Here is a 138,528-nt window from a genome sequence, read left to right on the forward strand (position 1 = left end):
CCAGATCACAACAACTCCCCGTATGAAACAATGGTCCCTTATGTCGCCTCTGGTTCTATTGCCAATCAGATTCAATTAGTGGTTTCTGGTTACCTGCCCTTCTGCCGCTGGGAAGAGTTTCTCCTTATTTACGATGTCAAAACCGTTCATGATTTTGAACACCTCAGTCAAATCTCCTCTTAGCCGTCTCTGCTGTAAACAACCCCATCTTCTCCAGTCTCTCCACGTAACGGAAGTCCCTCATCCCTGGTACCATTCCAGTACATCTCCTCTGTTCATGTCTTCCCTCTCATAAATAATCACAATGAAATGTTTACAAAGAAAAGCACGAACATAATAAAAAGGAAAGCGAAATAAATCCTGAGCAAAATGGATGTGAAAGTTCAGAAGGTGAAAAGAGCAGAACATCTGAGTTTTACTATCGATCAGTGAGAGGAATCCATCGCTCTCTTGTGCTTGTGTGTGTCGGTTTACTGACAAAGCCTGTAATTGAGAAGAAGAAGAAGTTTGGTTTGCAGAACAAGACGGGCCCCTGGGGTGGAGCCAACAGCTGTTGCTCTGCAATAACAGACAGAGAGTGCGCGGTGCGGTGGGTCCCGTTAGCTCAGTCGGTAGATCATAAAACTCTTAATTTCAGCGTCGTAGGTTCGAGCCCCACCTTAAGCAGTTGTATTATTTTATTTTAAGTCTTGTTTCACAGGCGGTCCCCAGCTCTGAATTCCTGCAGTGCTTCAGTGAGTGTTTGATATAAATGTAATTCAACAGCGGTTTCAGGAAATCTCTCCCTGATTCGGGACTCTTATCTCTCCAGCATCTCGCTGCTGAACATTGAACTTCATATAATTTCCCCTGCAGCTCGGGGTTAGTGTGCTCTGTAAATGTTACAACAAAAACCTTCAGTATATTTCGCTCCGTGTCCAAACCAATGAGGTCTCCCCTGGTGTGTCAGCTTTCTGTGTTTATAAACACTTCAACAGATCATTAACATAACCTGAGCTCCGAGATCTGGTCGGGTCCCATTCCCACGGAGTGAGGAATGAGCGGAGTCCACCCGGGGTTAGATTTTCTTCCAAAAGAGAGACACGAAGCATCATTAACGGGAGGCCAGAATAGCTCAGTTGGGAGAGCGCTCGACTGAAGATCAGAAGGTCCCTGGCTTCGGCCGTTTTAAGTTATTTTGTGTCTCTTTCTTTGGTCCGATTCTCGAACAGAACGATGTACACTGAAGTTATTTATCCGTCACTGAATTATTGGGTTGGAATCGAGAGAAATCAAGGATAGGAAATATTTATATTTTCTGTATTTAGATTTGTTTCCCTACCTCCTTCTACACTTTTCTCTGTTTTTCCTTTCTGTCTCTCGGGTGAACATTTGATTTGATGCATTTGTCCTAAACTGATGCTATAGAGCTATAAAGTGGTGATATTGGGGGGATTTAATTACCCAAATATCGATTGGGATAATGCTAGGGCAAAGGGAAACGAGGGGGAGGAATTTCTGAAATGCGATCAGGAGGATTTTCATGCCCAATATGTTCTTGGCTCAACTAGGAAGGAAGTGTTTCTGAATCTGGTGCTGGGGAATGAGTTGGGGCAGTTCGACCAGGTGTCTGTGGGAGAACACTTGGGTGTGAGTGATCATCGTATCATAAGATTTAGATTAGCAATGGATAGGAGCAAGGAACAATCTGGAGTGGAGCATCTAAAGTGGAATAGGGCTAAATTCAAGGGGATATGAAAGGATCCAGCCAGGATATAATGGTACCAAACACATACAGGAGAAACAGTAACAGAACAATGGGTGATCTTTAAGGAGGAGATGTTCCAAGTACAGGCTAGATACATTCTAACAAGTGGGAAAATTAATGGAACCAAAGCAAGGGCTCCAGGGATGATGAGGCAGATAGAGAAGATGATGAAACAAAAAGGTTAATGATGAATGACAGGTGAATACTTCAAGGGAGAACCAGAACAAATACAATAAGTTGAGAGGGGAAGTGAAGATGAAAATAAGATTGGCACAGAGAATATAAGAGTAGAATTGTGGTTAACATAAAAGGGAACTCAAAAATCTTCCACCGGCATGTAAACAGTAAGCGGGTTGTAAGAGGCGGGGTGGGGCCTGATAGGGGAAAATAAGGTGATATATGCTTAGAGGTGCAGGGCAAGGCTAGAATACTCAGTGAGCACTTTGTATCGGTGTTTACTAAGGAGGTGGATGCTGACAACATGTCGGTAGAAGCGGAAAACTTTTTTACACAGCGAGTGGTGATGGCCTGGAATTTGCTTCCGATGCAAGTGGTGGAAGCGGAGACACTCAATGTTTTCAAGGTGAGACTGGATAGGCACTTGAAGTGAAATAAACTTGCAGGGCTACGTAGATAGAGAGGGGGAAAGGGACTGACTGGATTGCTCTACACAGAGAGCCGGCATCAACTCGATGGGCCGAATGGCCTCCTGCTGTGCCGATGTCCTAGGGGAAGTGTTTGCTAGTGCTGTTGGGGAGGGTTTAAATTAAAAATGTAGAGGGTTGGGAACCTGTGCAGGGAGGCAGAGGAAAGGGAAGCAAGGATAGAAGCAAAAGACAGGAAGGAGAAAAGCAAAAGTGGCAGGCAGAGAAATCAAGGGTTTAAATCAATCATGGCCACAGTAAGTAATAATTCTAAAAGGTCTAAGAGTCTTAAAAAAATAAGCCTGAAAGCTTTGTGTCTTAATGCGAGGAGCATTCGTAGTAAGCTGAATGATTAAGCTGTGCAAATAGATGCAAACGGATATAATATGATTGGGATTATGGAGATATGGCTCCAGGGTGACCAAGCCTAGGAATTCAACATCCAGGGGTATTCAATATTCAGGAAAGACAGGCAAAAAGGAAATGGAGGTGGGGTAGCATTGCTGGTTAAAGTGGAGATGAACGCAATAGTAAGGAAGGATATTAGCTCTGATGATGTGGAGTCTGTATGGGTAGAGCTGAGAAATGCCAAGGGGCAGAAACCATTAGTGGGAGTTGTATACAGACCTTCAAATCAGTAATGCTGACATTGGGGATGGCATTAAATGGGAAATTATAGATGCGTGCAATAAGGGCACAGCAGGAATCATGGCTGACTATAATCTACATATAGATTGGGCTAATCAAATTAGTAACAATACTGTGGAGGAGGAATTCCTGGAGTGTATACGGGATGGTTTACTGGACCAGTAAGTCGAGGAACCAACTAGAGATCAGGCAATTTTAGACTGGGTATTGTTAAGGAGAATTTCAGTATTAAGGACTTTGCAAAGACTGTCGGGATACTTGACATTAAAACTGGCTAACAAGGGGCCCCCGAGCTTGCACGTAGGCAGGGGTGAGGTAATTGTCAGCTGCAGTTTTATTACTGAACATTTGTGGTCACCTTGCAACGATGAACAGTCTGGAACCATTGTTTACTTCTGCTTGTCTCGTCTGTGGCCAGAGATCCCAAAAGGTTTTAACCTATGGCCATCGCTTGCTTAAGAATAGATAACCGTTTGCTCAAGAATAGATAACCGTTTTAGATGTCACGGGGGATCGCTGTGATTATGTAATCAACCGTCTAAGTTGTTTTGACTCCTGTATAAAGGTAGGAGCCTTGTGTGTGTAAAACGAGAGACTTGGTGATCACACAAGGCGTGTGTAACGGTTTCTCCCAGAGCTCTGCAATAAAGCATTCTTTTACTTTGCTATCCAACTCGTAGTCGGAGTTTTATTGACTCTAAAAAGCTTCTGTTGGGTATCGCGTCGACCTCGAATATCACCTGGCCCGCGTAGCCCCAAATTAGCTGCAACAAATTGGCGCTGCGAGCAGGGTCACCGCGTGACTGGCCGCCCTAATCAAGCGGACACACGCTCGAGTGATTCAAAAAGAACAAGAGAGAGGTGAGATGGCATTTGTAAAATTGTGCTAGGATACTAACAACTGTGAGACTGCATTAATTTATGTGATTCCAGGGAACCTAGGTATAGCCTAGGAGGAGAACTGGAGGAGAAGTAAAGGAGCTGGACCAACCTTTACATTACACGTGACGGGACCCCGAGAGAAAGGTATTTGTGTTCTCAGATTTACGGGGACCGGAGATAGTGACCAAGGGACATAATGTCGAGTAAGGCTCTGAAGCGGGGGCCCCCGAGCTCCCTTATCGATACTTATGTGACAGATAGATGTTCCCTAATTGAGAAAATGCAGAAAGATGGGTGGGATGTATCAAAAAGTTTGGACCAACAGCGGTCATGGTGGGGCACACAGAAAAAGGAAAGGACTAAGATAGCAGGTGCACTATTGGTTCATCAATTGGCAGGATTGATAGAACAGGCAGAAAAGGTGGCGGTAAGCCTTAAGGGAAAACAATTCCAGATAGATAACCTCCGGACGGAGTGTGAGGGATGTAAGTGGGAAAACCCAAGGGGGACGAATATATGTGTCTGCACTAATAGGGGGCCGACAGTGTGAGATGTTAGTGGACACTGGAGCAGCAATATCTATAACCGACCTCCCCCTTCCCACCACAAAGAAAAGTGCAGTAATAATAGGGGTTGGCGGTGAAAACTTCACCGCCTTCCGTAGTATTCCACAAATTGTAGAAATAAATGGACGATATATTCCCATGAGACTTTATGTATGTAAGAACAATGAAGGTCAGCCCCAAAAAGGCACAGATAGGAAAAACCCAAGTCTTATATTTATTTAGGGCACCTTATCTCACAAGGGGTAAAAGAGATGCCCGCAGATAGAAAAGGGGCAATACAAACTATGCCAAGACCTGTAACAGTAAGAGGAGTACGGAAAGTACTGGGGCTTTTTAATTACAGCCAAAACTTCATCCCGGGGTTCGCTAAAACAGCGGAACCCATACAGCGATTGGTAAAAGGGGTAAGCCCGCCCTGGAACCCATCGGATGGGGTCCTGAGCAGGAACAAGCTTATACCCAACTTAAATGAGATCTGATTTCAGCCCCAGGACTAGGACTCCCGGATATGAATAAACCCTTCCACATACACTGTGATAATGAGGAAGGATTTTATTCAGCCGTAGTCACCCAGGAGCATGGAGATAAATGTAGACCCAAAGCATACTATTCCACTGCAGAAGGGCCAGTAGTATCGGGACTCTCACGCTGCATAGCCGCTCTAGATTGTGCAGCTTGGGCCGTAAAAATTAGCGAGCCCGTTGTAATGACAGGAGATATCGTTCTCCACACAAAGCATACTCTAGTAGAAATGTTAAACACTAGAAAATTGCGATCAGTCTCACACTTGAGACGAGCGAAATGGGAGGCTGTTCTCCTCCCTCCCAGTAAAGCAGTAGCAATAGTCAGAGACGCAGGGGAAAACCCAGCTGAAGGAGTATTGGGCTCGGGAGTGTCCCATGATTGTGGAGATGTAGATGCTGGCTTAGAGGGAGACAAAATAAAAGACACTCCGTTACCAGGGGCTGAAGAGACACTGTACGTGGATGGGTCCCGAAAATATATAGACGGACAGCCTCGTATGGGCTGGGCTGTGGTAAATTATCAGATGAGGACTGTACGATCAGGGAGGCTTGAAGGAGGCTTGTCAGCCCAAGTGGCAGAACTAGTGGCACTGACAGTAGCACTAGAAGAGTCCGAGAACAAAATGGTAAATATATATACGGACAGCCGATATGCGTTCGGAGTAGTCCATGACTACATGACTGCATGGGGCAGATGGGGATTTGTAACTACTGGGGGAACCCCCATAAGACATCAGGAAAGAATCGAAGCCCTCCTGGAAGCTAGTAATAAGCCTAAACAGGTCGCAGTAATAAAGATTAAAGCGCACCAAAAAGAACCAGCCAGAGACAGTCCGGAATGGAAGGGTTATATGGGCAACCAGGCAGCTGACAGGGCAGCTCAGGCAGCCCTGGTCTTGGAACGGAAAGAAGCAAACCTGGAACGGAAGGAGGGAAAGCAGATAGCGAAACAATCCGCGGAGTTAGCCTTAGAATGGGAACCCGAGGAACCTGTAGCCAGTGTAGTTAGCCTTAGAATGGGAACCCGAGGAACCTGTAGCCAGTGTAGATAGGCCAGGAAATGAAATTAGTATTGCCGAGCTACATGAGGATATATTACGTAGTGAAAGGCAGAGATGGAAAGCACAAGGAGCCAGACCAAAAGCTGACGGAGTATGGCGAGTAAGTAATAAGGTAATGGCCCCCGAGTGTATACAGAATACCCTACTCGAATTACACCATGGATTAAGCCACTCTGGAAAGGAGGCGATGCAACAGACTTTAGGTAAGGAGTGGTGGTGGAAGGGTATGGGACGGGATATTGCTAAGCATTGTCAACGATGCATCGTGTGCGCTCAGCATAATCCAGGAAGACCAGTTAAAATTAGACTCGGGCACCAACCCAGGCCTCGAGGGACATGGGAGCACTTGCAAATTGATTTTACGGGGCCCCTACCCATGTCAAAGGGTAAGACGTATTGCTTGGTAATTATTGACCAGTTTGCAAGATGGGTGGAGGCATTTCCCACCAGTAATTGTACTGCTACTACAGTCGCTAGAATCTTGGCAGAAGAGGTATTCCCCCGTTTGGGAATGCCACTTCAGATAGATTCCGATCAAGGGACCCACTTTACAGGAGGTGTGGTCAAACATATGTGCCAGTTAATGGGAATTAAGCAAAAGTTTCATATACCCTACCATCCCCAGAGCTCGGGAATGGTAGAAAGAATGAACCGAACATTAAAAAATGCGTTGGCTAAGGCCATGCAGGAATCGGGAAAAACATGGGTGGAAGTGTTACCTATCATTCTGATGAAATTACGAGCCACCTGTAATCGCACTACAGGCCTTGCCCCGTATGAACTTATGACAGGACGAGCAATGCAATTGCCAGAAGGCATAATTACGGGAGGGGCGGATGTAGGCCCCTTAAAGGACAAGCTACGGTGATATGTCCAAGAAATGAGTAAACAATTAAAAGAAATGCGGAAGCAAGTAAGGTACCACCAGAAGGAGCAGGACGAGAAGGAACTCCCCTTCCCGTTACAAGAAGTCCCTACAGCGGGAACTAGGGTAATGCGAGAGGTATTACCAATCAAATCAGGCTTTGCTCCCAGATGGACCGGGCCTTATGAAGTTATTATTAGTGGAGATACTTGCACCTGTCTAGACATACGGGGAAAGGGAGTGTGGAAACATTGGACACAGCTAAAGATATATGAGCCCAAGTCATCCCTGGAGCCCCCTGAGAAGGAGACTACCGGGGAGAGTGTAACCACGAAAGAAAAGACTGACTAAATGAATGTAACTAGCATAAAATTAAGATTAAAGTTGTTAAGTTATTGTGTTAAGGACTCAATCTGTAGGGGCGTAAAACGCAGATTGAGAATTGATAATGTTTAGTTAAAGCATAAGGATTACGCCTCGAGGTCACAGAACTCGTGCTCGGCCTTGGAAAGGTGACTGCAGTTTTACGAGGTCTGGTATGGTGTTTGGATTGTTCTGGCCTCCTGAAATCCTACACCCATTGTACTCTCAGCCTGTGCTGGCCTTGATTCTGTTAAATTTTTAAGTTTTAAGTTTAATCTAGTGTGAGGAAAAACAAACAAATAAACCTCCAAAAGAGTGTGCATAGAAGTTACTAATGATACACCCCTTGTATTATTTTCCAGGTCAACATCAGCTGATTAATGCCTGATACTTTGATCTGTTTGCCTGTGGGCATTTGTTTTGTGGCTTATTGCATCGGTTGTGCTTATATGCTTTTATCTTAACGCGTTAGTACAAGAGTGGTATCGGGAGGGCCAGAGAAAGAATAAGCCAGCTTCAGACAGGCAGTACCTACTTAAAATTGAAGATGAAGACCGTAATATGTTTAGTTGCGATAATATGCATTGTTACGGTAACCCGGGGCAGGCCGCGATGTAAGCGTGATTTACACGTAAAAAGCTTTGTTTATAGAGTATGCTAAGTAAAGGGGGCAGTCCAGCTGTTGGGTCTGTAGCCACATCCCGATACATAGTAGGGGTGGAATACCCATTCGTCCGGTGGCCTTTAATGTGACTCAAATGCTAACATGGATGCACCACCAGAACCAGACTAACGTACCGTGTGAGGAGGCAGTTGGGAACAGTACTGCCACCAGGGGTGCGATCCATCAGAACCCTTTTACTGGAATGAATTGTTCCGCCCTCAGGACAGCGGGTTATGAAATGACTGAGTTTGAGGGATGGTACTTTCCATCCTATAATAACAGTGTAAACCCCCCTTATCTGGTACTAACCAATACCAGTGGAATGGGAAACTCAAAGACGGGAATATGTATTATGCGTAACATAAAGAAAGGTGGTGTCCCGGTAGGAAACAGTAGCTGCTGTAAGATCATTAACTGTAGCACCGGGCCCAATGGGACGAACCAAGCGAACAGGATTCTGATTCCCCCCCCCCGACCAGGGTACCAGGAATCCGTTATCGTAACGGGACCAGGCACATACAATTGGGAGCAGGATCCTGGTAACCCAAGCCCTGGGTTAGATAATTTAAAGGCATACAACGGCACATACTTTATATGTGGCCACAAAGCCTACCCGTGGCTGCCCCGGTCTTGGACCGGGTCTTGCTATTTGGGGTACGCGTGCTCACATATGTCTACCATCTGTCCTCCCTAAATGGACCACCATCAATACCGAGCCAAGCATGACATTACAGAGACCGAGAGGTATTTCGCCATTTTATTCCCTGGTTATGGGGTAGGCAGAGTCATAAACGAAATCCAGCTTGTGGCATCATTATTAGAGTCAGTAACTAATGACACCGAGGAGGCATTCACATTTATAAGTGATGAGATGACAGCAATATGAACCGTTGCCTTACAGAACCGAATGGCAGTGGATTACTTGCTAGCAGGGAGGGGTGGTACATGTGCCCTGATAGGGCAGGAGTGTTGTACTTACATCCCAGATAGTTCAGAGAATATCACAAACTTGGTAAACCATATGAGGGAGGAAGTGAAGAAACTCAATACTGATCCTGGAACAGGATGGTTGGAATGGCTAGGACTAACAGGATGGGGTCCATGGATAATGCATACAATGGTAATTATAGTCGCGATATGCGTTGCTATATGCTGCCTGTTAACCATTGTAAACGCTTGTTGCAAAATGGCAATGACTGAACTATCGCTTATGGAAGAGGACAAGGCGGATGAACCTGAGCCGCCTGACGTCCCCGGGATGAGGCAGTGGTTGTAAGAACAACACTGTGAAGAAAGAAGATTGATGGTCAGCTGGAACAAGAAGATCGTAATCCAGGACCAAAAGGAGGGATTGTTAAGGAGAATTTCCGTATTAAGGACTTTGCAAAGACTGTCGGGATACTTGACATTAAAACTGGCTAACAAGGGGCCCCCGAGCTCGCACGTGGGCAGGGGTGAGGTAATTGTCAGCTGCAGTTTTATTACTGAACATTTGTGGTCACCTTGCAACGATGAACAGTCTGGAACCATGGTTTACTTCTGCTTATCTCGTCTGCGGCCAGAGGTCCCAAAAGGTTTTAACCTATGGCCATCGCTTGCTTAAGAATAGATAACCGTTTGCTCAAGAATAGATAACCGTTTTAGATGTCACAGGGGATCGCTGTGATTATGTAATCAACCGTCTAAGTTGTTTTGACTCCTGTATAAAGGTAGGAGCCTTGTGTGTGTAAAACGAGAGACTTGGGGATCACACAAGGCGTGTGTAACGGTTTCTCCCAGAGCTCTGCAATAAAGCATTCTTTTACTATGCCATCCAAATCGTAGTCGGAGTTTTATTGACTCTAAAAAGCTTCTGTTGGGTATCGCGTCGACCTCGACTATCACCTGGCCCGCTTAGCCCCAAATTAGCTACAACAGTATTATGTAATGAGAAAGGATTAATTAGCAATCTTGTTGTGCGAGGTCCCTTGGGGCGGAGTGATCATAATATGATAGATTTCTTCAGTAAGATGGAGAGTGAAGTATTTGACTCAGAGACTAGGGTCCTGAATTTAAATAAATGAAACTACGATGGTATGAAGTGCGAGTTGGCTAGGATGGATTGGGGAATGTTACTTAAAGGGTCGACGGTGGATAGGCAATGGCAAACATTTAAACATCGCATGGATGAACTACAGAATTTGTTAATCCTGTTTGGCAAACAAATAAAACAAAAAAGGTGACTCAACCATGGCTAACTAGGGAAATTAGGGATAGCATAATATCCAAGCAGGGGCCATATAAACTGGCTAGAAAAGGCAGCTAACCTGAGGATTGGGATCTCTTTAGGATTCAGCAAAGGAGGACAAAGGGATTAATTAAGAGGGGGGAAATAGAGTATGAGAGTAAGCTTCAGGGAACATTATAACTGACTTTAATAGCTTCTATAGATATGTGAAGAGAATAAGATTGCTGACGTCAAGCGTGTGTCGCTTGCAGTCAGAATCAGCGGAATTTAAAATGGGGAGCAAAGAAATTGCAGACCATTTAAATACATACTTTGATTCTGTCTTCACAAAGGAGGCCACAGATAACCTCCCAGAGATGTCGGGGAACATAGGCTCTAATGAGAGGGAGGAACTGAATGAAATCAGTATTTGTAGGGAGATGGTGTTAGGAAAAATGACGTGATTGAAGGCCGATAAATCCCCAAGGCCTGATAATCTACATCCGAGGGTACTTAAGGAAGTGGCCCTAGAAATAGCAGATGCATTGCTGATCATCTTGCAAAATTATTTATAGACGCTGGAACAATTTCCATGGATTGGAGTGTATCTAATATAAACCCACTATTTAAAAACGGTGGTAGAGAGAAAACGGGGAACTTTAGACAAATGAGGCTGACATCGGTAATGGGGAAAATGCTGGAGTCCATTATAAAAGATGCAAAAGCAGAGCACGTGGAAAACAGTGACAGGATCGGACAAACTCATCATGGATTTACAAAAGGTAAATCGTGCATGACTAATCCACTGGAATATTTTGAGGATGTAACTGGTAGAATACATAAGGGAGAAACAGTGGGTGTGGTGTATTTGGCCCTTCAGAAGGCTTTCGATAAGGTCCCACATAAGTGATTATTGTGTAAAGTTAAAGCACATGGGATGGGGGTAAGGTACTGAATTGGATAGATAACAGATTGACAGACAGGAAGCAAAGTGTTGGATTAAACGTGTCTTTTTCTGTGTGGCAGGCAGTGACAAGTGGGCTACCGCAGGGATCAGTCCTAGGACCCCAGCTAATCACAATATATATTAATGATCTAGACAAGGGAACTTGATGTAATATCTCCAAGTTTGCAGACGACACAAAGCTGGGTGGGCGGGTGTGCTGTGAGGAGGATGCAGAGCAACTCCAGGTTGATTTGGACAGGTTGGGTGATTGGTCAGTAGCATGGCAGATGCACATTAACGTGGATAAATGCGAGGTTATCCACTTTGGTGTCAAAAACAGGAAGGCAGATTATTATCTGAATGGCAATAGACTGGGAGAAGGGGAAGTGCAGCGAGACCTGGGTTTCAGTGTGCACCAGTCGCTGAAGGTATGCAAGCAGGTGCAGCAGGTGGTTAAGAAGGCAAATGGTATGTTGGCCTTCGTAGCGAGAGGGTTTGAGTAGAGGAACAAGAATTTGTTGCTGCAGTTGTACAGGGCCTTGGTGAGACCTCATCTTCTGTATTGTGTGCAGTTTTGGTCGCCTTATCTGAGGAAGGATGTCATTGCCATGGAGGGAGTTCAGCGAAGATTCAACAGGCTGATACCTGGATGGCAGGAATGACGTAAGAGGAGAGATTGGGTCGATTGGGCTTATACTCGCTGGAGTTTAGAAGAATTAGAGGGGGTCTCATTGAAACTTATAACATTCTGACAGGACTGGACAGACTAGATGCAGGAAGGATGTTCCCGATGGTCGGGGAGTCCATAACCAGGGGTCACAGTCTAAGGATAAGGGGTAAGCCATTTAGGACAGAAATGCGGAGGAATTTCTTCACCCAGAGAGTGGTGAACCTGTGAAATTCTCTTCCACAGAAGGCAGTGGATGCCAATTAATTAAATATATTCAAGAAGGAGTTGGATATATTTCTTAAGCCTAAAGGCATCAAGTAATATGGTGAGAAAGCAGTGACAGGGTACTGAATTTGGATGATCAGCCATGGTCGCATTGAATGGCGGAGCAGACTCGACGGGCCGAATGGCCTACTCCTATCTTCTATGTTTCGATGTAAAAATCTGTTCCATTTCCTGCTTTTTTCCAGTTCTCACAAAAGATCAGTGACCTGAAATTTTAACTCTGTTTCTCTGTTCACAGATGCTGCCTGACCTGTTGAGTATTTGCAGCATTTTCTGTTTTTATTCCTGCAACATTATCCAGTGATTTCCTCACTGAGGCAAGAAAAACGTTTCATTTCATTCGGTCCTCGCCAACTGTTGCTGGAAGGACGAGTGACCTGGATTCAATCTCCACGGATTTTACTGTCGCTGTGCTCGGTGTATGAGGAGGCTTCGCCGGGCCATATTGTATCTTGCTTCCTAAGGATGGAGAGTAATGCGCTGCATTCACTGCACTGGGGTCCCCCAGGGGTGGGTATTGTCACCATCGCTTGTCATCATTTTATATAACTGACCTGGACTTGGGGATTGGGATTAAATTCCAAAGTGTGCTGATGGTTTGGCAACGTCGTAAATATTGAGCAGGACAGTATTCAGCTTCGGGATCTTTGATTTTATTAATAGGGAAATAGAGTACACAAGCAAGGGATCTACGCTCAAACTTCATAAAACACCATTTAGGCACAAGCTGGTGTATTTAAAACAGAAATACACAGTTTCCTAGAAGTAAAGGGAGTTAGGGGTTACGGGGAGCGGGCAGTGAATTGGACATGAGTCTAGGTTCAGATCGGTCAAGGCATTGTGGGTAGTGGAGCGGGCCCAGGGGCCGTGTAGCCTGGTCCTGCTCCTACTTCTTGTGTTCTAATTCTGTGTTAGATTTCAGGAGGTGGTTCTATTCACAGGCATTAGTGGAGACTTCGGGAACTGGCTGCCAGCTAGGAGTCCTTCAAGAGTAAATTGGGCCTTATCCTGGCTGGAGTGGAGATCACCTTTTACAGAAGGTAAGTACTAAGAACATAAGAACAGAAGAAATAGGAGCAGGAGTAGGCAAATCGGCCCCTCGAGCCTGCTCCGCCATTCAATAAGATCATAGCTGATCTGATCCTAACCGCCAATCCACTATCACAGAACCATCTCCTGAATCTAACAGAATTAGACACATGAAATAGGAGCAGGATCAGGCTACACGGCCCTGGGCCCGCTCCGCTACCCGCAGGGCCATGACCGATCCGAACCTAGACTCATGTCCAAATTCCTGCCCGCTCCCCGTAACCCTTAATTCCCTTTACTTCTAGGAAACTGTCTATTTCTGTTTTAAATTTATGTAATGATGTAGCTTCTACAGCTTTTTGGGGCAGCATATTCCATGGACCTACCACCATCTGAGTGAAGAAGTTCCTCCTCATCTCAGATTTGAAAGAGCAGTCCCTTATTCTAAGACTATGCCCCCTAGTTCTAGTTGCACCCAGCATCGGGAACATCTTCCCCACATCCACCCGATCCAACCCCTTCACAATCTTATATGTTTCAATAAGATCGCCTCTCATTCTTCTGAACTCCAATGAGTCGAGTCCCAATCTACTTAACCTCTCCTCATATGTCCATCCCCTCATCCCCGGGATTAACCGAGTGAACCTTCTGATATACCTATCAATTCGTCCAATAAAAAGCGACGAGTTAGGAACGTAACTAAAGGTTTTTATTAACTAAATAACAGAGCCCACCCTCGTGGGTGATCGGGTCCAACAAGGAGAAATACGAGCCAGTCGACTACCTTTATACCTGGGCAGGTAGGTGGAGCCATGGGCGGAGTCGGAGGTGGTCAGCCCAGGTATAACAGCGCGACAAGAGGCGACATCGTATCGTGATACAACAGGATAACGGTGATAACAATACAACAGTGATAACTATAGTGTAACGATAAAAGTGGTTTACCACATTCACCCCTTGTTTAGATTTGAGTCCGGCGGGGTGAAGTGTACTACCAGTTCTGGTATGTCAGTCTGTCCGGAGGCCTCGTAAGCCTCTCCGATCGTCGCAGCGGTGGTGCTGCATTATCCGGTGTTAGTGCTGGTGTCTGCGTGGTCGGCGAAGGCTCGTGGGGTTCCGGCATGCCGTCTACCTGGGCTGGAATTGGGGGGGTGGTGGGGGGGGTTAAAGGTGGTGTCTCCGGAGTGCCCGAGGGTGCGAGGTCTCGTAAGGAGACAGTGTCCTCCCGCCCGTCTGGGTAAGCCACGTAGGCGTACTGGGGGTTGGCGTGCAGGAGGTCCACCCTCTCAGCCAGGGGGTCTGTTTTATGGGCCCTCACGTGCTTTCGCAGCAAGACGGGCCCCGGAGAGGTCAGCCAGGTTGGTAGAGTGGTTCCCGTAGTCGACTTCCTGGGGAAAACAAACATTCATTCATGGGGGGTGGCGTTAACGGCAGTGCAAAGTAGTGACCGGATGGAGTGCAGCGCTGTCGGGTGAACTTCCTGCCAGCGGGAGGTTGGGAGGCCCTTAGACTTTAAGGCTAAGAGGACGGCCTTCCATACCGTCGCGTTCTCTCTTTCCACCTGGCCGTTCCCTCGGGGGTTGTAGCTGGTGGTCCTACTTGCTGCAATACCTCTCGCTAGTAGGAACTGACGGAGTTCCTCGCTCATGAAAGAGGAGCCCCGGTCACTATGTATATAGTTTGGGAACCCGAACAAGGTGAAGAGGTCGTCCAGGCATTTAATGACCGTGGTACTGGTCATGTCTGGGCAGGGGAAGGCAAAGGGGAAACGGGAGTACTCATCAACAATGTTGAGGAAGTACACGTTACGGTCAGAGGACGGGAGGGGCCCCTTAAAGTCGATGCTCAGGCGCTCGAAGGGGCGGGTGGCCTTGATCAGGCTTGCTCTGTCCGGCCTAAAGAAGTGCGGTTTGCACTCGGCACAGGTCTGGCAGTTCCTGGTTATGGTCCTGACCTCCTCGATGGAGTCGGGCAGGTTGCGGGCCTTAATGAAGTGGTAAAGTCTGGTGACCCCGGGGTGGCAGAGGTCGTTGTGGAGGGTCTGAAGTCTATCACTTTGCGCGCTGGCGCATGTAATTCGTGACAGAGCATCGGGGGGTTCGTTCAGCTTACCTGGCCGGTACAAGATATCATAATCGTAGGTGGAGAGCTCGATTCTCCACCTCAAGATCTTGTCATTCTTGATTTTGCCCCTCAGCTTGTTATTAAACATAAAAGCGACCGAACGTTGGTCGGTAAGGAGGGTAAATCGTTTGCCTGCCAGGTAGTGCCTCCAGCGTCGTACCGCCTCCACAATCGCCTGGGCCTCTTTCTCGACCGACGAGTGTTGGATCTCAGGGCCCTGTAGGGTCCTTGAGAAGAAGGCCACCGGTCTCCCCTCCTGGTTAAGGGTGGCGGCTAGGGCGAAGTCGGATGCATCGCTCTCGACTTGGAAGGGGATGTCCGCATAATTGGGCACCCATTGGGCATAGTAGGCGAAGAGCCCCAGGGTTCTCTTAAGTGCCTTAGGGCAGTGGGGGAGGGGTAGCTCCATGAGGGGGCGCATTCTTTCGGGGTCAGGGCCGATGAGTCCGTTCTCTACTACACAGCCAAGGCTGGCAAGGCGCGAGGTGTTAAACACACATTTCTCCTTATTGTAGGTGAGGTTCAGCCGTTGGGCTGTACGGAGGAATTTCTCCAGATTCACGTCGTGGTCCTGCCGGTCGCGGCCGCAGATGGTGACGTTATCTAGGGAGGGGAATGTGGCCTGCAGTCTGTTCTGGTCAACCATCCGGTCCATCTCACTTTGGAAGACCGAGACCCCGTTGGTGACACCGAAGGGGACCCTAAGGAAGTGGTATAGGCGCCCATTCGCCTCGAAGGCGGTGTACTGGCGGTCCTCGGGGTGGATAGGGAGTTGGTGGTAGGCCGACTTAAGGTCGATGGTCGAGAATACGCGGTATTGTGCAATCTGATTGACCATGTCAGATATGCGGGGAAGGGGGTATGCGTCCAGCTGGGTGTATCTGTTTATGGTCTGGCTGTAGTCGATGACCAGGTGATTTTTATCGCCGGTCTTAACGACCATGACCTGGGCACGCCAGGGGCTGTTGCTCCCCTGTATGATGCCCTCCTTCAGGAGACGCTGCACCTCAGAGCTAATGAAAGCTCTGTCCCCAGCGCTGTACCGCCTGCTCTTGGTAGCGACGGGTTTGCAGTCGGGGGTGAGGTTAGCCAACAGGGAAGGTGGCGGCACCTTGAGGGTGGATAGGCTGCAGGTGTTACGCGGTGGGCGGTTTAACCTTCGCTGGTTGTCGACTGTGAGTGGGGGGAGGGGTCCACCGTACGCTAGGGTTACACTTTGGAGGTGGGATTGGAAGTCCAGCCCTAGTAGGACGGCAGCGCGGAGCTGGGGGAGGACGAGGAGTTTAACGTTTTTATACTCTGTACCCTTAACCGACAAGATCACAGCACAGTAGCCGCTAATGTCCGTGGCGTGGGACCTCGATGCCATCGAGATTCGGTTGCGCGTTGGCAGGACAGGGACGGAGTAGTGGCTCACCGTTTCTGGGTGGATGAAGCTCTCCGTGCTTCCGCTGTCGAACAGGCAGGTCATGGCGTGGCCGTTTACTTTGATGTCCATCATCGACTTGGACAGGTGGTGTGGGCGGGCTTGATCCGGAGTGACGGAGGCTAGCGTGTAGGTAAGTGAGTCGTTGTCGTCTGCGGGCGAGGCGGTCGTCGGGTCCGGGGGCCCGGTGGCAGTCGGGCGTGGTGGGTAAAATGGCGTCTCCCACGAGGTAGGACAAAATGGCGGAGAAGATGGCTGCCCCCATAACTCACATGAGGCACTATTGGGGTCGGTTGCCTTGATCAAAGATGGCCGCCCCATGACTCACGTGTGGGGATACTGGCCTCAGTTGCCGTGAAAGAAGATGGCCGCCCCCACAGTTCGCATGAGGCACTGCTGGCCTCTGAAGATCCGCTCCTGCAGGCCTTCGAGAAGTGGCCTTTCTTCCTGCAGGTTGCGCAGGTAGAGTTCCTGGCTGGGCAGCGCGACCTCGGGTGCTTCTCCTGGCCGCAAAAGAAGCAGCCGGCGGCCCGATCGCGGGTGCCCGATGGCGGAGCCGGTACCGGGGGTGGCGGGCCCGGTCGGGTCCGGGACGCCGACGCTGAGGTAGGTCCCGGGGGCGGCGCTGCCAAAGGTATTGCGGTAGGGGTCGGGCCCGAGTCCCAGGGTCACGAGCAGTACCTGGAAAACGCCTCCTGGTCCTGATGGGCCACCTCCAGGGAGAGAGCGAGGGCTTCAGCTTTGTCCAGGTCGAGGTCTTTAGCTTCAAGCAGTCTTTGCCGTGAGTAGTCGGACCGTAGGCCTTTCACAAAGGCATCGCGGATATTATCTTCCGTATTTTCAACAGCCGTCACCGCTTTAAAGTCACAGTTCCTGCCGAGTGCTCTTAGCGCCCGTAAAAATTCAGCTACAGACTCTCCTGGCTGTTGCGGGCGGGATCTTAGGAGGTGCCTGGTGTACATGTAATTTACCGGGCTGCGGTACTGCTGTTTCAGTAGGTTGATAGCGGCCTTGTACATAGTCGTGTCCTGGATGAGTGCGTATACTCTCGGGCTCGCTTGGGCGTTCAGAAGTCTTAGTTTGGATCTCTGCGGGGCGCCGGATTCTTCCAGGTAGGATTCGAAGCAGTCCAGCCAGTGTTTGAAGTTGAGGGCTGCGTTTGCTGCCTATGGGTTTAGATCCAGGTACGGTGGTTTGAGGGCTTGCAGCCAAGCCGGCTGGTGTGGCTATGCTTCTGGGAGGGCTTCTGGCTGGCAAGTAGTAGACATCTTTAAAATTTAGTTAATAAAATTGATATACCTATCAATTCGTCCAATAAAAAGCGACGAGTTAGGAACGTAACTAAAGGTTTTTATTAACTAAATAACAGAGCCCACCCTCGTGGGTGATCGGGTCCAACAAGGAGGAATACCAGCCAGTCGACTACCTTTATACCTGGGCAGGTAGGTGGAGCCATGGGCGGAGTCAGAGGTGGTCAGCCCAGGTATAACAGCGCGACAAGAGGCGACCTCGTATCGTGATACAACAGTGATAACGGTGATAACAATACAACAGTGATAACTATAGTGTAACGATAAAAGTGGTTTACCACACCTTCTTTGTACTGACTCGAGAGCAAGTATGTCCTTTCTTAAGTATGGACACCAAAACTGTACGCAGTATTCCAGGTGCGGTCTCCCCAATACCTTGTACAACTGAAGCAATACCTCCCTATTTTTATATTCTATCCCCCTAGCAATGAAATCCAACATTCCATTGGCCTTCTTAACCACTTGCTGCACCTGCATACTAAACTTTTGAGTTTCGTGCACCAGGGCCCCCAGATCCCTTTATACTTCAGTACTTTCAAGTTTCTTGCCATTAAGATAATAACTTGCTCTGCGATTTTTCCTGCCAAACTGCATAACCTGACACTTTCCAGTATTGTATTCCATCTGCCAAATCTCTGCCCACTTACTTAGCCTGTCGATGTCCCCTTGCAAGTTTTTTATGTCCTCCTCACTCACTACTTTCCCTCCCATCTTAGTATCATCTGCAAACTTTGATATGTTACACTCGGTCCCCTCGCCCAAATCGTTAATATAGATTGTAAAGAGTTGGGGACCCAGCACTGACCCCTGTGGAACACCACTAGTTACTGTTTGCCAGTCTGAGAATGAACCATTTATCCCAACTCTCTGCCTTCTGTTAGATAGCCAATCCTCTATCCATGCCAGAATATTACCCCCAATCCGGTGATATTTTATCTTAAGCAATAATCTTTTGTGTGGCCCCTTGTCAAATGCCTTTTGGAAGCCTAAATATACTACGTCCACTGGTTCCCCTTTATCCACCCTATACGTTACTTCCTCAAAGAACTCCAGCAAATTTGTCAAACATGACTTCCCCTTCATAAAACCATGCTGACTTTGTCCTATTAAATTATAATTATCCAAATGTCCTGTTACTGTCTCCTTAATAATGGACTCCAAACTTTTACCTACCACAGATGTTAAGCTAACCGGTCTATAGTTTCCAGCCTTCTGTCTACTGCCCTTTTTAAATAAGGGTGTTACATTAGCAGTTTTCCAGTCTGCCGGGATCTTTGCTGAGTCCAGGGAGTTTTGGAGAATTATTACCAATGCATCCACAATCCCTACCGCCACTTCCCTCAAGACCCTTGGATGTACGCCATCAGGTCCAGGTGATTTATCCACCTTGATTCCCATTATTTTACCGAGTACCACTTCCTTAGTGATTTTGATCGTGTTAGCTCCTCCCCCCCTTTAGCCCCCTGTTTGTCCAGTGTTGGGATATTCTTAGTGTCTTTTACTGTAAAGACTGATGTAAAATATTCATTCAGTGTTTTTGCCATCTCCATATTTCCCACCATTAATTTCCCGGTCTCATCCTCTAAGGGACCAAAATTTACTTTAGCCACCCTTTTTCTTTTTATATAACTATAAAAACTCTTACTATCTGTTTTTATATTTTTTGCTAATTTACTTTCATAATCCATCTTCCCTTTCTTAATCAATCTTTTTGTTATTTTTTGCTGTCTTTTAAAATTTTCCCAATCCTCTATCCTCCCACTAGATTTGGCTACCTTATATGCCCTTGTTTTTAGTCGAATAATATCCTTAATTTCTTTACTTAGCCACGGATGGCTGTCTTTTCTTTTACACCCTTTTCTTCTCAGTGGAATATATATTTTTTGGAAGTTGTAAAATAACTCCTTAAATGTACACCACTGATCATGTATCGTCTTACCCTTTAATCTATTTTCCCAATCCACTCCACTCAATTCCGCTCTCATACCTTCATAGTCTCCTTTATTCAAGCTTAGCACGCTTGTTTGAGATCCAACCTTCTCACCCTCTAATTGAATATGGAATTCAACCATGTTATGGTCACTCATTCCAAGAGGATCCTTTACTAGAACATTTTTAATTAATCCCATCTCGTTACACAGGACCAGATCTAAGGTTGCTTGCCCCCTGGTCGGTTCAGTTACATACTGCTCAAGAAACCCATCCCTAATAAACTCAATGAACTCATCCTCAAGGCTGCCCTGCCCAATTTGATTTGTCCAATTAATATGATAGTTAAAATCCCCCATAATTATAGGTGTTCCCTTATTGCAAGCCTCAACTATTTCCTGATTGATACTCCGTCCAACAGAGTTGCCACTGTTCGGAGGCCTATAGACTACGCCCACTATTGTTTTTTTCCCCTTATTATTCCTTACCTCCACCCAAACTGTTTCATTATACTGATCTTTTGACCCAATATCATTTCTCTGTATTACAGTGATTCCTTCCTTTATTAACATAGCCACCCCACCTCCCCTTCCTTCCTGCCTGTCCTTCCTGATCGTTAAATAACCTGGTATGTTTAATTCCCAGGCATTGTCACCCTGCAGCCATGTTTCTGTAATGGCCACAAGATCATACCCATATGTAGTTATTTGTGCCATTAACTCATCTATTTTGTTATGAATGCTACGTGCATTCAGATAGAGAACTTTCAAAGATGTTTTGTGACACTTAGTTCCTGCTTTTGCCCTTTTTATTACTTTACCTTTTACTCCATACCTTCTGCCCCTTCCTGACACGCTCTGGTTTTTAATTTCCCCACTGCTACCTCAGTCTATGACCTTCTCTGTTGTCATTTTTATTATTTGCTCTCTAGGAACCTCCCCCCCCCCACTAGTTAGTTTAAAGCCCTCTCTACAGCCCTAGTTATATGATCCGCCAGGACTCTAGTCCCAGCACTGGCCGAGTGTAGCCCGTCCCAACGGAACAGCTCCCTCCTGCCCCAGTACTGGTGCCATTGTCCCAGGAAGCAAAACCCATTTCTCCCACACCAGTCTTTGAGCCATGCATTTAACTCACTAATTTTATTTGTCCTAGCCAAATTGGCTCGTGGCTCAGGTAATAGTCCAGAGATTATTACCCTTGTGGTTCTGCTTTTTAATTTGGCCCCTAGCTGCTCAAACTCCCGCAGCAGAACCTCCTTCCTTGCCCTATCAATGTCGTTGGTACCAACATGGACCACGACAACTGGATCCTCCCCCTCCCACTCCAAGTTTCTCTCCAGTCCAGAGGAGATGTCCTTAACCCTGGCACCGGGCATGCAACACAGCCTTCGGGACTCTTGCTCTCGGCTGCAAAGTACTCTATCTATCCCCCTAATGACACTATCCCCTACCACTACAACATTTCTTTTAACTACCCCAACTTGAATGGCCCCCTGCTCCACGGTACTGTGGCCAGGTTGCTCATCCTCCCTGCAGTCCCTGCTCCTGTCCCCAAAGGGAGTAAGAGCCTCGAACCTGTTGGACAAGTGCAAGGGCTGCGGCTCCTCCAACACTACCTCCTGGATCCCCGTACCTGCCTCAATTCTAGTCACACCATCCTGACCCTGGCCACGGACTACATCTGAATTAATTAATCTAATTGGTGTGACCAGCTCGTGATACACAGAGTCCAGGTAACTCTCCCACTCGATCTGTTCAGTACTTTATTTAAACAGATACTCTGAGCTCTGCTTCACAGGGTGCCGAATGTTTAAGTCATTCTCAGTCCCACTACTCCTATTAATAACACTTTTTGCTGTTAACTGCTGCTTGATACAAACTGACCGGGAAATAGGGAATTTCTCCTCGATGCTGGGGATCCGACTTGGATTCGGCTGTACCCGATAAATCCACAATGTTATTGTCACTGCCGCTGCACTGGATTAAAGGAAGGGACCGGACCAGAAATGATTTTAAATTGTTACTGACAAATCAGGGTAAAAAGGTAAAGGATACAACCTGCTTCTCTGCGGGGTTGACTCACAGCCAGCTCCAGTCTCTGTCTCTCACTTTGTCTCCCGCTTTATCCGTCTGATTGAGAGTCTGTCTTATTCCCCAGCCCTTCATTTGCTGAGTGCAGACCTTCCGACCCGCCTGACTGACTAACTACTGTGAATCAGGGTCAGCCTATTTATTGGGCCTGAATGGCCACATTTGTGAGTTGCTGCCACCGCTCTGTGTCACGGGGCTGTCGCTGTCTCTCAGGATGTCAATACACCCACACCCTCGACACACCGCCTTTGATGGTCGGACGCAGGTTTGGTCAGTTTGTACTCGCAACTCCCTCGGCAGTTTAATGAGGACTTTTTCCCTGTGTGACTTGTGTAGTTTTGATCAGTGAAATGTTTGTGAAAGGGGTCGGAGGAGAAGGATTGAGATTTTCAGTGTGGGACACAAGTGATGGTGTTTAATGGAGAAGTAACACAATCTCTGTCAGTGCAGAGAGAGGTGACTCAGCGATTCACCTTTTCCCTGAACACATCCTCTGACTTGCGGCTATTAAACCGGGCAGAGCTTTCCGTGGTGTAGTGGTTATCACGTTCACCACACACCAGAAATGTCCCTCGTTCTAATCCCGGGCATGAAACATTATCTGGGACTTGCTCTCGATGAATTTCCAGCAGCGAAGAATGAAGCCTTTGAATTCATCCCCACCACGAACTCTGTTCCTTAACACTAATTCCATCCCTCTCCCTAACATTTTTTGAGGCTGAACCACACTTTTCGCAACCTTTGTGTCATACTTGACCCTGAAATGAGCTGCCGACCACATATCCGCTGCATAACAGCGACTGCCTACTTCCACCTCCGTAACATTGCCCGTCTCCACCCTTGCCTCGGCTCATCTACTGCATGAAACCCTCATCCATGACTTTGTTACCTCTAGACATGTCTATGTCAATGCACTCCTGGCTGGCCTCCCACATTCCACCCTATGACACTTGAGGACATCCAAAACTAGGCTGTCCGTGTTCTAATTCGCACCAAGTCCCATTCGCCCATCAACCCTTTGCTCGCTGACCTACATTGGCTCCCGGTTAAACAGCGCCTCGATTTCAAAAGTCTCATCCTCGTTTTCAAATCCCACCATGACATCGCCTCTTCCTATCTCTGTAATCACCTCCAGCCCCATAAATCCCCGCAATATCTGCGTTCCTCTAATTCTGCCCTCTTGAGTATCCCTGATCATAATCGCTCTGCCTTTAGTGGCCGTGCCTTCTGTTGCCTAGGCCCTAAGTGATGGAATTCCCTGTCTGAACCTGTTCACCTCGGTACCTCTCTTTCCCACTTGAAGACGATCCTTAAAACCTATCGCTTTGTGCATTCTATGGGGCATGTGAACTAATTTACCCTTATGTGGATCGGTGTCAAATGTTTTGACTTAAAATACTCCTGTGCAGCGCCTTGGGACATTTAACTACGTCAAAGGCGCTGTATAAATACAAGTTGTTGTTGTTATTGTTGTTGAGAGCCACCGAGACCCGGATGTACTCTCCAGATAACGAAGCCCCTCGGTCCTGCTCCGAAATTTAGCTGATATTTTGTTGGAGGTTTGACGACAAGAATATGTGTGATACTGTCCATCAGGGCAATAGTAATTGAACATCCTTTATGGAAGGTCTCACTCCTGCAGTGTTGAAGTTCGGCGGTTATATTATTCTATATCTTTGTGTGCTCGGTCAGGATTTGGTCAGTGTGCCAATTGCTGTGCGATCAGTAAGGTTTTGGTCAATGGATCAGTTTCGTTGTGTTCGGTCAGGTTGTGGTCAGTGGGTCAGTTTCAGTGTGTTCAGTCAGTTTGTGGTCAGTGGACCTGTTTCTATAATTGTGGATATGATTGTCTGTACGTAATTCCCAACAACGTGTTCAGGTGCTTCCTTGTTTGTGTTCAATAATGTAGGAAGCATGTGAGATTACACATCTTCTCGTTTGTGCCAAAGGCTTAGTCACTGCCTTGAAATCGAATCTATTTCCTGCACATTATTCTTTGCCTGATAGTTGCTGGTTTAACAGTTAAAACTGGACCCAACATCCCTCCTCTCAATAAGTAATACTGTAAAGGCTCTTTTAAAACTCTCACCTGTTCTTGCAACACGATGGCCCTGAGTGCCCACAGGTAACAGATATTTAGAAGAAAACACCAATTATACCTTCTGCTTCGGTCGAAATATCACACTGCAAAGGCATTGGCTGTTTTAGGGGAGGTTGGAACTCACAACCTCGGCATTTCTCAAGCCTGCACTGTCATATAAGTACCTCATACTGACCGATTGCGCCACTGGAGTCGCACAAGTGCTCATTTACGTGCACATCTCCAGTTGTTTAATAGTGCGGGGGGCAGGAGCCCTGGTTAATGTTGTTTATTGGAGGAGCATTGGCTGGGGTTATATGATAGCGTGCAGCAGAAGTTACTATCATGCATTCGCGAGCTTGTGAACGTACCAAAGGCTGCACCAGATTTCTGGCGCCATAAGCACAGAACATTTTTACCCAACTTCTGAAATACAGTCGGTAAAATGAGAACCGATGAAAATTTATCACATGCAAAACACAAAAAGCTTTTTAAAGATTTGCCTGTGACTCGGAGTATTTCGGTCAGTCCGAAACAGAAAGTTATCGCTTCATTAATGGCGGTTACAACAAACTATTGCACGGTTTAATGAGCTTTGCGTATTTAATAGAATAAACAGTGTTCTAAAAGTTAATGGAACCAATGTCGCACGAATAAGAACATTTATAGATGACAGTTCTCTTCTGAGCTGTTTCTCTCCTTATTTAGAGAGCAACGGTTTCCGAAGTGAAGCGGTTATCACTTCCGTCTAAAGTACATCAGGTCCCCGGTTCAATCATTTCTTGCAGGCAGAGATCAATAAAATATATTAACAGCCGCGCGGTATTCTCCTTTTCTCTATACAGTTCTGTCCACACTCAAACCTTACAGAGACACCGAGAGTGTGAGAGATCATTGCAGGATCCTGCAGCGCTACCTCTGTTAATAGCAACAGTTTGGAGCCTCATTTCAGACGCGGCCACAATCCCATGATTTTGTTTGCTGTTCCCCAACTGCCGGAGTGACTGAGGCCGCGACAGCAGCGAAGTTCAGGCCGCCTGTCCGGCCCCGCTCTCACCCAGCGCCCGCTGCCAGCGAAAAGCAGCGATTGCAGCCTCAGAGAGCATAAACTGCCCATCGCTGCGAAACAAGATATCACTGAAGCAGAGGAGAGCAGAGATTTGCATCTGTAGCGTGTAGGTGAGGATGGTCGAGGTTGATATCGATCGACTCATTGGCCCAGAAATTCGGGTCAGGGGCTTCCCGCGGGTGTAAGCCCCCGACCTGCACTTACCTTGCACGCCGGCCGTGAAGCTGTGGGCCCCCGTGGAATTCCGATCCGGGGCCTGCTCCAGCTTCCGGCGCGCAGTGCTTGTGTATCCCATGGGCGCAGTTAGTTCGAAGCATCCCCTGGGATCACGTGGGCCATGGGGAGCAAATGGGAGCAGGGAATGCTCCATTCATAAGATTGACAGGAAGACCTGTCAAAAGTTATAAATACTATGGCCCCAAAACAGCACTAAATCGTCAAATAAATTTGAAAAATCTTCACATTTTTTAAATAAACTATAATTTACATGAAATAACTATTTTATACACTAATTTAAATTTTTGAAAAAAATAATTTCATTTTCTAACGGGGCTAAAAATAAACTTACCTTGCTTTAAAGTATTTAAAAAATAATAAACCTGTGGAAAATATGTTTCAATTTTAATTAGTTCACCACTTCCCTTGTAAAAAGCAGGCCTTGTGACTGCTTTTTAAATGTCTAACTTCTGCAGGCTTCCCCTCCCGGGAAAACCTGCAAAAAAACGTAACTTCGCTGCGCACGCGCAGCCGCTCCTGCGCACGCGTTCGACCACTGAACCTCTTCGTTCAGGGGAACGGAAGTGCCGGTTTCCCGGGCATGCAGGAAACCGGCACTTCCATTGGGCTTACAGGTGAGTGCCCCGTGCATACTCACCCGTGGAGACCCGAATTTCTGGGCCACTGTTGTTGGAACCGATGAAATTGAATCTCTTTCTCCGGCAGTTGTTGCAGGTTTACGTATGCAAAGTGTCCTCGAGGTGCAATCGACAAATTTGAAGATGCCGTGTAGGGCAACAAGTTGAAGCATCAGCACAGTAAATGCCGAGAACAAATTAAACAGTAGCTCAAGCTGATGAGCCTTGCACTGACGGAAATCCTGGACGGAGATTTAGAGGAAGCGACAGTATGAAGGGCTGTACTGCGATTCTAATACTTCTCCAAACACATTCCGGCAAGTCATCGACAGTCAAAAGAGGGCTTGGAACGGGAATGGAACTGCGGCCACATGTGACAGAGCATTGGGAATGTAAAACTGCTGTCTCCAATCGTCTGTTTACCTGAATCAGACAAAATGTAATGGACAATACATGACAAATCCATTTGAATTTATGTTTGATAACCAGTTGATTGGATCTGTATTCTAGACAGAGTGACACTTAAGTCTACGGGTATGAATCTCGCTTTGGGGATTGTAGATGGAAATTTGCGCAAGGTCCCGCGTGAGCCCCTTTTTAACGTCGCCTTCTAAAATTTGACTTGTGCCCAAACCTTGTTCTAATCCGCCTAAGAAATAATCGGTCAGGACACAAATCATTCTCCAACAATCTCCAGCGTCTTTGGTGGAAGTACAATGCAAGCTGCCATGGAAATATCATGGCTTTAAAGACAATCAATTAAAGTATTTTTTAGCAAACAATCACCTGTGATGGTTGTAGGTATATTGGTGTGTGATGATATTAGATACCAATGTATTTGTGAGTTTATATTGTGTTAGATGTAAATGGTTTTGCACCTCTGTTCGTTATAAATATATTTAGATGTATCTGTATTATTTATTAATGTATTGGGTGGGGGAATCTGTGTCAGTTATGAATTTATTTTTGAGCGCTGCAAATGTCCCGTCCGGCCCCATTCTACCTTCTCATTGCCCCAAGTGGGACACGGCAGAACATCTGTTAGATTCGGATTAAACTTTTCATTTTATTGATACTTAGAAAATTTGAGGTTTTGAAAGTAATAACTCTGCATCCATCAGCCTCTCGGATACCTCTGGAGCGTCCTTTATTCTGTCTGATAGGCCCTGAGCATCCCTAAACCGCTCTAGAAACTCCTAAGCATCCCTTACACTGTCTGTTACTTCCGGAGTGTCCCTTACCCTGCCTGGTACTTCCGGAGCGTCCCTTAACCTATCTGATATATCCGGAACGTCCATTAAACTCTCTGGTACTACTGGAGCGTACCTTACCCTGTCTGGTACATCCGGAGTGTTGCTTAGATATCTGATACATCCGGAGCCTCCCTTACCCTGTCTGGTACAACAGGAGAGTCCGTTACCCTCTCTGGTAAATCCGGAGTGTCCCTTAAACTGTCTGGTACATCCGGAGCGTCGCTTAGATATCTGATACACCCGGAGCGTCCCTTAGCCTGTCTGGTACAACTGCAGCGTACCTTACCCTGTCTGGTGATTCCGGAGCGTCCCTTAAACTGTCTGTTATATTCAGAGTCCCCCTTACCCTGTCTGTTACATCCGGAGCGTCCCTTACTCTCCTTCATAACTCCTGAGTTTCCATTATCCTTTTTGATAACTAGTTTGAAAACATTGCATATTTCACCCTTCATCCGCAGCTATGTAATGCTTCCCGTCGCTCATGCTCCTCAACTGTTTAGGGAAAAGCGCCGACTACCAGGTAAACAACCCGAGTTCTTCAGATAGCCTCCCCAGTGCACTTCATTTCCTTAGGAATTTTCTTGTATAATCGGGCTGCGTTGAATCCAAAGGCAGGCCCTGCTTTCGCAGAGCTTGACTGTCGAGCGGTCCCGCGGGTCTAAATGTATCGACTGGCTTCAAGGCACCAACTCAGGTTGGGGCGAATGGAACATGTGCCCCCTGGAACAGCGGTGGCAGCAGAGCACACTTGGCAGTGTAAGTTGGTGAAAGTGAATGTTAGATGCAGGTAATACCGCAGGAAACTTTCAATGAAATTGAAGGAGGAAAGTAAAGGAGAGGCTATTGATTGAGGAAGGAAGAAAAATCTGTGCCGTGTCTAGCAATCGAGCTGAAGTTGCTGCGGCCACAACGCAGAGTACTAACCAACTAAACGATCATTGCGCCACACATCAACCACTGCAACTCTGACCACAACAATGTAATGCACGGCACTGCTGAAAAAAGATGGATTGTTGGTGAAGACCAAAATCAGCACCACCAGAAATTAGGACAGCGGTGAAATTCGACCCAGGCCCCGCAGCGACTGGAGCCTTCATCCAGATGGGAACTAGTGCAGACGCAGTGGCATTTAAAAGGATTTTAGCTTTTTCACACGAGCGTCTTAAATAAAACAAAGGCCCCGTTGGGAGTCGAACCCAGGGTTTCCTGTTTATTAGACAGACGCTTTGACCAGCTAAGCCACGTGACCGAATCCCGAGACCATGTCTCGCCTCCACTCACTGATGTTAATCAGCTACCGGTCACTGTCTTCTGGAGTCTCAGGCCGTTTTTGTATTTCACCAGCTCTCTTGTCTATTTGCCATGTCTCCCGATGCTGTCTGTATCTCCCGCTTTGTTTATCTCAGTGTCAATCTGTGAATTGATTCTGAATGAATACCTGTATTTCCGTCTTACATGAAATAAATGAGGGCATCAGTCAATTCCTCCTCTTACACTGGGGAACTAATGAGCCAACATTTATAACATGATATTGCTTATTGTGATGCAGCAAATAGAATATTCCAACGTGAAAGATTCAGGTTCAATTCTGTGCAAAAAGAAACTTTGACCCCAACGTGTTTGCAAAATGCCGCCTTTTAGTTTGACGTCACAAACGCCACCATTGCACCTCAAGGTGATTCATAACTAATAAACAGAGAAGTCAAGCAGTGAAACGGTATTTGTAAACAGGGTTGTGAGACTGTGGAAAGCACTGGCTCAGAGCAGCAGTTTTAAAACAAGGTTTAAAAACCGGCAGCGTGTGGGCGGAAGGGGAGAGAGAGGCAAGAGAGCCACAAGTGTGATCACCTTGGAAACCATTGGCCCCGAATCTGCTTTAAATCCCCCCTCTGGATTTAAACACATTTAATGTCATATTCACAAATTGATGCATTTGAACAATATATGAGATTTAACACTGTCTCTGATGTAAAATAACTGCTTTATGCATGTGAAATTATCATTGCCGAGATTAAACACTCATTGCAGGGTTAGCGGCTCTTTGTTCTGGGGTGAGATTCTTGTTTTGGGAATTTACAAAAATTTTAAATGCAAAAGATCCCGGGTTCCAATCCCGGGCAGCGCCCTAACATTTTAATAGAACCAGTTCCCCCGGCCTGGAAACATTCCACAAGTCTTCAAATAATACCGGCCAGAAAATCAGCCTGTGTTCAGTACATCACAAGAAAACGGCAATATTATTCTTTAAAGCAGGAATTCAGTCCCAGAAGTGCCGAAACTGTGAGGTAAATATGTAAATCCGTTTATTTACAGAAGCCTAATCCGCATTTTCCACATTGTCAATCTGGGAGCTCGGCAGGACGTGCGGTAAAGGGGACTTTATTCAAGATTGGTTCTGCCGTTTGCAAACAGAAATACTGAAATAAAAGGGATTTTTGGATGACTCCTTTTGGATAATAATGTTAGATCGAGGTTGGTGAGTGGTTATATTCGCAGGACTGTTAATCTGTTTGGAAGATACGTGGCCTGAAAATATTACTTTCCCCAAATAAAAATCTTTTCTCTCCCTGTTTGTTAAAATTCCCCCACTTTCTCAAACTAATATATCACCCAGCTCTAATGGAACAAAGATCGAATCGAGAGCTAATTCCTCCTTCCTCCCTTCCTTCCCTCTGTCCTTCATTCCCTTCCTCCTTGTTCGCGGTTTCCTGCCTCATTGGAAAATGAGCCTGACTTTGATGTTAACTCTGTGATCTATATCTTATCATGGTGTGGAGATGCTGGAGTTGGACTGGGGTGGACAAACGTAAGAAGTCACACAACACCAGGTTATAGTCCAACAGCTTTATTTGAAGTCACAAGCTTTCAGAGCGCTGCTCCTTCGTCAGGTGAAGTGGAGAGACGCATAAAGACACAGCTTATATAGTCAGAGACTAATGTCAGATGTTTATAGGTAATCTTTCTAACTGCCATTTATCACAAGGTGATCACCAGCAGCAGCAACCAAACCACCCCCGGTACCACGGTTGAAACCACAGGGAGGTCCATCGTCAACCTATCGGACCTCACCCTTCAACCAGACGAAATTGAAGCTCTCAGCCGAGGGCTCAATTTCTGCCCCATCACCAAAATGGACTCTCACTTCCTCCTTCTGAGATTGGAACCGAATGCGGGAACAGGGGCAAATGATTAGGGAGCAGAAACATAAATTTCTCCTTTAGGAGGCAATGCAATTTCAAAAATATTTATCAACGTTAATGACGAGATTTTCTCTTTTAGTTTCTTTGGTTGAGAGGTAAATTATGGGCGAGAAATCCTCGTTCTTTTCGGCATACTCTCATGGGATCTGAGACCCCGGTTTAGCATCCTACCAGAAAGACGGCACTACCTCAGTACTACACTGGAGTGTCAGCCTGGATTATGTGCTCAATTCTCTGGAGAGGGGCTTGAGTTTGCTACCGTTGAGCGAGGGCTGACACCTACACTCAGTTCATTTGGCTGGAGTGAAATGTCGGAGATAAAGGGAATAATTATAATGGAGTAAACCTTCAACTTGGCGTCCAGGAAAAACCGGGCATCGTAATCGGCCGCTCGGTAAAGAAACAGCCCGACTTATGTTGCCATCGATTTCATAAGCATTGAAAATCAGGCCTGTCTATAATGGGCGGGGTCGTGGTCAGTTGCGAATCATTCTGGGTCTGTTCGAACCGGGAGTACTCACAGTCCCGGATCATTCTGTGTCTGTTAAAAACGGCAGAGCTCCCAGTCCCGGATCATTCCGGTTTTTTTTAAAGAAGAGCGATTTCAGATTTGATGACCGAGTTGTTGAGTTTAACAAAACGTGCGAATCCAGCTCACAGAGGACCTGTTTATTCAGTTGAAATATTTTTATCTTTTACTCAACCCACTTCTTTTTTCGAGCAGTTTCCTTGAACCTGCTCACAATTCGCCCCGTAAAAAGAGTTTCACCGGCATCAGCGGAGGCACAGATTAATGGATAAGACGTTTGACTTCCGTTCCAAATGCTTTAGTTATCAGAAGATTGAAGGTTCGAGTCCAACCACGGTCGTTTAGTTATCTGGGTGACACTTTTTATATTCTGAATCTGGCGTTAAACCGACCATTTTTGACAGTCCCTCACCTGAAGTTGAATTTCTTTCAGGGTAGTTCTACTTAGATGCAAAATGCAAGAAATGGAATGTCTGAGAGCAGTGTATCGGTGAGAAAAGGTGGCCGAGAGGTTAAGGCGATGGACTGCTAATCCATTGTGCTTTACAAGCGTGGGTTAGAATCCAATCCTCGTCGCTGTTATATTACACGTTTGATGCTGATGCACTTTCTAAGCATTTTACTGAATCTTACTTGAAATACAATTTCCTGAAAATTGCACTTGTGTTGCTAGTCTGTGCCTCTGCATTGCTCATATCTTGTTAAAATTAAAATATTCCAAAAAATTTCTCAACCCACCTTGAATGAAAGTGGAGATGAGATCGCGAATCGGAGACTGAGAACCCTCTCTTCCTTCTTCCGTCCTCTGCGATTGGCACCGAATGAAAGACTAGCGGCAACACAGGCAAATGATTAGGGAGCAGAAACATAAATTTCTCCTTTGCGGCCAATTTAATTTCAAAAATATTTATCAAACTTAATGACGATTTTTCTGTTTTTGGGACTTTGGTTGAGAGATAAATAATGCGCGAGAAATCCTCGTTCTTTTCAGCATTCTCTCATGGTATCTGAAGCCCCAGTTTAACATCTTACTAGAAAGACGGCACTCTCGACAGTGCAGCACTACCTCAGCACTGCCCTGGAGTGGCAGCCTGGATTATGTGCTCAAGTCTCTGGAGTGAGGCTTGAGTTTGCTACCGCTGAGCCACGGCTGACACCTAAACTCAGTTCATTTGGCTGGAGTAAAATGACGGAGATAAAGGGAAAAATGATAATGGAGTAAACTTTCAACTTGGCGTCCAAGATTAAACCGGGCATCGTTTTAGAAACAGCCCGATTTATGTTGCCATAGATTTCATAAGCTTTGAAAATCAGGCCTGTCTATAATGGGCGGGGTCGCGGTCAGTTGCGAATCATTCTGGGTCTGTTTGAAGCGGGAGTGCTCACAGTCCCGGATCATTCTGTGTCTGTTTGAAATGGCAGAGCTCACAATCTCGGATCATGCCGTTTTTTCAGAAGCAGAGCGATTTCAGCTTTTATGACCGAGTTGTTGAGTTTAACAAAATGTGTCAGGGCTCGTCCGGGATTTAGAACCCGGGACTTCTCCCATTTCAATCGTGAAATGCCCAAAGCGAGAATCATACCCCGAGACCAACGAGCCGCCGATGTCATTTCCCATTTGCATTGAGTTTCACTGCGCTGGTGCGAATCCAGCTCACAGAGGACCTGTTAATTCAGTTGAAATATTTTTATCTTTTCCTCAATCCACTTCTTTTTTCGAGCAGTTTCCTTGAACCTGCTCACAATTCGCCCCATAAAAAGAGATTCAGCGGCATCAGCGGCCGCATAGACTAATGGATTAGGCATCTTACTTCTGTTGCAAATTTTTCATTTATCAGAAGATTGAAGGTTCAAGTCTTACAAAGGTCCTTTAATTATCTGGGCGACACTTTTTATATTCTGAATCTGGCGTGAAACCGGCCATTTTTGACAGCCCCTCATCTGAAGTAACGGAAGGCCTGTTGCTTACATTAAGCTGATTGTACATTATCAACATTTTAGATCTTTGTGCACGGGCAGGATAAGCGGTGAACTTGAATTTCTTTCAGGGTAGTTCTAATTAGATGCAAAGAGCAAGAAATGGAATGTCTGAAAGCAGTATACTGGTGAGACGAGGTGGTCGAGCGGTTAAGGCGATGGACTACTAATCCATTGTGCTCTGCAGGCGTGGAGTTCGAATCCCATCCTCGTCGTTACTGTATTACACGTTTGATGCTGATGCACTTTCCAAGCATTTCACTGAATCTTACTTGAAATACAATTTCGTGAAAATTGCACTGGTGTTGCTGGTCTGTGCCCCTGCATTGCTCTTTTCTTGTTAAAATTAAAATATTCCAAGAAATTTCTCAACCCACCTTGAATGAAAGTGGAGATGAGATCGTGAATCGAAGATTGAGAACCCTCTCTTCCTTCTTCCTTCCTTTGAGATTGGCACCGAATGAAAAGACTAGCGGCAACAGAGGCAAATGATTAGGGAACAGGAACATAAATTTCTCCTTTGGAATTTCAAAAATATTTATCAAACTTAAAGACGAGATTTTCTGTTTTTGGGTCTTTGGTTGAGAGATAAATAATGCGCGAGAAATCCTCGTTCTTTTCAGCATTCTCTCATGGGATCTGAAGCCCCAGTTTAACATCTTACTAGAAGGACGGCACTGCCGACAGTGCAGCACTACCTCAGTACTGCCCTGGAGTGTCAGCCTGGATTATGCACTCAAGTCTCTGGAGTGAGGCTTGAGTATGCTGCCGCTGAGCCACGGCTGACACCTAAACTCAGTTCATTTGGCTGGAGTAAAATGACGGAGATAATGGGAAAAATGATGATGGAGTGAATTTTCAACTTGGTGTCCAAGATTAAACCGGGCATCGTTTTAGAAACAGCCCGATTTATGTTGCCATAGATTTCATAAGCTTTGAAAATCAGGCCTGTCGAAAATGGGCGGGGTCGCGGTCAGTTGCGAATCATTCTGGGTCTGTTTAAACCGCGAGTGCTCACAGCCCCGGATCATTCAGTGTCTGTTTGAAATGGCAGAGCTCACAATCTCGGATCATGCCGTTTTTTTAGAAGCAGAGCGATTTCAGCTTTGATGACCGAGTTGTTGAGTTTAACAAAATGTGCCAGGGCTCGTCCGGGATTTGAACCCGGGACCTCTCGCATTTTAATCGTGAAATGCCCAAAGCGAGAATCATACCCCTAGACCAACGAGCCGCCGATGTCATTTCCCATTTGCATTGAGTTTCACTGCGCTGGTGCGAATCCAGCTCACAGAGGACCTGTTAATACAGTTGAAATATTTTTATCTTTTCCTCAATCCACTTCTTTTTTCGAACAGTTTCCTTGAACCTGCTCACAATTCGCCCCATAAAAAGAGATTCAGCGGCATCAGCGGCCGCATAGACTAATGGATTAGGCATCTGACTTCTGTTGCAAATTCTTCAGTTATCAGAAGATTGAAGGTTCAAGTCCTACAAAGGTCTTTTAATTATCTGGGCGACACTTTTTATATTCTGAATCTGGCGTGAAACCGGCCATTTTTGACAGTCCCTCATCTGAAGTAACGGAAGGCCTGTTGCTTACATTAAGCTGATTGTACATTTTCAACATTGTAGATCTGTGTGCACGGGCAGGATAAGCGGTGAAGTTGAATTTCTTTCAGGGTAGTCCTAATTAGATGTAAAAAGCAAGAAATGGAATATCTGAAAGCAATATATTGGTGAGACGAGGTGGCCGAGAGGTTAAGGCGATGGACTGCTAATTCATTGTGCTCTGCACGCGTGGGTTCAAATCCCATCCTCGTCGTTACTGTATTACACGTTTAATGCTGATGCACTTTCCAAGCATTTCACTGAATCTTACTTGAAATACAATTTCGTGAAAATTGCAATGGTGTTGCTGGTCTGTTCCCCTGCATTGCTCATAACTTGGTAAAATTAAAATATTCCAAGAAATTTCTCAACCCACCTTGAATGAAAGTGGAGATGAGATCGTGAATCGGAGATTGAAAACCCTCTCTTCCTTCTTCCTTCCTTTGAGATTGGCACCGAATGAAAAGACCAGAGGCAAATGATTAGGGAACAGGAACATAAATTTCTCCTTTGGAATTTCAAAAATATTTATCAAACTTAAAGACGAGATTTTCTGTTTTTGGGTCTTTGGTTGAGAGATAAATAATGCGCGAGAAATCCTCGTTCTTTTCAGCATTCTCTCATGGGATCTGAAGCCCCAGTTTAACATCTTACTAGAAGGACGGCACTGCCGACAGTGCAGCACTACCTCAGTATAGCCCTGGAGTGTCAGCCTGGATTATGCACTCAAGTCTCTGGAGTGAGGCTTGAGTATGCTGCCGCTGAGCCACGGCTGACACCTAAACTCAGTTCATTTGGCTGGAGTAAAATGACGGAGATAATGGGAAAAATGATGATGGAGTGAATTTTCAACTTGGTGTCCAAGATTAAACCGGGCATCGTTTTAGAAACAGCCCGATTTATGTTGCCATAGATTTCATAAGCTTTGAAAATCAGGCCTGTCGAAAATGGGCGGGGTCGCGGTCAGTTGCGAATCATTCTGGGTCTGTTTAAACCGCGAGTGCTCACAGCCCCGGATCATTCTGTGTCTGTTTGAAATGGCAGAGCTCACAATCTCGGATCATGCCGTTTTTTTAGAAGCAGAGCGATTTCAGCTTTGATGACCGAGTTGTTGAGTTTAACAAAATGTGCCAGGGCTCGTCCGGGATTTGAACCCGGGACCTCTCGCATTTTAATCGTGAAATGCCCAAAGCGAGAATCATACCCCTAGACCAACGAGCCGCCGATGTCATTTCCCATTTGCATTGAGTTTCACTGCGCTGGTGCGAATCCAGCTCACAGAGGACCTGTTAATACAGTTGAAATATTTTTATCTTTTCCTCAATCCACTTCTTTTTTCGAACAGTTTCCTTGAACCTGCTCACAATTCGCCCCATAAAAAGAGATTCAGCGGCATCAGCGGCCGCATAGACTAATGGATTAGGCATCTGACTTCTGTTGCAAATTCTTCAGTTATCAGAAGATTGAAGGTTCAAGTCCTACAAAGGTCTTTTAATTATCTGGGCGACACTTTTTATATTCTGAATCTGGCGTGAAACCGGCCATTTTTGACAGTCCCTCATCTGAAGTAACGGAAGGCCTGTTGCTTACATTAAGCTGATTGTACATTTTCAACATTGTAGATCTGTGTGCACGGGCAGGATAAGCGGTGAAGTTGAATTTCTTTCAGGGTAGTTCTAATTAGATGTAAAAAGCAAGAAATGGAATATCTGAAAGCAATATATTGGTGAGACGAGGTGGCCGAGAGGTTAAGGCGATGGACTGCTAATTCATTGTGCTCTGCACGCGTGGGTTCGAATCCCATCCTCGTCGTTACTGTATTACACGTTTGATGCTGATGCACTTTCCAAGCATTTCACTGAATCTTACTTGAAATACAATTCCGTGAAAATTGCACTGGTGTTGCTGGTCTGCGCCCCTGCATTGCTCATATCTTGGTAAATTAAATTTTTCCAAGAAATTTCTCAACCCACCTTGAATGAAAGTGGAGATGAGACCGTGAATCGGAGATTGAGAACCCTTTCTTCCTTCTTCCTTCCTTTGAGATTGGCACCGAATGAAAAGACTAGCGGCAACAGAGGCAAATGATTAGGGAACAGGAACATAAATTTCTCCTTTGGAATTTCAAAAATATTTATCAAACTTAAAGACGAGATTTTCTGTTTTTGGGTCTTTGGTTGAGAGATAAATAATGCGCGAGAAATCCTCGTTCTTTTCACCATTCTCTCATGGGATCTGAAGCCCCAGTTTAACATCTTACTAGAAGGACGGCACTGCCGACAGTGCAGCACTACCTCAGTACTGCCCTGGAGTGTCAGCCTGGATTATGCACTCAAGTCTCTGGAGTGAGGCTTGAGTATGCTGCCGCTGAGCCACGGCTGACACCTAAACTCAGTTCATTTGGCTGGAGTAAAATGACGGAGATAATGGGAAAAATGATGATGGAGTGAATTTTCAACTTGGTGTCCAAGATTAAACCGGGCATCGTTTTAGAAACAGCCCGATTTATGTTGCCATAGATTTCATAAGCTTTGAAAATCAGGCCTGTCGAAAATGGGCGGGGTCGCGGTCAGTTGCGAATCATTCTGGGTCTGTTTAAACCGCGAGTGCTCACAGCCCCGGATCATTCAGTGTCTGTTTGAAATGGCAGAGCTCACAATCTCGGATCATGCCGTTTTTTTAGAAGCAGAGCGATTTCAGCTTTGATGACCGAGTTGTTGAGTTTAACAAAATGTGCCAGGGCTCGTCCGGGATTTGAACCCGGGACCTCTCGCATTTTAATCGTGAAATGCCCAAAGCGAGAATCATACCCCTAGACCAACGAGCCGCCGATGTCATTTCCCATTTGCATTGAGTTTCACTGCGCTGGTGCGAATCCAGCTCACAGAGGACCTGTTAATACAGTTGAAATATTTTTATCTTTTCCTCAATCCACTTCTTTTTTCGAACAGTTTCCTTGAACCTGCTCACAATTCGCCCCATAAAAAGAGATTCAGCGGCATCAGCGGCCCCATAGACTAATGGATTAGGCATCTGACTTCTGTTGCAAATTCTTCAGTTATCAGAAGATTGAAGGTTCAAGTCCTACAAAGGTCTTTTAATTATCTGGGCGACACTTTTTATATTCTGAATCTGGCGTGAAACCGGCCATTTTTGACAGTCCCTCATCTGAAGTAACGGAAGGCCTGTTGCTTACATTAAGCTGATTGTACATTTTCAACATTGTAGATCTGTGTGCACGGGCAGGATAAGCGGCGAAGTTGAATTTCTTTCAGGGTAGTTCGAATTAGATGTAAAAAGCAAGAAATGGAATATCTGAAAGCAATATATTGGTGAGACGAGGTGGCCGAGAGGTTAAGGCGATGGACTGCTAATTCATTGTGCTCTGCACGCGTGGGTTCGAATCCCATCCTCGTCGTTACTGTATTACACGTTTGATGCTGATGCACTTTCCAAGCATTTCACTGAATCTTACTTGAAATACAATTCCGTGAAAATTGCACTGGTGTTGCTGGTCTGTGCCCCTGCATTGCTCATATCTTGGTAAATTAAATTTTTCCAAGAAATTTCTCAACCCACCTTGAATGAAAGTGGAGTATGAGATCGTGAATCGGAGATTGAGAACCCTTTCTTCCTTCTTCCTTCCTTTGAGATTGGCACCGAATGAAAAGACTAGCGGCAACAGAGGCAAATGATTAGGGAACAGGAACATAAATTTCTCCTTTGGAATTTCAAAAATATTTATCAAACTTAAAGACGAGATTTTCTGTTTTTGGGTCTTTGGTTGAGAGATAAATAATGCGCGAGAAATCCTCGTTCTTTTCAGCATTCTCTCATGGGATCTGAAGCCCCAGTTTAACATCTTACTAGAAGGACGGCACTGCCGACAGTGCAGCACTACCTCATTACTGCCCTGGAGTGTCAGCCTGGATTATGCATTCAAGTCTCTGGAGTGAGGCTTGAGTATGCTGCCGCTGAGCCACGGCTGACACCTAAACTCAGTTCATTTGGCTGGAGTAAAATGACGGAGATAATGGGAAAAATGATGATGGAGTGAATTTTCAACTTGGTGTCCAAGATTAAACCGGGCATCGTTTTAGAAACAGCCCGATTTATGTTGCCATAGATTTCATAAGCTTTGAAAATCAGGCCTGTCTATAATGGGCGGGGTCGCGGTCAGTTGCGAATCATTCTGGGTCTGTTTAAACCGCGAGTGCTCACAGCCCCGGATCATTCTGTGTCTGTTTGAAATGGCAGAGCTCACAATCTCGGATCATGCCGTTTTTTTAGAAGCAGAGCGATTTCAGCTTTGATGACCGAGTTGTTGAGTTTAACAAAATGTGCCAGGGCTCGTCCGGGATTTGAACCCGGGACCTCTCGCATTTTAATCGTGAAATGCCCAAAGCGAGAATCATACCCCTAGACCAACGAGCCGCCGATGTCATTTCCCATTTGCATTGAGTTTCACTGCGCTGGTGCGAATCCAGCTCACAGAGGACCTGTTAATACAGTTGAAATATTTTTATCTTTTCCTCAATCCACTTCTTTTTTCGAACAGTTTCCTTGAACCTGCTCACAATTCGCCCCATAAAAAGAGATTCAGCGGCATCAGCGGCCGCATAGACTAATGGATTAGGCATCTGACTTCTGTTGCAAATTCTTCAGTTATCAGAAGATTGAAGGTTCAAGTCCTACAAAGGTCTTTTAATTATCTGGGCGACACTTTTTATATTCTGAATCTGGCGTGAAACCGGCCATTTTTGACAGTCCCTCATCTGAAGTAACGGAAGGCCTGTTGCTTACATTAAGCTGATTGTACATTTTCAACATTGTAGATCTGTGTGCACGGGCAGGATAAGCGGTGAAGTTGAATTTCTTTCAGGGTAGTTCTAATTAGATGTAAAAAGCAAGAAATGGAATATCTGAAAGCAATATATTGGTGAGACGAGGTGGCCGAGAGGTTAAGGCGATGGACTGCTAATTCATTGTGCTCTGCACGCGTGGGTTCGAATCCCATCCTCGTCGTTACTGTATTACACGTTTGATGCTGATGCACTTTCCAAGCATTTCACTGAATCTTACTTGAAATACAATTCCGTGAAAATTGCACTGGTGTTGCTGGTCTGCGCCCCTGCATTGCTCATATCTTGGTAAATTAAATTTTTCCAAGAAATTTCTCAACCCACCTTGAATGAAAGTGGAGATGAGATCGTGAATCGGAGATTGAGAACCCTTTCTTCCTTCTTCCTTCCTTTGAGATTGGCACCGAATGAAAAGACTAGCGGCAACAGAGGCAAATGATTAGGGAACAGGAACATAAATTTCTCCTTTGGAATTTCAAAAATATTTATCAAACTTAAAGACGAGATTTTCTGTTTTTGGGTCTTTGGTTGAGAGATAAATAATGCGCGAGAAATCCTCGTTCTTTTCACCATTCTCTCATGGGATCTGAAGCCCCAGTTTAACATCTTACTAGAAGGACGGCACTGCCGACAGTGCAGCACTACCTCAGTACTGCCCTGGAGTGTCAGCCTGGATTATGCACTCAAGTCTCTGGAGTGAGGCTTGAGTATGCTGCCGCTGAGCCACGGCTGACACCTAAACTCAGTTCATTTGGCTGGAGTAAAATGACGGAGATAATGGGAAAAATGATGATGGAGTGAATTTTCAACTTGGTGTCCAAGATTAAACCGGGCATCGTTTTAGAAACAGCCCGATTTATGTTGCCATAGATTTCATAAGCTTTGAAAATCAGGCCTGTCGAAAATGGGCGGGGTCGCGGTCAGTTGCGAATCATTCTGGGTCTGTTTAAACCGCGAGTGCTCACAGCCCCGGATCATTCAGTGTCTGTTTGAAATGGCAGAGCTCACAATCTCGGATCATGCCGTTTTTTTAGAAGCAGAGCGATTTCAGCTTTGATGACCGAGTTGTTGAGTTTAACAAAATGTGCCAGGGCTCGTCCGGGATTTGAACCCGGGACCTCTCGCATTTTAATCGTGAAATGCCCAAAGCGAGAATCATACCCCTAGACCAACGAGCCGCCGATGTCATTTCCCATTTGCATTGAGTTTCACTGCGCTGGTGCGAATCCAGCTCACAGAGGACCTGTTAATACAGTTGAAATATTTTTATCTTTTCCTCAATCCACTTCTTTTTTCGAACAGTTTCCTTGAACCTGCTCACAATTCGCCCCATAAAAAGAGATTCAGCGGCATCAGCGGCCCCATAGACTAATGGATTAGGCATCTGACTTCTGTTGCAAATTCTTCAGTTATCAGAAGATTGAAGGTTCAAGTCCTACAAAGGTCTTTTAATTATCTGGGCGACACTTTTTATATTCTGAATCTGGCGTGAAACCGGCCATTTTTGACAGTCCCTCATCTGAAGTAACGGAAGGCCTGTTGCTTACATTAAGCTGATTGTACATTTTCAACATTGTAGATCTGTGTGCACGGGCAGGATAAGCGGCGAAGTTGAATTTCTTTCAGGGTAGTTCGAATTAGATTTAAAAAGCAAGAAATGGAATATCTGAAAGCAATATATTGGTGAGACGAGGTGGCCGAGAGGTTAAGGCGATGGACTGCTAATTCATTGTGCTCTGCACGCGTGGGTTCGAATCCCATCCTCGTCGTTACTGTATTACACGTTTGATGCTGATGCACTTTCCAAGCATTTCACTGAATCTTACTTGAAATACAATTCCGTGAAAATTGCACTGGTGTTGCTGGTCTGTGCCCCTGCATTGCTCATATCTTGGTAAATTAAATTTTTCCAAGAAATTTCTCAACCCACCTTGAATGAAAGTGGAGTATGAGATCGTGAATCGGAGATTGAGAACCCTTTCTTCCTTCTTCCTTCCTTTGAGATTGGCACCGAATGAAAAGACTAGCGGCAACAGAGGCAAATGATTAGGGAACAGGAACATAAATTTCTCCTTTGGAATTTCAAAAATATTTATCAAACTTAAAGACGAGATTTTCTGTTTTTGGGTCTTTGGTTGAGAGATAAATAATGCGCGAGAAATCCTCGTTCTTTTCAGCATTCTCTCATGGGATCTGAAGCCCCAGTTTAACATCTTACTAGAAGGACGGCACTGCCGACAGTGCAGCACTACCTCATTACTGCCCTGGAGTGTCAGCCTGGATTATGCATTCAAGTCTCTGGAGTGAGGCTTGAGTATGCTGCCGCTGAGCCACGGCTGACACCTAAACTCAGTTCATTTGGCTGGAGTAAAATGACGGAGATAATGGGAAAAATGATGATGGAGTGAATTTTCAACTTGGTGTCCAAGATTAAACCGGGCATCGTTTTAGAAACAGCCCGATTTATGTTGCCATAGATTTCATAAGCTTTGAAAATCAGGCCTGTCGAAAATGGGCGGGGTCGCGGTCAGTTGCGAATCATTCTGGGTCTGTTTAAACCGCGAGTGCTCACAGCCCCGGATCATTCTGTGTCTGTTTGAAATGGCAGAGCTCACAATCTCGGATCATGCCGTTTTTTTAGAAGCAGAGCGATTTCAGCTTTGATGACCGAGTTGTTGAGTTTAACAAAATGTGCCAGGGCTCGTCCGGGATTTGAACCCGGGACCTCTCGCATTTTAATCGTGAAATGCCCAAAGCGAGAATCATACCCCTAGACCAACGAGCCGCCGATGTCATTTCCCATTTGCATTGAGTTTCACTGCGCTGGTGCGAATCCAGCTCACAGAGGACCTGTTAATACAGTTGAAATATTTTTATCTTTTCCTCAATCTACTTCTTTTTTCGAACAGTTTCCTTGAACCTGCTCACAATTCGCCCCATAAAAAGAGATTCAGCGGCATCAGCGGCCGCATAGACTAATGGATTAGGCATCTGACTTCTGTTGCAAATTCTTCAGTTATCAGAAGATTGAAGGTTCAAGTCCTACAAAGGTCTTTTAATTATCTGGGCGACACTTTTTATATTCTGAATCTGGCGTGAAACCGGCCATTTTTGACAGTCCCTCATCTGAAGTAACGGAAGGCCTGTTGCTTACATTAAGCTGATTGTACATTTTCAACATTGTAGATCTGTGTGCACGGGCAGGATAAGCGGTGAAGTTGAATTTCTTTCAGGGTAGTTCTAATTAGATGTAAAAAGCAAGAAAAGGAATATCTGAAAGCAATATATTGGTGAGACGAGGTGGCCGAGAGGTTAAGGCGATGGACTGCTAATTCATTGTGCTCTGCACGCGTGGGTTCGAATCCCATCCTCGTCGTTACTGTATTACACGTTTGATGCTGATGCACTTTCCAAGCATTTCACTGAATCTTACTTGAAATACAATTCCGTGAAAATTGCACTGGTGTTGCTGGTCTGCGCCCCTGCATTGCTCATATCTTGGTAAATTAAATTTTTCCAAGAAATTTATCAACCCACCTTGAATGAAAGTGGAGATGAGATCGTGAATCGGAGATTGAGAACCCTTTCTTCCTTCTTCCTTCCTTTGAGATTGGCACCGAATGAAAAGACTAGCGGCAACAGAGGCAAATGATTAGGGAACAGGAACATAAATTTCTCCTTTGGAATTTCAAAAATATTTATCAAACTTAAAGACGAGATTTTCTGTTTTTGGGTCTTTGGTTGAGAGATAAATAATGCGCGAGAAATCCTCGTTCTTTTCAGCATTCTCTCATGGGATCTGAAGCCCCAGTTTAACATCTTACTAGAAGGACGGCACTGCCGACAGTGCAGCACTACCTCAGTACTGCCCTGGAGTGTCAGCCTGGATTATGCACTCAAGTCTCTGGAGTGAGGCTTGAGTATGCTGCCGCTGAGCCACGGCTGACACCTAAACTCAGTTCATTTGGCTGGAGTAAAATGACGGAGATAATGGGAAAAATGATGATGGAGTGAATTTTCAACTTGGTGTCCAAGATTAAACCGGGCATCGTTTTAGAAACAGCCCGATTTATGTTGCCATAGATTTCATAAGGTTTGAAAATCAGGCCTGTCGAAAATGGGCGGGGTCGCGGTCAGTTGCGAATCATTCTGGGTCTGTTTAAACCGCGAGTGCTCACAGCCCCGGATCATTCTGTGTCTGTTTGAAATGGCAGAGCTCACAATCTCGGATCATGCCGTTTTTTTAGAAGCAGAGCGATTTCAGCTTTGATGACCGAGTTGTTGAGTTTAACAAAATGTGCCAGGGCTCGTCCGGGATTTGAACCCGGGACCTCTCGCATTTTAATCGTGAAATGCCCAAAGCGAGAATCATACCCCTAGACCAACGAGCCGCCGATGTCATTTCCCATTTGCATTGAGTTTCACTGCGCTGGTGCGAATCCAGCTCACAGAGGACCTGTTAATACAGTTGAAATATTTTTATCTTTTCCTCAATCCACTTCTTTTTTCGAACAGTTTCCTTGAACCTGCTCACAATTCGCCCCATAAAAAGAGATTCAGCGGCATCAGCGGCCGCATAGACTAATGGATTAGGCATCTGACTTCTGTTGCAAATTCTTCAGTTATCAGAAGATTGAAGGTTCAAGTCCTACAAAGGTCTTTTAATTATCTGGGCGACACTTTTTATATTCTGAATCTGGCGTGAAACCGGCCATTTTTGACAGTCCCTCATCTGAAGTAACGGAAGGCCTGTTGCTTACATTAAGCTGATTGTACATTTTCAACATTGTAGATCTGTGTGCACGGGCAGGATAAGCGGTGAAGTTGAATTTCTTTCAGGGTAGTTCTAATTAGATGTAAAAAGCAAGAAATGGAATATCTGAAAGCAATATATTGGTGAGACGAGGTGGCCGAGAGGTTAAGGCGATGGACTGCTAATTCATTGTGCTCTGCACGCGTGGGTTCGAATCCCATCCTCGTCGTTACTGTATTACACGTTTGATGCTGATGCACTTTCCAAGCATTTCACTGAATCTTACTTGAAATACAATTCCGTGAAAATTGCACTGGTGTTGCTGGTCTGCGCCCCTGCATTGCTCATATCTTGGTAAATTAAATTTTTCCAAGAAATTTCTCAACCCACCTTGAATGAAAGTGGAGATGAGATCGTGAATCGGAGATTGAGAACCCTTTCTTCCTTCTTCCTTCCTTTGAGATTGGCACCGAATGAAAAGACTAGCGGCAACAGAGGCAAATGATTAGGGAACAGGAACATAAATTTCTCCTTTGGAATTTCAAAAATATTTATCAAACTTAAAGACGAGATTTTCTGTTTTTGGGTCTTTGGTTGAGAGATAAATAATGCGCGAGAAATCCTCGTTCTTTTCACCATTCTCTCATGGGATCTGAAGCCCCAGTTTAACATCTTACTAGAAGGACGGCACTGCCGACAGTGCAGCACTACCTCAGTACTGCCCTGGAGTGTCAGCCTGGATTATGCACTCAAGTCTCTGGAGTGAGGCTTGAGTATGCTGCCGCTGAGCCACGGCTGACACCTAAACTCAGTTCATTTGGCTGGAGTAAAATGACGGAGATAATGGGAAAAATGATGATGGAGTGAATTTTCAACTTGGTGTCCAAGATTAAACCGGGCATCGTTTTAGAAACAGCCCGATTTATGTTGCCATAGATTTCATAAGCTTTGAAAATCAGGCCTGTCGAAAATGGGCGGGGTCGCGGTCAGTTGCGAATCATTCTGGGTCTGTTTAAACCGCGAGTGCTCACAGCCCCGGATCATTCAGTGTCTGTTTGAAATGGCAGAGCTCACAATCTCGGATCATGCCGTTTTTTTAGAAGCAGAGCGATTTCAGCTTTGATGACCGAGTTGTTGAGTTTAACAAAATGTGCCAGGGCTCGTCCGGGATTTGAACCCGGGACCTCTCGCATTTTAATCGTGAAATGCCCAAAGCGAGAATCATACCCCTAGACCAACGAGCCGCCGATGTCATTTCCCATTTGCATTGAGTTTCACTGCGCTGGTGCGAATCCAGCTCACAGAGGACCTGTTAATACAGTTGAAATATTTTTATCTTTTCCTCAATCCACTTCTTTTTTCGAACAGTTTCCTTGAACCTGCTCACAATTCGCCCCATAAAAAGAGATTCAGCGGCATCAGCGGCCCCATAGACTAATGGATTAGGCATCTGACTTCTGTTGCAAATTCTTCAGTTATCAGAAGATTGAAGGTTCAAGTCCTACAAAGGTCTTTTAATTATCTGGGCGACACTTTTTATATTCTGAATCTGGCGTGAAACCGGCCATTTTTGACAGTCCCTCATCTGAAGTAACGGAAGGCCTGTTGCTTACATTAAGCTGATTGTACATTTTCAACATTGTAGATCTGTGTGCACGGGCAGGATAAGCGGCGAAGTTGAATTTCTTTCAGGGTAGTTCTAATTAGATGTAAAAAGCAAGAAATGGAATATCTGAAAGCAATATATTGGTGAGACGAGGTGGCCGAGAGGTTAAGGCGATGGACTGCTAATTCATTGTGCTCTGCACGCGTGGGTTCGAATCCCATCCTCGTCGTTACTGTATTACACGTTTGATGCTGATGCACTTTCCAAGCATTTCACTGAATCTTACTTGAAATACAATTCCGTGAAAATTGCACTGGTGTTGCTGGTCTGTGCCCCTGCATTGCTCATATCTTGGTAAATTAAATTTTTCCAAGAAATTTCTCAACCCACCTTGAATGAAAGTGGAGTATGAGATCGTGAATCGGAGATTGAGAACCCTTTCTTCCTTCTTCCTTCCTTTGAGATTGGCACCGAATGAAAAGACTAGCGGCAACAGAGGCAAATGATTAGGGAACAGGAACATAAATTTCTCCTTTGGAATTTCAAAAATATTTATCAAACTTAAAGACGAGATTTTCTGTTTTTGGGTCTTTGGTTGAGAGATAAATAATGCGCGAGAAATCCTCGTTCTTTTCAGCATTCTCTCATGGGATCTGAAGCCCCAGTTTAACATCTTACTAGAAGGACGGCACTGCCGACAGTGCAGCACTACCTCATTACTGCCCTGGAGTGTCAGCCTGGATTATGCATTCAAGTCTCTGGAGTGAGGCTTGAGTATGCTGCCGCTGAGCCACGGCTGACACCTAAACTCAGTTCATTTGGCTGGAGTAAAATGACGGAGATAATGGGAAAAATGATGATGGAGTGAATTTTCAACTTGGTGTCCAAGATTAAACCGGGCATCGTTTTAGAAACAGCCCGATTTATGTTGCCATAGATTTCATAAGCTTTGAAAATCAGGCCTGTCGAAAATGGGCGGGGTCGCGGTCAGTTGCGAATCATTCTGGGTCTGTTTAAACCGCGAGTGCTCACAGCCCCGGATCATTCTGTGTCTGTTTGAAATGGCAGAGCTCACAATCTCGGATCATGCCGTTTTTTTAGAAGCAGAGCGATTTCAGCTTTGATGACCGAGTTGTTGAGTTTAACAAAATGTGCCAGGGCTCGTCCGGGATTTGAACCCGGGACCTCTCGCATTTTAATCGTGAAATGCCCAAAGCGAGAATCATACCCCTAGACCAACGAGCCGCCGATGTCATTTCCCATTTGCATTGAGTTTCACTGCGCTGGTGCGAATCCAGCTCACAGAGGACCTGTTAATACAGTTGAAATATTTTTATCTTTTCCTCAATCTACTTCTTTTTTCGAACAGTTTCCTTGAACCTGCTCACAATTCGCCCCATAAAAAGAGATTCAGCGGCATCAGCGGCCGCATAGACTAATGGATTAGGCATCTGACTTCTGTTGCAAATTCTTCAGTTATCAGAAGATTGAAGGTTCAAGTCCTACAAAGGTCTTTTAATTATCTGGGCGACACTTTTTATATTCTGAATCTGGCGTGAAACCGGCCATTTTTGACAGTCCCTCATCTGAAGTAACGGAAGGCCTGTTGCTTACATTAAGCTGATTGTACATTTTCAACATTGTAGATCTGTGTGCACGGGCAGGATAAGCGGTGAAGTTGAATTTCTTTCAGGGTAGTTCTAATTAGATGTAAAAAGCAAGAAAAGGAATATCTGAAAGCAATATATTGGTGAGACGAGGTGGCCGAGAGGTTAAGGCGATGGACTGCTAATTCATTGTGCTCTGCACGCGTGGGTTCGAATCCCATCCTCGTCGTTACTGTATTACACGTTTGATGCTGATGCACTTTCCAAGCATTTCACTGAATCTTACTTGAAATACAATTCCGTGAAAATTGCACTGGTGTTGCTGGTCTGCGCCCCTGCATTGCTCATATCTTGGTAAATTAAATTTTTCCAAGAAATTTCTCAACCCACCTTGAATGAAAGTGGAGATGAGATCGTGAATCGGAGATTGAGAACCCTTTCTTCCTTCTTCCTTCCTTTGAGATTGGCACCGAATGAAAAGACTAGCGGCAACAGAGGCAAATGATTAGGGAACAGGAACATAAATTTCTCCTTTGGAATTTCAAAAATATTTATCAAACTTAAAGACGAGATTTTCTGTTTTTGGGTCTTTGGTTGAGAGATAAATAATGCGCGAGAAATCCTCGTTCTTTTCAGCATTCTCTCATGGGATCTGAAGCCCCAGTTTAACATCTTACTAGAAGGACGGCACTGCCGACAGTGCAGCACTACCTCAGTACTGCCCTGGAGTGTCAGCCTGGATTATGCACTCAAGTCTCTGGAGTGAGGCTTGAGTTTGCTGCCGCTGAGCCACGGCTGACACCTAAACTCAGTTCATTTGGCTGGAGTAAAATGACGGAGATAATGGGAAAAATGATGATGGAGTGAATTTTCAACTTGGTGTCCAAGATTAAACCGGGCATCGTTTTAGAAACAGCCCGATTTATGTTGCCATAGATTTCATAAGCTTTGAAAATCAGGCCTGTCGAAAATGGGCGGGGTCGCGGTCAGTTGCGAATCATTCTGGGTCTGTTTAAACCGCGAGTGCTCACAGCCCCGGATCATTCTGTGTCTGTTTGAAATGGCAGAGCTCACAATCTCGGATCATGCCGTTTTTTTAGAAGCAGAGCGATTTCAGCTTTGATGACCGAGTTGTTGAGTTTAACAAAATGTGCCAGGGCTCGTCCGGGATTTGAACCCGGGACCTCGCGCATTTTAATCGTGAAATGCCCAAAGCGAGAATCATACCCCTAGACCAACGAGCCGCCGATGTCATTTCCCATTTGCATTGAGTTTCACTGCGCTGGTGCGAATCCAGCTCACAGAGGACCTGTTAATACAGTTGAAATATTTTTATCTTTTCCTCAATCCACTTCTTTTTTCGAACAGTTTCCTTGAACCTGCTCACAATTCGCCCCATAAAAAGAGATTCAGCGGCATCAGCGGCCGCATAGACTAATGGATTAGGCATCTGACTTCTGTTGCAAATTCTTCAGTTATCAGAAGATTGAAGGTTCAAGTCCTACAAAGGTCTTTTAATTATCTGGGCGACACTTTTTATATTCTGAATCTGGCGTGAAACCGGCCATTTTTGACAGTCCCTCATCTGAAGTAACGGAAGGCCTGTTGCTTACATTAAGCTGATTGTACATTTTCAACATTGTAGATCTGTGTGCACGGGCAGGATAAGCGGTGAAGTTGAATTTCTTTCAGGGTAGTTCTAATTAGATGTAAAAAGCAAGAAATGGAATATCTGAAAGCAATATATTGGTGAGACGAGGTGGCCGAGAGGTTAAGGCGATGGACTGCTAATTCATTGTGCTCTGCACGCGTGGGTTCGAATCCCATCCTCGTCGTTACTGTATTACACGTTTGATGCTGATGCACTTTCCAAGCATTTCACTGAATCTTACTTGAAATACAATTCCGTGAAAATTGCACTGGTGTTGCTGGTCTGTGCCCCTGCATTGCTCATATCTTGGTAAATTAAATTTTTCCAAGAAATTTCTCAACCCACCTTGAATGAAAGTGGAGATGAGATCGTGAATCGGAGATTGAGAACCCTTTCTTCCTTCTTCCTTCCTTTGAGATTGGCACCGAATGAAAAGACTAGCGGCAACAGAGGCAAATGATTAGGGAACAGGAACATAAATTTCTCCTTTGGAATTTCAAAAATATTTATCAAACTTAAAGACGAGATTTTCTGTTTTTGGGTCTTTGGTTGAGAGATAAATAATGCGCGAGAAATCCTCGTTCTTTTCAGCATTCTCTCATGGGATCTGAAGCCCCAGTTTAACATCTTACTAGAAGGACGGCACTGCCGACAGTGCAGCACTACCTCATTACTGCCCTGGAGTGTCAGCCTGGATTATGCATTCAAGTCTCTGGAGTGAGGCTTGAGTATGCTGCCGCTGAGCCACGGCTGACACCTAAACTCAGTTCATTTGGCTGGAGTAAAATGACGGAGATAATGGGAAAAATGATGATGGAGTGAATTTTCAACTTGGTGTCCAAGATTAAACCGGGCATCGTTTTAGAAACAGCCCGATTTATGTTGCCATAGATTTCATAAGCTTTGAAAATCAGGCCTGTCGAAAATGGGCGGGGTCGCGGTCAGTTGCGAATCATTCTGGGTCTGTTTAAACCGCGAGTGCTCACAGCCCCGGATCATTCTGTGTCTGTTTGAAATGGCAGAGCTCACAATCTCGGATCATGCCGTTTTTTTAGAAGCAGAGCGATTTCAGCTTTGATGACCGAGTTGTTGAGTTTAACAAAATGTGCCAGGGCTCGTCCGGGATTTGAACCCGGGACCTCTCGCATTTTAATCGTGAAATGCCCAAAGCGAGAATCATACCCCTAGACCAACGAGCCGCCGATGTCATTTCCCATTTGCATTGAGTTTCACTGCGCTGGTGCGAATCCAGCTCACAGAGGACCTGTTAATACAGTTGAAATATTTTTATCTTTTCCTCAATCCACTTCTTTTTTCGAGCAGTTTCCTTGAACCTGCTCACAATTCGCCCCATAAAAAGAGATTCAGCGGCATCAGCGGCCGCATAGACTAATGGATTAGGCATCTGACTTCTTTTGCAAATTCTTCAGTTATCAGAAGATTGAAGGTTCAAGTCCTACAAAGGTCTTTTAATTATCTGGGCGACACTTTTTATATTCTGAATCTGGCGTGAAACCGGCCATTTTTGACAGTCCCTCATCTGAAGTAACGGAAGGCCTGTTGCTTACATTAAGCTGATTGTACATTTTCAACATTGTAGATCTGTGTGCACGGGCAGGATAAGCGGTGAAGTTGAATTTCTTTCAGGGTAGTTCTAATTAGATGTAAAAAGCAAGAAATGGAATGTCTGAAAGCAGTATATCGGTGAGACGAGATGGTCGAGCGGTTAAGGCGATGGACTGCTAATCCATTGTGCTCTGCACGCGTGGGTTCGAATCCCATCCTCGTCGTTAATGTATTACACGTTTGATGCTGATGCACTTTCCATGCATTTCACTGAATCTTACTTGAAATACAATTTCGTGAAAATTGCACTGGTGTTGCTGGTCTGTGCCCCTGCATTGCTCATATCTTGGTAAATTAAATTTTTCCAAGAAATTTCTCAACCCACCTTGAATGAAAGTGGAGATGAGATCGTGAATCGGAGATTGAGAACCCTTTCTTCCTTCTTCCTTCCTTTGAGATTGGCACCGAATGAAAAGACTAGCGGCAACAGAGGCAAATGATTAGGGAACAGGAACATAAATTTCTCCTTTGGAATTTCAAAAATATTTATCAAACTTAAAGACGAGATTTTCTGTTTTTGGGTCTTTGGTTGAGAGATAAATAATGCGCGAGAAATCCTCGTTCTTTTCAGCATTCTCTCATGGGATCTGAAGCCCCAGTTTAACATCTTACTAGAAGGACGGCACTGCCGACAGTGCAGCACTACCTCAGTACTGCCCTGGAGTGTCAGCCTGGATTATGCACTCAAGTCTCTGGAGTGAGGCTTGAGTATGCTGCCGCTGAGCCACGGCTGACACCTAAACTCAGTTCATTTGGCTGGAGTAAAATGACGGAGATAATGGGAAAAATGATAATGGAGTGAATTTTCAACTTGGTGTCCAAGATTAAACCGGGCATCGTTTTAGAAACAGCCCGATTTATGTTGCCATAGATTTCATAAGCTTTGAAAATCAGGCCTGTCGAAAATGGGCGGGGTCCCGGTCAGTTGCGAATCATTCTGGGTCTGTTTAAACCGCGAGTGCTCACAGCCCCGGATCATTCTGTGTCTGTTTGAAATGGCAGAGCTCACAATCTCGGATCATGCCGTTTTTTTAGAAGCAGAGCGATTTCAGCTTTGATGACCGAGTTGTTGAGTTTAACAAAATGTGCCAGGGCTCGTCCGGGATTTGAACCCGGGACCTCTCGCATTTTAATCGTGAAATGCCCAAAGCGAGAATCATACCCCTAGACCAACGAGCCGCCGATGTCATTTCCCATTTGCATTGAGTTTCACTGCGCTGGTGCGAATCCAGCTCACAGAGGACCTGTTAATACAGTTGAAATATTTTTATCTTTTCCTCAATCCACTTCTTTTTTCGAACAGTTTCCTTGAACCTGCTCACAATTCGCCCCATAAAAAGAGATTCAGCGGCATCAGCGGCCGCATAGACTAATGGATTAGGCATCTGACTTCTGTTGCAAATTCTTCAGTTATCAGAAGATTGAAGGTTCAAGTCCTACAAAGGTCTTTTAATTATCTGGGCGACACTTTTTATATTCTGAATCTGGCGTGAAACCGGCCATTTTTGACAGTACCTCATCTGAAGTAACGGAAGGCCTGTTGCTTACATTAAGCTGATTGTACATTTTCAACATTGTAGATCTGTGTGCACGGGCAGGATAAGCGGTGAAGTTGAATTTCTTTCAGGGTAGTTCTAATTAGATGTAAAAAGCAAGAAATGGAATATCTGAAAGCAGTATATTGGTGAGACGAGGTGGCCGAGAGGTTAAGGCGATGGACTGCTAATTCATTGTGCTCTGCACGCGTGGGTTCGAATCCCATCCTCGTCGTTACTGTATTACACGTTTGATGCTGATGCACTTTCCAAGCATTTCACTGAATCTTACTTGAAATACAATTTCGTGAAAATTGCACTGGTGTTGCTGGTCTGTGCCCCTGCATTGCTCATATCTTGTTAAAATTAAAATATTCCGAGAAATTTCTCAACCCACCTTGAATGAAAGTGGAGATGAGATCGTGAATCGGAGATTGAGAACCCTCTCTTCCTTCTTCCTTCCTTTGAGATTGGCACCGAATGAAAAGACTAGCGGCAACAGAGCCAAATGATTAGGGAACAGGAACATAAATTTCTCCTCTGGAATTTCAAAAATATTTATCAAACTTAAAGACGAGATTTTCTGTTTTTGGGTCTTTGGTTGAGAGATAAATAATGCGCGAGAAATCCTCGTTCTTTTCAGCATTCTCTCATGGGATCTGAAGCCCCAGTTTAACATCTTACTAGAAGGACGGCACTGCCGACAGTGCAGCACTACCTCAGTACTGCCCTGGAGTGTCAGCCTGGATTATGCACTCAAGTCTCTGGAGTGAGGCTTGAGTATGCTGCCGCTGAGCCACGGCTGACACCTAAACTCAGTTCATTTGGCTGGAGTAAAATGACGGAGATAATGGGAAAAATGATAATGGAGTAAATTTTCAACTTGGTGTCCAAGATTAAACCGGGCATCGTTTTAGAAACAGCCCGATTTATGTTGCCATAGATTTCATAAGCTTTGAAAATCAGGCCTGTCGAAAATGGGCGGGGTCGCGGTCAGTTGCGAATCATTCTGGGTCTGTTTAAACCGCGAGTGCTCACAGCCCCGGATCATTCTGTGTCTGTTTGAAATGGCAGAGCTCACAATCTCGGATCATGCCGTTTTTTTAGAAGCAGAGCGATTTCAGCTTTGATGACCGAGTTGTTGAGTTTAACAAAATGTGCCAGGGCTCGTCCGGGATTTGAACCCGGGACCTCTCGCATTTTAATCGTAAAATGCCCAAAGCGAGAATCATACCCCTAGACCAACGAGCCGCCGATGTCATTTCCCATTTGCATTGAGTTTCACTGCGCTGGTGCGAATCCAGCTCACAGAGGACCTGTTAATACAGTTGAAATATTTTTATCTTTTCCTCAATCCACTTCTTTTTTCGAGCAGTTTCCTTGAACCTGCTCACAATTCGCCCCATAAAAAGAGATTCAGCGGCATCAGCGGCCGCATAGACTAATGGATTAGGCATCTGACTTCTTTTGCAAATTCTTCAGTTATCAGAAGATTGAAGGTTCAAGTCCTACAAAGGTCTTTTAATTATCTGGGCGACACTTTTTATATTCTGAATCTGGCGTGAAACCGGCCATTTTTGACAGTCCCTCATCTGAAGTAACGGAAGGCCTGTTGCTTACATTAAGCTGATTGTACATTTTCAACATTGTAGATCTGTGTGCACGGGCAGGATAAGCGGTGAAGTTGAATTTCTTTCAGGGTAGTTCTAATTAGATGTAAAAAGCAAGAAATGGAATGTCTGAAAGCAGTATATTGGTGAGACGAGATGGTCGAGCGGTTAAGGCGATGGACTGCTAATCCATTGTGCTCTGCACGCGTGGGTTCGTATCCCATCCTCGTCGTTAATGTATTACACGTTTGATGCTGATGCACTTTCCATGCATTTCACTGAATCTTACTTGAAATACAATTTCGTGAAAATTGCACTGGTGTTGCTGGTCTGTGCCCCTGCATTGCTCATATCTTGGTAAATTAAATTTTTCCAAGAAATTTCTCAACCCACCTTGAATGAAAGTGGAGATGAGATCGTGAATCGGAGATTGAGAACCCTTTCTTCCTTCTTCCTTCCTTTGAGATTGGCACCGAATGAAAAGACTAGCGGCAACAGAGGCAAATGATTAGGGAACAGGAACATAAATTTCTCCTTTGGAATTTCAAAAATATTTATCAAACTTAAAGACGAGATTTTCTGTTTTTGGGTCTTTGGTTGAGAGATAAATAGTGCGCGAGAAATCCTCGTTCTTTTCAGCATTCTCTCATGGGATCTGAAGCCCCAGTTTAACATCTTACTAGAAGGACGGCACTGCCGACAGTGCAGCACTACCTCAGTACTGCCCTGGAGTGTCAGCCTGGATTATGCACTCAAGTCTCTGGAGTGAGGCTTGAGTATGCTGCCGCTGAGCCACGGCTGACACCTAAACTCAGTTCATTTGGATGGAGTAAAATGACGGAGATAATGAGAAAAATGATAATGGGGTAAATTTTCAACTTGGTGTCCAAGATTAAACCGGGCATCGTTTTAGAAACAGCCCGATTTATGTTGCCATAGATTTCATAAGCTTTGAAAAGCAGGCCTGTCTATAATAGGCGGGGTCGCGGTCAGTTGCGAAACATTCTGGGTCTGTTTAAACCGCGAGTGCTCACAGCCCCGGATCATTCTGTGTCTGTTTGAAATGGCAGAGCTCACAATCTCGGATCATGCCGTTTTTTTAGAAGCAGAGCGATTTCAGCTTTGATGACCGAGTTGTTGAGTTTAACAAAATGTGCCAGGGCTCGTGCGGGATTTGAACCCGGGACCTCTCGCATTTTAATCGTGAAATGCCCAAAGCGAGAATCATACCACTAGACCAACGAGCCGCCGATGTCATTTCCCATTTGCATTGAGTTTCACTGCGCTGGTGCGAATCCAGCTCACAGAGGTCCTGTTAATACAGTTGAAATATTTTTATCTTTTCCTCAATCCACTTCTTTTTTCGAACAGTTTCCTTGAACCTGCTCACAATTCGCCCCATAAAAAGAGATTCAGCGGCATCAGCGGCCGCATAGACTAATGGATTAGGCATCTGACTTCTGTTGCAAATTCTTCAGTTATCAGAAGATTGAAGGTTCAAGTCCTACAAAGGTCTTTTAATTATCTGGGCGACACTTTTTATATTCTGAATCTGGCGTGAAACCGGCCATTTTTGACAGTCCCTCATCTGAAGGAACGGAAGGCCTGTTGCTTACATTAAGCTGATTGTACATTTTCAACATTGTAGATCTGTGTGCATGGGCAGGATAAGCGGTGAAGTTGAATTTCTTTCAGGGTAGTTCTAATTAGATGTAAAAAGCAAGAAATGGAATATCTGAAAGCAGTATATTGGTGAGACGAGGTGGCCGAGAGGTTAAGGCGATGGACTGCTAATTCATTGTGCTCTGCACGCCTGGGTTCGAATCCCATTCTACGTCGTTACTGTATTACACGTTTGATGCTGATGCACTTTCCAAGCATTTCACTGAATCTTACTTGAAATACAGTTTCGTGAAAATTGCACTGGTGTTGCTGGTCTGTGCCCCTGCATTGCTGATATCTTGTTAAAATTAAATATTCCAAGAAATTTCTCAACCCACCTTGAATGAAAGTGGAGATGAGATTGAGAACCCTCTCTTACTTCTTCCTTCCTTTGAGATTGGCACCGAATGAAAAGATTAGCGGCAACAGAGGCAAATGATTAGGGAACAGGAACATAAGTTTCTCCTTTGGAATTTCAAAAATATTTATCAAACTTAAAGACGAGATTTTCTGTTTTTGGGTCTTTGGTTGAGAGATAAATAATGCGCGAGAAATCCTCGTTCTTTTCAGCATTCTCTCATGGGATCTGAAGCCCCAGTTTAACATCTTACTAGAAGGACGGCACTGCCGACAGTGCAGCACTACCTCAGTACTGCCCTGGAGTGTCAGCCTGGATTATGCACTCAAGTCTCTGGAGTGAGGCTTGAGTATGCTGCCGCTGAGCCACGGCTGACACCTAAACTCAGTTCATTTGGCTGGAGTAAAATGACGGAGATAATGGGAAAAATGATAATGGAGTAAATTTTCAACTTGGTGTCCAAGATTAAACCGGGCATCGTTTTAGAAACAGCCCGATTTATGTTGCCATAGATTTCATAAGCTTTGAAAATCAGGCCTGTCGAAAATGGGCGGGGTCGCGGTCAGTTGCGAATCATTCTGGGTCTGTTTAAACCGCGAGTGCTCACAGCCCCGGATCATTCTGTGTCTGTTTGAAATGGCAGAGCTCACAATCTCGGATCATGCCGTTTTTTTAGAAGCAGAGCGATTTCAGCTTTGATGACCGAGTTGTTGAGTTTAACAAAATGCGCCAGGGCTCGTCCGGGATTTGAACCCGGGACCTCTCGCATTTTAATCGTGAAATGCCCAAAGCGAGAATCATACTCCTAGACCAACGAGCCGCCGATGTCATTTCCCATTTGCATTGAGTTTCACTGCGCTGGTGCGAATCCAGCTCACAGAGGACCTGTTAATACAGTTGAAATATTTTTATCTTTTCCTCAATCCACTTCTTTTTTCGAACAGTTTCCTTGAACCTGCTCACAATTCGCCCCATAAAAAGAGATTCAGCGGCATCAGCGGCCGCATAGACTAATGGATTAGGTATCTGACTTCTGTTGCAAATTCTACAGTTATCAGAAGATTGAAGGTTCAAGTCCTACAAAGGTCTTTTAATTATCTGGGCGACACTTTTTATATTCTGAATCTGGCGTGAAACCGGCCATTTTTGACAGTCCCTCATCTGAAGTAACGGAAGGCCTGTTGCTTACATTAAGCTGATTGTACATTTTCAACATTGTAGATCTGTGTGCACGGGCAGGATAAGCGGTGAAGTTGAATTTCTTTCAGGGTAGTTCTAATTAGATGTAAAAAGCAAGAAATGAAATATCTGAAAACAATATATTGGTGAGACGAGGTGGCCGAGAGGTTAAGGCGATGGACTGCTAATCCATTGTGCTCTGCACGCGAGAGTTCGAATCCCATCCTCGTCGTTACTGTATTACACGTTTGATGCTGATGCACTTTCCAAGCATTTCACTGAATCTTACTTGAAATACAATTTCGTGAAAATTGCACTGGTGTTGCTGGTCTGTGCCCCTGCATTGCTGATATCTTGTTAAAATTAAAATATTCCAAGAAATTTCTCAACCCACCTTGAATGAAAGTGGAGATGAGATCGTGAATCGGAGATTGAGAACCCTCTCTTCCTTCTTCCTTCCTTTGAGATTGGCACCGAATGAAAAGACCAGAGGCAAATGATTAGGGAACAGGAACATAAATTTCTCCTTTGGAATTTCAAAAATATTTATCAAACTTAAAGACGAGATTTTCTGTTTTTGGGTCTTTTGTTGAGAGATAAATAATGCGCGAGAAATCCTCGTTCTTTTCAGCATTCTCTCATGGGATCTGAAGCCCCAGTTTAACATCTTACTAGAAGGACGGCACTGCCGACAGTGCAGCACTACCTCAGTACTGCCCTGGAGTGTCAGCCTGGATTATGCACTCAAGTCTCTGGAGTGAGGCTTGAGTATGCTGCCGCTGAGCCACGGCTGACACCTAAACTCAGTTCATTTGGCTGGAGTAAAATGACGGAGATAATGGGAAAAAGGATAATGGAGTAAATTTTCAACTTGGTGTCCAAGATTAAACCGGGCATCGTTTTAGAAACAGCCCGATTTATGTTGCCATAGATTTCATAAGCTTTGAAAATCAGGCCTGTCGAAAATGGGCGGGGTCGCGGTCAGTTGCGAATCATTCTGGGTCTGTTTAAACCGCGAGTGCTCACAGCCCCGGATCATTCTGTGTCTGTTTGAAATGGCAGAGCTCACAATCTCGGATCATGCCGTTTTTTTAGAAGCAGAGCGATTTCAGCTTTGATGACCGAGTTGTTGAGTTTAACAAAATGTGCCAGGGCTCGTCCGGGATTTGACCCCGGGACCTCTCGCATTTTAATCGTGAAATGCCCAAAGCGAGAATCATACCCCTAGACCAACGAGCCGCCGATGTCATTTCCCATTTGCATTGAGCTTCACTGCGCTGGTGCGAATCCAGCTCACAGAGGACCTGTTAATACAGTTGAAATATTTTTATCTTTTCCTCAATCCACTTCTTTTTTCGAGCAGTTTCCTTGAACCTGCTCACAATTCGCCCCATAAAAAGAGATTCAGCGGCATCAGCGGCCGCATAGACTAATGGATTAGGCATCTGACTTCTGTTGCAAATTCTTCAGTTATCAGAAGATTGAAGGTTCAAGTCCTACAAAGGTCTTTTAATTATCTAGGCGACACTTTTTATATTCTGAATCTGGCGTGAAACCGGCCATTTTTGACAGTCCCTCATCTGAAGTAACGGAAGGCCTGTTGCTTACATTAAGCTGATTGTACATTTTCAACATTGTAGATCTGTGTGCACGGGCAGGATAAGCGGTGAAGTTGAATTTCTTTCAGGGTAGTTCTAATTAGATGTAAAAAGCAAGAAATGGAATATCTGAAAGCAATATATTGGTGAGACGAGGTGGCCGAGAGGTTAAGGCGATGGACTGCTAATTCATTGTGCTCTGCACGCGTGGGTTCGAATCCCATCCTCGTCGTTACTGTATTACACGTTTGATGCTGATGCACTTTCCAAGCATTTCACTGAATCTTACTTCAAATACAATTTCGTGAAAATTGCACTGGTGTTGCTGGTCTGTGCCCCTGCATTGCTCATATCTTGGTAAAATTAAAATATTCCAAGAAATTTCTCAACCCACCTTGAATGAAAGTGGAGATGAGATCGTGAATCGGAGATTGAGAACCCTCTCTTCCTTCTTCCTTCCTTTGAGATTGGCACCGAATGAAAAGACCAGAGGCAAATGATTAGGGAACAGGAACATAAGTTTCTCCTTTGGAATTTCAAAAATATTTATCAAACTTAAAGACGAGATTTTCTGTTTTTGGGTCTTTGGTTGAGAGATAAATAATGCGCGAGAAATCCTCGTTCTTTTCAGCATTCTCTCATGGGATCTGAAGCCCCAGTTTAACATCTTACTAGAAGGACGGCACTGCCGACAGTGCAGCACTACCTCAGTACTGCCCTGGAGTGTCAGCCTGGATTATGCACTCAAGTCTCTGGAGTGAGGCTTGAGTATGCTGCCGCTGAGCCACGGCTGACACCTAAACTCAGTTCATTTGGATGGAGTAAAATGACGGAGATAATGAGAAAAATGATAATGGGGTAAATTTTCAACTTGGTGTCCAAGATTAAACCGGGCATCGTTTTGGAAACAGCCCGATTTATGTTGCCATAGATTTCATAAGCTTTGAAAATCAGGCCTGTCGAAAATGGGCGGGGTCGCGGTCAGTTGCGAATCATTCTGGGTCTGTTTAAACCGCGAGTGCTCACAGCCCCGGATCATTCTGTGTCTGTTTGAAATGGCAGAGCTCACAATCTCGGATCATGCCGTTTTTTTAGAAGCAGAGCGATTTCAGCTTTGATGACCGAGTTGTTGAGTTTAACAAAATGTGCCAGGGCTCGTCCGGGATTTGAACCCGGGACCTCTCGCATTTTAATCGTGAAATGCCCAAAGCGAGAATCATACCCCTAGACCAACGAGCCGCCGATGTCATTTCCCATTTGCATTGAGTTTCACTGCGCTGGTGCGAATCCAGCTCACAGAGGACCTGTTAATACAGTTGAAATATTTTTATCTTTTCCTCAATCCACTTCTTTTTTCGAACAGTTTCCTTGAACCTGCTCACAATTCGCCCCATAAAAAGAGATTCAGCGGCATCAGCGGCCGCATAGATTAATGGATTAGGCATCTGACTTCTGTTGCAAATTCTTCAGTTATCAGAAGATTGAAGGTTCAAGTCCTACAAAGGTCTTTTAATTATCTGGGCGACACTTTTTATATTCTGAATCTGGCGTGAAACCGGCCATTTTTGACAGTCCCTCATCTGAAGTAACGGAAGGCCTGTTGCTTACATTAAGCTGATTGTACATTTTCAACATTGTAGATCTGTGTGCACGGGCAGGATAAGCGGTGAAGTTGAATTTCTTTCAGGGTAGTTCTAATTAGATGTAAAAAGCAAGAAATGGAATATCTGAAAGCAGAATATAGGTGAGACGAGGTGGCCGAGAGGTTAAGGTGATGGACTGCTAATCCATTGTGCTCTGCACGCGTGGGTTCGAATCCCATCCTCGTCGTTACTGTATTACACGTTTGATGCTGATGCACTTTCCAAGCATTTCACTGAATCTTACTTGAAATACAATTTCGTGAAAATTGCACTGGTGTTGCTGGTCTGTGCCCCTGCATTGCTCATATCTTGGTAAAATTAAAATATTCCAAGAAATTTCTCAACCCACCTTGAATGAAAGTGGAGATGAGATCGTGAATCGGAGATTGAGAACCCTCTCTTCCTTCTTCCTTCCTTTGAGATTGGCACCGAATGAAAAGACCAGAGGCAAATGATTAGGGAACAGGAACATAAATTTCTCCTTTGGAATTTCAAAAATATTTATCAAACTTAAAGACGAGATTTTCTGTTTTTGGGTCTTTGGTTGAGAGATAAATAATGCGCGAGAAATCCTCGTTCTTTTCAGCATTCTCTCATGGGATCTGAAGCCCCAGTTTAACATCTTACTAGAAGGACGGCACTGCCGACAGTGCAGCACTACCTCAGTACTGCCCTGGAGTGTCAGCCTGGATTATGCACTCAAGTCTCTGGAGTGAGGCTTGAGTATGCTGCCGCTGAGCCACGGCTGACACCTAAACTCAGTTCATTTGGATGGAGTAAAATGACGGAGATAATGAGAAAAATGATAATGGGGTAAATTTTCAACTTGGTGTCCAAGATTAAACCGGGCATCGTTTTAGAAACAGCCCGATTTATGTTGCCATAGATTTCATAAGCTTTGAAAATCAGGCCTGTCGAAAATGGGCGGGGTCGCGGTCAGTTGCGAATCATTCTGGGTCTGTTTAAACCGCGAGTGCTCACAGCCCCGGATCATTCTGTGTCTGTTTGAAATGGCAGAGCTCACAATCTCGGATCATGCCGTTTTTTTAGAAGCAGAGCGATTTCAGCTTTGTTGACCGAGTTGTTGAGTTTAACAAAATGTGCCAGGGCTCGTCCGGGATTTGAACCCGGGACCTCTCGCATTTTAATCGTGAAATGCCAAAAGCGAGAATCATACCCCTAGACCAACGAGCCGCCGATGTCATTTCCCATTTGCATTGAGTTTCACTGCGCTGGTGCGAATCCAGCTCACAGAGGACCTGTTAATACAGTTGAAATATTTTTATCTTTTCCTCAATCCACTTCTTTTTTCGAACAGTTTCCTTGAACCTGCTCACAATTCGCCCCATCAAAAGAGATTCAGCGGCATCATCGGCCGCATAGACTAATGGATTAGGCATCTGACTTCTGTTGCAAATTCTTCAGTTATCAGAAGATTGAAGGTTCAAGTCCTACAAAGGTCTTTTAATTATCTGGGCGACACTTTTTATATTCTGAATCTGGCGTGAAACCGGCCATTTTTGACAGTCCCTCATCTGAAGTAACGGAAGGCCTGTTGCTTACATTAAGCTGATTATACATTTTCAACATTGTAGATCTGTGTGCACGGGCAGGATAAGCGGTGAAGTTGAATTTCTTTCAGGGTAGTTCTAATTAGATGTAAAAAGCAAGAAATGGAATATCTGAAAGCAATATATTGGTGAGACGAGGTGGCCGAGAGGTTAAGGCGATGGACTGCTAATCCATTGTGCTCTGCACGCGTGGGTTCGAATCCCATCCTCGTCGTTACTGTATTACACGTTTGATGCTGATGCACTTTCCAAGCATTTCACTGAATCTTACTTCAAATACAATTTCGTGAAAATTGCACTGGTGTTGCTGGTCTGTGCCCCTGCATTGCTGATATCTTGTTAAAATTAAAATATTCCAAGAAATTTCTCAACCCACCTTGAATGAAAGTGGAGATGAGATCGTGAATCGGAGATTGAGAACCCTCTCTTCCTTCTTCCTTCCTTTGAGATTGGCACCGAATGAAAAGACCAGAGGCAAATGATTAGGGAACAGGAACATAAATTTCTCCTTTGGAATTTCAAAAATATTTATCAAACTTAAAGACGAGATTTTCTGTTTTTGGGTCTTTGGTTGAGAGATAAATAATGCGCGAGAAATCCTCGTTCTTTTCAGCATTCTCTCATGGGATCTGAAGCCCCAGTTTAACATCTTACTAGAAGGACGGCACTGCCGACAGTGCAGCACTACCTCAGTACTGCCCTGGAGTGTCAGCCTGGATTATGCACTCAAGTCTCTGGAGTGAGGCTTGAGTATGCTGCCGCTGAGCCACGGCTGACACCTAAACTCAGTTCATTTGGCTGGAGTAAAATGACGGAGATAATGGGAAAAAGGATAATGGAGTAAATTTTCAACTTGGTGTCCAAGATTAAACCGGGCATCGTTTTAGAAACAGCCCGATTTATGTTGCCATAGATTTCATAAGCTTTGAAAATCAGGCCTGTCGAAAATGGGCGGGGTCGCGGTCAGTTGCGAATCATTCTGGGTCTGTTTAAACCGCGAGTGCTCACAGCCCCGGATCATTCTGTGTCTGTTTGAAATGGCAGAGCTCACAATCTCGGATCATGCCGTTTTTTTAGAAGCAGAGCGATTTCAGCTTTGATGACCGAGTTGTTGAGTTTAACAAAATGTGCCAGGGCTCGTCCGGGATTTGACCCCGGGACCTCTCGCATTTTAATCGTGAAATGCCCAAAGCGAGAATCATACCCCTAGACCAACGAGCCGCCGATGTCATTTCCCATTTGCATTGAGCTTCACTGCGCTGGTGCGAATCCAGCTCACAGAGGACCTGTTAATACAGTTGAAATATTTTTATCTTTTCCTCAATCCACTTCTTTTTTCGAGCAGTTTCCTTGAACCTGCTCACAATTCGCCCCATAAAAAGAGATTCAGCGGCATCAGCGGCCGCATAGACTAATGGATTAGGCATCTGACTTCTGTTGCAAATTCTTCAGTTATCAGAAGATTGAAGGTTCAAGTCCTACAAAGGTCTTTTAATTATCTAGGCGACACTTTTTATATTCTGAATCTGGCGTGAAACCGGCCATTTTTGACAGTCCCTCATCTGAAGTAACGGAAGGCCTGTTGCTTACATTAAGCTGATTGTACATTTTCAACATTGTAGATCTGTGTGCACGGGCAGGATAAGCGGTGAAGTTGAATTTCTTTCAGGGTAGTTCTAATTAGATGTAAAAAGCAAGAAATGGAATATCTGAAAGCAATATATTGGTGAGACGAAGTGGCCGAGAGGTTAAGGCGATGGACTGCTAATTCATTGTGCTCTGCACGCGTGGGTTCGAATCCCATCCTCGTCGTTACTGTATTACACGTTTGATGCTGATGCACTTTCCAAGCATTTCACTGAATCTTACTTCAAATACAATTTCGTGAAAATTGCACTGGTGTTGCTGGTCTGTGCCCCTGCATTGCTCATATCTTGGTAAAATTAAAATATTCCAAGAAATTTCTCAACCCACCTTGAATGAAAGTGGAGATGAGATCGTGAATCGGAGATTGAGAACCCTCTCTTCCTTCTTCCTTCCTTTGAGATTGGCACCGAATGAAAAGACCAGAGGCAAATGATTAGGGAACAGGAACATAAGTTTCTCCTTTGGAATTTCAAAAATATTTATCAAACTTAAAGACGAGATTTTCTGTTTTTGGGTCTTTGGTTGAGAGATAAATAATGCGCGAGAAATCCTCGTTCTTTTCAGCATTCTCTCATGGGATCTGAAGCCCCAGTTTAACATCTTACTAGAAGGACGGCACTGCCGACAGTGCAGCACTACCTCAGTACTGCCCTGGAGTGTCAGCCTGGATTATGCACTCAAGTCTCTGGAGTGAGGCTTGAGTATGCTGCCGCTGAGCCACGGCTGACACCTAAACTCAGTTCATTTGGATGGAGTAAAATGACGGAGATAATGAGAAAAATGATAATGGGGTAAATTTTCAACTTGGTGTCCAAGATTAAACCGGGCATCGTTTTGGAAACAGCCCGATTTATGTTGCCATAGATTTCATAAGCTTTGAAAATCAGGCCTGTCGAAAATGGGCGGGGTCGCGGTCAGTTGCGAATCATTCTGGGTCTGTTTAAACCGCGAGTGCTCACAGCCCCGGATCATTCTGTGTCTGTTTGAAATGGCAGAGCTCACAATCTCGGATCATGCCGTTTTTTTAGAAGCAGAGCGATTTCAGCTTTGATGACCGAGTTGTTGAGTTTAACAAAATGTGCCAGGGCTCGTCCGGGATTTGAACCCGGGACCTCTCGCATTTTAATCGTGAAATGCCCAAAGCGAGAATCATACCCCTAGACCAACGAGCCGCCGATGTCATTTCCCATTTGCATTGAGTTTCACTGCGCTGGTGCGAATCCAGCTCACAGAGGACCTGTTAATACAGTTGAAATATTTTTATCTTTTCCTCAATCCACTTCTTTTTTCGAACAGTTTCCTTGAACCTGCTCACAATTCGCCCCATAAAAAGAGATTCAGCGGCATCAGCGGCCGCATAGATTAATGGATTAGGCATCTGACTTCTGTTGCAAATTCTTCAGTTATCAGAAGATTGAAGGTTCAAGTCCTACAAAGGTCTTTTAATTATCTGGGCGACACTTTTTATATTCTGAATCTGGCGTGAAACCGGCCATTTTTGACAGTCCCTCATCTGAAGTAACGGAAGGCCTGTTGCTTACATTAAGCTGATTGTACATTTTCAACATTGTAGATCTGTGTGCACGGGCAGGATAAGCGGTGAAGTTGAATTTCTTTCAGGGTAGTTCTAATTAGATGTAAAAAGCAAGAAATGGAATATCTGAAAGCAGAATATTGGTGAGACGAGGTGGCCGAGTGGTTAAGGTGATGGACTGCTAATCCATTGTGCTCTGCACGCGTGGGTTCGAATCCCATCCTCGTCGTTACTGTATTACACGTTTGATGCTGATGCACTTTCCAAGCATTTCACTGAATCTTACTTGAAATACAATTTCGTGAAAATTGCACTGGTGTTGCTGGTCTGTGCCCCTGCATTGCTCATATCTTGGTAAAATTAAAATATTCCAAGAAATTTCTCAACCCACCTTGAATGAAAGTGGAGATGAGATCGTGAATCGGAGATTGAGAACCCTCTCTTCCTTCTTCCTTCCTTTGAGATTGGCACCGAATGAAAAGACCAGAGGCAAATGATTAGGGAACAGGAACATAAATTTCTCCTTTGGAATTTCAAAAATATTTATCAAACTTAAAGACGAGATTTTCTGTTTTTGGGTCTTTGGTTGAGAGATAAATAATGCGCGAGAAATCCTCGTTCTTTTCAGCATTCTCTCATGGGATCTGAAGCCCCAGTTTAACATCTTACTAGAAGGACGGCACTGCCGACAGTGCAGCACTACCTCAGTACTGCCCTGGAGTGTCAGCCTGGATTATGCACTCAAGTCTCTGGAGTGAGGCTTGAGTATGCTGCCGCTGAGCCACGGCTGACACCTAAACTCAGTTCATTTGGATGGAGTAAAATGACGGAGATAATGAGAAAAATGATAATGGGGTAAATTTTCAACTTGGTGTCCAAGATTAAACCGGGCATCGTTTTAGAAACAGCCCGATTTATGTTGCCATAGATTTCATAAGCTTTGAAAATCAGGCCTGTCGAAAATGGGCGGGGTCGCGGTCAGTTGCGAATCATTCTGGGTCTGTTTAAACCGCGAGTGCTCACAGCCCCGGATCATTCTGTGTCTGTTTGAAATGGCAGAGCTCACAATCTCGGATCATGCCGTTTTTTTAGAAGCAGAGCGATTTCAGCTTTGATGACCGAGTTGTTGAGTTTAACAAAATGTGCCAGGGCTCGTCCGGGATTTGAACCCGGGACCTCTCGCATTTTAATCGTGAAATGCCAAAAGCGAGAATCATACCCCTAGACCAACGAGCCGCCGATGTCATTTCCCATTTGCATTGAGTTTCACTGCGCTGGTGCGAATCCAGCTCACAGAGGACCTGTTAATACAGTTGAAATATTTTTATCTTTTCCTCAATCCACTTCTTTTTTCGAACAGTTTCCTTGAACCTGCTCACAATTCGCCCCATAAAAAGAGATTCAGCGGCATCATCGGCCGCATAGACTAATGGATTAGGCATCTGACTTCTGTTGCAAATTCTTCAGTTATCAGAAGATTGAAGGTTCAAGTCCTACAAAGGTCTTTTAATTATCTGGGCGACACTTTTTATATTCTGAATCTGGCGTGAAACCGGCCATTTTTGACAGTCCCTCATCTGAAGTAACGGAAGGCCTGTTGCTTACATTAAGCTGATTATACATTTTCAACATTGTAGATCTGTGTGCACGGGCAGGATAAGCGGTGAAGTTGAATTTCTTTCAGGGTAGTTCTAATTAGATGTAAAAAGCAAGAAATGGAATATCTGAAAGCAATATATTGGTGAGACGAGGTGGCCGAGAGGTTAAGGCGATGGACTGCTAATCCATTGTGCTCTGCACGCGTGGGTTCGAATCCCATCCTCGTCGTTACTGTATTACACGTTTGATGCTGATGCACTTTCCAAGCATTTCACTGAATCTTACTTCAAATACAATTTCGTGAAAATTGCACTGGTGTTGCTGGTCTGTGCCCCTGCATTGCTCATATCTTGGTAAAATTAAAATATTCCAAGAAATTTCTCAACCCACCTTGAATTGAAAGTGGAGATGAGATCGTGAATCGGAGATTGAGAACCCTCTCTTCCTTTGAGATTGGCACCGAATGAAAAGACCAGAGGCAAATGATTAGGGAACAGGAACATAAGTTTCTCCTTTGGAATTTCAAAAATATTTATCAAACTTAAAGACGAGATTTTCTGTTTTTGGGTCTTTGGTTGAGAGATAAATAATGCGCGAGAAATCCTCGTTCTTTTCAGCATTCTCTCATGGGATCTGAAGCCCCAGTTTAACATCTTACTAGAAGGACGGCACTGCCGACAGTGCAGCACTACCTCAGTACTGCCCTGGAGTGTCAGCCTGGATTATGCACTCAAGTCTCTGGAGTGAGGCTTGAGTATGCTGCCGCTGAGCCACGGCTGACACCTAAACTCAGTTCAGTTGGATGGAGTAAAATGACGGAGATAATGAGAAAAATGATAATGGGGTAAATTTTCAACTTGGTGTCCAAGATTAAACCGGGCATCGTTTTAGAAACAGCCCGATTTATGTTGCCATAGATTTCATAAGCTTTGAAAATCAGGCCTGTCGAAAATGGGCGGGGTCGCGGTCAGTTGCGAATCATTCTGGGTCTGTTTAAACCGCGAGTGCTCACAGCCCCGGATCATTCTGTGTCTGTTTGAAATGGCAGAGCTCACAATCTCGGATCATGCCGTTTTTTTAGAAGCAGAGCGATTTCAGCTTTGATGACCGAGTTGTTGAGTTTAACAAAATGTGCCAGGGCTCGTCCGGGATTTGAACCCGGGACCTCTCGCATTTTAATCGTGAAATGCCCAAAGCGAGAATCATACCCCTAGACCAACGAGCCGCCGATGTCATTTCCCATTTGCATTGAGTTTCACTGCGCTGGTGCGAATCCAGCTCACAGAGGACCTGTTAATACAGTTGAAATATTTTTATCTTTTCCTCAATCCACTTCTTTTTTCGAGCAGTTTCCTTGAACCTGCTCACAATTCGCCCCATAAAAAGAGATTCAGCGGCATCAGCGGCCGCATAGACTAATGGATTAGGCATCTGACTTCTGTTGCAAATTCTTCAGTTATCAGAAGATTGAAGGTTCAAGTCCTACAAAGGTCTTTTAATTATCTGGGCGACACTTTTTATATTCTGAATCTGGCGTGAAACCGGCCATTTTTGACAGTCCCTCATCTGAAGTAACGGAAGGCCTGTTGCTTACATTAAGCTGATTGTACATTTTCAACATTGTAGATCTGTGTGCACGGGAAGGATAAGCGGTGAAGTTGAATTTCTTTCAGGGTAGTTCTAATTAGATGTAAAAAGCAAGAAATGGAATATCTGAAAGCAATATATTGGTGAGATGAGGTGGCCGAGAGGTTAAGGCGATGGACTGCTAATCCATTGTGCTCTGCACGCGTGGGTTCGAATCCCATCCTCGTCGTTACTGTATTACACGTTTGATGCTGATGCACTTTCCAAGCATTTCACTGAATCTTACTTCAAATACAATTTCGTGAAAATTGCACTGGTGTTGCTGGTCTGTGCCCCTGCATTGCTCATATCTTGGTAAAATTAAAATATTCCAAGAAATTTCTCAACCCACCTTGAATGAAAGTGGAGATGAGATCGTGAATCGGAGATTGAGAACCCTCTCTTCCTTTGAGATTGGCACCGAATGAAAAGACCAGAGGCAAATGATTAGGGAACAGGAACATAAGTTTCTCCTTTGGAATTTCAAAAATATTTATCAAACTTAAAGACGAGATTTTCTGTTTTTGGGTCTTTGGTTGAGAGATAAATAATGCGCGAGAAATCCTCGTTCTTTTCAGCATTCTCTCATGGGATCTGAAGCCCCAGTTTAACATCTTACTAGAAGGACGGCACTGCCGACAGTGCAGCACTACCTCAGTACTGCCCTGGAGTGTCAGCCTGGATTATGCACTCAAGTCTCTGGAGTGAGGCTTGAGTATGCTGCCGCTGAGCCACGGCTGACACCTAAACTCAGTTCATTTGGCTGGAGTAAAATGACGGAGATAATGGGAAAAAGGATAATGGAGTAAATTTTCAACTTGGTGTCCAAGATTAAACCGGGCATCGTTTTAGAAACAGCCCGATTTATGTTGCCATAGATTTCATAAGCTTTGAAAATCAGGCCTGTCGAAAATGGGCGGGGTCGCGGTCAGTTGCGAATCATTCTGGGTCTGTTTAAACCGCGAGTGCTCACAGCCCCGGATCATTCTGTGTCTGTTTGAAATGGCAGAGCTCACAATCTCGGATCATGCCGTTTTTTTAGAAGCAGAGCGATTTCAGCTTTGATGACCGAGTTGTTGAGTTTAACAAAATGTGCCAGGGCTCGTCCGGGATTTGACCCCGGGACCTCTCGCATTTTAATCGTGACATGCCCAAAGCGAGAATCATACCCCTAGACCAACGAGCCGCCGATGTCATTTCCCATTTGCATTGAGCTTCACTGCGCTGGTGCGAATCCAGCTCACAGAGGACCTGTTAATACAGTTGAAATATTTTTATCTTTTCCTCAATCCACTTCTTTTTTCGAGCAGTTTCCTTGAACCTGCTCACAATTCGCCCCATAAAAAGAGATTCAGCGGCATCAGCGGCCGCATAGACTAATGGATTAGGCATCTGACTTCTGTTGCAAATTCTTCAGTTATCAGAAGATTGAAGGTTCAAGTCCTACAAAGGTCTTTTAATTATCTAGGCGACACTTTTTATATTCTGAATCTGGCGTGAAACCGGCCATTTTTGACAGTCCCTCATCTGAAGTAACGGAAGGCCTGTTGCTTACATTAAGCTGATTGTACATTTTCAACATTGTAGATCTGTGTGCACGGGCAGGATAAGCGGTGAAGTTGAATTTCTTTCAGGGTAGTTCTAATTAGATGTAAAAAGCAAGAAATGGAATATCTGAAAGCAGAATATTGGTGAGACGAGGTGGCCGAGAGGTTAAGGCGATGGACTGCTAATCCATTGTGCTCTGCACGCGTGGGTTCGAATCCCATCCTCGTCGTTACTGTATTACACGTTTGATGCTGATGCACTTTCCAAGCATTTCACTGAATCTTACTTGAAATACAATTTCGTGAAAATTGTACTGGTGTTGCTGGTCTGTGCCCCTGCATTGCTCATATCTTGGTAAAATTAAAATATTCCAAGAAATTTCTCAACCCACCTTGAATGAAAGTGGAGATGAGATCGTGAATCGGAGATTGAGAACCCTCTCTTCCTTCTTCCTTCCTTTGAGATTGGCACCGAATGAAAAGACCAGAGGCAAATGATTAGGGAACAGGTACATAAATTTCTCCTTTGGAATTTCAAAAATATTTATCAAACTTAAAGACGAGATTTTCTGTTTTTGGGTCTTTGGTTGAGAGATAAATAATGCGCGAGAAATCCTCGTTCTTTTCAGCATTCTCTCATGGGATCTGAAGCCCCAGTTTAACATCTTACTAGAAGGACGGCACTGCCGACAGTGCAGCACTACCTCAGTACTGCCCTGGAGTGTAAGCCTGGATTATGCACTCAAGTCTCTGGAGTGAGGCTTGAGTATGCTGCCGCTGAGCCACGGCTGACACCTAAACTCAGTTCATTTGGATGGAGTAAAATGACGGAGATAATGAGAAAAATGATAATGGGGTAAATTTTCAACTTGGTGTCCAAGATTAAACCGGGCATCGTTTTAGAAACAGCCCGATTTATGTTGCCATAGATTTCATAAGCTTTGAAAATCATGCCTGTCGAAAATGGGCGGGGTCGCGGTCAGTTGCGAATCATTCTGGGTCTGTTTAAACCGCGAGTGCTCACAGCCCCGGATCATTCTGTGTCTGTTTGAAATGGCAGAGCTCACAATCTCGGATCATGCCGTTTTTTTAGAAGCAGAGCGATTTCAGCTTTGATGACCGAGTTGTTGAGTTTAACAAAATGTGCCAGGGCTCGTCCGGGATTTGAACCCGGGACCTCTCGCATTTTAATCGTGAAATGCCCAAAGCGAGAATCATACCCCTAGACCAACGAGCCGCCGATGTCATTTCCCATTTGCATTGAGTTTCACTGCGCTGGTGCGAATCCAGCTCACAGAGGACCTGTTAATACAGTTGAAATATTTTTATCTTTTCCTCAATCCACTTCTTTTTTCGAACAGTTTCCTTGAACCTGCTCACAATTCGCCCCATAAAAAGAGATTCAGCGGCATCAGCGGCCGCATAGACTAATGGATTAGGCATCTGACTTCTGTTGCAAATTCTTCAGTTATCAGAAGATTGAAGGTTCAAGTCCTACAAAGGTCTTTTAATTATCTGGGCGACACTTTTTATATTCTGAATCTGGCGTGAAACCGGCCATTTTTGACAGTCCCTCATCTGAAGTAACGGAAGGCCTGTTGCTTACATTAAGCTGATTGTACATTTTCAACATTGTAGATCTGTGTGCACGGGCAGGATAAGCGGTGAAGTTGAATTTCTTTCAGGGTAGTTCTAATTAGATGTAAAAAGCAAGAAATGGAATATCTGAAAGCAGTATATTGGTGAGACGAGGTGGCCGAGAGGTTAAGGCGATGGACTGCTAATCTATTGTGCTCTGCACGCGTGGGTTCGAATCCCATCCTCGTCGTTACTGTATTACACGTTTGATGCTGATGCACTTTCCAAGTATTTCACTGAATCTTACTTGAAATACAATTTCGTGAAAATTGCACTGGTGTTGCTGGTCTGTGCCCCTGCATTGCTGATATCTTGTTAAAATTAAAATATTCCAAGAAATTTCTCAACCCACCTTGAATGAAAGTGGAGATGAGATCGTGAATCGGAGATTGAGAACCCTCTCTTCCTTCTTCCTTCCTTTGAGATTGGCACCGAATGAAAAGACTAGCGGCAACAAAGGCAAATGATTAGGGAACAGGAACATAAGTTTCTCCTTTGGAATTTCAAAAATATTTATCAAACTTAAAGACGAGATTTTCTGTTTTTGGGTCTTTGGTTGAGAGATAAATAATGCGCGAGAAATCCTCGTTCTTTTCAGCATTCTCTCATGGGATCTGAAGCCCCAGTTTAACATCTTACTAGAAGGACGGCACTGCCGACAGTGCAGCACTTCCTCAGTACTGCCCTGGAGTGTCAGCCTGGATTATGCACTCAAGTCCCTGGAGTGAGGCTTGAGTATGCTGCCGCTGAGCCACGGCTGACACCTAAACTCAGTTCATTTGGCTGGAGTAAAATGACGGAGATAATGGGAAGAATGATAATGGAGTAAATTTTCAACTTGGTGTCCAAGATTAAACCGGGCATCGTTTTAGAAACAGCCCGATTTATGTTGCCATAGATTTCATAAGCTTTGAAAATCAGGCCTGTCTATAATGGGCGGGGTCGCGGTCAGTTGCGAATCATTCTGGGTCTGTTTAAACCGCGAGTGCTCACAGCCCCGGATCATTCTGTGTCTGTTTGAAATGGCAGAGCTCACAATCTCGGATCATGCCGTTTTTTTAGAAGCAGAGCGATTTCAGCTTTGATGACCGAGTTGTTGAGTTCAGCAAAATGTGCCAGGGCTCGTCCGGGATTTGAACCCGGGACCTCTCGCATTTTAATCGTGAAATGCCCAAAGCGAGAATCATACCCCTAGACCAACGAGCCGTCGATGTCAGTTCCCATTTGCATTGAGTTTCACTGCGCTGGTGCGAATCCAGCTCACAGAGGACCTGTTAATACAGTTGAAATATTTTTATCTTTTCCTCAATCCACTTCTTTTTTCGAACAGTTTCCTTGAACCTGCTCACAATTCGCCCCATAAAAAGAGAGTCAGCGGCATCAGCGGCCGCATAGACTAATGGATTAGGCATCTGACTTCTGTTGCAAATTCTTCAGTTATCAGAAGATTGAAGGTTCAAGTCCTACAAAGGTCTTTTAATTATCTGGGCGACACTTTTTATATTCTGAATCTGGCGTGAAACCGGCCATTTTTGACAGTCCCTCATCTGAAGTAACGGAAGGCCTGTTGCTTACATTAAGCTGATTGTACATTTTCAACATTGTAGATCTGTGTGCACGGGCAGGATAAGCGGTGAAGTTGAATTTCTTTCAGGGTAGTTCTAATTAGATGTAAAAAGCAAGAAATGGAATATCTGAAAACAATATATTGGTGAGACGAGGTGGCCGAGAGGTTAAGGTGATGGACTATTAATCCATTGTGCTTTGCACGCGTGGGTTCGAATCCCATCCTCGTCGTTACTGTATTACACGTTTGATGCTGATGCACTTTCCAAGCATTTCACTGAATCTTACTTGAAATACAATTTCGTGAAAATTGCACTGGTGTTGCTGGTCTGTGCCCTTGCATTGCTCATATCTTGGTAAAATTTAAATATTCCAAGAAATTTCTCAACCCACCTTGAATGAAAGTGGAGATGAGATCGTGAATCGGAGATTGAGAACCCTCTCTTCCTTCTTCCTTCCTTTGAGATTGGCACCGAATGAAAAGACCAGAGGCAAATGATTAGGGAACAGGAACATAAATTTCTCCTTGGGAATTTCAAAAATCTTTATCAAACTTAAAGACGAGATTTTCTGTTTTTGGGTCTTTGGTTGAGAGATAAATAATGCGCGAGAAATCCTCGTTCTTTTCAGCATTCTCTCATGGGATCTGAAGCCCCAGTTTAACATCTTACTAGAAGGACGGCACTGCCGACAGTGCAGCACTACCTCAGTACTGCCCTGGAGTGTCAGACTGGATTATGCACTCAAGTCTCTGGAGTGAGGCTTGAGTACGCTGCCGCTGAGCCACGGCTGACACCTAAACTCAGTTCATTTGGCTGGAGTAAAATGACGGAGATAATGGGAAAAATGATAATGGAGTAAATTTTCAACTTGGTGTCCAAGATTAACCGGGCATCGTTTTAGAAACAGCCCGATTTATGTTGCCATAGATTTCATAAGCTTTGAAATTCAGGCCTGTCGAAAATGGGCGGGGTCGCGGTCAGTTGCGAATCATTCTGGGTCTGTTTAAACCGCGAGTGCTCACAGCCCCGGATCATTCTGTGTCTGTTTGAAATGGCAGAGCTCACAATCTCGGATCATGCCGTTTTTTTAGAAGCAGAGCGATTTCAGCTTTGATGACCGAGTTGTTGAGTTTAACAAAATGCGCCAGTGCTCGTCCGGGATTTGAACCCGGGAGCTCTCGCATTTTAATCGTGAAATGCCCAAAAAGCGAGAATCATACCCCTAGACCAACGAGCCGTCGATGTCAGTTCCCATTTGCATTGAGTTTCACTGCGCTGGTGCGAATCCAGCTCACAGAGGACCTGTTAATACAGTTGAAATATTTTTATCTTTTCCTCAATCCACTTCTTTTTTCGAACAGTTTCCTTGAACCTGCTCACAATTCGCCCCATAAAAAGAGAGTCAGCGGCATCAGCGGCCGCATAGACTAATGGATTAGGCATCTGACTTCTGTTGCAAATTCTTCAGTTATCAGAAGATTGAAGGTTCAAGTCCTACAAAGGTCTTTTAATTATCTGGGCGACACTTTTTATATTCTGAATCTGGCGTGAAACCGGCCATTTTTGACAGTCCCTCATCTGAAGTAACGGAAGGCCTGTTGCTTACATTAAGCTGATTGTACATTTTCAACATTGTAGATCTGTGTGCACGGGCAGGATAAGCGGTGAAGTTGAATTTCTTTCAGGGTAGTTCTAATTAGATGTAAAAAGCAAGAAATGGAATATCTGAAAACAATATATTGGTGAGACGAGGTGGCCGAGAGGTTAAGGTGATGGACTATTAATCCATTGTGCTTTGCACGCGTGGGTTCGAATCCCATCCTCGTCGTTACTGTATTACACGTTTGATGCTGATGCACTTTCCAAGCATTTCACTGAATCTTACTTGAAATACAATTTCGTGAAAATTGCACTGGTGTTGCTGGTCTGTGCCCTTGCATTGCTCATATCTTGGTAAAATTTAAATATTCCAAGAAATTTCTCAACCCACCTTGAATGAAAGTGGAGATGAGATCGTGAATCGGAGATTGAGAACCCTCTCTTCCTTCTTCCTTCCTTTGAGATTGGCACCGAATGAAAAGACCAGAGGCAAATGATTAGGGAACAGGAACATAAATTTCTCCTTGGGAATTTCAAAAATCTTTATCAAACTTAAAGACGAGATTTTCTGTTTTTGGGTCTTTGGTTGAGAGATAAATAATGCGCGAGAAATCCTCGTTCTTTTCAGCATTCTCTCATGGGATCTGAAGCCCCAGTTTAACATCTTACTAGAAGGACGGCACTGCCGACAGTGCAGCACTACCTCAGTACTGCCCTGGAGTGTCAGACTGGATTATGCACTCAAGTCTCTGGAGTGAGGCTTGAGTACGCTGCCGCTGAGCCACGGCTGACACCTAAACTCAGTTCATTTGGCTGGAGTAAAATGACGGAGATAATGGGAAAAATGATAATGGAGTAAATTTTCAACTTGGTGTCCAAGATTAACCGGGCATCGTTTTAGAAACAGCCCGATTTATGTTGCCATAGATTTCATAAGCTTTGAAATTCAGGCCTGTCGAAAATGGGCGGGGTCGCGGTCAGTTGCGAATCATTCTGGGTCTGTTTAAACCGCGAGTGCTCACAGCCCCGGATCATTCTGTGTCTGTTTGAAATGGCAGAGCTCACAATCTCGGATCATGCCGTTTTTTTAGAAGCAGAGCGATTTCAGCTTTGATGACCGAGTTGTTGAGTTTAACAAAATGCGCCAGTGCTCGTCCGGGATTTGAACCCGGGAGCTCTCGCATTTTAATCGTGAAATGCCCAAAAAGCGAGAATCATACCCCTAGATCAACGAGCCGCCGATGTCATTTCTCATTTGCATTGAGTTTCACTGCGCTGGTGCGAATCCAGCTCACAGAGGACCTGTTAATACAGTTGAAATATTTTTATCTTTTCCTCAATCCACTTCTTTTTTCGAACAGTTTCCTTGAACCTGCTCACAATTCGCCCCATAAAAAGAGATTCAGCGGCATCAGCGGCCGCATAGACTAATGGATTAGGCATCTGACTTCTGTTGCAAATTCTTCAGTTATCAGAAGATTGAAGGTTCAAGTCCTACAAAGGTCTTTTAATTATCTGGGCGACACTTTTTCTATTCTGAATCTGGCGTGAAACCGGCCATTTTTGACAGTCCCTCATCTGAAGTAACGGAAGGCCTGTTGCTTACATTAAGCTGATTGTACATTTTCAACATTGTAGATCTGTGTGCACGGGCAGGATAAGCGGTGAAGTTGAATTTCTTTCAGGGTAGTTCTAATTAGATGTAAAAAGCAAGAAATGGAATATCTGAAAGCAGCATATTGGTGAGACGAGGTGGCCGAGAGGTTAAGGCGATGGACTGCTAATCCATTGTGCTCTGCACGCGTGGGTTCGAATCCCATCCTCGTCGTTACTGTATTACACGTTTGATGCTGATGCACTTTCCAAGCATTTCACTGAATCTTACTTGAAATACAATTTCGTGAAAATTGCACTGGTGTTGCTGGTCTGTGCCCCTGCATTGCTCATATCTTGGTAAAATTTAAATATTCCAAGAAATTTCTCAACCCACCTTGAATGAAAGTGGAGATGAGATCGTGAATCGGAGATTGAGAACCCTCTCTTCCTTCTTCCTTCCTTTGAGATTGGCACCGAATGAAAAGACCAGAGGCAAATGATTAGGGAACAGGAACATAAGTTTCTCCTTTGGAATTTCAAAAATATTTATCAAACTTAAAGACGAGATTTTCTGTTTTTGGGTCTTTGGTTGAGAGATAAATAATGCGCGAGAAATCCTCGTTCTTTTCAGCATTCTCTCATGGGATCTGAAGCCCCAGTTTAACATCTTACTAGAAGGACGGCACTGCCGACAGTGCAGCACTACCTCAGTACTGCCCTGGAGTGTCAGCCTGGATTATGCACTCAAGTCTCTGGAGTGAGGCTTGAGTATGCTGCCGCTGAGCCACGGCTGACACCTAAACTCAGTTCATTTGGATGGAGTAAAATGACGGAGATAATGAGAAAAATGATAATGGGGTAAATTTTCAACTTGGTGTCCAAGATTAAACCGGGCATCGTTTTAGAAACAGCCCGATTTATGTTGCCATAGATTTCATAAGCTTTGAAAATCAGGCCTGTCGAAAATGGGCGGGGTCGCGGTCAGTTGCGAATCATTCTGGGTCTGTTTAAACCGCGAGTGCTCACAGCCCCGGATCATTCTGTGTCTGTTTGAAAAGGCAGAGCTCACAATCTCGGATCATGCCGTTTTTTTAGAAGCAGAGCGATTTCAGCTTTGATGACCGAGTTGTTGAGTTTAACAAAATGTGCCAGGGCTCGTCCGGGATTTGAACCCGGGACCTCTCGCATTTTAATCGTGAAATGCCCAAAGCGAGAATCATACCCCGAGACCAACGAGCTGCCGATGTCATTTCCCATTTGCATTGAGTTTCACTGCGCTGGTGCGAATCCAGCTCACAGAGGACCTGTTAATACAGTTGAAATATTTTTTTCTTTTCCTCAATCCACTTCTTTTTTCGAGCAGTTTCCTTGAACCTGCTCACAATTCGCCCCATAAAAAGAGATTCAGCGCCATCAGCGGCCGCATAGACTAATGGATTCGGCATCTGACTTCTGTTGCAAATTCTTCAGTTATCAGAAGATTGAAGGTTCAAGTCCTACAAAGGTCTTTTAATTATCTGGGCGCCACTTTTTATATTCTGAATCTGGCGTGAAACCGGCCATTTTTGACAGTCCCTCATCTGAAGTAACGGAAGGCCTGTTGCTTACATTAAGCTGATTGTACATTTTCAACATTGTAGATCTGTGTGCACGGGCAGGCTAAGCGGTGAAGTTGAATTTCTTTCAGGGTAGTTCTAATTAGATGTAAAAAGCAAGAAATGGAATATCTGAAAGCAGTATATTGGTGAGACGAGGTGGCCGAGAGGTTAAGGCGATGGACTGCTAATCCATTGTGCTCTGCACGCTTGGGTTCGAATCCCATCCTCGTCGTTAATGTCTTACACGTTTGATGCTGATGCACTTTCCAAGCATTTCACTGAATCTTACTTGAAATACAATTTCGTAAAAATTGCACTGGTGTTGCTGGTCTGTGCCCCTGCATTGCTCATATCTTGGTAAAATTAAAATATTCCAAGAAATTTCTCAACCCACCTTGAATGAAAGTGGAGATGAGATCGTGAATCGGAGATTGAGAACTCTCTCTTCCTTCTTCCTTCCTTTGAGATTGGCACCGAATGAAAAGACCAGAGGCAAATGATTAGGGAACAGGAACATAAATTTCTCCTTTGGAATTTCAAAAATATTTATCAAACTTAAAGACGAGATTTTCTGTTTTTGGGTCTTTGGTTGAGAGATAAATAATGCGCGAGAAATCCTCGTTCTTTTCAGCATTCTCTCATGGGATCTGAAGCCCCAGTTTAACATCTTACTAGAAGGACGGCACTGCCGACAGTGCAGCACTACCTCAGTACTGCCCTGGAGTGTCAGCCTGGATTATGCACTCAAGTCTCTGGAGTGAGGCTTGAGTATGCTGCCGCTGAGCCACGGCTGACACCTAAACTCAGTTCATTTGGATGGAGTAAAATGACGGAGATAATGAGAAAAATGATAATGGGGTAAATTTTCAACTTGGTGTCCAAGATTAAACCGGGCATCGTTTTAGAAACAGCCCGATTTATGTTGCCATAGATTTCATAAGCTTTGAAAATCAGGCCTGTCGAAAATGGGCGGGGTCGCGGTCAGTTGCGAATCATTCTGGGTCTGTTTAAACCGCGAGTGCTCACAGCCCCGGATCATTCTGTGTCTGTTTGAAATGGCAGAGCTCACAATCTCGGATCATGCCGTTTTTTTAGAAGCAGAGCGATTTCAGCTTTGATGACCGAGTTGTTGAGTTTAACAAAATGTGCCAGGGCTCGTCCGGGATTTGAACCCGGGACCTCTCGCATTTTAATCGTGAAATGCCCAAAGCGAGAATCATACCCCTAGACCAACGAGCCGCCGATGTCATTTCCCATTTGCATTGAGTTTCACTGCGCTGGTGCGAATCCAGCTCACAGAGGACCTGTTAATACAGTTGAAATATTTTTATCTTTTCCTCAATCCACTTCTTTTTTCGAACAGTTTCCTTGAACCTGCTCACAATTCGCCCCATAAAAAGAGATTCAGCGGCATCAGCGGCCGCATAGACTAATGGATTAGGCATCTGACTTCTGTTGCAAATTCTTCAGTTATCAGAAGATTGAAGGTTCAAGTCCTACAAAGGTCTTTTAATTATCTGGGCGACACTTTTTATATTCTGAATCTGGCGTGAAACCGGCCATTTTTGACAGTCCCTCATCTGAAGTAACGGAAGGCCTGTTGCTTACATTAAGCTGATTGTACATTTTCAACATTGTAGATCTGTGTGCACGGGCAGGATAAGCGGTGAAGTTGAATTTCTTTCAGGGTAGTTCTAATTAGATGTAAAAAGCAAGAAATGGAATATCTGAAAGCAGTATATTGGTGAGACGAGGTGGCCGAGAGGTTAAGGCGATGGACTGCTAATCCATTGTGCTCTGCACGCTTGGGTTCGAATCCCATCCTCGTCGTTACTGTATTACACGTTTGATGCTGATGCACTTTCCAAGCATTTCACTGAATCTTACTTGAAATACAATTTCGTGAAAATTGCACTGGTGTTGCTGGTCTGTGCCCCTGCATTACTCATATCTTGGTAAAATTAAAATATTCCAAGAAATTTCTCAACCCACCTTGAATGAAAGTGGAGATGAGATCGTGAATCGGAGATTGAGAACCCTCTCTTCCTTCTTCCTTCCTTTGAGATTGGCACCGAATGAAAAGACTAGCGGCAACAGAGGCAAATGATTAGGGAACAGGAACATAAATTTCTCCTTTGGAATTTCAAAAATATTTATCAAACTTAAAGACGAGATTTTCTGTTTTTGGGTCTTTGGTTGAGAGATAAATAATGCGCGAGAAATCCTCGTTCTTTTCAGCATTCTCTCATGGGATCTGAAGCCGCAGTTTAACATCTTACTAGAAGGACGGCACTGCCGACAGTGCAGCACTACCTCAGTACTGCCCTGGAGTGTCAGCCTGGATTATGCACTCAAGTCTCTGGAGTGAGGCTTGAGTATGCTGCCGCTGAGCCACGGCTGACACCTAAACTCAGTTCATTTGGCTGGAGTAAAATGACGGAGATAATGGGAAAAATGATAATGGAGTAAATTTTCAACTTGGTGTCCAAGATTAAACCGGGCATCGTTTTAGAAACAGCCCGATTTATGTTGCCATAGATTTCATAAGCTTTGAAAATCAGGCCTGTCGAAAATGGGCGGGGTCGCGGTCAGTTGCGAATCATTCTGGGTCTGTTTAAACCGCGAGTGCTCACAGCCCCGGATCATTCTGTGTCTGTTTGAAATGGCAGAGCTCACAATCTCGGATCATGCCGTTTTTTTAGAAGCAGAGCGATTTCAGCTTTGATGACCGAGTTGTTGAGTTTAACAAAATGCGCCAGGGCTCGTCTGGGATTTGAACCCGAGACCTCTCGCATTTTAATCGTGAAATGCCCAAAGCGAGAATCATACCCCTAGACCAACGAGCCGCCGATGTCATTTCCCATTTGCATTGAGTTTCACTGCGCTGGTGCGAATCCAGCTCACAGAGGACCTGTTAATACAGTTGAAATATTTTTATATTTTCCTCAATCCACTTCTTTTTTCGAACAGTTTCCTTGAACCTGCTCACAATTCGCCCCATAAAAAGAGATTCAGCGGCATCAGCGGCCGCATAGACTAATGGATTAGGCATCTGACTTCTGTTGCAAATTCTTCAGTTATCAGAAGATTGAAGGTTCAAGTCCTACAAAGGTCTTTTAATTATCTGGGCGACACTTTTTATATTCTGAATCTGGCGTGAAACCGGCCATTTTTGACAGTCCCTCATCTGAAGTAACGGAAGGCCTGTTGCTTACATTAAGCTGATTGTACATTTTCAACATTGTAGATCTGTGTGCACGGGCAGGATAAGCGGTGAAGTTGAATTTCTTTCAGGGTAGTTCTAATTAGATGTAAAAAGCAAGAAATGGAATATCTGAAAGCAGTATATTGGTGAGACGAGGTGGCCGAGAGGTTAAGGCGATGGACTGCTAATCCATTGTGCTCTGCACGCGTGGGTTCGAATCCCATCCTCGTCGTTACTGTATTACACGTTTGATGCTGATGCACTTTCCAAGCATTTCACTGAATCTTACTTGAAATACAATTTCGTGAAAATTGCACTGGTGTTGCTGGTCTGTGCCCCTGCATTGCTGATATCTTGTTAAAATTAAAATATTCCAAGAAATTTCTCAACCCACCTTGAATGAAAGTGGAGATGAGATCGTGAATCGGAGATTGAGAACCATCTCTTCCTTTGAGATTGGCACCGAATGAAAAGACGAGCGGCAACAGAGGCAAATGATTAGGGAACAGGAACATAAGTTTCTCCTTTGGAATTTCAAAAATATTTATCAAACTTAAAGACGAGATTTTCTGTTTTTGTGTCTTTGGTTGAGAGATAAATAATGCGCGAGAAATCCTCGTTCTTTTCAGCATTCTCTCATGGGATCTGAAGCCCCAGTTTAACATCTTACTAGAAGGACGGCACTGCCGACAGTGCAGCACTCCCTCAGTACTGCCCTGGAGTGTCAGCCTGGATTATGCACTCAAGTCTCTGGAGTGAGGCTTGAGTATGCTGCCGCTGAGCCACGGCTGACACCTAAACTCAGTTCATTTGGCTGGAGTAAAATGACGGAGATAATGGGAAAAATGATAATGGAGTAAATTTTCAAGTTGGTGTCCAAGATTAAACCGGGCATCGTTTTAGAAACAGCCCGATTTATGTTGCCATAGATTTCATAAGCTTTGAAAATCAGGCCTGTCTATAATGGGCGGGGTCGCGGTCAGTTGCGAATCATTCTGGGTCTGTTTAAACCGCGAGTGCTCACAGCCCCGGATCATTCTGTGTCTGTTTGAAATGGCAGAGCTCACAATCTCGGATCATGCCGTTTTTTTAGAAGCAGAGCGATTTCAGCTTTGATGACCGAGTTGTTGAGTTTAACAAAATGCGCCAGGGCTCGTCCGGGATTTGAACCCGGGACCTCTCGCATTTTAATCGTGAAATGCCCAAAGCGAGAATCATACCCCTAGACCAACGAGCCGCCGATGTCATTTCCCATTTGCATTGAGTTTCACTGCGCTGGTGCGAATCCAGCTCACAGAGGACCTGTTAATACAGTTGAAATATTTTTATCTTTTCCTCAATCCACTTCTTTTTTCGAACAGTTTCCTTGAACCTGCTCACAATTCGTCCCATAAAAAGAGATTCAGCGGCATCAGCGGCCGCATAGACTAATGGATTAGGCATCTGACTTCTGTTGCAAATTCTTCAGTTATCAGAAGATTGAAGGTTCAAGTCCTACAAAGGTCTTTTAATTATCTGGGCGACACTTTTTATATTCTGAATCTGGCGTGAAACCGGCCATTTTTGACAGTCCCTCATCTGAAGTAACGGAAGGCCTGTTGCTTACATTAAGCTGATTGTACATTTTCAACATTGTAGATCTGTGTGCACGGGCAGGATAAGCGGTGAAGTTGAATTTCTTTCAGGGTAGTTCTAATTAGATGTAAAAAGCAAGAAATGGAATATCTGAAAGCAGTATATTGGTGAGACGAGGTGGCCGAGAGGTTAAGGCAGATGGACTGCTAATCCATTGTGCTCTGCACGCGTGGGTTCGAATCCCATCCTCGTCGTTACTGTATTACACGTTTGATGCTGATGCACTTTCCAAGCATTTCACTGAATCTTACTTGAAATACAATTTCGTGAAAATTGCACTGGTGTTGCTGGTCTGTGCCCCTGCATTGCTGATATCTTGTTAAAATTAAAATATTCCAAGAAATTTCTCAACCCACCTTGAATGAAAGTGGAGATCCTTTGAGATTGGCACCGAATGAAAAGACGAGCGGCAACAGAGGCAAATGATTAGGGAACAGGAACATAAGTTTCTCCTTTGGAATTTCAAAAATATTTATCAAACTTAAAGACGAGATTTTCTGTTTTTGTGTCTTTGGTTGAGAGATAAATAATGCGCGAGAAATCCTCGTTCTTTTCAGCATTCTCTCATGGGATCTGAAGCCCCAGTTTAACATCTTACTAGAAGGACGGCACTGCCGACAGTGCAGCACTCCCTCACTACTGCCCTGGAGTGTCAGCCTGGATTATGCACTCAAGTCTCTGGAGTGAGGCTTGAGTATGCTGCCGCTGAGCCACGGCTGACACCTAAACTCAGTTCATTTGGCTGGAGTAAAATGACGGAGATAATGGGAAAAATGATAATGGAGTAAATTTTCAAGTTGGTGTCCAAGATTAAACCGGGCATCGTTTTAGAAACAGCCCGATTTATGTTGCCATAGATTTCATAAGCTTTGAAAATCAGGCCTGTCTATAATGGGCGGGGTCGCGGTCAGTTGCGAATCATTCTGGGTCTGTTTAAACCGCGAGTGCTCACAGTCCCGGATCATTCTGTGTCTGTTTGAAATGGCAGAGCTCACAATCTCGGATCATGCCGTTTTTTTAGAAGCAGAGCGATTTCAGCTTTGATGACCGAGTTGTTGAGTTTAACAAAATGCGCCAGGGCTCGTCCGGGATTTGAACCCGGGACCTCTCGCATTTTAATCGTGAAATGCCCAAAGCGAGAATCATACTCCTAGACCAACGAGCCGCCGATGTCATTTCCCATTTGCATTGAGTTTCACTGCGCTGGTGCGAATCCAGCTCACAGAGGACCTGTTAATACAGTTGAAATATTTTTATCTTTTCCTCAATCCACTTCTTTTTTCGAACAGTTTCCTTGAACCTGCTCACAATTCGTCCCATAAAAAGAGATTCAGTGGCATCAGCGGCCGCATAGACTAATGGATTAGGCATCTGACTTCTGTTGCAAATTCTTCAGTTATCAGAAGATTGAAGGTTCAAGTCCTACAAAGGTCTTTTAATTATCTGGGCGACACTTTTTATATTCTGAATCTGGCGTGAAACCGGCCATTTTTGACAGTCCCTCATCTGAAGTAACGGAAGGCCTGTTGCTTACATTAAGCTGATTGTACATTTTCAACATTGTAGATCTGTGTGCACGGGCAGGATAAGCGGTGAAGTTGAATTTCTTTCAGGGTAGTTCTAATTAGATGTAAAAAGCAAGAAATGGAATATCTGAAAGCAGTATATTGGTGAGACGAGGTGGCCGAGAGGTTAAGGCGATGGACTGCTAATCCATTGTGCTCTGCACGCGTGGGTTCGAATCCCATCCTCGTCGTTACTGTATTACACGTTTGATGCTGATGCACTTTCCAAGCATTTCACTGAATCTTACTTGAAATACAATTTCGTGAAAATTGCACTGGTGTTGCTGGTCTGTGCCCCTGCATTGCTGATATCTTGTTAAAATATTCCAAGAAATTTCTCAACCCACCTGTGGAGATGAGATCGTGAATCGAAGATTGAGAACCCTCTCTTCCTTCTTCCTTCCTTTGAGATTGGCACCGAATGAAAAGACTAGCTGCAACAGAGGCAAATGATTAGGGAACAGGAACATAAGTTTCTCCTTTGGAATTTCAAAAATATTTATCAAACTTAAAGACGAGATTTTCTGTCTTTGGTTGAGAGATAAATAATGCGCGAGAAATCCTCGTTCTTTTCAGCATTCTCTCATGGGATCTGAAGCCGCAGTTTAACATCTTACTAGAAGGACGGCACTGCCGACAGTGCAGCACTACCTCAGTACTGCCCTGGAGTGTCAGCCTGGATTATGCACTCAAGTCTCTGGAGTGAGGCTTGAGTATGCTGCCGCTGAGCCACGGCTGACACCTAAACTCAGTTCATTTGGCTGGAGTAAAATGACGGAGATAATGGGAAAAATGATAATGGAGTAAATTTTCAACTTGGTGTCCAAGATTAAACCGGGCATCGTTTTAGAAACAGCCCGATTTATGTTGCCATAGATTTCATAAGCTTTGAAAATCAGGCCTGTCGAAAATGGGCGGGGTCGCGGTCAGTTGCGAATCATTCTGGGTCTGTTTAAACCGCGAGTGCTCACAGCCCCGGATCATTCTGTGTCTGTTTGAAATGGCAGAGCTCACAATCTCGGATCATGCCGTTTTTTTAGAAGCAGAGCGATTTCAGCTTTGATGACCGAGTTGTTGAGTTTAACAAAATGCGCCAGGGCTCGTCCGGGATTTGAACCCGAGACCTCTCGCATTTTAATCGTGAAATGCCCAAAGCGAGAATCATACCCCTAGACCAACGAGCCGCCGATGTCATTTCCCATTTGCATTGAGTTTCACTGCGCTGGTGCGAATCCAGCTCACAGAGGACCTGTTAATACAGTTGAAATATTTTTATCTTTTCCTCAATCCACTTCTTTTTTCGAACAGTTTCCTTGAACCTGCTCACAATTCGCCCCATAAAAAGAGATTCAGCGGCATCAGCGGCCGCATAGACTAATGGATTAGGCATCTGACTTCTGTTGCAAATTCTTCAGTTATCAGAAGATTGAAGGTTCAAGTCCTACAAAGGTCTTTTAAATATCTCAGCGACACTTTTTATATTCTGAATCTGGCGTGAAACCGGCCATTTTTGACAGTCCCTCATCTGAAGTAACGGAAGGCCTGTTGCTTACATTAAGCTGATTGTACATTTTCAACATTGTAGATCTGTGTGCACGGGCAGGATAAGCGGTGAAGTTGAATTTCTTTCAGGGTAGTTCTAATTAGATGTAAAAAGCAAGAAATGGAATATCTGAAAGCAGTATATTGGTGAGACGAGGTGGCCGAGAGGTTAAGGCGATGGACTGCTAATCCATTGTGCTCTGTACGCGTGGGTTCGAATCCCATCCTCGTCGTTACTGTATTACACGTTTGATGCTAATGCACTTTCCAAGCGTTTCACTGAATCTTACTTGAAATACAATTTCGTGAAAATTGCACTGGTGTTGCTGGTCTGTGCCCCTGCATTGCTGATATCTTGTTAAAATTAAAATATTCCAAGAAATTTCTCAACCCACCTTGAATGAAAGTGGAGATGAGATCGTGAATTCGGAGATTGAGAACCATCTCTTCCTTTGAGATTGGCACCGAATGAAAAGACGAGCGGCAACAGAGGCAAATGATTAGGGAACAGGAACATAAGTTTCTCCTTTGGAATTTCAAAAATATTGATCAAACTTAAAGACGAGATTTTCTGTTTTTGTGTCTTTGGTTGAGAGATAAATAATGCGCGAGAAATCCTCGTTCTTTTCAGCATTCTCTCATGGGATCTGAAGCCCCAGTTTAACATCTTACTAGAAGGACGGCACTGCCGACAGTGCAGCACTCCCTCAGTACTGCCCTGGAGTGTCAGCCTGGATTATGCACTCAAGTCTCTGGAGTGAGGCTTGAGTATGCTGCCGCTGAGCCACGGCTGACACCTAAACTCAGTTCATTTGGCTGGAGTAAAATGACGGAGATAATGGGAAAAATGATAATGGAGTAAATTTTCAAGTTGGTGTCCAAGATTAAACCGGGCATCGTTTTAGAAACAGCCCGATTTATGTTGCCATAGATTTCATAAGCTTTGAAAATCAGGCCTGTCTATAATGGGCGGGGTCGCGGTCAGTTGCGAATCATTCTGGGTCTGTTTAAACCGCGAGTGCTCACAGCCCCGGATCATTCTGTGTCTGTTTGAAATGGCAGAGCTCACAATCTCGGATCATGCCGTTTTTTTAGAAGCAGAGCGATTTCAGCTTTGATGACCGAGTTGTTGAGTTTAACAAAATGCGCCAGGGCTCGTCCGGGATTTGAACCCGGGACCTCTCGCATTTTAATCGTGAAATGCCCAAAGCGAGAATCATACCCCTAGACCAACGAGCCGCCGATGTCATTTCCCATTTGCATTGAGTTTCACTGCGCTGGTGCGAATCCAGCTCACAGAGGACCTGTTAATACAGTTGAAATATTTTTATCTTTTCCTCAATCCACTTCTTTTTTCGAACAGTTTCCTTGAACCTGCTCACAATTCGTCCCATAAAAAGAGATTCAGCGGCATCAGCGGCCGCATAGACTAATGGATTAGGCATCTGACTTCTGTTGCAAATTCTTCAGTTATCAGAAGATTGAAGGTTCAAGTCCTACAAAGGTCTTTTAATTATCTGGGCGACACTTTTTATATTCTGAATCTGGCGTGAAACCGGCCATTTTTGACAGTCCCTCATCTGAAGTAACGGAAGGCCTGTTGCTTACATTAAGCTGATTGTACATTTTCAACATTGTAGATCTGTGTGCACGGGCAGGATAAGCGGTGAAGTTGAATTTCTTTCAGGGTAGTTCTAATTAGATGTAAAAAGCAAGAAATGGAATATCTGAAAGCAGCATATTGGTGAGACGAGGTGGCCGAGAGGTTAAGGCGATGGACTGCTAATCCATTGTGCTCTGCACGCGTGGGTTCGAATCCCATCCTCGTCGTTACTGTATTACACGTTTGATGCTGATGCACTCTCCAAGCATTTCACTGAATCTTACCTGAAATACAATTTCGTGAAAATTGCACTGGTGTTGCTGGTCTGTGCCCCTGCATTGCTGATATCTTGTTAAAATTAAAATATTCCAAGAAATTTCTCAACCCACCTGTGGAGATGAGATCGTGAATCGGAGATTGAGAACCCTCTCTTCCTTCTTCCTTCCTTTGAGATTGGCACCGAATGAAAAGACTAGCGGCAACAGAGGCAAATGATTAGGGAACATTAACATAAGTTTCTCCTTTGGAATTTCAAAAATATTTATCAAACTTAAAGACGAGATTTTCTGTTTTTGGGTCTTTGGTTGAGAGATAAATAATGCGCGAGAAATCCTCGTTCTTTTCAGCATTCTCTCATGGGATCTGAAGGCCCAGTTTAACATCTTACTAGAAGGACGGCACTGCCGACAGTGCAGCACTCCCTCAGTACTGCCCTGGAGTGTCAGCCTGGATTATGCACTCAAGTCTCTGGAGTGAGGCTTGAGTATGCTGCCGCTGAGCCACGGCTGACACCTAAACTCAGTTCATTTGGCTGGAGTAAAATGACGGAGATAATGGGAAAAATGATAATGGAGTAAATTTTCAACTTGGTGTCCAAGATTAAACCGGGCATCGTTTTAGAAACAGCCCGATTTATGTTGCCATAGATTTCATAAGCTTTGAAAATCAGGCCTGTCGAAAATGGGCGGGGTCGCGGTCAGTTGCGAATCATTCTGGGTCTGTTTAAACCGCGAGTGCTCACAGCCCCGGATCATTCTGTGTCTGTTTGAAATGGCAGAGCTCACAATCTCGGATCATGCCGTTTTTTTAGAAGCAGAGCGATTTCAGCTTTGATGACCGAGTTGTTGAGTTTAACAAAATGCGCCAGGGCTCGTCCGGGATTTGAACCCGGGACCTCTCGCATTTTAATCGTGAAATGCCCAAAGCGAGAATCATACCCCTAGACCAACGAGCCGCCGAATGGCATTTCCCATTTGCATTGAGTTTCACTGCGCTGGTGCGAATCCAGCTCACAGAGGACCTGTTAATACAGTTGAAATATTTTTATCTTTTCCTCAATCCACTTCTTTTTTCGAACAGTTTCCTTGAACCTGCTCACAATTCGCCCCATAAAAAGAGATTCAGCGGCATCAGCGGCCGCATAGACTAATGGATTAGGCATCTGACTTCTGTTGCAAATTCTTCAGTTATCAGAAGATTGAAGGTTCAAGTCCTACAAAGGTCATTTCATTATCTGGGCGACACTTTTTATATTCTGAATCTGGCGTGAAACCGGCCATTTTTGACAGTCCCTCATCTGAAGTAACGGAAGGCCTGTTGCTTACATTAAGCTGATTGTACATTTTCAACATTGTAGATCTGTGTGCACGGGCAGGATAAGCGGTGAAGTTGAATTTCTTTCAGGGTAGTTCTAATTAGATGTAAAAAGCAAGAAATGGAATATCTGAAAGCAGTATATTGGTGAGATGAGGTGGCCGAGAGGTTAAGGCGATGGACTGCTAATCCATTGTGCTCTGCACGTGTGGGTTCGAATCCCATCCTCGTCGTTACTGTATTACACGTTTGATGCTGATGCACTTTCCAAGCATTTCACTGAATCTTACTTGAAATACAATTTCGTGAAAATTGCACTGGTGTTGCTGGTCTGTGCCCCTGCATTGCTGATATCTTGTTAAAATTAAAATATTCCAAGAAATTTCTCAACCCACCTGTGGAGATGAGATCGTGAATCGGAGATTGAGAACCCTCTCTTCCTTCTTCCTCCCTTTGAGATTGGCACCGAATGAAAAGACTAGCTGCAACAGAGGCAAATGATTAGGGAACAGGAACATAAGTTTCTCCTTTGGAATTTCAAAAATATTTATCAAACTTAAAGACGAGATTTTCTGTTTTTGGGTCTTTGGTTGAGAGATAAATAATGCGCGAGAAATCCTCGTTCTTTTCAGCATTCGCTCATGGGATCTGAAGCACCAGTTTAACATCTTACTAGAAGGACGGCACTGCCGACAGTGCAGCACTACCTCAGTACTGCCCTGGAGTGTCAGCCTGGATTATGCACTCAAGTCTCTGGAGTGAGGCTTGAGTATGCTGCCGCTGAGCCACGGCTGACACCTAAACTCAGTTCATTTGGCTGGAGTAAAATGACGGAGATAATGGGAAAAATGATAATGGAGTAAATTTTCAACTTGGTGTCCAAGATTAAACCGGGCATCGTTTTAGAAACAGCCCGATTTATGTTGCCATAGATTTCATGAGCTTTGAAAATCAGGCCTGTCGAAAATGGGCGGAGTCGCGGTCAGTTGCGAATCATTCTGGGTCTGTTTAAACCGCGAGTGCTCACAGCCCCGGATCATTCTGTGTCTGTTTGAAATGGCAGAGCTCACAATCTCGGATCATGCCGTTTTTTTAGAAGCAGAGCGATTTCAGCTTTGATGACCGAGTTGTTGAGTTTAAGAAAATGTGCCAGGGCTCGTCCGGGATTGGAACCCGGGACCTCTCGCATTTTAATCGTGAAATGCCCAAAGCGAGAATCATACCCCAAGACCAACGAGCCGCCGATGTCATTTCCCATTTGCATTGAGTTTCACTGCGCTGGTGCGAATCCAGCTCACAGAGGACCTGTTAATACAGTTGAAATATTTTTATCTTTTCCTCAATCCACTTCTTTTTTCGAGCAGTTTCCTTGAACCTGCTCACAATTCGTCCCATAAAAAGAGATTCAGCGGCATCAGCGGCCGCATAGACTAATGGATTAGGCATCTGACTTCTGTTGCAAATTCTTCAGTTATCAGAAGATTGAAGGTTCCAGTCCTACAAAGGTCTTTTAATTATCTGGGCGACACTTTTTATATTCTGAATCTGGCGTGAAACCGGCCATTTTTGACAGTCCCTCATCTGAAGTAACGGAAGGCCTGTTGCTTACATTAAGCTGATTGTACATTTTCAACATTGTAGATCTGTGTGCACGGGCAGGATAAGCGGTGAAGTTGAATTTCTTTCAGGGTAGTTCTAATTAGATGTAAAAAGCAAGAAATGGAATATCTGAAAACAGTATATTGGTGAGACGAGGTGGCCGAGAGGTTAAGGCGATGGACTGCTAATCCATTGTGCTCTGCACGCGTGGGTTCGAATACCATCCTCGTCGTTACTGTATTACACGTTTGATGCTGATGCACTTTCCAAGCATTTCACTGAATCTTACTTGAAATACAATTTCGTGAAAATTGCACTGGTGTTGCTGGTCTGTGCCCCTGCATTGCTCATATCTTGTTAAAATTAAAATATTCCAAGAAATTTCTCAACCCACCTTGAATGAAAGTGGAGATGAGATCGTGAATCGGAGATTGAGAACCCTCCCTTCCTTTGAGATTGGCACCGAATGAAAAGACTAGCGGCAACAGAGGCAAATGATTAGGGAACAGGAACATAAATTTCTCCTTTGGAATTTCAAAAATATTTATCAAACTTAAAGACGAGATTTTCTGTTTTTGGGTCTTTGGTTGAGAGATAAATAATGCGCGAGAAATCCTCGTTCTTTTCAGCATTCTCTCATGGGATCTGAAGCCCCAGTTTAACATCTTACGAGAAGGACGGCACTACCTCAGTACTGCCCTGGAGTGTCAGCCTGGATTATGCACTCAAGTCTCTGGAGTGAGGCTTGAGTTTGCTGCCGCTGAGCCACGGCTGACACCTAAACTCAGTTCATTTGGCTGGAGTAAAATGACGGAGATAATGGGAAAAATGATAATGGAGTAAATTTTCAACTTGGTGTCCAAGATTAAACCGGGCATCGTTTTAGAAACAGCCCGATTTATGTTGCCATAGATTTCATAAGCTTTGAAAATCAGGCCTGTCGAAAATGGGCGGGGTCGCGGTCAGTTGCGAATCATTCTGGGTCTGTTTGCACCGCGAGTCCTCACAGCCCCGGATCATTCTGTGTCTGTTTGAAATGGCAGAGCTCACAATCTCGGATCATGCCGTTTTTTTAGAAGCAGAGCGATTCCAGCTTTGATGACCGAGCTTTTGAGTTTAACAAAATGTGCCAGGGTTCGTCCGGAATTTGAACCCGGGACCTCTCGCATTTTAATCGTGAAATGCCCAAAGCGAGAATCATACCCCTAGACCAACGAGCCGCCGATGTCATTTCCCATTTGCATTGAGTTTCACTGCGCTGGTGCGAATCCAGCTCACAGAGGACCTGTTAATACAGTTGAAATATTTTTATCTTTTCGTCAATCCACTTCTTTTTTCGAGCAGTTTCCTTGAACCTGCTCACAATTCGCCCCATAAAAAGAGATTCAGCGGCATCAGCGGCCGCATAGACTAATGGATTAGGCATCTGACTTATGTTGCAAATTCTTCAGTTATCAGAAGATTGAAGGTTCCAGTCCTACAAAGGTCTTTTAATTATCTGGGCGACACTTTTTATATTCTGAATCTGGCGTGAAACCGGCCATTTTTGACAGTCCCTCATCTGAAGTAACGGAAGGCCTGTTGCTTACATTAAGCTGATTGTACATGTTCAACATTGTAGATCTGTGTGCACGGGCAGGATAAGCGGTGAAGTTGTATTTCTTTCAGGGTAGTTCTAATTAGATGTAAAAAGCAAGAAATGGAATATCTGAAAGCAGTATATTAGTGAGACGAGGTGGCCGAGAGGTTAAGGCGATGGACTGCTAATCTATTGTGCTCTGCACGCGTGGGTTCGAATCCCATTCTCGTCGTTCCTGTCTTACACGTTTGATGCTGATGCACTTTTCCAAGCATTTCACTGAATCTTTCTTGAAATACAATTTCGTGAAAATTGCACTGGTGTTGCTGGTCTGTGCCCCTACATTGCTCATATCTTGTTAAAATTAAAATATTCCAAGAAATTTCTCAACCCACCTTGAATGAAAGTGGAGATGAGATCGTGAATCGGAGATTGAGAACCCCTTCTTCCTTCCTTTGAGATTGGCACCGAATGAAAAGACTAGCGGCAACAGAGGCAAATGATTAGGGAACAGGAACATAAATTTCTCCTTTGGAATTTCAAAAATATTTATCAAACTTAAAGACGAGATTTTCTGTTTTTGGGTCTTTGGTTGAGAGATAAATAATGCGCGAGAAATCCTCGTTCTTTTCAGCATTCGCTCATGGGATCTGAAGCCCCAGTTTAACATCTTACTAGAAGGACGGCACTGCCGACAGTGCAGCACTACCTCAGTACTGCCCTGGAGTGTCAGCCTGGATTATGCACTCAAGTCTCTGGAGTGAGGCTTGAGTATGCTGCCGCTGAGCCACGGCTGACACCTAAACTCAGTTCATTTGGCTGGAGTAAAATGACGGAGATAATGGGAAAAATGATAATGGAGTAAATTTTCAACTTGGTGTCCAAGATTAAACCGGGCATCGTTTTAGAAACAGCCCGATTTATGTTGCCATAGATTTCATAAGCTTTGAAAATCAGGCCTGTCGAAAATGGGCGGGGTCGCGGTCAGTTGCGAATCATTCTGGGTCTGTTTAAACCGCGAGTGCTCACAGCCCCGGATCATTCTGTGTCTGTTTGAAATGGCAGAGCTCACAATCTCGGATCATGCCGTTTTTTCAGAAGCAGAGCGATTTCAGCTTTGATGACCGAGTTGTTGAGTTTAACAAAATGTGCTAGGGCTCGTCCGGGATTTGAACCCGGGACCTCTCGCATTTTAATCGTGAAATGCCCAAAGCGAGAATCATACCCTAGACCAACGAGCCGCCGATGTCATTTCCCATTTGCATTGAGTTTCACTGCGCTGGTGCGAATCCAGCTCACAGAGGACCTGTTAATACAGTTGAAATATTTTTATCTTTTCCTCAATCCACTTCTTTTTTCGAGCAGTTTCCTTGAACCTGCTCACAATTCGCCCCATAAAAAGAGATTCAGCGGCATCAGCGGCCGCATAGACTAATGGATTAGGCATCTGACTTCTGTTGCAAATTCTTCAGTTATCAGAAGATTGAAGGTTCAAGTCCTACAAAGGTCTTTTAATTATCTGGGCGACACTTTTTATATTCTGAATCTGGCGTGAAACCGGCCATTTTTGACAGGCGCTCATCTGAAGTAACGGAAGGCCTGTTGCTTACATTAAGCTGATTGTACATTTTCAACATTGTAGATCTGTGTGCACGGGCAGGATAAGCGGTGAAGTTGAATTTCTTTCAGGGTAGTTCTAATTAGATGTAAAAAGCAAGAAATGGAATATCTGAAAGCAGTATATTGGTGAGACGAGGTGGCCGAGAGGTTAAGGCGATGGACTGCTAATACATTGTGCTCTGCACGCGTGGGTTCGAATCCCATCCTCGTCGTTACTGTATTACACGTTTGATGCTGATGCACTTTCCAAGCATTTCACTGAATCTTACTTGAAATACAATTTCGTGAAAATTGCACTGGTGTTGCTGGTCTGTGCCCCTGCATTGCTCATATCTTGTTAAAATTAAAATATTCCAAGAAATTTCTCAACCCACCTTGAATGAAAGTGGAGATGAGATCGTGAATCGGAGATTGAGAACCCCTTCTTCCTTCCTTTGAGATTGGCACCGAATGAAAAGACTAGCGGCAACAGAGGCAAATGATTAGGGAACAGGAACATAACTTTCTCCTTTGGAATTTCAATAATATTTATCAAACTTAAAGACGAGATTTTCTGTTTTTGGGTCTTTGGTTGAGAGATAAATAATGCGCGAGAAATCCTCGTTCTTTTCAGCATTCGCTCATGGGATCTGAAGCACCAGTTTAACATCTTACTAGAAGGACGGCACTGCCGACAGTGCAGCACTACCTCAGTACTGCCCTGGAGTGTCAGCCTGGATTATGCACTCAAGTCTCTGGAGTGAGGCTTGAGTATGCTGCCGCTGAGCCACGGCTGACACCTAAACTCAGTTCATTTGGCTGGAGTAAAATGACGGAGATAATGGGAAAAATGATAATGGAGTAAATTTTCAACTTGGTGTCCAAGATTAAACCGGGCATCGTTTTAGAAACAGCCCGATTTATGTTGCCATAGATTTCATAAGCTTTGAAAATCAGGCCTGTCGAAAATGGGCGGGGTCGCGGTCAGTTGCGAATCATTCTGGGTCTGTTTAAACCGCGAGTGCTCACAGCCCCGGATCATTCTGTGTCTGTTTGAAATGGCAGAGCTCACAATCTCGGATCATGCCGTTTTTTTAGAAGCAGAGCGATTTCAGCTTTGATGACCGAGTTGTTGAGTTTAAGAAAATGTGCCAGGGCTCGTCCGGGATTTGAACCCGGGACCTCTCGCATTTTAATCGTGAAATGCCCAAAGCGAGAATCATACCCCAAGACCAACGAGCCGCCGATGTCATTTCCCATTTGCATTGAGTTTCACTGCGCTGGTGCGAATCCAGCTAACAGAGGACCTGTTAATACAGTTGAAATATTTTTATCTTTTCCTCAATCCACTTCTTTTTTCGAGCAGTTTCCTTGAACCTGCTCACAATTCGCCCCATAAAAAGAGATTCAGCGGCATCAGCGGCCGCATAGACTCATGGATTAGGCATCTGACTTCTGTTGCAAATTCTTCAGTTATCAGAAGATTGAAGGTTCAAGTCCTACAAAGGTCTTTTAATTATCTGAGCGACACTTTTTATATTCTGAATCTGGCGTGAAACCGGCCATTTTTGACAGTCCCTCATCTGAAGTAACGGAAGGCCTGTTGCTTACATTAAGCTGATTGTACATTTTCAACATTGTAGATCTGTGTGCACGGGCAGGATAAGCGGTGAAGTTGAATTTCTTTCAGGGTAGTTCTAATTAGATGTAAAAAGCAAGAAATGGAATATCTGAAAGCAGTATATTGGTGAGACGAGGTGGCCGAGAGGTTAAGGCCATGTGACTGCTAATCCATTGTGCTCTGCACGCGTGGGTTCGAATCCCATCCTCGTCGTTACTGTATTACACGTTTGATGCTGATGCACTTTCCAAGCATTTCACTGAATCTTACTTGAAATACAATTTCGTGAAAATTGCACTGGTGTTGCTGGTCTGTGCCCCTGCATTGCTCATATCTTGTTAAAATTAAAATATTCCAAGAAATTTCTCAACCCACCTTGAATGAAAGTGGAGATGAGATCGCGAATCGGAGACTGAGAACCCTCTCTTCCTTCTTCCTTCCTCTGAGATTGGCACCGAAACAGTTATCAGAAGATTGAAGGTTTAAATCCTACAAAGGTCTTTTAATTATCTGGGCGACACTTTTTATATTCTGAATCTGGCGTGAAACCGGCCAATTTTGACAGTCCCTCATCTGAAGTATGAATGGGAGAGGTTCCCAGGTTCAAATGATGGCTTTTTACCGTTCCAGAAGGTCGGATTCTCTTTTCTCCAGAGAATGTTTGAGCTCCAGAGGACAGAAGGCACAGGGTTTGTCGACACAACACTCGTGGAGTAAAGAAAAATTTTCCAGCAAGTGCGCAGATTGAAGCTTACATGAGGTGCGCAGGTTGAAGCTGACATGAGGTGCGCAAATTGAAGCTGACATGAGGTGCGCAGATTGAAGCTGACATGAGGTGCGCAGATTGAAGCTGACATGTTAATTAATCACAATTCAAACGGACTCATTGGCGATTTCCATTCCTTGAAGGACATCAATGAACGAGTTGTGGTTTTGCTGCAAAAGTTCATCACTAAATCCTGACTGTACAGCGACTCTGGCGGGACTCCAACCCACAACCTTCCCACCATTAATTAGAAGGCCAACGCGCTATCCATTGACCCACAGAGCCGATTACACTCAAAGATTCTGAATCCGTAAGTTTGAGCTTCTTTATGGGTGAACGCGAGACTTGAAGATATGTTTTGATAATTTCCCTGTAAATCATTTCCACCTCCGTCCTTTCCCGAGGTTTGTACAAACGAATGAATGAGAGGATCAGGCACATCACTCCGAGAAACTCGTCCGCTAAACAGTGAAAAGTGACAGTGTTTATTGTGAGGGGTTTCGAGTTATTCACACACAATCTGGTAAAAAAATTTAGCCGCAACCCAGACACGTCGTCTTATGATCTGGAGTCAGGCGAGTTCCCCAAATCATGTTGTGTCTCCAAAACCCCCATAAAGAGGCGCTTCCTTCATATGTTGGTACTTTGAGACAACACTTCTTAAATCCTAACTGTGTCACACATGAATGCTTTCAAACCCCCGCTAGCTCCCGCGGGGGGTGAGGCAGCCATGAGAAGCAGCATTCCCTGTGAGCGCCCATATCCCGCTCGCTTTTGCCGCCAGCTGCCAGTGATCTACAACAAATCCAAATGCAGAGACAGGGCGCAAAGCATCATCAGGGAAAGAGGCACGGGCTCAAAATATAAATTAGTGGGATAGGATCAGAGGAACAGTTAATGTCCTGGGATGTGGACTTCGGTCAGAGCTGCAGTCAAATAAGTGTGAGAGAGAGAGAGGAACTATTTCCTCTGGTGGGAGGGTCCAGCAGAATGGGAAATAACCATAAAATTAAAGCTATCACGTTCAGAGATAATGTAAGGAAGGGCTTCTTCAGACAGAGGGTAGTGGGAATCCGGAACTCTCTCCTACAAAAGGCTTTTGAGGCCGGGGGTCAATTGACAATTTCTAAATTGAGGTTGATAGATTTTTGTTAGGCAAGGATATGAAGATTTATGGAATCAGAGCAGGTAGATGGAGTTACGACATGATGTAATTGAATGGCGGAGCAGGCTCGATGGTTAAATGGCCACCACCTGTTTCTATGTTCCTATGACTGAAACAGCTGTAAACAACAATTGCATTTTATTCATATTTAGCAGCAAACCTATCCGTGCCGTGCGCAACTATGCTGTGGTGAGAGCAAACACCCCGCAACTGATGTGTGCCGCTGTTATCGTAAAGTGACTGGTGATCTGCGTTCTAACCACAGCAACCACGGTTGGAATCCTTATTACAGCACAGCTGGCTTTATATTGTCTGTTCTCTGATAGACCGCTGGGACACATCAGTATTTACCACCTGAAGAAATGTGTCTTATTGGTGATGAAAACCTATTTATTCCTTCAAAACCCTGCACTCTCACATACCTGTGTTGATGCTCCATAATACAAACCCGCCAACATTATCATCCTTTCACAATCACCAGCCCTCCGTTACTTTCCTCCTTCCATTTCATTGTCACTTTCCTGCGGTGTTGTCTAATCCAACATTCACTTTCAGCTGCTTACGATGTTACGTTTGATCTGCTACCACCGCTGGTTTGGGCACAGGACCCATTCGCACCAATTTACATTAGTGCCTTAGAACCAGTCGATACCTTTAGATCTGTGGGACTGCTCGACAGACAAGGACAGTGGCCCGATTGTTCACAACATTTTCTTGGGGAATCTTGTGATAGTGGGCTTGTTAACTGAAGGACTGGATTTTATTGTCTTGCTGGTTGGCGCTTTTCCCAAAACTGTTGTGATGCGTGAACGATGGCCAGCATCACCTAGCAGCCAATGAGGGTTGGAATGTGAAACTTTGGCTGGCTGGCGTGGTGCAGTTAGATCGAAAGCATTCCGCCTTAATCTTAACAGGTCTTTTGAAGTGTGCCATTGAACCAATTAACAGACAAATGAAAAGGGCGCTAGTGGATGAACGCAGCGATTACAGGAGGTTGGCCATAATTGAAAGGTTTTTGAAGGCCCATGGCGAGGGACACATTGTTCTTTATGAAGAGTGGGAGCAAAATAAAGTTTAACAGAAATTAATTGTACAGACTTGGTGCCAATCAGAAAACTGCGCTCATCTAAAATCAATAAAAATAAGAAATTAAATGAATTTTCAAATGATAAAGTAAACCATTTTTCCAGCTTCCTAGGCTGGATAGCTCTTTGTTGGCCGTCGTGGACACGATGGGCCAAAATGGCCTCATTCCGTGCTGTAACTTTCTATGATTCTATGATTCCTCATCATTTGCTTTTCCTGTCAATCTTTCAAGCGCTGTAAAGCCAGTGTAGATTGGAGATCGCTCTCAGCTTCTCCCATCGATGTGAAAATGAAACAGGACGAGGCGAGGATTGCCTTGGTATTGATTTGGATAGAGAACTGGTTGGCGGACAGAAAGCAAAGAGTTGAAATAAACGGGTCATTTTCCGAGTGGCAGGCAGTGACTAGTGGGGTACCGCCAGGATCGGTCCTAGGGCCCCAGCTGTTCACAATATATATTAATGATCTGGACGAGGGAATTGGATGTAATATCTCCAAATTTGCAGGCGACACAAAGCTGGGTGGGAGGGTATGCTGTGAGGAGGATGTCGTGAAATTCCAGTACGATTTGTACAGGTTGGGTGATTGGGCAGAAACATGGCAAATGCACTATAATGTGGATAAATGTGAGGTTATCCACTTTGGTGACAAAAACAGGAAGGCAGATTATTATTTGCATGGCAATAGATTGGGAGAAGAGGAAGTGCAAAGAGACCTGGGTGTTCTTGTGCACCAGTCGCTGAAGGTAAGCTTGCAGGTGCAGCAGGCGGTTAAGAAGGCAAATGTTATGTTGGCCTTCGTAGCAAGAGGGTTCGAGTACAAGAACAAGGATGTCTTGCTGCAGTTGTACAGGGCCTTGGTGAGACCGCACCTTCAGTATTGTGTGCAGTTTTCGTCGCCTTACCTGAGGAAGGACGTACTTGCCATGGAAGGAGTTCAGCGAAGATTCACCAGGCTGTTACCTGGGATGGCAGGAATGACGTATGAGGAGAGATTGTGTCGATTGGGCTTATACTCACTGGAGTTTAGAAGATTGAGAGGGGATCTCATCGAAACCTATAAAATTCTGTCAGGCCTGGACAGACTAGATGCAGGAAGGTTGTTTCTGATGGCCGGAGAGTCCAGAAACAGGGGTCATAGTCTAAGGATAAGGGGTAAGCCATTTAGAACTGAAATGAGGAGGAATTTCTTCACCCAGAGAGTGGTGAACCTGTGGAATTCTCTGCCACAGAGGGCAGTGGAGGCCAGCTCCTTACGTATATTCAAGAAAGAGTTGGATATATCTCTTAAGGCTAAAGGGATCAAGGGATATGGGGAGAAGGCAGGGACAGGGTACTGAATTTGGATGATCAGCCATGATCTCATTGAATGGCGGAGCAGGCTCGAAGGGCCGAATGGCCTACTCCTGCTCCTATCTTCTATGTTTCTATGTTGCCCCGAACAGCAGAGCTCGGCACTGATTCTATTTCTGATGTCGCAGGAGTTGTTCCTCTAAAGATTCCCCTCACCATTGAAACGACTGTTATAACTCACTGGCTTTAAATGGACGATTTTATTATATGTTGGATAGTTTCAATCAAATAGATTTTAATAAATGTGCAAAAAGCCGAGGTTAGGACTGGAACTGATAAGCTTTTGATCACAGAGTTAACATCAAAACCAGGCTCCTTGCCCAATAAGGCAGGAAAGTGCGAACAAGGAAAGACAGAAAGATTCAAAATTCCGCCACGCGTTTCATGGCCACCGGGCGTTCCAAAGTGCATTGCAGCCAATGAAGTACTTTTAAAGTATATTCACTGTTGTAATGTCGGAAACGCGGCAGGCAATGGAATGGAAGGAAGGAAGGAAGCGGGGAAAGATCTATCTGTAATCCGAGATCTCTGTTCCATTAGAACTGGGTGAAATATTAGTTTGAGAAAGTGAGAGAATTTTACACAGCGAGAGGTAAGATTGTCTTACTTGGTTACTGTAAGATTTTCAGGCCAAGTGTCTTCCAACTGGATGAACAGTCCATCACCTTAACCTCTCACCAACCTCCATCTACCTTTATTATCCAAAGAGGGTCGTCCGAAAATCCCTTTTATTTCAATATTTTAGCTTCCAAAGGATAGAAACAACGATTAATAAAGTCGTCCTTACCGCCTCTTCTGCCTGTGCTCCCAGATTGACAATATGGAAACTGTGGAGCTGGCTTCTGGGAATAGACGGATTTTCATATTTACGTCGCAGTTTCTGCACATCTGGGACTGAATTCCCGCTGTTAAAAATAAACTCGTGAGTTTCTTGCGATACAATGGAATTAGGCTCTGCGCTTATTTTCTAACAATTACTTATTTGAAGACTTCTGCAATGTCTCCAGGGTGAGGAAATTGTTGATGTTTGACTAAAGATTCTTTTCAAGCAAGCATCATACCACTGGAGCAATGAGCCGCTGGTAGAAAACCTTTCAACGCTTGGAGTAATACAATCATAGAATTCTTAATGTGGTGATGAAAATCATTGGGCCAATCCTTCCCGTGCCGGCTCTCTGCACGAGCTGTCCAATTATTGCCACGTCCCTGCTCTAACACACAGTCCGACCAATGTTTTTCATTCGAAGTATGTATCGAGTAATTTGAGCCGTGCCATGAGCTAAGTGCAGCATGCTTGGGAGGAAAATGCGACTTTGGACTTGAGATTCTGTCGGATTTTTCTATTAACTCTCTTCACTCTTTAGGGTAATCAGAGCTAAGATCAACCAAGGCTTTAAACTTTTCTATCAAATTGGATTTATTAATATTTAAATATAACAAGCTTTGAACTTCCCGAGGCAGAAACGTGAAATGCTTTCTGCATTGCCTTTAACCAATTGGCCATGCTGAATTCAGAAATATCTGACGCTGCACTGATTGTTACATAACCATTTCGTTGGTTTGGTGATATATAATTTGCAGCAAATTCTTAAAGTTGAAAAGAGCTGCAGCGATCATTGCAATAAACTAAACCCTCCGATATTAAGTGTATGGAATATCCTGCAGGATAATGAAAATAAACAGCAGGAATATTGTGTTCTGCTCCCACGTGATACAGATCAGCCTCAGCCTCTGCTCCCTCCCTGAAACTTTGCTACAATTGTACAGGGTCTTGGTGAGACCACACCTGGAGAACTGTGCAGTATTTTGATTTGCCTTTTATTCTTTCATTAACAGAAACACGAATGCGACTGGAGAATTGAAACGTAAGGTAAGGAGAGCATTGGTGTTTCAGGGGTAGCATTCTCGCCTGCCACGCAGCGACCCGGGCTTCGGTTCCCAGTCAATGCAAAGCTGATTACTAAAGTATTCTCAGGTTTGATTGCGGCCGCTCTATACAATTCGATTAAAATGCCCAACAGAGAAAAGAACGGAGTTTATTTAACATTAAGTTCATGCCAAAGCTCATTCGGTCTCATTACTCACAATGACGCATTTCATTCCAAACGATGCTTTCTTATTATTATTTATATTTTCATTGCTGTTTTTGCAACCGTGCAAACTACCGCACCATCTCCACCCTCCCTTTCCTCTTCAAAACCATTAACATGCTGTCGCCTCCCAATTCCGTGTCCATCTATACCGGAACTCCATGCTTTAATCCCCCAATCACGTTTCCGCCCCACCACAGTACCGAAATTGATCTTATCAAAGTCACAAGTGACATCCTATGCGACTGTGACAAACGATAAACTATCCCTCTTCACCCTTCTCGAACTCGCTATAGCATTTGACATAGTTCACCACACCATGCTTCTCCAGCACCTCCAGGCCGCCGTCCAGCTGGATGGGTCTGCACACGCCTGGTTCCATTCTTATCTATTCAGTCGTAGCCATAGAATCATCTACAATGGCTTATCCTCCAGCTCCCGCACTATTATCACTAGTGAGCCCAAGGATCTATGCTTGGTCCCCTTCTATTCCTCATCAACAAGCTTTCCCTTGGCGACATCATCCGAAACCACAGCGTCAGTTTCCACATATATGCTGATACCCAGTTCTACCTCACCATTGCCGCTCTCCACCCCTCCACTGCCTCTGTTTTGTCATTCTGCTTCTACATAATCCAGTACTGGTTGAGTGGATATTTCTTCTAATGGTGTATGCGGAAGACCAAAACCATTGATTCCGGACCACGCCACAAACTCCATTCCCTCGCCATCAACTCTATCCCTCACTCACTCGTAACTGTCTGAGGTTGAAGCATACTATTCACAAACATGGTGACATATTTGACCCCGAGAGGAGCTTCTGACAACATATGTGCTCCATCACCAAGACTGCCTGTTTGCACCTCCGGGACATCGCCCGACTCCATCCCTGCCTCGGCTCATCTGCTGCTAAAAAGCTCATCCTTGCTTATGTTAACTCTAGACTTAACAATTACAATGCATGCCTGGCCGGTCTCCCACGTTATATCCTCCGTAAATCTGAGATCATCCTGGCTGCCCGAGTCCTAACTCGCACCAAGTCTCGTTCATCCACCACCCCTGTGTACAGAACAGGAAGCTGGGTAGCTGTGGAAACCCGGAGGGAACGAGAATTTTTCCATTTCGTGTCCAGCTTTTGACAAAGCAGAATCGCTGTATGGCAGCTTTCTATCAAATATGATTATGGAGCATGAAATTACAGGCAGCTCGAGTCATAGTAATGAAGGATTAAATGCTTGCATCATTGTTAATACATCAATGTTGCAGCAAGCGCGAGGTGAGATTTGTTATGTTGCGCCATAAACTGATGGCTTTCCACTAAAATATTGCACTCGTTTGGGATTTGAACGTAAGCCCTCTTGCATATCATTCAGTGAAATACCTTAGCGGGAATCACAACACTAGAGCACAAGCCACTGGCCGCATTGCCGTTCAGCCAGTGTATGATTTCATGGCCAGCCACATCCAATCAGACAGCCTTTGACACCACTTCTGTCCATCCAATCCAAATTCAAATTCCAGCAAAACTCGTTGACATAAAGTGTAGGTCGTTGAGGTGCCTTTATTCCGGAATCTTTGCCAACACGCTTGCGCTTGAGATTCACCCAGATTGATTTGGGAACATGCTTTCTGAATTTTCAACGGCAGTTCAAGGTCAAAAGCCTGGAGCAAAATGAGGGTTCGTCCGGGATTTGAACCCGTGACTTCTCTGAAGTTCCAACCAATAAACCCGAAGCGAGAATCATACCCCGAGAAAAACGAGCCAGCTGGTGGAAGCAAATACACTCAAGAGGTATCCATAATCAAGCCATGTGTTGGTCATTCTTGATAACCAGAGCATTTGAGGCCGAAATAGCTCTGATTTTGCCTTCCCTACCTGTCTTCTAAAGTGCCACACTGCTCCACTCAGTCAGTTAATGAACTGTTAGGAAAGTAATGCACCGAGACAGCAGGAGCCCATGCTTGGTCCGCAGCAGAGTTTCTGCATTAGTTTGGCGCGATGCCTCAGAGTTGGACAATGAATCAGCAAAGGCAGTGAGAAGACATGGAGGCAGAAAGTGATGCAACAATCGCCCCGGAAGTGACATTCGATTCTGTGACTGAGACAAGTTTTGCTTGTGGAGGGGGTTTGCTGTCAGTTCATAGCACCACCCATCTCCTGCACTGCCCTTTCTGTTATCTGCCACATTCGCACATTCAGGGTCGGGCCCGGGCAGATTTAACCCTGTCTCACCCGGGGCCACTGAAGGTTCCATCGCCCCTGATTACCAACTCAACCAGTCTGTAAATTAAACCTGAAAATCTCCCTCGCAAAGGGCAGGAGCGCATGGGGGTGGGGGGGGAGCTGTGACCTCTGTCCAAATTTCAACCCAATAAGCGAAGTTTGTATGTCTTTAAAGATCCTACATGTGTGCTGTGTGTGCTAGGCCGATGTAGCAGAGCCTGGTCTCCAATCATCTTTGATCCCCTTGCCATTGCACCAAGACCTTGTTCTGTCAAGCCCGTGTGGTAGCTGGAGTGAAACGGCCACCCCACATTAGAAAAGTTCACGCACACGCATCTTCCAATGTTTAAAATGAAGTTCGGGACCTGGAACATCAGGATCCTCATGGCCAACCCCAACAGCGACAACCCGGAATGCTGTACAGCTATCGTTGTCAGGGAACTCAGCCATTTAGACATAGACATCGCTGCCCTAAGCGAGACCCAGCAGGCAGGGAAAGGCCAGCTCAAGGAGCAAGGCGGTGATTAAACCTTCTTCTGGAAAGGCAAATCTGAAGAAGAGTGCCGCCTCCATGGGGTAGGCTTCACCATAAAAAATGAGCTAGTTGAACGTCTCAGAGTCTTCCCTGGTGTAATAAATGAACGCCTGATGACTCTACGGGTCACCTTAGCCCAGAACCAGTGCGCTGTGTTCATCAGTGCGTGCGTCCCAACACTGGAAGTCACAGACGACACCAAAGAGGAATTCTACTCCTGTCCCGAGTCCCAACGGGCGACAAGCTGATCCTCCTTGGTGACTTCAATGCCAGAGTTGAAAAGGACACAGACCTCTGTGGAGGTGCGATCGGCAGATAGGGAATAGGGAAAGCCAACTCCTAAGGTAGCCTCCTCCTGATGAAATGCTTAGAACGTAACCAACACCTTGTTCCATCAGAGAGTCAAGTACAAGTCTTCATGGCAACATGCTTGCTCCAAGCACTGCCATCTGCTGGACTACGTCATCATCCGAGCGAGGGACCATAAGCAGGTCCGCATCACCTGCGCATGACAGGAGCTGACGATTGCTGGACAGTCCACTGCCTAATCCACTCTGTCATCACCATCAACGTAGCCACAGAACAGCGGCGGCAACAGAAGCAATGCCACAGGAAAATCAACGCTGGAGCACTCAAAGACCCTGCTTAGAAAGCCCTGTTCAGCCTGCAAGCCACAACCAACCTGACGACTCCCAGTGATTCAGAGGCACAGAGTGTCCACAGCGCCTGGTCTGCACTCAAGACCTTCATAATAAGCACCTGTAAAGAGACGCTCGGTCACTCGACCAGAAATACCAAGACTGGTTCGACGGGAATGACCAGGAGATCCAGGAGCTAATAAGCCACAAGCGCAAGGCATGCCTGATCTGGAAACAGGAACAGAACTCGAAAGCAAGAAAGCAACTCTACAGCCGCCTGAAGGCCGAGGTCCAACATAAAACTAGTGACAAAAAGAACAGATGGTGGGTGGAGAAATCACAGGAGATCCAGCAGCTAACCAACAACCACGACGTCCGTGGATTCTTTAGTGCAGTCAAGACCACCTACGGCCCAAGCACCCAAGGTCCTACCCCACTGTGGGCCAAGAATGGAGAGGTACTCATCAAGAACAGAGAGGCAGTGAAATCCCGCTGGCAGGAGCACTTCAAAGATCTCCTTAACCGAGAATCTGTCTTCGATGCAAATGTACTCAACTCCATCCCGCAGGCTGGCAAGAGGTTGAAAAGGCCATCTGACAACTGAAGAACAAAAAGGCTCAGGAGCAGATGGAATCCCTAACGAGGCACTAAAACATGGCGGAGAAGCACTACTGCCGTGAATTCATGAACAAATTTCTCTTATCTGGAAGGAGTGCTAGCCAGGGGATCTTACAGATGCCGTAATTATGACCATCTTCAAGAAAGGTGACGTCCGATTGCGGTAATTACAGAGGAGATTCCCTGCTGTCTGCCCCAGGGAAAGTCATCACAAGAATCCTCCTCAATTGCCTTCTCCCCAGTGGCTGAAGAGCTCCTCCCAGAGTCGCAATGCGGATTCCGCCCACTAAAGACCACAATGGACATGACCTTCACCGTGCCTCAATTACAAGAGAAATGCAGGGAACAGCACCAACTGCTGTACATGGCCTTCTTTGACCTACAAACACCTTTGACACTGTCAACCATGAGGGATTATGGAGTGTCCTCCTCAAATTCGTCTGCCCTCAAAAGTTTGTCACCATCCTCCACCTGCTCCACGACAATATGCAAGCCATGATCCTGACGTATGGTTCCACAACAGACCCAATTCATGTACGGACCGGGGTCAAGCAAGGCTGTCTCATCGCACCAACGTTCTTCTCAATCTTCCTTGCTGCAATGCTCCAACTCACCTTCAGTAAGCTCCCCGCTGGAGTGAAGCTAATTTACAGACCAAACGGGAAATTGTTAAATCTCCATCGCCTCCAGTCCAGATGCAAGTTCGTCCCATTTTCTGTCGTCTAATTGCATTATCCAGACGATGCTTGCGTCTGCATACAGTCAGAATTCGAACTCCAAACCATCATCAGCACCTTCACTGAAGCCTACGAGAGCATGGGCCTTACACTAAACATCCATAAGACGAAGGTCCTCTACCAACCTGCCCCGCCACACAGTACTGCACCCTGATTATCAAAATCCACGACAAGGACTTGGAGAACTTGGACCACTTTCCTTACCTCGGGAGCCTACTGTCAACAAGGGCAGACATCGATGACGAAGTCCAACACAGTTGCCACTGCAGCCTTCGGTCGCCTGAGGAAGAGAGTGTTTGAAGACCAGGACCTCAAACCCGGCACCACGCTCATGGTCTACAGAGTATAGTGATTCCTGCCCTCCTGTATGCCTCCCAGACATGGACCATGTACAGCAGGTAACTCAAAGCACTGGAGTGGTAGCACCAAAGCTGCCTCTGCAAGATCCTGCAAATCCATTGGCAGGATAGGCGCACCACCATCAGTGTTCGCGCTCGGGCCAGCATCCCCAGCATCGAAGCTTTGACCACGCTCGATCAGCTCTGATGGACTATTTAGTCTCATGCCCGGTACGAGACTCCCAAAGCAAACGCTCGACTCAGAACTGCGACACAGCAAGAGAGCCCCAGGAAATGCTTTAAGGGAAACCTCAAAGCCTCCATGAAAAAGTGCAACATCGCCACTGACAACCTGGCCCAAGACAACACAAAGTGGTGGAGAAGCACCCGGGAAGGCGCCGAACACCTCAAGTCACTTCGGCGGGAGCAAATGGAAGCCAAGCACAAGGAGCGCATGTTAACCCAAGCGTCCCACCCACCCGCCCCTTCAACCACCGTCTGCCCCACCTGTGACAGAGTCTGTAGGTCGCGCATTGGACTCATCAATCACCTGAGAATTAATTTTTAACGTGGAAGCAAGTCATCCTCGGGTTCCAAGGCACTGCCTAAGAAGAATGCCCCGATTTATGCTGCCATCGATTCTTAAGCTATGAAAATCATGCAATGTCTATAACGAGCGTTGGATCGGTAGAATCATAGAATCTTAGAAATTATGCCCAGTATACCCAAGTCCAGGTCATTATTTATATATAATAGAGCAGTGCATGTGGCCTCAGACAGCGTATTACAGCCCATCCCTGGGAAACGATATACCCCGGCCCAGCCAAACCTTCCTACACACCGAGCACAAGCACAGCAAAAACACACACAGCAACATTTGCCGAGGAACCGCAGTGAGTAAAATGTTCTTTTATCTCTGATAGTTGTAAATACATTTTGGTGACTCTGCGTTAGTAACAAATGTAGTTGTGAGTTGTTGTGTTGAATATAAATACATTTTGTTTATTTGTGTTAGTGTTTATGTATTTGAATGCAACAGTTTTATTTACAATTGTACTGCGGCGCATCTGTATTCGTTATTAATGTAATTTTTGTGTATATATTTGTACTTATGTTGCTTGTAAATAAATCGTAAATAAATGCAAATACAATTATAACACAGCAATACAGGCAGCGATGCTATCCGGCTTTGCAGCACCTGCCGCTTGTAGCTGCAATGGCCGGAAGGGTTAATGCATTGGGCTTGAATTCCACTCGGGTTTTCCTGCTTGCTGCGATACTGTTTAAAGTTCCGTACAATGCTCGAATAAATAAGAGCTGGAGCTGCCGGGCTACATTTACATCGATCGCCAGGGCTGATCTAACCCGCAAAAGGGGCAGAAAAGGGGAAAGAAAGACTGAAACAACATTCAGTCTGGCAGAGCTGGACATCCAGCAGATTGACATTTCAGCCGAGCAGACGATGAACCTCCTTCTTGAAAATGGTTCGTCAGTCCAGCTCAGAGGGGATTAAGCATCATGAAAGTCGGAATGGACTGGAGCCACTTGTATAACAGAAAGTGTAGGGGGCAGTTTCCCTTCCTTGAAGAACATTAATGTTTCAGTTGCAGAATTTGTTTGCACCACTTGCCACTCGGCCCAAGGTTCAGCCGAGCCGATCACGTGGAGTTGAAGCATTCCTCCAGTCAGTTAATTCAGTGGCATTTCAAGAGAAATAAGAAATTAGCGTCATTAGATGCATTTGTCCTAAACTGATGCCTTTTGCACATCTCGGGGAGGCCAGACACGCTCTGTCTGTCTGTTACTGTCTGTGAACATTAACGGGAACTGGCCGCCAGTTAAATGTTTATCAGCAAACCAAAGAAAGACAAATCAACAGAAAGATGTGTTACTCGGCCCGGAGCAAAGGTGCAATGGATGTCCTTCAAAATAATTGCCCCAGACATTTTCTGTGGATCTAATTTTGTAAAGTTTAGATTTTGCATGTTACAAATATTATAATAAACTGTAAAACAACAACAACTTGAATATATATAGCTCCTTCATAGAATCATAGAATGGAACGGTTACAGCATGGAAGAAGGCCATTCAGCCCGTCGAGGCCGTGCCGGCTCTCGGCAAGAACACTTGAGCTAGTCCCTGGCACCAGCCCATTCCCGTAGCCCTGCATTTTGTTTTCCTTCAGATACTTATTCAACTCCCTTTTGAAAGCCATGATTGAACTGCCTCCACCACCTTTTCAGGCAGTGATTTCCAGATCCTCACCACTCGCTGTGTAAAAATAGGTTGTGCTTCAGTCGCCTTTGGTTTTTCGCCAATCATATTCAATCTGTGTCCTCTGGTTCTCGACACTTCTGCCAATGGGAACAGTTTATCTCTACTCTATCCAGACCACTCATGATTTTGTAAACCTCTATTAAACCTCCTCTCAATCTTCTCTGCTCTAAGGAAAACAACCTGAGCTTCTCCGGTCTATCCACGTAACTGAAGTCCCTCATCCCTGGAATCATTCTCGTTCATCTTTTTCTGCACCCTCTCTAAGGCCTTCACATCCTTCCAAAATTTTGGTGCCCAGAATTGGACACAATACTCTAGTTGGAGTCGAGCCAGTGTTTTCCACAGGATCATCATAATTTCCATGCTTTTGTACTCTATAGATCTATTCATGAAGCCCAGGACCCTGTAAGCTTATTTGTTAACTGCTTTCTCAACCTGCTCTGCCACCTTCAACGATTTGTGCACATATACCCCCAGGTCTCTCTCTTCATGCACCCCCTTTAGGATTGTACCCTTTAGTTTACATTTCCTCTCCTCATTCTTTCCACCAATATGTATCACTTCGCACTTTTCTGCGTTAAATTTCATCTGCCACGTTTCCGCCCATTCCCCCAGCCTGTCTATGACCTCATGAACACTATCACTATCCTCCTCACTGTTCAATATACTTCCAAGTTTTGCATCAGCTGCAAGTTTTGAAATTGTGCCCTGAACTCCCAAGTCATTAATATATGTCAACAAAAGCAGCGGTCGCTGAACTGAGCCCGGGATCAACACTGTAAACCTTCCTCAAGTCCGAAAAGCAACAGTTCAACACAACTCTCTGTTTCCTGTACTTAGCCAATTTCGTATCCATGCTACCACTGTCCCTTTTATTCCATGGGCTTTAACATTGCTGGCAAGCCTATTATGTGTCACATTGTCGAAAACCTTTTGGAAGTCCATGTACACCATGTCAATTGCATTGCGCTCATCAACCCTCTCTGTTACCGCATCAGAAATCTTTATCAAGTGGGTGAGAGAGTTATTCTAAAATCAGTGAGCGCAGCACATCCCTTCAACATTGTTCAGATATAAAATTTAAAAAATACTCTCCAACAGAAAAACTGACAGTGTAATCAAAAGTATCAGAAAAGCGCACTTAATTCTGAAAATAATTATTGCCCCAAAACTGGATATTCAATCATTCAAACACTGCCCTGATATAAACTCAGAACCACACACTCTGAAAGCTCCGTGATCGCGCAGTGATTCATACACACAGCATTATACTGCGAATGCAGATACACTGGCGTTCCACCACTAGGTCCACAGTTTGCACGTGACACCGAATACAGAGAAGGTAGATCGGTGCGGATCGCTTACTGGGCTCTCGGAGTGCAAGAGGCAGAAGCAGCAGCAGCCAGGATACCCGCTCTAGAATCCGCCACTACCGGTGGAGAGCTGCCTGTTCCGGCTTGAGCCATGCCTGGGAGCCGCCGAAAACAGTGGCAATGAGAGCAAGTCAGACGTTGGGTATTCTGTGGCGATTGTCTCATCCCCTGACTCCCCAAGGCATTTCCACCATCTACAATGCACAAGTCAAGTGTGTGATGGAATACTCTCCAATTGCTTGGATGAGTGCAGCTCCAACAACACTCAAGAAGCTCGACACCATACAGGACAAAGCAGCCCGCTTGATTGGCATCCCATTCACCACCTTAAACATTCACTCCCTTCACCAGTGGTGTACCGCGGCTGCAGTGTATACCATCTACAAGATGCACTGCAGCAACTCGCCAAGGCTTCTTCAACAGCACCTGCCAAACCCACGAACTCTACCACCTAGAAGAACAAGGGCAGCAGGTGCATGGGAACACCATCACCTCCATGCACCCCTCCAAGTCACACAGCAGCCTGAGTTGGAAATACATCATCGTACCTTCATCGTCGCCGGGTCAAATTCCTGGAAGTCCCTCACTAACAGCATTGTGGGAGTACCTTCATCACACGGACTGCAGCGGTTCAAGAAGGCGGCTCACCATCGCCTCGTCAAGGACAATTAGGGATTGCCAGTGAGGCCCACATTCCAGGAAGGAATAAAATGAACAGATTTTTCGCGCATGATGTTGCTTAATAAAGGGATTGTTGATGAAGTGCCTGTCTCACTACATGCTGCTTGACCTGATCAACGTTCGCTCCATCATATCATATCATCATATATTTTATATTTTGAGCTTTGCAGCGAGCATTACTTCGGGCAACAACAAAATCAACACAATTTATGGCAGCCGTGGGTTCCGAACCCATGCCCCCCCGCAGAGACTGGAGCCTAAGTCCAGTGCCTTAGACCACTCGGCCACGCTACCACGCCTCTGTCTTCTTATTTCTGATACTGGTGACTGATAATTGAAACCCGGCATTCAGTCAAGGGCTTTGCATTGAGAAAGAAGGAAATAAAAGAGCTTTCTGAGCTGTGTTTATGGAGCGAGGTGGTTGAGAGGGTAAGGCGGTGGATCGCTAATCATCTGTGCTCTACACGCATTGTTTTGAATTCTACCGTTATTGTATTTAAGACTAGATATTTTTCAACACATCCAAGACTCCTGTATCTGAGTCCTTTCCTTGCCCAATCCGCAGTGGGAAGTTTTGTTTTGCTGCCTCATTCTATTTGCACAAATCAGCAAAGTCCTCATTTCAGCCCAAACTGTTTCTTGCACGGAGGTGTTGAAATTGTAAGATATAAGTTACGTGAAATGTAATTGAAAGTGGACAGTGACGTCCTGGTAAAAGGAAAATTTATCTTCAGATGCTGCCTGATCTATTGAATATTTCCAGCATTTTCTGTTTTAATTTTGTGCTTTCACTGTAGCAGTTTACCCGACAACACAAAACTTGCCTCAAGGGCGCAGCTCCAAGCAAAACGTTTCTGCACTCTTCTCACGCACAAGATCTACTTAACTTTCCCCACACATGATGTAAAGGCAGCCGTTTCTGCCCACATTGTCCTGCGCCGCAACATTCCAAACACACATTGCTCCTGGCATCAGGGAGTCTCAGATTTTCTCAGAGGGGATTGCCAGAGCAATGGGGAGCTCAGAGGCTGTGAGGGAATTGAAGGGTTTCTGAGATAGTATCACTTGGGCATGTAGGTTCTAAATGGATACCAGAGAGAGTAACGGACACTCAGAAGGTATTGTAGAGGGAAAGGGAGCTCAGGAGTTATCAGAGAGGTTAATGAGCGCTCGGGAGGTATGAGAGAGAGTAAGGGGCGCTCAGAATGTATTGAAGAGGGTATGGGACGCTGAGGAGCTATCAGTGAGAGTAACCAATGCTCTGGGGATATCAGAGTGGGAAATTAGGTTTTATCAGAAAGACTGTGGAACGCTTAGGTGGTAGCAGCGAGTTTGGTGGAACAAGAGTTGTTATCGTCTGAACTTCACCTTGTCTAAATATCAACAAAGTTGAAAGCAAAGTTGAATCCGAATGTAACAGCTGGTCTGCCGTGTCCTAAGTGGGGACAATGGGAAGATAGAATGGGGTCGGACTGGACATTTGCAGCGCTCAGATATACATTTATAACTGACACAGGTCCCCCACCCAATACATTAAATAATAATACAGACACATCTAACTATATTACAAACTAACAGAGACGCAAAATCATTTAGAGTCAATACATTAGCAACTCGCAAATACATGTGTATCTAACATGGGCACACCCAAATATATTTAAAAGGATCACAAGTAATTGATTGCTAAAAAATGACTTTAATTGAGTGTCTTTAAGTCCTGAAGTAAATATGCTAATTTACATTAACCTTCTTCCAAAGCCACTGGAGATTGCTGTGGAATAATATGGGCTCTATCTGATAATTTATGATGTGGAACTGCAAGTTTGAAGCACAATGGATTGATTCCAGTCTGCTGACTGCCAACACAATACATACTGACAACCAATGAAACAAACCTGCCTTGGATGGAAGTGGGCTTCGTTTTCTGGAAGAAATAAATCAACTGGGCCGAAAAATTACCTCCAAAAAATCCAGATAAAATCGTTCTGTATAAGTAAAGGACAAAATATTAGAAGTGGGATTCGAACACTCGTCTCTAGAAGAAATTACAACCTAAACGGAGCACCTTCGACCATTCGGTCATTCTGACCTCCTGATTCAAAATCCAATGACCCTGCAGTTACACACTGAGGTAAACAAAACGCGAACTGTTGCTGGAAGGCCGAGTGACTGGGATTTCATTGTAAATGTGTTCTGTGTATGAGGAGGCCTCGCTGGGCCGTGTGGCATGTTGCTTCACTGGCAGTAATGCACTGCCTTCGCTGCAGTGGGCCCCCCAGCGATGGGTATTAGGATTATTGCTTTTCTTGTTATATATAAATGACCTGGACTTGGGTATAGGGAGTCAAATTTCAAAGTTTGTGGATATGTTGGCAATGTAATAAATAGTGAGTATGTTATTGGCAGATTTCAGGAGGACATAGACAGACCGGCGAAATGGTCATGGCAGATGAAATTTGACAAATTAATTAAGTTTGGTAGGAAGTATCAGGAGAGTCAAAATAAACCACGTGTTTCATTTAAAGTGGGTGCAGGAACAGAGCGACCTGGGGGTGTACGGTCACATGTATTTGCAGCTGGTGGGATAAGTTGAGAAGGCTGTAAGGAGGACATTCGCGGTCCATAAATTTATAAATCGGGGAATTGAGGAAAAAGCAAGGAATTTATGTTCAAACTTCATAAAACACTAATTAGGCCCAAGCTGGAGTATTGTGGCCAATTCTGGGCTCCACAGTGAGGAATGATGTCAAGCCCTCAGAGAGTGTGCAGTGGAGATTTACTAGAATGGTACCAGTGATGAAAGACTTCAGTTAGGTGCAGAGACTGGAGAAGCTGGGTTGTTCTCGTTGGAGCAGCGAAGATTAAGGGGAGATTTGAGGGAAGTGATTATAAACTTGAAGGATTTGGGGAGAGTTAAGAAGAACAATCTGTTTCCAGTGACCAGAGGGTGGGTTACCTGAATTCACAGATTTACGGTATTTGGAACTGAAACAGAAGTGACAGGAGGAAACATTAATACAGTGAATTTTTATGATCTGTAATGCACTGCCTGAAGGGGTAGTGGAAGCAGATTCAATACTAACATTTAAAAGGTAATTAGATAAACACTTGGAAATAAAAAAATATGCTGGACTATGGGGAACCCGCAGGGGAGTGGGATTAATTGGTTCGCTCTTACAAAGGCTCGATGGGCCGAATGCCCCCTAATGTGCTGTAATATACTATCATTCTATGTTATCGATCTCCATGGTGTCACCTATAGGCGAGAGATGTAAAGCTCTGCAGAACTCTGCTTCAGCGGTATCTTGTTCCCCAGAGCTGGGCTGTAATGCGCTGTCTGAGGCCACATTCGCTGCTATTTGCGAGCAGCGGGTTATTGAAGAGAGCTGCTTTTCGCGGCCTCACTCATTCCAGGCTCTGGAGAACAGCAAAAAAATGATAGATTTGTTGACGTGTCTGAAGTTCAGCTTAAAACAGTTGTTATTAACCGAGGCAGCCCTGCAGGATCTTATAATGATCTCTCACAAATCAACTGAAGCCAGTGAGAATGTGAATATCATTTTGCTTTTCTAAAATAAACGGTGTGACATTCATTGTAGAAACACGGAGAGAGCCTGGTGTGGCTCACTGCGGAAACATCCATGTCACAGCGAACCAGCTCTCCTGCAACCAGTGCGGCCTCCCATCCGTCCTTTCGGGGCCTAGTCTGCTAAGATGAATTCTGATTTCCATGAAGCCAGTCTCAGGCTTTTATATATTTTTGATGTGCGTGCTATCCGACCGCAGGGTAAATGTAGGGAATATCAACCGGGCCCAGCTGGCAATGTTTGCAGCAAAGTTGTGTTCATTCGTTGAAAACTGAAACTGTGAGACATTAAGATAAAGATTACTCGATCGTTATTGGAACCATCAATTATTTGAGCTGACAGCTGAACTTGTCAACCGATTGTGCCACAGAGACCCAACCCTTTCCAAACTGAAACACCGAACTACAACCTCAGGTTACAGCGACCAATATGGATCGATGATGTATTACAAATTACTTTCAGTCTGATTTAGATAAGTGGAGCATTGGAGACTGCACTTTATACATTCTGAATTCCAATATCCTGTCAGCCCAGCCCGCAGATCTATTCCCATTCCCAGGCCTCTTTCACATTTCGATGACGTCCACCCTATAACCAAGTTTGCTGACGGCATTAAGTAAGGCGGCAAAGTAAGTAGTGTAGGTGGGAGCAGAAAGTTCCAAAGGAACATTGATAGATTAAGTGAGTGGGTACAACTGTGGCCGATGGAGTTCAACGTGGAGAACCGTGAGATCATCCACTTTAGACCTGAGTAATAGAGATCAGAGTATATTAAAAAAGGTGAGAAGTTAGGAACTGTGGAGGAGCAGAAAGTGTTAAAAGTCCATGTACAGTAATTACTTCAAACTACTGGACAGGTACAAAAGAAGATGAAAGGTTCATGGAATTGTAGCCTTCATCTCAAGTTGGCGGTAATACAGAGTGGTGGAAGGTCTGCTGGACGTCTACAGGAAAGATAAGGAAATGGTAGAGGGCGAGTAGTAGTCTTAGTGAATAAGCATGAAAGCACTTCAATCATAAGAGAGACTATAATGAGAGATAAGCAGGCAATGGAGACTTTATGGTTAGAATTAAGAGCTAGGAAAATATTTAAGGCTGTAGTGGGAGTTGGGTAGAGACCCCCTCGTCGCAGCTGTGAAATGCTAGATATTATAAAAGCAGAAATTAGCCAAGCGTGTCGGAAAAGCAGAGTGGTTTTAATGGAGGATATTAATTTTCATATAGATAGGGATAAGCAGACTAGCAACGATCAGAAATTTAATTAATTTATTGAGTGCATCCGGAATAGTTTTCTACAACAATATGCCTTAGAAACAGCACACGGGCAGGCCATATTTGATTTAGTAATGAGTAACGAGTCAGATTTATTCAACAGACTAAAGGTGCATGAACATTTATTTAATAGTGATCATAACATGATCGAGTTCAACGTAGTGTTTGAAAGGGAGAAACGCGAAACAACTACTAAGATTCTAGATTTGGGTGGGGCCGACTACAACGGGATGAGGCAGAGACTGTCCACATTAAACTGGGCAGATCTGTTAATAGGTAAAATGAGAGAAGATCAGTGGGAGGTGTTCATAATAAATTTAACATGGTACGGAATCAGTTTATATCCCTGTGGGGCAAGAAATCTACTGGACAAAAAAAAAAGGCATGGACGACTAAAGAGGTAAGAGACAGCGTTAAAATAAAATAAAAAGCATAGAAAAATGCTAAGCATAGCACAGATCCTGGCGAATGGGAAAGGTACAAAGAACAGATAGTAAGAGCAGATAGTAATAGCTACAAAGAGGGAGTATGAACAGAAAGAGACTGGTGAAATGGACAGACACATGGCAGATGAAAGTTAACGCAGAGAAGTGCAAAGTGATATATTTTGGTCGGAAGAATGAGGAGAGGCAATGTAAACTAAATGGCACTAATTTAATGGGGCCGATTATTTTCTTTCATCGGCTCCCTCTGGAGATCACTAGCCCCGAAACTGCTCAGAATGCTCTCCCCTGCAATTTATTAACCAGCTCTAAACGGTTCAATTTTAAAGAGGGTGCAGGGACAAGGAGACATTGCCTGTGTGCACACAAATCTTTGAAGGTGGGAGGACAAGGCGAGAAGGATGTTAAAAATGATTAGGGTTCCTTTCTTTTATTAATAGATGAATAGAGCATAAAAGCAAGGAAATTATGCTAAACATTTATAAAGCACCGATGTATTGCGTTCAATTCTGGGCACCACATATTAGGAAAGAAGTCAAGGCCTTGGAGAGAGTGCAGACTAGAGTTACTGGAATGGTACCAGGGATGCGGAGCCTCATTTATGGGAAGAGACTGGAGAAGCTGGGATTTTTCTTCTTAGAGCAGTGAATGTCAAGAGGAGAGTTGATAGAAATGTTCAAAATTATGAATGGTTTTGATAGGGATAAAAAAGGAGAAACCTTAAAAATGTAAAAGTAAATATGATAAAATCTTCCCAGGCACAGTTGGGGGGTCGAACCCATGATATTCGGTTTACGTGGCAGACGCCTTATCACTTGGCCACCACGCCGTACATCAGCGTTTGCCTTGAGGTTGAGGGAAAGCAGAACAGACACTTGTATACAGGAATAAAATGAGATAGTGGAGCCAGCAAATAACCGCCTCATTTAGATGAATCTTTTCATAAAACCTTTCAGAGAATCATAGAATCCTACATCACAGAAGGAGGCCATTTGCCGCATCGTGCTCTTGGAAGAGCAATCCAATTATTCCCAGTTCGTTCCCCATACCCCTGCAAAATTTTCCAGTTCAAGTAATTATCCAATTCCCTTTTGAAAGTTACTATTGAATCTGCTTCCAACATCATTTCAGGCAGAGCATTAAAGATTATAATAACTCGCAATGTAAAAAAGAAAAACTCCTCATCTCCCCTCTGGTTCTTTTGCCAATTCGATGTCGTCTGTTGTCCTCTGGGTGTTGCCAGGACTGGAGGATTTTGACTCTGAGGAAAGATTGGAGAGGCTGGAATTGTTTTCTTTGGAACAGAGGAGGCGGAGGGGAGACTTAATTGAAGTGTATAAAATTATGAGGGGCCGAGCTGGAGTGGATAGGAAGCACCTATTTCAGTTAGCAGAGAGGCCAATAACAAGGAGGAATAGATTTAAAGTAATTGGTAGAAGGATTAGAGTGAAGTTGGGGAGAACGTTTTTCACCCAAAGGGTGGTGGGGTCTGTAACTCACTACCTGAAATGGTGGTAGAGGCAGAAACCCTCATCATATTTGAGAAGTACTTGGATATGCACTTGATGTGCCGTAAACTGCAAGGCTATGGGCCAATAGCTGGAAAGTGGGATTAGGCTGGATAGCTCTTTCGACCAGAGCCGATGACCTTCCTTCCGTGCCGTAAATTTCTAAGGTTCTATGATTCTAAGAGGTACTGATTTTCTTAGCTGTCCTGGGCATAGCTGTGTCCGACAGCCAACATCAATTCAATTTCAATTTTATTTGTCACGTAACCAAATACAACAAGTGAAATCCAGTCAGTGAAATGCTTTTTCCTTAACGAGCCGAGCGCACCAAACAGCAAGGACACTTAGCTGCCTGGCACACACGGAGCCCGCCAGGACGGCAGCAATCTTCATCGGCGCCATAAAACAGCGCCCAAACAGGCACAGGAACAACAGCACAGTCGGATCTTGCTGTGTAGAATTCGGCCGCCGTGTTTTCCTATATTATAAGCAGTGACTACGCTTCAAAAAGTACAATTTCTGTAAAGCTATTTTTTTTTAAATCACCATTCATAGGATGTGGATGTCGCTGACAATATCAGTATTTATTGCACAATCCCAATTGCCCTTGAGAGGGTGGTGATGAGCCCCTTTTGAACCACTGCAGTCCGTGAGGTGAAGGACCCAGAGTGTTGTTAGGGAAGGAGATCCCGGATTTTGACCCAGCGACATTGAAGGAATGACGATATATTTACAAGTCAGCATGGTGCATGCCTTGGAGGGGAACTTGCAGGTGGTGGTGTTCCCATGCGCTAACTGCTCTTGTCCTTCTAGGAGGTACAGGTCGCAGTTTTGGGAGGTACTGTGGAAGAAGCTTTGGCACTTGTGTAGCACGATTGTTACTTTCCACATATCAGCCCAAGCCGGAATGTTGTGCAGGTCTTGCTGCATGCAGGCCAGGATTGATTCATTATCTGATCAGATGAGAATGGAACTGAACACTGTGCAATCATCGCTGAACATCCCCACGTCTGACCTTATGATAGAGGGAAGGTCATTGATGAAGCGGGTGAAGATTAACTCCTGCAGTGATGTCCCGGTGCTGACATGATTGACCTCCAACAACCACAAACATCTTCCTTTATGCTAGGTATGTCTCTAACAGTGGACTTTCCCCCGTGTCCACCCACAGGTTCCATTGACTTAAATTTTACTCGGGCTCCTTGATGCAACACTTGGTCTAATGCTGTTTTGCTGCTAAGAGCAATCACTCTCACCTCGCCTTTAGAATTCAGCTCCTTTGTCCATGTTAGGATCAAGACTGTAATATCGTCTGGAACCTCGTGGTCCTGTCGGGACTCAAACTGAGCATTGGTGAGCAATTGGGACGTCCCAAGGTCGTGAAAGGTGCTATAGGAGTGCAGGTTCTCTTTTTTACTGTTTAAAAACTACTAACACATGCATGATGTTTATTTGTAGGAACAGATGGTCATCGAGCTGAAACCTTAACCCTACCTTCCTCTCCCCACAGATCGTGCCAGGGTGTCCCAGCATGGCTCATTTATAAATGTTGATTTGAAATAAATGGTTCCTTCTGCAGTGGGGAAAGAGTTAAACTGACACCGCTGGCAGTTTTACTGAATGATGTAATAAAGACAAAATCTAATAGCTATTAGCAGTAGTAAGCTTTTTCTAAAGTGCTGAACTGGCAGTTGAGACAACCTAAGCAGTAGTGTTAGAACTGCATACTGTGTCAATTAGAGACAATTGGAAATAGTCGGATGTGGAAACCATAAGAGGCCTAGAGGATGTAACTTCTGCTCTGGCAGGAAAGTAAAATAATGAGTTGGAAGTAAAGAGACCTACAGAGGCAGGAAAGGAGGACAATGAGTCAGAAGTACAATGTTGGTGAGACCCTATCTGGCATAAACAAAGGTCATAGGTGTAACCATAGCTTGGGGGATAACGGATATATAGGTTTACGATAATAAAAGTGGTACTTTAATGTAACGCAGCATAGGCAACCAATCAGTGAAGATGCATACGGGCCAAGGTCCAATCAGGTGGCAGGAATGAATTCTGACCGAGCTGGACATATATGTTTTAATGTATAAAAATGTAGTGTTTGCTGTACCAATTTGGTGAAGTCTGGCTAAGACAGAGCAGATTGTCTCCCCAACAGTGTAATAAAGATGACTTGATTATCGATCCGAAAACCTTGTGTCGAGTGTTGGTTTAAAATACTCCACAATAATTGGCATCACGAACAGGATCCAACACGGATGGGAGGCATGGGCGAGTGAAGCTGAGCCGAAAATGTGAGTTATTTTGAAAAACCACGTACAGTTAGGCAAGGCAACACCATCTCGTGTCCACCGCCCCCTTTGGCATCAAAGAACTAAAAGATTTGAATCGATAAGTCAAGCGGTCTTGGGGTTCAGGTGAAATACGCAGAACTATAGGCGTGGTATCTGCTGCAAGTAGTGCATTAACTTTGGAGTAAAAGTCAAAAGCATACCTCTGACAACTCGAGTTACAAGCAATGCAGAAAGTTTAAGCATACCTCTGACAACTCCAGTTGCAAGTAGTGCTAAGCATACATCTGACAACAAATTACCCAAACAAAATTGTTGCAAGTATGGACTCACTCTGCGAGAGTAAATACGGGAGCTACCTCTGACAACTGCAGTTGCAAGTACCGCCTCACACTGCGAGAGTAAAGGATGGGACATACCGCTGGCAACAATTAACCATGGAAAATGAAAAACTCGAGGGGGGATCGGTGGGGTCACTGATATGCTATTTAGTGGACAAAAATAAAAGAATCAATGACAAAATTGTTAATAACGATTGGCAACCGAACGACCCACCAGCCAAACAAAGAGAATGGTGGGCTAAAGAAACAAAATTAAAGGAAGAAAAGGCCATCATTTTAGTGGCTCATGCATATTATGAGTTGAGCAGGTGTGCTCAAGTTTGGACCAAACACGGGTGCCAAAATTGTACCCAAGTACCTATAATGGCAACAGCTCCTGTAACGCCATCTGAGGTGAAAAGAGAAGACGAGGACAGGATAGACTGGGATGCACTGAGCCGAAAAGTTGCTGAACATGACCCCGACTATAATGAAGGTGGAAATCTCGCCCCATATGACGACGTAAAAGTGGCACCTATTAAGGTGGAATTTATTCCGGTCACCCCGGCGGTGCCTATACTGATAGGGGCACCCCCAGGCACCGTAGCGATCCCAGCAGTACCAGTTCAGGTATAAATCACTTATGTATCTTTCTCCACAGGAGATAAATTAAAGTTGCTTCAAATTCTGCCGGAACTAAAGCTCCGACAGAGTAATGCCATATTCTGGCAGAAACTAAGAGAAATGAGAATATGTCACAACTTCCACAACCGGGATGTTGATGAACTAGTGAGGGCAAAAATGAGCGAAGATATGTTGGGTCAATTACCTCAACAATATAGGGAGGGGACATGGTGTCAAGATGTAGCCCCGATAAACCAGCAACGAGATGTGGATTATACAGCTTTTAGGTCCACTGTTACACAAGTTTTAGGATTAGTACCAGTAAACTGGGGACTGGTCATGGGAATTAGTCAGGGGAAAGGGGTGTCCACCCATGATTATGGAGAACGGAAGTGGACTAGTTTTGTAGCCCACTCCAGTATATTAGCACCACAACGAGACAATTTGGCATTTTTGAAAATGTACAAGGGCTGAGTCGTGCCCATCAGGCCATAGTACAAATTGGACTGGTCACCATACAGACCTTTGATGAATTGATCAGATGGGCGACCGAGGAAGACAACCAGCAGAAAGTTAAGGTGGCTGCCTTGGAGGAACAGATAGCTGCAGTAAAGGGGATGGAATTCTGTATAAAATGCAATAGGCTTGGGCACAAGAGTTATCATTGCACATTAACTGGGAAAGACACAGGAAGGAGATGTAAAAACTGTAATAAACCTGGACACGAACAGCGAGACTTTTGGTCCAAGGGAGGGGGGAAGGAAGGCCAAGGCTCAAGACAACAAGAGGCAGCGTGCAGCGAGAAGATAACGGACGAGGCCAATATGAATAAGATTCAATTGATCGAACTAATCAAAACCCTATCACAGTCCCGCTAGGTAGCATCGGCCCTCGGTACAGGCACCGATCCCTGTCTGTATCTAACAGCACTTTTATGGGGCCAGCAGTGCGATATGTTAGTGACTATAACCAATTTGGACCTCCCGCACACAAAAATCTCAAAACCTCAATAATGACACAAGGAGTGGGTGGGAAGAGTAATCGCGCTTACAAAAGCGGGACACAATTATTGGAACTAGGAGGAATTTTTCTCCCATTTCAGTTATGGTCATGTGATAACCCAGAGGGAACAATCTTAGGAGTGGATATAATAAGTGAACTGGACCATGTGACAGATGCATGAAATAAGACTGTATTATGAAAGCGCGTAATTGATGAAAAATTTGAAGCCAGGATTATGGCCAGTTATATGATAAAGATCGGTAGTAAAGGGATTGGGAACAATATGGAATATGGGCAGTCCTATGCCAGGCGGTGGAAGGAGTATGGGTCACCTCTAAACAGGACTGTGGACTAACTACAATTAACCCTATCATGATACCCGGACCGGAGCACATGGCGCATAGACAATACCCGATAAAACCAGCAACCAAAGAGGCCGTATTCAGGATAACAACCGAGTTACTGAAACAGGGAGCGTTAAAAGAAACCACAGCAACCATAAACTCACCAATTTGGCCGGTAGGTAAACCAGACAGATCAGAACTAGTGACTCTCACGGAAGCATTGAAATTGGCAAAAGGAAAACGAGTAAATATATACACAGACAGTAGATATGCGTTTGGGGTAGTGAATGATTATATGATAGCGTGGAATAGGAGAGGATATGTAAACTCCGGAGGAGGAGAAATACAGCATGAGGAAGAAGTGAGAGACCTAGTAGAGCGGTAAAAGGAGCAGAAGAGGTAGCAGTGATTAAAATAAAGGCACACCGCAAGATAGTGAGCGAGCAACAAAAAGGAAATATGCTGGCTGATCAGGCAGCAAGAACAACAGCGGACACAGAGATCCCTACACCAATAGCTGCAGGTAGAATAACAGCAGAGGAAGTGAACATTAAAAGAATCCAAGAGGAGAACGAAATGGAGGAGCAGGAGCAGTGGATCAAGAGAGGCGCAGCCAAAGGTACAGATGGAATATGGAAAAAGGATCACAGGGGAATTTGTTGAAAATGTACCATGAGCCAGACCATGGGGGGTGGAATGGCATGATAGGTAGGCTAAGTACAGATTGGTGGTGGAGTGGAGTGGGAAAAGATGTGGCAAGATACTGCAGACGCTGCATCATCTGTGGACAACACAACCCAGGTAGGCCCATAAAGGTTAGAATAGCCCACCAGCCACGGCACAAAGGCCCCTGGGAAAACCTCCAATTAAACTTTACTGGAACCCTACCCAACAGTAGAGGGAATAAATACTGTTCAGTGACCATAAACCAGTTTACAAGGTGGGTGGAAGGATTCCTTCCTGTCGTGCTCAGACTGTGGCCCGAATATTTGCATACGACGTGATACCGAGATGGGGGTCCCGTTGCAAATAGATTCAGATCAAGGTACCCACTTTACGGGAAAGCTAATGAAAGAAACTTGTAAGTTACTGGGAGTAAGACAGAAGTTCCATATCCCCTACCATCCGCAAAGCTCAGGCATGGTAGAGCGAATAGACAGAACCCTGAAAACAGCCTTAAGCAAGGCCATAGCCGAAACTGGACAGGGGTGGGTGGATGTCCTTCCATGTATCCTGATGAGGCTGAGAGCCAACTCAAACAGGATGACCGGACTGACACCATATGAACTCATGAGTGGACAAGCAATGTGTCTGCCGGAAGTATTAGCATCTGGTAGCGAGGGACTAGGACCATTAAACGATAAAATGATGAAATACGTACAAACATTGTATAATCAATTGAAAGAGCTCTAACAAGAAGTTAAAGAACAACAAGACATCAGAGATAAAAATACACAAAAGTATGTGTCCTCGGAGCCCCTACCCAAGGTGGGCGAGCAGGTAGTTATTAAAATATTGCCAGAGAGATCGGGATTCTCACCTAGATGGACCAGAACATTTGAGGTTATCCTGACCAGCGATATGTGCGCATGTATACATATGAGGGGAAAGAATAGATGGAAACATTGGACACAACTAAACCGGTACAACAATAACCCATCTGATCTTAAGTCCCACAGAAACAATGGAATACACACCAGAGATGAGCTACCTCTGGTGATAGCCAGACCTCTGTTTAAATTACAGATAAACATGGATCCCGTAAGATGGATTGTCATAACTACCCTGATGACAGCATTTATAAGTACAAATAACGGGCTGGAAGAAATGGACAGCAGGTTAAGATCCCATAATGGCGACTTCAAGGAGGCTTCATCCTCTCACACAGTTAGGAGTGTGAAAAACAAGGAAAATGATGTTACAGGTGTAACGGTACCTGAGTGAACTTGGATCAACAACCATGCAGACCCTGTAGAATGAAAAAATGCCAGCAATATGGTAGAATGTAATAGACACTGGCAGGTGTTGGCTCAATTAGGGGGAGGATATGTCCTGAGCTGCGTGGAAAATGATATAAGATGGACGATTGTACACGGCATTACAACACCTCAACCAACAACAACAAGGACCACACCACAAAGGTTAACCCTAGAAACAACAACACCCCCAATCACAACAATACCTGAAGAACGGAGGTGTCCAAAATGGACGCCTGGGCCTGAAATTGGACTGGTGATATTCACTGAGGGAGAACAATTGTATGATAGCGTGAGACACGAAATTGTACAGGTACTAATGAACTTAACCATGTTACAATGGCCAGGATATTCTGAAAGGTTTACTAAAACTAGAAAATTCTATGCATATATGATAAAGAATGTAATTAACCAAGCTGCTGGTGTGACAGGTGCTACAGACTTTAGGGGACATGCTGCATTTCACCAAAGGATTAAGAGGAGCTTAGTAACCAATATACCCATGGGAATAAACACGGGGACATCATTCATTAATGCCCTAGATATACAAGGTGTCCAAAGTAGTGTGGAACGACTACAAAGTGTAATACAACAGATTTTAGAGAAGGAAACTGGTTTGGTTCGACAAGGATCAGAGTTGGGAGGGCATACGATAAGGAAGTTACTCAAGGGAATCAAGGTTATAGAGGACCATGCTAGCATTATCAACAAACCAAACCATAGAGATGAGGAACAGGCAAAAGACGGGGTAGGAAGAGGCTTTTGTTAAGCCTATGGCCAATGGATCACCGGACAGTTAAACACAATCTGGCACAGATACAGCGAGGCGAGGTACCAGACTGGATTAACAGCACACAGCTCTGTGGCCTGAGCCTGAATCCAGGCCCTCTGACTGCTTGTACCCTCAAAGGGATGACCAGAGTATATCCAGTGATACAAAAATGTAAAGCAGAAGTGACAGCAATGATAGGCATGATACTCCTGATGCCAGTGGTGGGACTAGACATGGCTCCATACCCACAGTACCAGTTAACAAACATAGGCATAGTGAGGGGTGAGACACACCTCCAATACTTTTCAATTGATACCTATGCCATCAGGAAGAATGATACTATGAGAGGAGTCTCCCTAAACGTATGCCACAGGAAAGGCACGCTTACGATGTGCCCACATCCAGTAGGAGAAGGCCCTATGGATGAGTGCGCCTATAATAAGACAGAGAGTGTGTGTTGGACTTATCACATGTTGATCACCATCACACCCGCTCGGGATATAAAGGTGAAGGGGAGTATTGTACAGCCACCACAGAGGCTGAGTACCAATATAGTAACCTTGTATGTGCAATCACAATGCCTAACTTCTGCTTTACGCCAAAGATCCCTGTCACAGTTGGAAACACCAGATTGGTGTATGTACATTCAAGGGAGGAGATAAAGCTAAATGTGCCAGATAGTCTAAAGAAAGAGTTGGTCAATCATGAAGTACCAGTAGGGACAGCAATACCTCACCTGCAAGAGGATCTGCAAGAATTAAAAGAGGATTTAAGTAAGATAGTGAAGCAATACATAGTGCTGCAAAGGGACGTTGGGGAATTAGAAAGGGTCATAGAGATAGAGCTACAGGAGTTCCCGTGGTATGAGAAGCTGTGGGATTGGGGAATGAATGTCAACATATACCCATGGATCCGCATCATTTCCCATATATATTAGTGATAGTACAGTTAGTCATGGCTATATGATGGGGAATAGCAGCATGCACCGCTTGTAACAAGAAATGGACCAACAAAGAGCTAAAGCGAAGCGGAAAGAGCCGGAAAAAACAAGTTTGCTCTGGACATGATGGGTATGCAGGGCCTCCTGAGCAAGCGCCTGATCACCACATGGGGCAGGAGGCACAGCAATGCTTATACATGTTGTTTAACTTGGGCAGTGGCCAAGTACCAAAAGGGGGGATTGCTGTGGGGAATGCGTTAAACTGACACCGCTAGCAGCTTCACTGAATGGTGTAATAAAGAGAATCATCTAACAGGTCTTTGCAGTAGTAAGCTTTTTCTAAATTGCTGAACTGGCAGTTGAGATAACCTAAGCAGTAGTTGTAGAACTGCTTACTGTGTCACTGAGAGACAATTGCAAATAGCCGGAGGTGGAAACCATAAGAGGCCTAGAGGATGTAAGCTCTGTTCTGGCAGGAAAGTAAAATAATGAGTTGGAAGTAAAGAGGCCTAGAGAGGCAGGAAGGAAGGACAATGAGTCAGAAGTACAATGTTGATGAGACCCCATCTGGCATAAACAAAGGTCATAGGTGCAACAACAGCTTGGGGGATGATGGACATGTACTTTTCCGATAATAAAGGCGGTACTTTAATATAACGCAGCATAGGCAACCAATCAGTGAATATGTATACGGGCCAAGGACCAATCAGGTGGTAGGAATGCATTTTGAATGAGCTGGACATATATGTTGTAATGTATAAAAATGTAGGGCTTGCTGTACCAATTTGGAGAAGTCTGGCTAAGACGGAGCAGATTGTCTCCCCACTGGTGTAATAAAGACAACTTGATTATCGATCCGAAAACCTTGTGTCAAGTGTTGGTTTAAAATACTCCTAAACACTGCTATAGTTATTAATAACTTAGAAAATTCCTATATCCACGTTTGTCAATGATGCAAAGGCTGGTGGTACGGTAAGTCGTGTAGACAGCAGCATATAATTACAAAGATATATTGATAGATTAAGTGAATGGGCGAAACAGTGGCTGATGGATTTCAACGCAGGTAGGTATATCGTCATTCATTTTAGACCTAAAAAGTAGATCCGAGTATTAATTACATGGTGCAGAGCTCGGAACAGTTGAGTTCCAACGGGGTTTCGGGTCCATGTGCACAGGCCACTGAAATGTAGCAGTAAGGTAGAAAAATAATCAAAAAAATAGAATATAAAGGAGAGGAAGTTATTCTGCAGCTATACAGAGACCTGGTTAGACCACATCTGGAGTTCTGTGTACAGTTCTGGGCACCGCCTGTTAGAAAGGATAGATTGACCTTAGAGGAAGTGCAGTGCACATTCACCAGAACGTTACCAGCGCTCCAATGGTTAAAATATGAGGAGAGATTACATAAACTGGGCTTGTATTTCCTGGAATGTAGAAGGTTGTGGGGATTTGATTGAGGCTTTTAAGATTTTGAAACGAATTGATAAGTTAGATAGAGAGAAACCTTTTTTCGCCGTTGGTGGCAGTCTAGGACAAGGGGACATACTCATAAAATCAGAGGCAGGCCATTCGGGAAAGAAGTTAGGAAACATTTCTTCACACGAAGGTTGGTAGCAGTGTGGAACTCTCTCTCACAAAATAGCAGTATATTGCAGTGATGCGCTATCAATTACTCATAAAAGACTGAGAGTTAAGAGAGTAACTAAAGGCTTTTATTAACAAAAGAATGAAGGTCTGCCTCGAGTGGTCGGCCGGTCCAGAAATACAAAGGGCTGGGGAGCAGTCACCTTTATACTTGGACTTTTGGGAGGTGTCAGCCGAGGCATGTCCAGGCATGTACACAGTGGAATACAAACAGTGGTTTACCACATTCACCCCTTGTTTAAAATTGAGTCCGGCGCGGTGAAGTGTATTAAAAGTTAGTGTATTGGAGTCTCTCCGGAGGTCTTGTCTGCCACTGTGATCGGCGAGGCGACGGCAGGGGTAGTGGAGCTTCCGGCGTCGAGTCCTGCGTAGGCTGTGGCACAGGCGTGTCTTCCTCGTAGATGTCGAGCGGGTCGCGGGGCCCAGGCCTGCCGTCTGCTGGGGCTGGATATCGGATCGTGGGGGGGCGGTGGTAGTGAGTAGTGGGTTACTGCGGCCCCCGAGGGTGCAAGGTCTCTTATGGAGACTGTGTCCTCCCGCCCGTCCGGGTATGCAATGTAAGCATACTGGGGGTTGGCGTGGAGGAGGTCGACCCTCTCGACCAGGGGGTACGTTTTATGGGTCCTCACGTGTCTTCTCAGTAGGACCGGCCCTGGGGACATCAGCCATGGCGGTAGCGATATCCCCGATGTGGACTTCCTTGGGAAGACAAATATTTTCTCATGAGGGGTGGCGTTAGTGGCAGTGCAGAGCAGTGACCGAATAGAGTGGAGCGCATCGGCGAGCACATCCTGCCAGCGGGAGGTTGGAAGGCCCATACACTTTAAGGCTAGCAGGGCGGCCTTCCAAACTGTCGCATTTTCTCTTTCCACCTGTCCGTTCCCCCGGGGGTTGTAACTGGTGGTCCTGCTTGTGGCAATACCCCTACTTAGCAGGTACTGATGGAGTTCGTCGCTCATAAACGATGAGCCCCGGTCGCTATGGATATAGCTGGGGAAACCGAACAGGGTGAAGAGGTCGTTCAGACATTTAATGACCGTGGCACTGGTCATGTCCGGGCAGGGGATGGCGAACGGGAAACGGGAGTACTCATCAATAATATTGAGGAAGTACACATTGTGGTCGGAGGAGGGGAGAGGCCCTTTAAAATCAACGCTCAGGCGCTCGAAGGGGCGAGTGGCTTTTATCAGGTGGGCCCTGTCTGGTCTATAAAAGTGCGGTTTGCACTCAGCGCAGACTTGGCAGTTCCTGGTCATGGTCCTGACCTCCTCAATAGAGTAAGGCCGGTTGCGGGCCTTGATGAAGTGGAAGAACCTGGTGACCACCGGGTGGCAGAGGTCATTGTGGAGGGCCCGCAGTCTATCGATCTGTGGCGCTGGCGCAGGTGCCACGCGATAGCGCATCCGGGGGTTCATTGAGCTTCCCGGGCCGGTACAAGATCTCGTAATTGTAGGTGGAAAGTTCGATTCTCCACCTCAAGATCTTGTCATTTTTGATTTTGCCCCTCTGCTTGTTGTTAAACATGAAAGCAACTGAACGCTGGTCAGTGAGCAGGGTAAATCGTTTTCCGGCCAGGTAGTGCCTCCAATGACGCACAGCCTCCACAATCGCCTGGGCCTCCTTCTCAACAGCGGAGTGTCTGGTCTCCGGGCCTTGGAGGGTTCGTGAAAAGAAGGCCACGGGTCTCCCCGCCTGATTGAGGGTAGCGGCCAGGGCAAAGTCGGACGCGTCACTTTCCACCTGGAAGGGGATGGATTCGTCCACTGCGTGCATGGTGGCTTTGGCAATGTCCTCCTTGATATGGTGGAAGGCTAAGCGGGCCTCTGCCGTCAAGGGAAAAGAGGTGGACTTGATCAGCGGACGGGTCTTGTCCGCATAGTAGGGGACCCACTGGGCGTAATAGGAGAAAAACCCTAGGCACCTCTTCAGGGCCTTGAGGCAGTGGGGCAGTGGGAGTTCCATAAGGGGACACATCCGGTCGGGGTCGGGGCCGATGACTCCGTGTTCCACAACACAGCCAAGGATGGCGAGGCGGTTTGTGCGGAATATGCTCTTCTCCTTGTTATATGTCAGGTTCAGGAGTTGGGCGGTGCGGAGGAATTTTTCGAGGTTCGCGTCATGGTCCTGCAAGTCACGGCCGCAGATGGTCACATTGTCCAGATATGGGAAAGTGGCCTGCAACGCATTTTGATCTACCATCCGGTCCATCTCCCTTTGGAAGACGGAGACCCCGTTGGTGACGCCAAAGGGAACCCTAAGGAAGTGATAGAGGCGGCCGTTTGCCTCAAAGGCGGTATACTGGCGGTCCTCAGGGCGGATAGGGAGCTGGTGGTACGCTGATTTCAGGTCAATGGTCGAGAAGACGCGGTACTGCGCGATCTGGTTGACCATATCAGCTATGCAGGGGAGTGGGTAGGTGTCCAGCAGGGTGTAGCGATTTATTGTCTGGCTGTAGTCGATGACCAGGCGCTGCTTCTCGCCGGTCTTAATGACCACAACCTGGGCTCGCCAGGGGCTGGTGCTGCCCTCAATAATCCCTTCCTTCAGGAGCCACTCCACTTCGGTTTTAATGAAAACCCTGTCCCCGGCACTGTATCGCCTGCTCTTTGTGGCGATGGGCTTACAGTCGGGGGTGAGGTTTGCAAACAGTGGGGGGGGGGGTGACTCTGAGTGTGGAGAGGTTGCACCTGGTGCGCAGCGGCCAGTTTGGAAGCTGCTGGCTGCGGACTGTGAGTGGGGGTAGGGGTCCACCGTACGCCATCGTAACACTTTTAAGGTGGCACTGAAAATCTAACCCCAGCAGGACGGCAGCGCAGAGGTCGGGCAGGACCAGAAGTTTAAAATGATCGTACACAGTCCCGTCGACTACGAGTGTCACCACGCAGTAGCTGCCGATGTCCGCCGACTGGGACTCGGAGGCCATAGAAATCCGCTGGTGCGCAGGCAGGGCTGGGAGAGAGCAACGCCGCACCGTGTCGGGGTGGATGAAGCTCTCCGTGCTCCCAGAGTCAAAAAGGCAGATTGTATCGTGACCATTTACCTTAATGTCCATTGTGGAACTGGCCAGCTGGTGCGGTCTCGCTTGGTCCAGTGTAACGGATGCCAGCGTAGGGGTCGGTGTGTCGCTGCGGGTATCAGATGAGGCGGTGTTGGGGGCCTGCTGCATTCCGGCTGTCATCCAAGATGGTGGCGTCCATGATCCCCATGTGGCTGGAGGCGTCCAAAATGGCTGCTGTACCGGTGGTTCGCACATGGCCGGAGAGGCCCAAGATGGCGGCCCGCATGGCCCACACGCGGCGCTGCTGGGGTTCGGGGTGGCTTTGGCCCTGCAGACACTAGCGTAGTGTCCCTTCTTCCCGCAGCCCGAGCAGATCGCGTTTTTCGCCGGGCAGTGCGCTCTGGGGTGTTTTGCCTGGCCACAGAAGTAGCATTTCTGGCATTGGGGCACTGCTGTCTGGCCTTGGGACACTGCTGCGGTAGTTGGGCCATTGCTGGGGTGTGGCTGGGGTGGCACGGCGCTATGAGGCGGTCCTACCATGTCCCAGGCTGTCATTCCCCGCGGCATCCACGGTGCAGAGGAGTAGGCATCCATGCCCCGGTAGGCTGCATCCAATGATAGTGCGAATTCAGAGGCCTAGTTGAGGTCGAGGTCACTCTGCTCCAACAGTCGCTGTCGGGTGTAATTGGATCTGTGGCCCGCTACAAAAGCATCCCGGATAAGTTCCTCTGTGTACATGGCGGCCTTTACATCCTTACAACCACAGGGCTGGCCAAGCACAGACAGTGCCTGAAGGTATTCCACGGTCGATTCCCCAGGTTGTTGTTTACGACTCCCCAGAAGGTGCCTGGCGTACACTTCATTCACTGGGCACGTGTACTGGTCCTTGAGGAGCTCGATAGCATCCGCGTACGAGGTCACGTCTTGGATGACCGAGTACACTCGGTGGTTCACTTTGGAGGTCAGGACATCCAGTTTGTCCTCGTCCGATTTGATTGCTGCGGAGGCGGTCAGGAATTTTTCGAAACACTTAAGCCAGTGAGTAAACTTGGTGGATGAGTCCGCCTCCCGATGATCTAAGTCCAGGCATGCTGGTGTGAGGATCTTCTCCATTATAAAAATGTTGTTAATAAAATTGATGCGCTATCAATTGCTCATAAAAGACTGAGAGTTAAGAGAGTAACTAAAGGCTTTTATTAACAAAAGAATGAAGGTCTGCCTCGAGTGGTCGACCGGTCCAGAAATACAAAGGGCTGGGGAGCAGTCACCTTTATGCTAGGACTTGTGGGAGGAGTCAGCCGAGGCATGTCCAGGCATGTACACAGTGGAATACAAACAGTGGTTTACCACATCCAGCTCAACTAATAATGTAAATCTGAGATCGGTACGTTTATGCTACACATGCGTTAAAATGATCTGGAGCCAAAGCAGCTGGATGGAGTTAAGACACAGCTCAGACAGGAATTCAGTGAATGGTGAACAGGCTCAAGGGGCTGAATGGCCTCCTCCGGTTCCTGTGTTCAGCTCACCAATTGGAAATGAAGAAACGCTGTCTTGAAGGGTGAATTATAAATATGGCACCATCCTTTGCAGAGATCATAAGCGTTTTCATACCAAAAATAGCTTTAGCATTTACTTTCAACCTCGCTGCCTGAGCATTTACCAGGAGTGGGATTCGAACCCACGCAGACACACGTTCATTGGATTTGTAAGTCCAATGCCTTAACCACTCAGCCACCCTGCTGATAGAAGCCTACCCGCGCAGTGCTTGAAAATGCGACAAATCCCTTGCTGACTAAGTTTAGTTTTCAGCGCAGAGCAGACTATGCGTCAGCATAATCTGAAAATGTGAGAGGATAAAGACATTTTCTAAAACTACAGACGGTGAATAGCTCAACTGCAAAAGCACAGCAGCTGGACAAGTAACGCATTGAGCTGACCGTTCATAACTAGACAAGAAACCCCTCGGCTTTTAGCCCACAGAACATGTAACCCTCCCGTCAACACTGAAAGCCTTTGAAGGAAGAATGTTAAAATGCAGGTCAAACACCCAGGATCAGCAAGCTCTAAACTGAGCCAGCGCTTAAAGGGTTATATTATAAGGTGCAGAGTAAAATGTTGTGGGGGAGCGATGGGGAGAGTGACCGAGAGAAAGTAATAGTTGGAGGGATAAACAGAGACCCAATGAGAAAAGCTTACAGAAAGTGACTGAGACTGAGTGAGACATACAGAGAGACTGACAGATGGTAAGAACAACAGAAACAGAGAGAAATAGAGCGAATCATAGAGCAAGAAAAAGAGAAACATCACATTAAAGGTGAGAAAGTCCCAGCCGGCTCGGACGAGAATTAATGCCGGGACCTGACGTTTACCGGTGAAAACACAAGCTCACTGAGGGAGAGCATTGTCCCATCATAGAACCACCATAGAATGACGCACTTCCCCCACAGCCCTGCACATTTTTCGCCATCAAGTATTTATCCAATTCCCTTCTGATAGTGACTATTGGATCAGCGATCGGATCTGCTTCCACCAACAGTTCAGACAGTGAATTCCAGATCATAACTACCCTCTGAGTAATAAAACAATCTCATCCTCTGAGTAATAAAACAACCTCATCTCAGCTCGCGTTCTTTTGCCAAAGTAATTAATAATTTAAGGCTCAGGTCGATAGTTTTCTGTCAGGCAAGATAGGGGTTGATTTGGAGTCAAAGCAGGTGGGTGAAGTTAAGATCCAGGTCAGACATGATCTCACTGAATGGCGGAACAGGTTCGAAGGGTTAAATGACCCACTCGTGTTTCTATTTTCTGTCAATCGGCGGAGAGCCTGTTGTAAATGTAGGAACGCTGCCTGGAAATGTGAGATATAAATATTAAAACTTCCTTTCCAATGGTTACAATTCTCGGACGAATTATCACATCCACCAGCAGCAGTGCTCGAAACCACACGGACTGAAGTACACTCGATCTTTAACAGGAATCCTTCAACCGCCCTGCTGATTTAAACAGCGACGCACAGTTGTACACAATTCAACAAATTCCTTTCACATCAACATACCAATCCATTGATAATGCCAGTGATTTGAAAGCTGCTGTGGAAATAAACAACAGTTACTTTCCAGTTTCCTGGTCCTCATCGTCTCCCTTTCACTGTGGGCGTCCAATCCCTCTACACCTCCATCAGCCACCAGGACGGCAGGAGGGCCCTCCGCTTCTTCCTTGAACGGAGGCCAACACAGTCACCATCCACCAGCCCCTCCTCCGCCTGGCTGCCCTTGTATTGAAAATACATTGAACTAATTCTCCTTTGAATCCATTCACTTCAACCAAATAAGCCCAGCTGCTCCCACAGCTAACTTGACGACACTTCCTCCCACCTTGATTCCTGTAAGGGCTCTATTCCTTTTTCTCAGTTTCTCCATCTCCATCGCATCTCTTCTGATGATGCCACCTTCCGATATGTTTTACTTTTCCCTCAACCAAGGAATCCCCTCCACCATGGTGGACAGGACTCTCGACTGTTCCATTTCCCGCACTTCTGCTCTCACCCATTCCTCTTCCTCTCAGAAGCACGATAGGATTTCCCTTGTCCTCACCTTTCACCCCACCAGCCTCCACATTCAACGGATCATCCTCCGCCACTTCTACCACCTCCAGCGTGATCCCATCACCAAATACATCTTCCCCTCCCGTCCCGTTTCAGCAGTCGGAAGAAACCGCTCCCTCTGCGACACTCTGGTCCACTCATCTATCACCCGACCACCCCTTCCCCTTCCCACGACACCTTCCCATGCAAGCGCAGGAGTTGCAACACCGGCCCTTTTCCCTCCTCCCTTCTCACTGTCCAGGGACCCAAACACAACTTCCAGGTGCAACAACGATTTACTTTTCTTCTTGCAATTTAGTAAACTGTACTTGCTGCAGACTCCGCTACATTGGGGAGACCACACAGAGATTGGGTGATTGCTTTGCGGAACACCTCAATTCACTTTTGAAAGTTACTATTAATATGCTTGGATCTCCCTTGTTGATATAATAATGCAAATCTAAGTGAAAGGACGCTGGGATAGTTGGACCAGTGAATCATCTTAAAGCATTCTGACATAAATCATCTTAAATCATGCTAACATTTCCCCCCTTTAGACCCAGAATTTGAGCAATCACTCTGAGCCAATTAACTTTCTTTCTGTGTTTACTGTTGATTTGCTTGGAGTATACAGTCGATTACTGTTACATTGATGTCAGCACACCAAACATGTCCGCATGGCTCCAACGGTTCCTTTGGCCTTATTTCATTGGTTGATCATTATTCCTGAGTTTCCCTGCACTCCAGGCTTGGGAGAGCTCTCTGCTGACCCGGCTCCTTGTTTTTCCTCTTCAATTGTGTAAGGGCTTGTCGAAGCAATGCGTACACAATGATCACCAGGAACAGTAGACGGCATTGGAAAATAATTAACAGTTGTGAAATAATTCTGAACAACAGGTGTATCAAGATGTTATTGACTTGCTCCCACCGTGATTTCCTTCCCACTCCCTCTAGCTCTGTTAGCAGGTTTTCATTTTCCTGGTGTAGTTGGTGCAGGTGTTTTACTGTGATCACGGTTCGTTCTCTAATCTATTTTAGTTTTAGTGACGTGCGTGGTGTGGCGGAGGGGCGTCCAGTGGATATCCAAATCCAATCAATATTGTGTCAGTGTCTAAGAGCATATCACCGTGCACTGTGATGTTAGTAACATTATGCTTGATCACTGGTATCAGGATCTCATGATCTATCTTGGTGACCTGGGTTGGTTCAAAGCAGAAAGAGGAGTGGGTGACAGGGCAGGTGAGGTGTCTGTATTCACAGAGGCTGCGGCCGTAGTGACACAATAGCGCCCCTGTGCGACACAACTAGTATTAGTTTATCTCTGGTGCCAGCATATTACAGACATGGTGCAATTTGGAGTTTCTTAATTCCAAACAAGACCCCCATAGTGTTTCATTAACTTCCCTCAGGTGATACCAACACATCCTTTGATTAAAGAACATTTTGCCATGTCTGGCACTGTCTTTCCTTCATTTACTTGAACCATGTACGGTGGGAATGGCTGATATTCATAATGCAATTTCTCTTCCAATATCAGAACTGATTCTACTGACCATACTTTTATGGATATTGGGTCGCTTGTATTGTCAGGGCAGGAATGCTCCCTCCCAGACCCTTCAGTTTAGCATGGCACGGGTGAGTCGTAGCCCAGACTCTGCCCTACCTCCTGAGTTCACAAATGGAAAGCGTGACGTCGACACCTTCCATTCTGCCAGCTGTTTATTTGTCACAAAGTTGGGGATTAGGTTGTTCTTGATATCACCCCATCCCCGGTGTATTGGGGGAAAGAAGGAATACCCCATACATGCTACAAGCAACTCCCTTTGAGGCGTCAATTGAAGCCTGAGCATCCTCTTGGATGGTGCACTAATTTTGACCTGCAGTTTATGTTCATTGGACACTCGGTCCATCACTGAGAACAACACCTGTCTAATCTCCCCTCCCTGGTCCTTGAACATCTGGTTCTCCTTTAACAACATTCCTTCAAGCTGACATTGCATCTTTTCCTCACTTCCAGCCAAGGAATCAAAGTCCATCATATTGCACCTGGCAGTGCCCCCCAGCTCAATACCCAACCACTGCTCCCCCCACAGCTACAATACCCAACCATTGCTCCCACCACAGCTGCAATACCCAACAATTGTCCCCCCGGCTCCAATACACAACCATTGCTCCCACCACAGCTGCAATACCCAACCATTGCCCCTCAGCTCCAATACCCAACCACTGCTCCCAGCACAGCTCCAATACCCAATCACTGCTCCCACCACAGCTACAATGCACAAACATTGCCCCCACCACAGCTACAATACCCAACCAATGCCCCCAAGCTCCAATACCTAACCACTGCTCCCACCACTGCTACAATACCCAACCATTGCCCCCAGGTTCCAATACCCAACCATTGATCCCACCACAGTTGCAATACCCAACCATTGCCCATTAGCTCCAGTACCCAACCACTGCTCCCACCACAGCTACAATACCCAACCATTACCCACCGGCTCCAATACCGAACCACTGCTCCCACCACAGCTACAATACCCAACCAGTGCATCCCCCCGCCCCGCAGCTCCAATACCCAACAATTGCCCCTGGCTCCAATACATACACACTGCTCCCACCACAGCTACCATACTCAACCACTGCCCCCCAGAGCCAATACAAAAACACAGCTCCACCAACAGCTACAAAACCCAACCATTGTCCCCGGCTCCAATGCCCAACCATTGCCCCCCGGATCCAATACACAAACACAGCTCCCCCCACAGCAACAATTCCAAACCATTGCACCCAGCTCCAATGCCCAACCATTGCCCCCAGCTCCAATACCCAACCATTGCCCATCGTCTCCAATACTCCACCATGCCCCACTGCAACACGCCCGGCCCTCGGCTCCAATACTCAAATATTCACCCATTGCACCACCCTTGCACCCCCAGCTCCAGTACCCAAGCATTCAACCACTGCCCCCCGGTGCCAATACCCAACCATTCACCCACTGCTCCCCGGCTCCAGTACACAACCATTCACCCACTGCCCCCCGGCTCCAGTACCCAAACATTCACCCACTGCCCCCTCAGCTCCAGTACCCAAACATTCACCCACTGCCCCCTCAGCTCCAGTACCCAGCCATTCACCCACTGCCCCCTGGCTCCAGTACCCAACCATTCGCCCACTGCCCCCGCAGCTCCAGTACCCAGACATACACCCATTGCCCCCTCGGCTCCAATATGCAATCATGACCCCCGGCACCAATACCCAACCATTCACCCATGGACTGCCGGCTCCAATACCCAAACATTCACCCACTGCCCCCCGGCTCCAATACCCAACCATTCACCCACTGCCCCCCGTCTCCAATACCCAACCATTCACCCACTGCCCCCCGGCTCCAATACCCAAACATTCACCCACTGCCCCCCGGCTCCAATACCCAATCATTCACCCACTGCCCCCCGTCTCCAATACCCAAACATTCACCCACTGCCCCCCGGCTCCAATACCCAAACATTCACCCACTGCCCCCCGTCTCCAATACCCAAACATTCACCCATGGACTGCCGGCTCCAATACCCAAACATTCACCCACTGCCCCCCGTCTCCAATACCCAACCATTCACCCATGGACTGCCGGCTCCAATACCCAACCATTCACCCATGGACTGCCGGCTCCAATACCCAAACATTCACCCACTGCCCCCCGTCTCCAATACCCAAACATTCACCCACTGCCCCCCGGCTCCAATACCCAACCATTCACCCACTGCCCCCCGTCTCCAATACCCAAACATTCACCCACTGCCCCCCGGCTCCAATACCCAAACATTCACCCACTGCCCCCGGTTCCAATACCCAAACATTCACCCACTGCCCCCCGGCTCCAATACCCAAACATTCACCCACTGCCCCCCGGCTCCAATACCCAAACATTCACCCACTGCTCCCCGGCTCCAATACCCAACCATTCACCCATGGACTGCCGGCTCTAATACCCAACCATTCACCCACTGCCCCCCGGCTCCAATACCCAAC

General features: G+C 45.2%; 54 non-coding genes across 54 annotated transcripts; 30 read left to right on the forward strand and 24 right to left on the reverse strand.

The window, feature by feature from the left end:
• The first annotated feature begins 33,073 nt into the window (after nt 1-33,073).
• trnas-acu (transfer RNA serine (anticodon ACU)) lies at nt 33,074-33,156 on the forward strand. Its single transcript has one exon. It is a non-coding gene; the product is annotated as a tRNA-Ser (tRNA).
• A 928-nt stretch (nt 33,157-34,084) lies between these two features.
• On the reverse strand, nt 34,085-34,172 carry trnap-ugg (transfer RNA proline (anticodon UGG)). The gene is given in 2 exon segments: nt 34,085-34,120; nt 34,137-34,172. It is a non-coding gene; the product is annotated as a tRNA-Pro (tRNA).
• A 509-nt stretch (nt 34,173-34,681) lies between these two features.
• trnas-gcu (transfer RNA serine (anticodon GCU)) lies at nt 34,682-34,763 on the forward strand. The gene has a single exon. It is a non-coding gene; the product is annotated as a tRNA-Ser (tRNA).
• Nucleotides 34,764-35,682: 919 nt separating this feature from the next.
• trnap-ugg (transfer RNA proline (anticodon UGG)) lies at nt 35,683-35,770 on the reverse strand. Its single transcript is given in 2 exon segments — nt 35,683-35,718; nt 35,735-35,770. It is a non-coding gene; the product is annotated as a tRNA-Pro (tRNA).
• A 509-nt stretch (nt 35,771-36,279) lies between these two features.
• Nucleotides 36,280-36,361, forward strand: trnas-gcu (transfer RNA serine (anticodon GCU)). Its single transcript has one exon. It is a non-coding gene; the product is annotated as a tRNA-Ser (tRNA).
• A 927-nt stretch (nt 36,362-37,288) lies between these two features.
• trnap-ugg (transfer RNA proline (anticodon UGG)) lies at nt 37,289-37,376 on the reverse strand. The gene is given in 2 exon segments: nt 37,289-37,324; nt 37,341-37,376. It is a non-coding gene; the product is annotated as a tRNA-Pro (tRNA).
• Nucleotides 37,377-37,885: 509 nt separating this feature from the next.
• Nucleotides 37,886-37,967, forward strand: trnas-gcu (transfer RNA serine (anticodon GCU)). The gene has a single exon. It is a non-coding gene; the product is annotated as a tRNA-Ser (tRNA).
• Nucleotides 37,968-38,895: 928 nt separating this feature from the next.
• On the reverse strand, nt 38,896-38,983 carry trnap-ugg (transfer RNA proline (anticodon UGG)). Its single transcript is given in 2 exon segments — nt 38,896-38,931; nt 38,948-38,983. It is a non-coding gene; the product is annotated as a tRNA-Pro (tRNA).
• A 509-nt stretch (nt 38,984-39,492) lies between these two features.
• Nucleotides 39,493-39,574, forward strand: trnas-gcu (transfer RNA serine (anticodon GCU)). The gene has a single exon. It is a non-coding gene; the product is annotated as a tRNA-Ser (tRNA).
• Nucleotides 39,575-40,501: 927 nt separating this feature from the next.
• On the reverse strand, nt 40,502-40,589 carry trnap-ugg (transfer RNA proline (anticodon UGG)). The gene is given in 2 exon segments: nt 40,502-40,537; nt 40,554-40,589. It is a non-coding gene; the product is annotated as a tRNA-Pro (tRNA).
• A 509-nt stretch (nt 40,590-41,098) lies between these two features.
• Nucleotides 41,099-41,180, forward strand: trnas-gcu (transfer RNA serine (anticodon GCU)). The gene has a single exon. It is a non-coding gene; the product is annotated as a tRNA-Ser (tRNA).
• A 928-nt stretch (nt 41,181-42,108) lies between these two features.
• trnap-ugg (transfer RNA proline (anticodon UGG)) lies at nt 42,109-42,196 on the reverse strand. Its single transcript is given in 2 exon segments — nt 42,109-42,144; nt 42,161-42,196. It is a non-coding gene; the product is annotated as a tRNA-Pro (tRNA).
• Nucleotides 42,197-42,705: 509 nt separating this feature from the next.
• On the forward strand, nt 42,706-42,787 carry trnas-gcu (transfer RNA serine (anticodon GCU)). Its single transcript has one exon. It is a non-coding gene; the product is annotated as a tRNA-Ser (tRNA).
• Nucleotides 42,788-43,714: 927 nt separating this feature from the next.
• On the reverse strand, nt 43,715-43,802 carry trnap-ugg (transfer RNA proline (anticodon UGG)). The gene is given in 2 exon segments: nt 43,715-43,750; nt 43,767-43,802. It is a non-coding gene; the product is annotated as a tRNA-Pro (tRNA).
• A 509-nt stretch (nt 43,803-44,311) lies between these two features.
• trnas-gcu (transfer RNA serine (anticodon GCU)) lies at nt 44,312-44,393 on the forward strand. The gene has a single exon. It is a non-coding gene; the product is annotated as a tRNA-Ser (tRNA).
• Nucleotides 44,394-45,320: 927 nt separating this feature from the next.
• On the reverse strand, nt 45,321-45,408 carry trnap-ugg (transfer RNA proline (anticodon UGG)). The gene is given in 2 exon segments: nt 45,321-45,356; nt 45,373-45,408. It is a non-coding gene; the product is annotated as a tRNA-Pro (tRNA).
• Nucleotides 45,409-45,917: 509 nt separating this feature from the next.
• trnas-gcu (transfer RNA serine (anticodon GCU)) lies at nt 45,918-45,999 on the forward strand. Its single transcript has one exon. It is a non-coding gene; the product is annotated as a tRNA-Ser (tRNA).
• Nucleotides 46,000-46,927: 928 nt separating this feature from the next.
• trnap-ugg (transfer RNA proline (anticodon UGG)) lies at nt 46,928-47,015 on the reverse strand. The gene is given in 2 exon segments: nt 46,928-46,963; nt 46,980-47,015. It is a non-coding gene; the product is annotated as a tRNA-Pro (tRNA).
• Nucleotides 47,016-47,524: 509 nt separating this feature from the next.
• On the forward strand, nt 47,525-47,606 carry trnas-gcu (transfer RNA serine (anticodon GCU)). The gene has a single exon. It is a non-coding gene; the product is annotated as a tRNA-Ser (tRNA).
• A 1,524-nt stretch (nt 47,607-49,130) lies between these two features.
• On the forward strand, nt 49,131-49,212 carry trnas-gcu (transfer RNA serine (anticodon GCU)). Its single transcript has one exon. It is a non-coding gene; the product is annotated as a tRNA-Ser (tRNA).
• Nucleotides 49,213-50,139: 927 nt separating this feature from the next.
• On the reverse strand, nt 50,140-50,227 carry trnap-ugg (transfer RNA proline (anticodon UGG)). Its single transcript is given in 2 exon segments — nt 50,140-50,175; nt 50,192-50,227. It is a non-coding gene; the product is annotated as a tRNA-Pro (tRNA).
• Nucleotides 50,228-51,745: 1,518 nt separating this feature from the next.
• Nucleotides 51,746-51,833, reverse strand: trnap-ugg (transfer RNA proline (anticodon UGG)). The gene is given in 2 exon segments: nt 51,746-51,781; nt 51,798-51,833. It is a non-coding gene; the product is annotated as a tRNA-Pro (tRNA).
• A 509-nt stretch (nt 51,834-52,342) lies between these two features.
• trnas-gcu (transfer RNA serine (anticodon GCU)) lies at nt 52,343-52,424 on the forward strand. Its single transcript has one exon. It is a non-coding gene; the product is annotated as a tRNA-Ser (tRNA).
• A 928-nt stretch (nt 52,425-53,352) lies between these two features.
• Nucleotides 53,353-53,440, reverse strand: trnap-ugg (transfer RNA proline (anticodon UGG)). The gene is given in 2 exon segments: nt 53,353-53,388; nt 53,405-53,440. It is a non-coding gene; the product is annotated as a tRNA-Pro (tRNA).
• A 5,306-nt stretch (nt 53,441-58,746) lies between these two features.
• Nucleotides 58,747-58,828, forward strand: trnas-gcu (transfer RNA serine (anticodon GCU)). Its single transcript has one exon. It is a non-coding gene; the product is annotated as a tRNA-Ser (tRNA).
• Nucleotides 58,829-59,747: 919 nt separating this feature from the next.
• trnap-ugg (transfer RNA proline (anticodon UGG)) lies at nt 59,748-59,835 on the reverse strand. The gene is given in 2 exon segments: nt 59,748-59,783; nt 59,800-59,835. It is a non-coding gene; the product is annotated as a tRNA-Pro (tRNA).
• Nucleotides 59,836-60,344: 509 nt separating this feature from the next.
• Nucleotides 60,345-60,426, forward strand: trnas-gcu (transfer RNA serine (anticodon GCU)). Its single transcript has one exon. It is a non-coding gene; the product is annotated as a tRNA-Ser (tRNA).
• A 919-nt stretch (nt 60,427-61,345) lies between these two features.
• On the reverse strand, nt 61,346-61,433 carry trnaq-uug (transfer RNA glutamine (anticodon UUG)). Its single transcript is given in 2 exon segments — nt 61,346-61,381; nt 61,398-61,433. It is a non-coding gene; the product is annotated as a tRNA-Gln (tRNA).
• A 509-nt stretch (nt 61,434-61,942) lies between these two features.
• On the forward strand, nt 61,943-62,024 carry trnas-gcu (transfer RNA serine (anticodon GCU)). Its single transcript has one exon. It is a non-coding gene; the product is annotated as a tRNA-Ser (tRNA).
• Nucleotides 62,025-64,541: 2,517 nt separating this feature from the next.
• Nucleotides 64,542-64,629, reverse strand: trnap-ugg (transfer RNA proline (anticodon UGG)). The gene is given in 2 exon segments: nt 64,542-64,577; nt 64,594-64,629. It is a non-coding gene; the product is annotated as a tRNA-Pro (tRNA).
• Nucleotides 64,630-65,138: 509 nt separating this feature from the next.
• On the forward strand, nt 65,139-65,220 carry trnas-gcu (transfer RNA serine (anticodon GCU)). The gene has a single exon. It is a non-coding gene; the product is annotated as a tRNA-Ser (tRNA).
• Nucleotides 65,221-66,139: 919 nt separating this feature from the next.
• Nucleotides 66,140-66,227, reverse strand: trnaq-uug (transfer RNA glutamine (anticodon UUG)). Its single transcript is given in 2 exon segments — nt 66,140-66,175; nt 66,192-66,227. It is a non-coding gene; the product is annotated as a tRNA-Gln (tRNA).
• Nucleotides 66,228-66,736: 509 nt separating this feature from the next.
• On the forward strand, nt 66,737-66,818 carry trnas-gcu (transfer RNA serine (anticodon GCU)). The gene has a single exon. It is a non-coding gene; the product is annotated as a tRNA-Ser (tRNA).
• Nucleotides 66,819-67,727: 909 nt separating this feature from the next.
• Nucleotides 67,728-67,815, reverse strand: trnap-ugg (transfer RNA proline (anticodon UGG)). Its single transcript is given in 2 exon segments — nt 67,728-67,763; nt 67,780-67,815. It is a non-coding gene; the product is annotated as a tRNA-Pro (tRNA).
• A 509-nt stretch (nt 67,816-68,324) lies between these two features.
• Nucleotides 68,325-68,406, forward strand: trnas-gcu (transfer RNA serine (anticodon GCU)). The gene has a single exon. It is a non-coding gene; the product is annotated as a tRNA-Ser (tRNA).
• A 1,505-nt stretch (nt 68,407-69,911) lies between these two features.
• trnas-gcu (transfer RNA serine (anticodon GCU)) lies at nt 69,912-69,993 on the forward strand. Its single transcript has one exon. It is a non-coding gene; the product is annotated as a tRNA-Ser (tRNA).
• A 919-nt stretch (nt 69,994-70,912) lies between these two features.
• trnap-ugg (transfer RNA proline (anticodon UGG)) lies at nt 70,913-71,000 on the reverse strand. The gene is given in 2 exon segments: nt 70,913-70,948; nt 70,965-71,000. It is a non-coding gene; the product is annotated as a tRNA-Pro (tRNA).
• Nucleotides 71,001-71,509: 509 nt separating this feature from the next.
• trnas-gcu (transfer RNA serine (anticodon GCU)) lies at nt 71,510-71,591 on the forward strand. The gene has a single exon. It is a non-coding gene; the product is annotated as a tRNA-Ser (tRNA).
• A 928-nt stretch (nt 71,592-72,519) lies between these two features.
• Nucleotides 72,520-72,607, reverse strand: trnap-ugg (transfer RNA proline (anticodon UGG)). The gene is given in 2 exon segments: nt 72,520-72,555; nt 72,572-72,607. It is a non-coding gene; the product is annotated as a tRNA-Pro (tRNA).
• Nucleotides 72,608-73,116: 509 nt separating this feature from the next.
• Nucleotides 73,117-73,198, forward strand: trnan-auu (transfer RNA asparagine (anticodon AUU)). Its single transcript has one exon. It is a non-coding gene; the product is annotated as a tRNA-Asn (tRNA).
• Nucleotides 73,199-74,715: 1,517 nt separating this feature from the next.
• Nucleotides 74,716-74,797, forward strand: trnan-auu (transfer RNA asparagine (anticodon AUU)). The gene has a single exon. It is a non-coding gene; the product is annotated as a tRNA-Asn (tRNA).
• A 1,517-nt stretch (nt 74,798-76,314) lies between these two features.
• Nucleotides 76,315-76,396, forward strand: trnas-gcu (transfer RNA serine (anticodon GCU)). Its single transcript has one exon. It is a non-coding gene; the product is annotated as a tRNA-Ser (tRNA).
• Nucleotides 76,397-77,912: 1,516 nt separating this feature from the next.
• trnas-gcu (transfer RNA serine (anticodon GCU)) lies at nt 77,913-77,994 on the forward strand. Its single transcript has one exon. It is a non-coding gene; the product is annotated as a tRNA-Ser (tRNA).
• A 919-nt stretch (nt 77,995-78,913) lies between these two features.
• On the reverse strand, nt 78,914-79,001 carry trnap-ugg (transfer RNA proline (anticodon UGG)). Its single transcript is given in 2 exon segments — nt 78,914-78,949; nt 78,966-79,001. It is a non-coding gene; the product is annotated as a tRNA-Pro (tRNA).
• A 509-nt stretch (nt 79,002-79,510) lies between these two features.
• trnas-gcu (transfer RNA serine (anticodon GCU)) lies at nt 79,511-79,592 on the forward strand. The gene has a single exon. It is a non-coding gene; the product is annotated as a tRNA-Ser (tRNA).
• A 1,525-nt stretch (nt 79,593-81,117) lies between these two features.
• Nucleotides 81,118-81,199, forward strand: trnas-gcu (transfer RNA serine (anticodon GCU)). The gene has a single exon. It is a non-coding gene; the product is annotated as a tRNA-Ser (tRNA).
• Nucleotides 81,200-82,116: 917 nt separating this feature from the next.
• trnap-ugg (transfer RNA proline (anticodon UGG)) lies at nt 82,117-82,204 on the reverse strand. The gene is given in 2 exon segments: nt 82,117-82,152; nt 82,169-82,204. It is a non-coding gene; the product is annotated as a tRNA-Pro (tRNA).
• Nucleotides 82,205-84,276: 2,072 nt separating this feature from the next.
• trnas-gcu (transfer RNA serine (anticodon GCU)) lies at nt 84,277-84,358 on the forward strand. Its single transcript has one exon. It is a non-coding gene; the product is annotated as a tRNA-Ser (tRNA).
• Nucleotides 84,359-85,860: 1,502 nt separating this feature from the next.
• Nucleotides 85,861-85,942, forward strand: trnas-gcu (transfer RNA serine (anticodon GCU)). Its single transcript has one exon. It is a non-coding gene; the product is annotated as a tRNA-Ser (tRNA).
• A 918-nt stretch (nt 85,943-86,860) lies between these two features.
• trnap-ugg (transfer RNA proline (anticodon UGG)) lies at nt 86,861-86,948 on the reverse strand. Its single transcript is given in 2 exon segments — nt 86,861-86,896; nt 86,913-86,948. It is a non-coding gene; the product is annotated as a tRNA-Pro (tRNA).
• A 509-nt stretch (nt 86,949-87,457) lies between these two features.
• Nucleotides 87,458-87,539, forward strand: trnas-gcu (transfer RNA serine (anticodon GCU)). Its single transcript has one exon. It is a non-coding gene; the product is annotated as a tRNA-Ser (tRNA).
• A 919-nt stretch (nt 87,540-88,458) lies between these two features.
• trnap-ugg (transfer RNA proline (anticodon UGG)) lies at nt 88,459-88,546 on the reverse strand. The gene is given in 2 exon segments: nt 88,459-88,494; nt 88,511-88,546. It is a non-coding gene; the product is annotated as a tRNA-Pro (tRNA).
• Nucleotides 88,547-89,056: 510 nt separating this feature from the next.
• Nucleotides 89,057-89,138, forward strand: trnas-gcu (transfer RNA serine (anticodon GCU)). Its single transcript has one exon. It is a non-coding gene; the product is annotated as a tRNA-Ser (tRNA).
• Nucleotides 89,139-132,567: 43,429 nt separating this feature from the next.
• Nucleotides 132,568-132,651, reverse strand: trnav-uac (transfer RNA valine (anticodon UAC)). Its single transcript has one exon. It is a non-coding gene; the product is annotated as a tRNA-Val (tRNA).
• Nucleotides 132,652-138,528: the final 5,877 nt, after the last annotated feature.

This window comes from Somniosus microcephalus, unplaced genomic scaffold (assembly GCF_052327205.1).
Source record: "Somniosus microcephalus isolate GS21.2 unplaced genomic scaffold, FLI_Smic_1.0 unresolved_chr1, whole genome shotgun sequence".
NCBI classification, from domain to species: domain Eukaryota; kingdom Metazoa; phylum Chordata; class Chondrichthyes; order Squaliformes; family Somniosidae; genus Somniosus; species Somniosus microcephalus.